General features: G+C 47.8%; 5 protein-coding genes across 9 annotated transcripts in view; 3 read left to right on the plus strand and 2 right to left on the minus strand.

The window, feature by feature from the left end:
* Positions 1-6,593, plus strand: part of SLC25A33 (solute carrier family 25 member 33) — a 15,040-nt gene extending 8,447 nt beyond the window's left edge. Inside the window, exons 3-7 of the mRNA XM_083876904.1 lie at positions 493-570; positions 1,571-1,671; positions 2,430-2,496; positions 4,187-4,467; positions 6,041-6,593. Of these exons, the coding sequence (XP_083733030.1) occupies positions 493-570; positions 1,571-1,671; positions 2,430-2,496; positions 4,187-4,467; positions 6,041-6,243 (730 nt within the window). The 3' untranslated portion in view covers positions 6,244-6,593. The remainder of the gene's footprint in view (positions 1-492; positions 571-1,570; positions 1,672-2,429; positions 2,497-4,186; positions 4,468-6,040) is intronic.
* A 4,244-nt stretch (positions 6,594-10,837) lies between these two features.
* TMEM201 (transmembrane protein 201) lies at positions 10,838-31,248 on the plus strand (the record flags this gene model as incomplete). The annotated part of the gene is made up of 11 exons (XM_083876595.1): positions 10,838-10,917; positions 15,999-16,119; positions 16,620-16,814; positions 18,254-18,430; positions 19,716-20,098; positions 20,742-20,945; positions 28,954-29,171; positions 29,629-29,700; positions 30,042-30,332; positions 30,591-30,722; positions 31,149-31,248. 11 exons carry the CDS (start codon positions 10,838-10,840, stop codon positions 31,244-31,246), a joined length of 1,971 nt encoding a protein of 656 aa, XP_083732721.1. The 3' UTR covers positions 31,247-31,248.
* Positions 31,249-42,419: 11,171 nt separating this feature from the next.
* On the plus strand, positions 42,420-76,184 carry PIK3CD (phosphatidylinositol-4,5-bisphosphate 3-kinase catalytic subunit delta). Of its 4 annotated transcripts, none has more exons than XM_083876803.1 (24): positions 42,420-42,489; positions 56,867-56,940; positions 57,299-57,462; positions 58,681-58,909; positions 59,679-59,908; positions 60,653-60,832; positions 61,769-61,918; positions 62,183-62,272; positions 63,530-63,751; positions 67,284-67,380; positions 67,667-67,797; positions 68,413-68,472; positions 68,665-68,832; positions 69,428-69,549; positions 69,703-69,846; positions 70,419-70,518; positions 71,301-71,479; positions 71,687-71,796; positions 72,059-72,137; positions 72,378-72,545; positions 72,880-73,003; positions 73,239-73,384; positions 73,584-73,716; positions 74,230-76,184. In XM_083876803.1, the coding sequence occupies exons 3-24, from the start codon at positions 57,322-57,324 to the stop codon at positions 74,365-74,367; spliced, it is 3,141 nt and encodes a 1,046-aa protein (XP_083732929.1). In that variant the 5' UTR covers positions 42,420-42,489; positions 56,867-56,940; positions 57,299-57,321; the 3' UTR covers positions 74,368-76,184. The 4 variants fall into 4 exon arrangements, with proteins under 4 accessions (XP_083732929.1, XP_083732927.1, XP_083732930.1 ...); XM_083876801.1 differs by lacking the exon at positions 42,420-42,489 and adding an exon at positions 53,512-53,573; XM_083876802.1 differs by lacking the exon at positions 42,420-42,489 and adding an exon at positions 56,249-56,330.
* A 146-nt stretch (positions 76,185-76,330) lies between these two features.
* Positions 76,331-107,588, minus strand: CLSTN1 (calsyntenin 1; the record flags this gene model as incomplete). Its single annotated transcript, XM_083876903.1, has 19 exons — positions 76,331-78,723; positions 79,332-79,516; positions 80,159-80,294; positions 80,876-81,021; positions 81,605-81,775; positions 82,879-83,105; positions 83,594-83,742; positions 84,313-84,470; positions 86,137-86,187; positions 87,273-87,435; positions 88,197-88,318; positions 89,166-89,414; positions 90,512-90,697; positions 90,796-90,945; positions 91,137-91,345; positions 92,783-92,978; positions 94,369-94,398; positions 98,252-98,374; positions 107,522-107,588. 19 exons carry the CDS (start codon positions 107,586-107,588, stop codon positions 78,529-78,531), a joined length of 2,913 nt encoding a protein of 970 aa, XP_083733029.1. The 3' UTR covers positions 76,331-78,528.
* Positions 107,589-122,993: 15,405 nt separating this feature from the next.
* CTNNBIP1 (catenin beta interacting protein 1) overlaps positions 122,994-141,515 on the minus strand; it is a 22,551-nt gene continuing 4,029 nt past the window's right edge. Inside the window, exons 1-5 of one of the 2 annotated variants that reach the window (XM_083876607.1) lie at positions 138,086-138,179; positions 134,507-134,596; positions 131,591-131,712; positions 131,055-131,145; positions 122,994-124,570 (exon numbers count right to left, since the gene is read on the minus strand). In XM_083876607.1, coding sequence (XP_083732733.1) covers positions 124,512-124,570; positions 131,055-131,145; positions 131,591-131,686 — 246 coding nt within the window. In that variant the 5' untranslated portion in view covers positions 131,687-131,712; positions 134,507-134,596; positions 138,086-138,179 and the 3' untranslated portion in view covers positions 122,994-124,511. Of the gene's footprint in view, positions 124,571-131,054; positions 131,146-131,590; positions 131,713-134,506; positions 134,597-138,085; positions 138,180-141,515 lie in introns of those variants that run through there. The other variant, XM_083876606.1, reaches the window with a different exon arrangement.

Here is a 141,515-nt window from a genome sequence, read left to right on the forward strand (position 1 = left end):
GCCAGGCTGGGCACTCGCAGTGTTTGTGCTGTGATTGCCTCTGTCAGCTTTCTCAGGGGAAAAAAAGCACATCCCGTGGCAATTGGGAAAGGAAAAAAAGGATTTATTTTTCCATGTCTCTGTACAGGGCTGTATGGGAAGCAAAATTCTGAATTGCTTAGATAAAGAGAGCAGTAAAAATGTTATTTGTTCATCAGAGTCAGCTACCACTGGGTTCTCCATGAAACTGTAATTCAATTCCTGACAGCTTTCAAAGAATGGAAATTATAACCTCGTGTCATTTGACACTCATTTGCCTGTAGAGCACTGGATTTTATGGTACTGTGGCCTTTACTCATGTATAAATCCACTTATTTTGAAGTATATCACATGGATTAAAATCTAATATCTGTGCTTTTGTGTAGTTCTTTTGGCTCTCTGCCTGACAGAAGAAGAAACTAACTTTTAACCCCAGTTCTATCTTCTCCCTCCCTGTTTGTTTTTTATTTTAAGGTCAATTCTGGAAAAAGAAGGACCAAGGTCACTCTTCCGAGGGCTGGGTCCAAACTTGGTTGGAGTTGCACCATCAAGGTAAATAGTTAAACTATTGCTAAAACCCACGTTTGAGGTGCCAATACAAATGTTACAGTGCACATTTGTGATTCAAAATAATAGGCCATGAAGTTATCCCATCAGTAAACTGAGATTTGTGCCTGTGTTCTGCTCAGTGTACTGATAAAAATCTGATTTACACTTCCATGACACTGGAAGGTGCAGAGTAAATCGGGCACTTAAATGCCAAATAAACTTTAGTCCCGCACCATTGCAAGAGCCTCTTCTGTGCTTGAAAAGGAAGAGAAAGCAGTGCAGAAAGGTCTGTGGGGTGAATAATTGCATTATTCTGGTGTCCTGCTTCCCTTGAACACACAGCAGTGAGTGGGAGCTGCCAGGGCAGGGCAGTTCCTCTCTGGGCCTTGCTTGTCTAAATCCTTCTCAAATGAGAAGCTGCAGCTGAGAGGGAAGAGTCTCACAGAAGGGATTTGTGCCTCTCTTTGAGCAGCAGCAAAGTTTCCTTGCATTTGGAATTCCTGCAGCACCTCAGTGCTCTGTCCCTGTGACTGCCCCATCCTTGGCAGGGCTGAAGATTTCTCTGTGTAGGAAATAAATGATAAAACTCACGAGCAGTCTGCGTATTGGCAGGTGTTCTCTGCCTGAAACTGAACCTGAGGAGAGGTGAACTCTCTCTCTGGCCTGGGAGGTGGGATGTCCCTCCAGACAGGAGCAGGGAGTCCTGATTCTGTTCAGGATTTGCAGCAGAGCTCTGAATCCTGAATCCAGGGCTCTGCTTTTCCCCGCACCTCACTCCTGCTGCCTCCCACAGCAAAATATTCCTGCCCTGGGGGTGTCAAGTCAAACTGTGGCACTGTATTGTAAGGGAAGAAGGAAAACAAAACCTCTGCGTCCATGCAGATGGAAATATTCATGTAGAGGCCTCTTCAGAGAGTTCTGGTTTTCAGGGGGCTGGGCAAAGAGTTGTTTAATTTGATATTTTCTGTGTTACACTGATTTTCCTCTTTTTTTTCCCCCACAGAGCTGTCTATTTCGCTTGCTACTCCAATGCCAAAGAGCAGTTTAACAGCATCTTTGTGCCCAACAGCAACATTGTGCACGTCTGTTCTGCAGGTTCTGCAGGTGAGTGTTTGTAATTCCAACAACAGAGGCCTGGTGCTGAAAATGTGCATTTAATCTGAGCTGGTGTATGCCAAAAACCAGGAGTTTGCCAGCTCCTAGCTGGCCTTGTCTGCAGAGGAACTGTTTTTCTGTTCAGCCCAAAAATACTTCTAGATTGTTGTTTACTAATTCAGGATGTTTTTTCCAACTGCAATGCTCTGGTCGTGTCTCTTAATGCGATGAAAAAAAAATTAGTAAAGAGCATTAAACTTCTGATACTGCTTTTGCCAGATTGTTTCAGGATGTTGCACTTTTCCTACCAGGCTGGGAAAAAGAGTTTGTTCTTGTAGGAAAAGTACTGCAGAAGAGCTCCCCCAGTTCAGTCACCAGTCACCAGAGTGGTCACTAAAAATAATAATCGTTCCCAAAGCAGCCCTTAATGAGGTTCTGTTAATGAGCAGCTCAATGGCACCACCTACAGCCCCGGGGACACCAGCCCAGGTTTGTGTCCCCAGGGCTCTCCTTGGAGCTGGAATTCCAAAACCAGACAGGAAGGAAGGGATCTTGTCTGCAACAGCCTTTGGGAGCATGATACACGTATTAAAATAGGTAAAAAAAGGAAGAATCCATGGGTTGATGCCTCCTGAATTTTAATATAAAATTGGAAGCTTTTGTGGCTTTTGTCACCTCTGGCTGGAGCTGTGGTTGGAGTGTGGCACTGCACAGGGTGTGAGGTTCATGGCCTGGATTCAGCTGCACTTCTGGTCTTGTTCTTTCAGCCTTTATCACAAATTCCCTGATGAACCCCATATGGATGGTGAAAACGAGGATGCAGCTGGAAAGGAAGTGAGTGACTGCTGGGGGGGATGGATGCCACAGGAGCCTCTGGGAAACTGAACCACTGAGGTTTTCCTCATCAGGAGCCTCTGGAAAACTGAACCACTGAGGTTTTCCTCATCAGGAGCCTCTGGAAAACTGAACCATTGAGGTTTTCCTCATCAGGAACCTCTGGGAAACTGAACCACTGAGGTTTTCCTCATCAGGAACCTCTGGAAAACTGAACCACTGAGGTTTTCCTCATCAGGAACCTCTGGAAAACTGAACCACTGAGGTTTTGCTCAGGGCTCTTTGATAGATCTCACCCAGTTTTCCCCTGACTCTCAGTTCCACCTTTGAAGCCACATTTCTGTGTGCTCAGACTAAAGGTTCATGTTCTATGTCTTACTTCAGTTTGATGCACAGAAATTGTTGAGAAGGATGTGGGAGTTGCTTTGAGTGCTGGGGTAGGTTCAGCCTCTGTCCACTGTAAATCTTTAATTTGATATAACATTATTTTTCTCTCTGCTGCTGACAGAGTCCTCTAGTTGTGGGGTGGATGATGATGATAAATGCATTGAAGGCTTTGATAGAGCAGGGAAAGAAGCTGTGGAAGGGCCATGAGAGCTCATGTGGGGGGCTGAGCATGAGGGTGGAGTCTGTGTCCCTTTTGGAGGCATCACCTGAAGTGATCTCAGGTCCCACAGGTGTGTCACTGCAGCCCAGCCAAGGTCACTGATCCCAGGTCCCACAGGTGTGTCACTGCAGCCAGATCCCAGGTCACTGATCCCAGGTCACACAGGTGTGTCACTGCAGCCAGATCCCAGGTCACTGATCCCAGGTCACACAGGTGTGTCACTGCAGCCCAGCCAAGGTCACTGATCCCAGGTCACACAGGTGTGTCACTGCAGCCAGATCCCAGGTCACTGATCTCAGGCCACACAGAGAACGTGCTGCCTTCAAACCGTGATGAAGACACAGCAGTTTTATTTCATAAAACTTCCTACAGACAATCAGAATCTGCTGCAGTGGTTTAACGTTCTTTTTCCCCCTTCAGCACTGTGTTGCTGTTAACCACACATCCAGGAGACAGAGGGGATTTGACAGCAGTTTATTTCAGCTGAATGGTTCACAGTCACTGGTGGATATCACAGCAATAAGGGACTCTGCTAATAATGGGACTGCTCAGAATGGAAATTCCTTCCTGCAAGGACATGCTAGGTCGGATAAAAAGGATCTTACAAGGCACGACAGCTTTGTAAATAATTTATGAGACTTAATTCCAGCACTTCGCAGGGTGGCACCCTGAACTGAACTGAGTGCTGCCTCTTGAAATGAAGGGTCATTCCTCATGCAGCAGATTTCTGTCTCTTGGCTTTAAATGGAATCATCAGTTTGACACAAAGCAGTGTCTCTTCAGTGCTTATTGTCTTTTAAGGCCTTGGTGTGAGCTGTGACAGACTGGATTAAACCTGAGCTGAGGGAATGGTGAGTCTGTATTAGTGAAGTAGCAAAGGCAAGTGTGCACTCTTAGCATCACTCTCAGTCCTGCTCTGTGCAGCTTTCCTAGGAGAATTTTGGAGTAAAACTTAGAGAACCATTTATTTATAAAAAGTACTGAAAGCCACAAGGGTAGGTATTTTTTGTTTGGTTTTTTTTTTTTTTTAATATTAATTATTTTTCTTGGCTCATGCTATGCTCTGTTGTGTTTGTTTTCCAGAGTGAGGGGCTCCAAACCAATGAATGCCTTGCAGTGTGCTAGATACGTTTACCAGACAGAAGGTGTCCGTGGCTTCTACAGGGGCCTGACTGCCTCCTATGCAGGGATTTCTGAGACCATCATCTGCTTTGCTATTTATGAAAGTTTAAAAAAGCACTTAAAGGAAGTCCAGCTGCCCCCTTCCTCCAACGGGACCGAGAGGACCTCGACGAGTTTCTTTGGACTGATGGTTGCTGCTGCTGTTTCCAAGGGCTGTGCCTCCTGCATTGCTTATCCCCATGGTATGTTCACCCTTCCATTCGTGAGGGCAGGACAGCAGCTGCTGCCTGGAATCCAAGACAAATGATGGGGCTGGGGCTGTAAAAACTCTCAGTTGTTCCAAGGGCCAAATGCAAATTATTTTGGCTTCTGCACTGGGATTTTCAGTGTTGGTCACACTATTCCCAGTTAGATGTGGTTGGGGATTGGGACTTGATAGTTTAAAAACAACTCAAAAACCACCCAAAAACTGATTTCCTTATGTTTCTGTTCTCACTAGCAGTGAGTTAAGTACCCACAGCCTGTGGGGTTGTGTGGTCAGGCTGTGGGAAGCCCTTGGGGACTGAACAGTGTTAGTCTTTTTGGGGAGATGTGAATGGCATGGTTGTGCAGGAGGAGCAATATTGATTGTGTGAGCATCAGCAAAGCATTTAGATCTGTATTAGCTTCAAAGAGCAAATCATTCATTTATTCCACATGAAAGGGAACTCCTCTTTAGCTCTTCCTCTTGCCTGCAGGGCAAGTGTGTCCAGGGTTCTGTGGGTGGCTGTGCTGGCTGGCAGCTGGCACAGGGGGTTTCCACATCCCTGGGGTTTGCACACTGGAGCTTTCCTGCTCCTGGCAGGGGAAACACCCTAATGTTTCCCCTGGGTATCTGTGGGCTCTTTTTGGTATCTGTGAGCTCTCATGGATAACTGTGGGCTCTGCTTGGTATCTGTGGGCTCTCTTTGGTAATTGTGGGCTCTCCTGGATAACCGTGGGCTCTCCTTGGTATCTGTGGGCTCTTTTTGGTAACTGTGGGCTCTCCTGGGTAACTCTGGGCTCTTTTTGGTAACTGTGATCTCTCCTGGGTAACTGTGGGCTCTCCTGGATAATTGTGAGCTCTCCTGGATAACTCTGGGTTTTGGATAACTCTGGGCTCCCCTGGATAACTTTGATCTCCCCTGGATAACTCTGGGCTCTCCTGGGTAACTCTGGGCTCTCCTGGATAACTCTGGGCTCCCCTGGGTATCTCTGGGCTCCCCTGGGTGTCTGTGGGCTCTCCTGGATAACTCTGGGCTCTCCTGGAGGCTCTCCTGGATAACTGTGATCTCCCCTGGATAACTCTGGGCTCTCCTGGATAACTCTGGGCTCTCCTGGAGGCTCTCCTGGATAACTGTGATCTCCCCTGGATAACTCTGGACTCCCCTGGATAACTGTGGGCTCTCCTGGAGGCTCCCCTGGCTCACTCTGGGCTCTCCTGGATAACTCTGGGCTCTCCTGGAGGCTCTCCTGGATAACTGTGGGCTCCCCTGTCTCACTCTGGTCTCCCCTGTCTCACTCTGGGCTCTCTTTGGTAACTCTGGGCTCTCTGGGCTCTCCTGGAGGCTCCCCTGGCTCACTCTGGTCTCCCCTGGCTCACTCTGGTCTCCCCTGGCTCACTCTGGGCTCTCTTTGGTAACTCTGCGCTCCCCTGGCTCACTCTGCTCTCCCCTGGAGGCTCCCCTGGCTCACTCTGGTCCCCCCTGGCTCACTCTGGGCTCTCTTTGGTAACTCTGGGCTCTCCTGGAGGCTCCCCTGGCTCACTCTGGCCCTGTCTCTGTCCCTGTCGTGCAGAGGTGATCCGGACGCGGCTGCGGGAGGAGGGCACCAAGTACAAGACGTTCCTGCAGACGGCCCGGCTGGTGGCTCGGGAGGAGGGGTACCTGGCCTTCTACAGGGGACTCTTTGCCCAGCTCATCAGGCAGATCCCAAACACAGCCATCGTCCTCTCCACCTACGAGTTGATTGTCTATCTCCTGGAAGACCACGCCAAGTAGCAGAGCCCAGGGTCCTGTTACAGACTGAAGACCAATAATTTCTTCACTGAACAAATAGTCCTTCAAGAGACTGGTGCTGGTGGAAACCACCTGTGGATATTTCCCTTTGGACTCATGCTTTCTAAAAGGTCTCAAGTCATTAATGTTAATAGTTAATTATAATTTTTTTAACTTGATAATTAAATTGCTACTAAATTAAATTACAGTATTTAATTTAATTATATATTTTGTCCTTTTCCTTAAGCACAGCCATACGTGGTCAAGGAATGTACCTCATACTATCAAGTGATCTCTTGGACTGATGTTCATTAAAACTGTATTAAAACAGGAGAACTGGCTTGGACATTTGAAACTGTCTTCTTCCAACTGGATGATATTGCTTTTGAGCACTGTGATAGCCTAAATGCCCAAATAAGTTTGAGAGCAGTTCTGGTTTTTTTTAGGGTGCATTGTTCACTGCTGTGTGAACACCCTGGAGTGTTCAAGTAGGACAAACTTGTTTCTCTGTTTTGGTGGTATGGACCATCATAATAATGATGATAATAATAATGATAACAACAATGCTGTGTGTGCCAGCATCTCTTAGAAAAGGCAATATGATGGTGGGGGGCTTTTAGTAAGAATGTAATTACAGTTCTGTGTCCCCTGTGCCTTTGGGATACCTGGTGATGGTGCTGGCCATGGACAGATCTCTCCTGGCTTTCAGACCTTGCCCTGGTGCAGCCTGAGAGCACAGGGACAGTCAGTGACTGCCTGCCCTGTGGGAGTTCCACCAGAGAAAGATTTTCAGCAGATAGATTTTTCTAGATTTTTTTTTAGCTTTTCAGAGAAAGATTTTTCATGATACAATTCTTACCTTTCACTTACGAATCAAATATCCTGCACACTTGAGATGAGTTCTTCCAAAAGCATTAGAACATCCTTTCATTTAAATAGCCTTCACCCCACTTGCATTGCAGCAGCACTTTAATTGTGACTAAAGTGTGGCACATGAATTACTACTGATGGTGCAGGATAATGTATTTTCCAGCTCACACGTGGGCTGGTGTTTTGCTTTGGCTTCTGTTCCTTGGTGTCATTTGTTGTGGCAGCTGAGACAAACACTGCAGCATCTGAGCCCAGCCCTGGCCTTCCCTGCTGGGGACAAAAATGAGTTCCTCATGCTCTGAGCAGGTGTTGAGTCCTGGGGCATGGACAAGTGTTTGTGGACAGCTTTGATTTCAGGACTGCTCACAGCAGAGATGGTGTGTGGGCTTGGAGAGGAGCAGGAGAGGCTTGAGGAGACAACCTGGGGCTGATAACTGGGCCAGGTGGGGTTTTCAGGCTGGGGTTCTGTGCAGAAATGGGGTGGGCTGATAACTGGATCCAAACCTTCCCATTTTTGTTCCCAGCTGATGACTGGTGCTCGAGGTCATGTCTGACATCAGGGTGATGTAGGAGCTCAGTGCAAAGAGAGTAGAATGTTGTGTGTGTGCCTCATCATGAGGCAAAACTGCAAAAAATAACTGATTTCTATTATGTCTTCCTGGAAATAACTTACCACATTTCCTCTAAGCTAAAATAGGAAAGAGTTGAGTAAAAATTGACATGGCTTTTTTTTTTTTTTTTTTTTTTTTTAATGGAGATGATGAGCAGCAAGAGCTTCAGGCTCTTTATAGGAGGCAAAACTGTCAAAGAGTGTTTCTATTTTTGAGAACTAGGACACTTGTGCTGCTACTCTGAAATATTTTCTGAGATTTGCTTTCCTGAATTAGCGTTCCTCTGCACTTCCAGTGCACTAGCTCACTCCTGAAATGTTAGTCAAATGTGTAGACTGCTGATGTCTTTGAGAATGAGGGGAGGGAACTCCAACCCTTTTGAGAAGTCTGGGACTTGGTAAGAGAGAAAGCAAGAGAAAGTGAACAAATTTTTGGTTTTAGTCTTTATTTGACAAGGGGTTAATAAGCTGTATTGGGAGATAACAGAGTTTCTGAATTAGTATAATCATTTTTCCTTCCTCTCTCGAATAGAATTTTTAAAATTCACTAACCCTTGATTCCTTAAACCCTGTAAAGTGTTGCCATTTTTAGGTGATGCTCTGTGAGCAATCCCATTGATGTCACTGAGGATGGACTAAGCCTATTACCAGAGGGAAGAATTTGAAGTAGCTTTTTTCCAAAACGACACCTGAATTTAAAAATAACCAACAACCTTTCTCTGCTTGTCAAAGTCAGTCTAAAGGAATTTTCTTTCCTCTTCTCCAGCTTCTACAGAAAGTCATTTTGATGGAAGGTGGGTAAAGGCTTCATTACTCGACCCTTTGTAATTAATTATCAGTAAGGTGAGGAAACTGCTGCTACCTGAAGTGACCACAAAGATTCCATTAACTTTACCAGGACTGGGCCTGTTTCCATTCATAAATTAACAGTTACGTGAAAAAATCACACATTTTATTATTATGCAATATTATGAGCTACTCGTGTGGGTTAGTTTCATTTTGGAAGAATTTCTGAGCCACAGGAGGATTTCCCAAGTCCTTACACTGACAGACTTAGTGCCTCCCTTTAGATATCTGTGATTTCCTTCACAATATCTGCATTTTCTGGGGATGTTGTTCCATGTTTGTACTGCCACCGTGTCCCCAGCACAAGTTCCTCATTAGCTCCTTTAGGGGAGGAAACTGGATTTTAAACAATGCCCCTCTCCTTGGGCTGATAGTACAGACAGAGCTGATAGGAAGGGAGGGACTTTTGTAGGAAAAAAATAAAAATCAGCTCTGCAGCACAAATCCTGCAGCTCACACGGGAGGTCTTGGTGTGCCAAATGACTGGGTGGGTTGTTCCTCCTCCTTTCCCCATCATTTGTCTCATCATACAATCCCTGAGTAATTGTGCTGAACAATGGAACAGAGATGGAAAAAAATTATGTGCCTTTTAAATTCGTTAGGATGAAATAGTCACTGTTACTCTGCAGAATTAATTTCCATGGTTAAATCTGTACAGATGGAAATATAACTGTGAGGAGCCCAACCATAGTTAAGTTTAAAAGTACATCTTACTCCCAGCACAAATATTTGTCTGTGAAGAGCTTTCCCATTTATGCCTTTTAGAAAACCATGATGCTGACATAACTTGGATCTCCCAAATTTTAAGCAGTTTTATTGTGCCGAGAAGTTTTTAATCACAAAAACAGCTACACTGCTTGAGGCTGGGTCAGTCTGACACTTTGGAGAGACCTTAACCTCTTATTTCATGTAAAAGCACAGCACGGCTGTCAAACCAGCAGCTGTTTTGAGAGGACAGCAGATGTGATGAGGGATCAGAGCAGGAATGGGGGCACTTTCCTTTCTAGGGGACAGACCAGGGGGCAGTTCTGTGCCTTGTTTAGAGCTGTGTTTGTGTTCAGAGCTGTGTTTGTGGCCATGGGGTGGATCTGCCGAGGCTTTGGAGCCTTTTCTTCTTCAGAGCTGGGTGTGTGTGCAGGGGACACCAGGGGACACCCAGCCTGGTGCAGTGTCCTCCCAAGGGAACAGGGGATCACACACTGATCTCTGTGGGATCCACAGATTAATCCACACCCGAGGGGATCCATGGAATTGTGTCAGGGCAGGGTGAGGTGGGAGATCAGGGTCTCCCCAGGGAATTATCACAGCCCCGAGGCTGCTGGAGTTTGGACAGCGCAGCCAGAGATGGCCAGGTGGGATTTTGGGGTGTCTGTGCAGGGCCAGGGGTTGGAATATCCAGCCCAAGATATTCCGTGCAGAGCCGGGGCCTGTCCCGGGATATTCTATGCAGCTCACTGGGGCCTGTCCCAGGATATTCACTGTGCAGAGCCGGGCTGTTCTCCAGGGCCTGTCCCGGGATATTCTGTGCAGTGCCGGGCCCTGTCCCGGGATATTCTGTGCAGAACTGGGCTGTTCACCGGGGCCTGTCCCGGGATATTCCGTGCAGAGCCAGGGCCTGTCCTGCGATATTCATTGTGCAGTGCCGGAGCCTGTCCCGGGATATTCTATGCAGAGCCGGCCTGCAGCGGGGCCTGTCCCTGTTGTCACACAAGAAAACGCCAGGTCTAAATTCAGTCTGAGCCGAGCCGAGCCGAGCCCCGCCGTGTGCCGTGAGGAACCGTGAGGGGCCATAAAGGGCCGTGAGGGGCCGAGAGGAGCCGTGAGGGGCCATAAAGGGCTGTGAGGGGCCGTGAGGGGCCGAGAGGGGCCATGAGGGGCCATAAATGGCTGTGAGGGGCCATGAGGGGCCGTGAGGGGCCGAGCCCCGCCGCCGTGAGGAGCCAAGAGGAGCCAAGACAAGCCATGAGCCGAGAGGAGCCGAGAGGAGCTGAGAGGAGCCGTGACCAGCCGTGATCAGCCGTGAGGAGCCGCGCCGGGCCCCGGGCCAGGCACGCCGGGCCAGGCACGACCTCCCCGGGCCTCCCCCGCGGGCCGGGCCGGGCCGCCCCCGCCGCCACGACCGCGGCCTTTGCGGCGCTGAGTCACCGCGGGCCCGGCGCACGACTCCGGCCTCGCCCGTGAGTCACGGAGCCGCCCCCGCCGCGCCAGGGGCGGGCCCGGCCCGGCCGCGCCCCTACAAAGCCGCTCCGCCGGGCCCGGGGCAGCGCCGGCATGGACGGGGCCGGGGCCGGGCTGGGCGCCACCGCCTGCGCCGCGGCCGCGGGGCTGCTGCTCTACCGCATCGCCAGGAGGTACGGACGGAGCGGAGAGGGAGGTAGAGAGGGGAGGAAGGAAGGAAAGAGAAGGAGGAGGAGGAAAAAGGGAAGGAGGGAGGGAGGCAGGGCCTTGGCGGGATGCGGCCCGGGCGGCGGGAAAGGCGCCACGCGGGGCCCGGGCCCGGCCCGCTCTGGGCGGTGTGGGAGCAATAGGAACGCTCCTGGAGAGCCTGGCAGGGTCTGTACTTGGCCCCAACGGGTGTGGGAGCAATAGGAGAGCCTGGTAGGGTCTGTGCCCGGCCCCAGGGCGGTGTAGGAGCAGCGGGGCCGCTACTTCAGAGCCCCAGTAGGGTCTGTGCCGTCCCCGGTGGGTGTGGGAGCCGCAGGGCCGGTTCTGCAGAGCCTGGTAGGGTCAGTGTCCGGCCCCGGGGCAGGTATGTGCGGGAGAACGGCTCCCCTATCCCCGGGAATGGCTTTTGTTGTGCCAGGCTGAGCATCCCTGGGCGCCGCGGGGACACCCACCCCCTCCATCCCACCCCCTCCATCCCACCCCTCCATCCATCCATGCATCCAGCGCTGCCCAGGGACAGGGTACAGGCTCTGCCCATCGGGGTCTCCCCGCTCCTTTCCCGGCGTTTTTTAAGGCAGGGAAAGAGAAGATCCCGCTCCTTGGGCTGGTTGATGTGGGGTGAAGGAAGGATTGCTGGGGAACAGGTCTGCACAGTGCTAGAACTTGGGGAGGTTCTGTACTAGTCAAAATTATTGATTAGGCACCAAAATTATTTTGGTTGCTTGTTTCTTAATTGCACAGAACATTGGTGAGCGTAGAACGATTTAAATTCAGATTGAAAACCAGGTTTGAAAAGCATCAGGGAGAGATGTGGTGGTTCAGATCTCATAAAAGGAGAAAAGCTTAATTTGACAGATCATAATCTAGCACAGCATGAAAGGAATGTGGGGATGTGTGGAATAAGGCACTTCAGTCTCTGCAGCAGCAGTAGAATTTGCTCATCTATTAAGGGCTTCTCTTGGAGACAACCTGGTCCCAAGGGCTCCGTGTTAAGGTTCACTTCAAGTTTATGCTTTGCAAGAGAAGAATATTCCTCCATCCTCAATGAGATGCCTTAGGTTCGCTCTGAAGCATTTGCTGTTTGTTTAACCATATCAATGATCAGTGGGACATTAGCCCACATACAAGACTTGGCATTTCTGTGACATATTTAGGGTAGCCAAGAAATCCAAGTGGCCTAAAGCAATCCCAGTGAAGCAGGCAGGATTTCTTTGACCCAGTTGATGCTGGCGTGCCTTTTGAGGGAGGAGATGGGATTTGTTTTGCTCAGGTTCATCAAAAGGTCTCTGGAATGGAAAGCATTTCTATCCAAGTCCTTAAAGACTGCTGGTAAATTCTTTCAGGTGACCTTGATAATTCTTTGAGCCTGCATGTTTGTGTTTCTCAGTACTGTTCTGATAGTTCCAAATTTCTTATTCTGCCTGGGTTAAATGAATCTTCCATAGTCATCAAGGAGGACAGTTTAATAGGGGACACAGACATGATGTCAGACATAGTTATGATGCTGCCTCTGCTTTTTGTTCATCAGGGAGATGAAAGATTTGATGTCCAAATAGGGACAGAGCCTGGGGTGGTTATCCCTGGGTGTGTGTCCCTGCCTGAGTCCCCTGGACACCTTTTCCCTGCCTGAGAGGACACTGAGCTGCTCATGGGAGAGGACAGGCTGTGTTGTAACTCACATCCCTGTGCTGGAAATCTGCTCCTGTGGCCAAGTCTTGTCTATAGCTGCTAGTTCTGAGTAAATTCATCTATGTTATAGTTCACCTGCTGGGGTCTGGGCTGCTGTGATGTGCTTTTTTCCACTGGAAAATGGGGTGTAGCACTGACAGACCCCTTTGCTCTCAGGTGACGGGCACAACCTGGGGCTTGGCAGCTGTTCTTTGCCACCAGGAGTTTCCCTGGAGCTTTCCCTGAGCTCTTACCCAGCTGTGCCAACAGTGCTGTGCCAGCTCTGGGTCTGTCTGATGCCACCAGATGTGGTTTGATCAAAACTGAGCTGTGCAGCACAGCTCCTCTTCCCCGTCTGCTTTTTGTTCAGATTTGCTGGCACAGCCATTTGAGTAATCGCTTTGTAATCCACTTGTGCCAAAACAAAAGACTGCTGCTTTAATTGCTTTTAATGGAGAATTGGGTTTTTCTTCTAATCCTTGGGAACCCAGCAAAGAGCTGCACATCCACCAGTGGTCTCTTTCAAGACTACAGAAAAGATCTTCATCTTCTGGCTGAATAGTAAAGAGGGTGAGGAATAGATGTAAATAAAAATATTTACAAATCCAGTTTGTTAATACCAGCACTTATCAAGGTAGACTGTTGTTCTGGTAATCCATTAGGAGCATGGATTTCAGGATGACCTTAAATGTGTGTGTGTAAAATAGGAGTAGTGAGGAGTGCTGGGAGTTGGAAGGAGCCTAAATTCCTCTTTGTTGCACCCACCAGATTGGGAATTGGGGATTTTTTTGCACCTATTTCTATGGCAACAGATTATAGGTTCACAGAAGGAAGTATTATTGCCTCTTATCCTGAATAATCCAGGACTTGGCCATTTCTTTTGCATATATTGTCAGAATGAAGTGCTGCTGTTTAATCCTTGGCAGTGCTTCCTGAGCCTCAGGAGCAATCAGGGAAATCCTGTTTGGGGAAAAGATGGGAAGATTTTGAGTGAGGATTTGGTCTCTGATATCAGTGAGTTCTCAGGGAGGGTTTGGCACTGAATTTTGCTTTATAGCATGACTGCTACATTCATTTCTTCACCTGTGCTTTCCACTTCTGTTATCCTTGAAATCAGTGCTTTTACCTCTGTCCCATCATGGAATTTAGAGCCTGGGGGTGGCTAGAGGCTGAGGAGTGGTGTTTTTACCCATTTATTTCTGTGGGTGCCGGGGGATGGTGAGGAGGAGGAGGAGGGAGTGTGGCAGGTTCTGCAGTACCTGTGCAATAACCTCCTTCAGAGGCAGGAGCCCAGGCCGTGCCCCAGGAGCTGCAGGGTCTGTGTGCTGCTCGTTTTATATTTGCTCAGCTTTTACACCTGTGATAGTGAGACTGGACAAATGCAGCAGGTGTCGTGTCCATCCCTCATCTGCCTGTTTTGACTCGTGCTTGGCTTTGGGACTGGCTTTTATCCAGCAGTAGCTCATGGATAACTCAGATTACTGACCTAGGTCTGTCTGCTGAAAACTCTGGGTTGAGTTGGGTTGTATTTTTTTTCTTTTGCCTGTTAGTTTTAGCAGTGATATTTTTAACTCAGATCAGTTGAACCCCCCTTGGCAGTGAAGAAAGTTGAGCAGGGAATATTCATTTTAAGAGGGGTGTGGGTGTTTGGGTCTATTTTGAGATGAGAATCTGTTATCCTAGTGGCTCCAGCCATTTTCTTTCAGCATCTGGCAGGGAATCCTCTGTACATTCTGACTTTTCAGTGCTTCATTTCAGGCATATCCTCATTGTTAGTGCCTGAACAGGAGGCTCAGACATTGCTTGAGGGTTTGATATTTTATAAACCAAGTTTCAAGGCATGGTGTTTGGAGATGCAAGTGGGGAAAATGTAAATTGTGGACATCCAGCTGCAGAGGTGACGGCTCAGAGAGAAGACCCACCTGGCTGTTTGTTTGCCAGACAACACTCCTGCAGCACTCAGAAGTGTCAGCAGCAGAGAACAAACACTTCCTAGAGCTGGGAGAAGTTGCTCTCAGCTGGGAGCACTTTGGCTGCTGTTAGTTGTTCCCCTCTCTGCTGTGGCAGTGGAGCCACACAGATCAATTCCCTGGTGGCAGCTGGGTCCAGCTGTCTGCAGAGACGAGTCCTGAGCAGCTGCCCTCCCTTGGAACCGGTTCTGATAAACCCAGACAGCTGGGCTGGGCTGCCTTGGCCTGCCAGGAAGCTCCTCTTGGGGATTGCTCTGAGTATGGAGACAAAAGCAGAGCTTCCCTGGCAGGCAGGCTCAGGGGTCCTGAAGGTCTTTGCTCAAGGATCTGTCACACCCTGTGGTGGTGGGGCCACGTCCCAGCTGTTTGTCTGTGTTGTTTTAACAGGGTTTCTTCAGGAAACAAGGGGCTGGTGGATCAAGGTCATTAGTCTTTATCCCTTCAGCTCTGGTGTGTAAAAAGCAGGGGGTGAAATGTTAATTCCTCAGTTCCTTTAGTACCTGAAGTTGTGAAGAAACAGCTGTTTGCAGTGCTGGAACCTCAGGGTAATGTGATGTGCTCTTGTCCTTGAAAAATTTTCTACCAAGCAGGGCAGACAGAGCTGTAACCATGAGCCTGTTTGCTGGGTTTCTGAGCACCACCACAGGCAGCTCTTGTGCATCCTGACTTCCTTTTCCTGGAATCCTGTGCATTAAGCATCAATTCTACTGCAGCTTCTCATAGAATAGCACTGCTGATTATGGAGAGGACTCACATATTTGGGTACCCTAAAAACAGTAAAGTGGGTAAATCACAAGGTTGTTATTAAAGTTCTCACATGTCCATGGTACTAGAACAGAGGTACAGAGATTGTCAGGCAGAATTTATTTATTTCTGCTTTAACATTCCATCTTTTCACTAACACGACTACTCCAAGTTATATTGTGAAGCACACGGGATGGGAAGATTGTCTGTTCTCCTGCATTTCACTGTTGGAAAGCCATGGCTCTCCTCTCCCTGGGCTGAGCCCAGTGCTCCTGGCTGATCTGTCCCCTCTCTGTGAGCTGAGCCCAGTGCTCCTGGCTGACCTGTCCCTCTCCCTGAGCTGAGCCCAGTGCTCCTGGCTGACCTGTCCCTCTCCCTGGGCTGAGCCCAGTGCTCCTGGCTGACCTGTCCCTCTCCCTGAGCTGAGCCCAGGGCTCCTGGCTGACCTGTCCCTCTCCCTGGGCTGAGCCCAGTGCTCCTGGCTGACCTGTCCCTCTCCCTGAGCTGAGCCCAGGGCTCCTGGCTGACCTGTCCCTCTCCCTGGGCTGAGCCCAGTGCTCCTGGCTGACCTGTCCCTCTCCCTGAGCTGAGCCCAGGGCTCCTGGCTGACCTGTCCCTCTCCCTGGGCTGAGTCTGTCCTGGCTGACCTGTCCCTCTCCCCACAGGAAGAAGCCCACACACATCACAGTGAACTGCTGGTTCTGCAGCCAGGACACGGTGGTGCCCTACGGGAACCGCAACTGCTGGGACTGCCCCAACTGCGAGCAGTACAACGGCTTCCAGGAGGTATGGGGGGCCCTGAGCCCCACCTGGGGGGCAGCCTCACCTCACAGGGGCACTGCAGGAGGGAGGGACAGCTGGCAGCTCTGTGCTGGGCACCCCTGAGCTCAGCACCTCAGCCTGGACAGAGAATGCACTGCTCTGGGGGGTGCTGACTGGAGAAATCAAAATGAGTTTTCCTCTCCTGCTTTAAAGGGCAAAAGTGGTATTGACATATCTCTTAAGAATGCTTTTTTTTACTGTATGGAACAGTTCTTCTCTGGTTTTGTATTCTGTTAAATAGCAAAGCCTGTCTTAAGCTGAAGTGCAGCACCACCAGCTACATGCAATAGGTGTGCAGGCTGGTGGAGATGGGGGGAAGATTTGAAGCATTTTGTATCTTTTTTTACTTATTTATTTTGTTACATAGGTGAATCCTAATGAAATGTAGAGCTTAGGGAATCTTACTGTCAACCTAGCTTTGATTTTATGATTGAGTGTTCTCTTTTCCCCCTGCTTTTTGTCAGAATGGAGACTACAACAAGCCCATCCCTGCCCAGTACATGGAGCACCTTAACCACGTTGTGTCGGGCAGCCCGACCTTCTGTGACCCTGCCAAACCACAGCAGTGGGTGAGCAGCCAAATTCTGCTCTGCAAGAAATGCAACAACCACCAGACCATGAAAATCAAACAGCTGGCTTCCTTCTCACCCAGGGAGGAGGTGAGTGTTCCTTAGGGACTGCCATCCCTGGAGAATGTCTGATCAAGGCATTCCCATCCGTGTGTCTGCTGTTCCTGCTCTGTTTATTCCATGCTGCAGCCTGGTAAGCAGGAGAGAGAACAATTTCTCAGTGTGCTGTGGAATGATGCTCCAGCAGGCCTCAGAAGCATTGTGTGACACTCCAGTGCAGAGAAGTCCAGTGATTAGTGTTGCAAATTTACCTGATTCTACTTCAAAGCTGGAATGTTCCCCTGTTCTAGATGAGCACTGGAAATTGAAGCTTGAGCCCAAGACATTTCTGAGATGATCTTACAACTCCAGTCCTTCCCATGGCTGAGTTTATGGGACCTGAGAGGCACAACAGCCCAGCAGTTCACATGAAGCCTTAATAGATTTTGTTTTCCTGAGGCCCTGGCTGTGCTGCTCTGCATTTACAAGTGAAGTGGGAGGGGAATCCTGTGCAGTGATATAATTTCCCTGGTTTCCATCTCTGCCTAGAAGGGCAAAGGGATTTTTGCAGTTACAGCAACAGGATTTCCTGCTGAGCAATTTCTTGGCCTTCCCATTACTTAATATACATGGAGGATGGATAGTGGGGATTCTCCTTTGCAGTTTTATGGCTCCCTAAAGTTTTGTGCAGAGAATTTAGTGCTGCACTCCTTAGCCTTCAACCATGGTCAAGCCTTGGGGTCAGACTGTGCTGTAGTGTCCATCCTCTGCCTTGCCTAATCCAGTCTGCTTTGTCTGATTATAATGAGTTTAATCAGAGTGACTCCCAGAGAACAGATTGAAATTTGATCACGCTCAATGAGAATATCTTTGGCTGGTGCCCTTTTCTCAGCTTTATTTCTAGTCCCTGCCTCTTGCCAGAGCTATCCAGTTGCTCCAGTACTGCCAGCCTTTGGCCCCTTTTTAGGCATTCAGTGAGGTGCAGTGCCTGTGCCAGCTGAGAAACCTGGGGCTGTGTTATCCAGCATGCTTGGGTAAAGCTGTCAGTGACAGCAGGAGCATACCAGGCATGAGCCTGGAGTGAAGGGGCAGCAGGTATTTTGTGTCCCCTCATTTGAGGAGAGCAAGAGCAATCCTAGTTACTTATCTCACCTATGTGGAATTCATAAGATCTCAATAAAGACAGCAAAATCAGGCACAGAAATTCAACATCCTGATGTCGGGACACAGCAGTCTTTCCCCAAGGCTGTGTTTTGCCCTTCCTGCTGGGGTGTGGAGGCTGGGCCGGCTCTGTGTGGGGCTGGGCCGGCTCTGTGTGGGGCTGGCTGTGTGCCTGGCCTGCAGCTTGCTCTCTGTCCAGCCCTGTTTTTGGGGAGCTGTCCCTATGAGGCCCCAACCACGCTTTGCCCTCCTGTCAATAGAAAAAGTGACACACCTGCTGAGGCACCTGCACTTCTCACCTCCTTCTCCCGGGCTGTTCTCTCACCCAGGGCAAGTACGACGAGGAGATTGAGGTGTACAAGCACCACCTGGAGCAGACCTACAAGCTGTGCCGGCCGTGCCAGGCTGCAGTGGAGTATTACATCAAACACCAGAACCGGCAGCTGCGGGCGCTGCTGCTCAGCCACCACTTCAGGCGCCGCGAGAGCGACAAGAGCTACAGCCAGGTACCTGGGACAGCAGGGACAGGGGACTCTGCTGGCATGAGATAGTCTAGAATATGTGGGTTTATTGCAAGGGTTGTGGGTAAAAAGGGCTTTGCCTTCAGCCACCAGCCTGGGCTGGAGGGAAGTCACAAAGAGAGGGAGAAAAAGCAAGAGGGTGAGAGGTAAGAAGAGGGGAGTGAGAGAGCAAGGTGGCAGAGGGAAGAGAGCTAAGAGAGCTCAAGAGTAGGGGGAAGACAGAGCTAAGAGCAGGGGGAAGAGAGCAAGCAAGAGCCAAAGAGAGCGAGGTCTTTGTTACAGTCCATTCTATCTCCTTTTGTGATGAATATTCTAATTTACAGTGACCAACCAACACAAGACACAAAATCCTATAGAATCTCCATACAGCCTATAAGAACTACTACATCACCACACTGTGTTATATTTTAAACTCTAAAAACTACTCTTCAGACTTCTCTATTTTGCTCCATTGACCTTTGGATCCCTCAGCCAGCAGAAGGGTCTTGTTCAGTTAAAAGGGATTCTCCTTCAGCTGCCCAGGCTGTTGTCTTCAGGTTATAGAGTAACTAAGACTTGGTATCCTACAACTCAAAGTGAGCTTCCATTTCTATTTTGATTACAGGTTTCATATTTTCAGAATCTTTTTGCTAAGCAATCATATTTATAAGGTTTCCCTGATTCATCTTCCCCAACCCCTGGGGACACCTGGGGACTGCAGGGCAGGGACACAGCTTTGTGCCCTGTCTCTGCAGCTGGGGAAGGGAGGCAGCAGCCTGGGGCTCTGTAGCCTGGGGAGTTTGGGTTCCTGGCAGCAGTTTAGAAGAGCACAGGAGAGTTGCCACAGATGCTTCTCGTGTTAGTTTGAGGTTTTGCCTCTTGCTGGTGTCATTCAGCACAGTTGCCAGAGGGTAGATCTAGCGTAATAATGGAGTGGAAGGAAAATAATGGGACAGGCAGAGAAAGGGGAGGTAGGGAAGCCAATTTATGAGCGTGGTGCAGGAAATTACGGAGTACCGGGGGGAAAAAAAATAGCAATGGGAATTGAATTATGACCTTCTCCTTGTTTCACTGCCCTGCCTGACCTTGGCTTCTGCTCGTGTCTCTGCCGTTGCTCCTTGCTGGCCTACAATAATCCCATGTGGTGTCAGCCCAGTACAGAGACCTAGAAGGACTTGAGCAGAGCAGTCCAGTGAACCGCACAGTCTGGAATTGTTTCATACAGCACCATTTCAAAACCTTGCTGCAGTTTAATTCAGCTTCTAATGAGGCGTTTCTCCTTCCCCTGCAGAATTTGTGTTCATCCTCCTCTTCCACTTCCATCACCACGCCAGCTCAGGTGATCCTCCTGCGGTTCCTGGCCTTCCTCAGCTGTGCATTCCTGGTTCTGATGGCCGTGTACGGGTCAGGGGACCCCTTCTCCCTGAGCACAGCTGTCCCTGGTGCTGTCCCCTCCGGCCCCGTGCGGAACAGGACTGGCCTGAGCCCCAGTGACAGTGACGGTGGCAGTGCCACCCCCGGGCGGGGCTGGCGGGAGCTGCTCCACCTGCTCCCCGAGCGCCTCCTGCAGAGCCTGAGCGCCGCCTGGGCCTACGGCAAGAACCACCAGATGGCCGTGGCCGTGCTGGGGCTGCTCACCTGCCTGCTGGCCATGCTCCTGGCCGGCCGCATCAGGTGGGTGTGCTCAGGCTGCCTTAGGGGAGTTGTGCTGTCCCTGGGTGATCCAGGGGTAAATGTTTGAATGGCACATGTAGAGCTGCATGCCTTGATTCATTCAGTGGAGTTATTGTGAATGGAAAGCAGCTCTGGTGGAAAATGGAGCTGCTCAGCAGCAGGGAGGGCTGCACATGTAATCAGAGGCACTGCTCAGCCTGGGTCCCTCCCCACCTCCCCTCTCCTCTCTCAGGACCGAGGTGGTTCCCTGGTGTGGACCCGATATTTTCTGAGCCTGAGCTCTTCCCAAGGGAAACTTTTCAATAGTTTCCTTTTTCCCAAAACAACCTTGTGTAAACAATATTCCTTTCCCATAACAACAGGCATTATTTGCTATTCCTGTTCCTTATCCAATGGGAGAGGTATCATCCCTATGGACCAATAAAGTGCCTTCTTGCACAGTATAAAAAGGCTGAATAAGTTGTAAATAAAGCCTTTTAATTTCTGCTGCCTCCTGACTGGAGTCGAGCATTTTTATTTAATTTCTACTGCCTCCTGACTGGACTTGAGAATTTTTATTTAATTTCTGCTGCCTCCTGACTGGAGTCAAACATCTTTATTTTGTCCCAGTGCTTGACCTGTGTTTGTTTCCTCTCCCTGCCAGGCTGCGGCGCATCGACGCCTTCTCCTCCGTGCTGTGGCTGGTGGTGATGAGCCTGCACCTGGCCGAGAGGTACCTGAAGACAGACACTCCCAGCTGGCTGGACACGGCCAAGTTTGGCACCACGTCCCTGTGCTGCCTGGTGGGCTTCACCGCCGCCGTGGCCACACGGAAATCCACGGGCCAGCGGAGACTCCGGCCACGAAGGTCAGAGCCACTGCAGTGACCCCCGGGAGCCAAAAACAAAGCCTTGTGAACTCTGTGTGACTGGTGCTTCTCTCTCTCCTCTTACTGTTTTTTTCTTTTTTTATTTTTTTCCCCTTCCTTTGGTTCTCTTTTTTTTAAAGTTAGATGAGCGTGAAGATCTTTTTTTTTAATATATATATGTATATATACATGTATATATGTGTGTGTATATATGTATACATATATATATATATATATATATATATATAAAATTTTTCCCCATCTTTGCTTACCACTGTGCTGGCTGCCTGGAGCATTCCCAGTGCTAGCCATGGAAGCTGCTCCTGCTGCCTCCATTCTCCCTTGCTCCTGCATCAGCAGTACAAATATCCAGCTTCCCCAGAGTCAGTTCTTCCAGCAGCTGCCTCACCAACTGCTCCATAAGTGCAGCCTCCTCCCCATTCTGCTCCTCCAGCCACAGAGATTCTGGCTCCTCCTGGCTCTTCTCACTGCCTCTCCATCCTTAGCCACTGACAGAGGAACCCTCTGCCCTGATCCACCTTCACTTTCCTAACGGTGCTGGTCATTTTAATTTGGAACTGATGGGAACTTGCCCGTGGATTTGGAGTCCTGGTTAACACGTGCTGTGGTGCCCAGGCACGTGAGGAGGGGACCACACAGAGCCCAAAACCTGGCTCTTCTTGTCTTCCACTCTGTAGCATCACTGACCTGCAGCATCTCTTGTCTGCCCTTCTCCTGGCTCCTGTTTTAGATGGAGAAGTGTCCTTAAGTGCTTTTAACTGAAACTTCAGTAATTTATGCAAAAAGGTGCTTTAAAAAGTCATTTAGCTCAGGGTGCCTTAATACCTGAAAGTGTGCAGCTGTTTGAGGTTAAATTTTCAGATCTGCCAGTGGTTGTTGCCTTCAATGCCAGTTTTCTTTGGGTTTTTTACCCACCTGCTCCCCGAGCAACATCTGTGTATAAGCACAACTAGATAAAAATGCCTAAATCCCTCCACTCCTGTAGCCTTAGAAAGAGAAGTGTGGGACTGACGACCTCATGCTGTGATACCTGGTCAGCTTTCATTGTACAATGAAGGATGTGCTGTAGGAAGGGGTGGGAGCTCTGCTGTGGCACTGCATGGCAACAGAAATGGGTTTTTTTGGGTTCTTTTTGTAGTCTGGCATTGTGCTAATACTGCTGAAAAAAAAGGGTCTGGAAATTGTGACTTGGAGTTGAGAGCCTGGCACTCCCCTGCTGAAGGCTGAGGTGGGAGGGAGGAGTTTGGGATTTTTAGGATTAACTTGTTGGGGCCTCCTACAATAAGCAGCCTGATTATCCTGCACAGTTGTTTGAAAGGCACTCCACTGAGTTTCTTACATGGATTTTGGTCTTCCAAGAGGAAATAGCACTTTGACAAAAGGTCCTGCTATTTTCTGTTCAGAATAGCACAGTGGAACTCGCCACCCCAATAGTCCGATGTAAGTTAATTGGGTCTAGTGATCTTCCAGTGTATAAACAGTAAAATAATCAGAATGGAGCTCTCACTGTGAAGTATCTGCAGCTCCTGCTGAAAAATGCAGACACTACTGGGTGCTGCAGGTGCTGGTGAAATTAGAGGAGCTTTTTTAAAGGAAACCAAGGCTATTTCCTAGCTGTTGATACTTACAGTTCCTCTAACTGTTGTTCATTGTGAAAGCACAAAGGTAGCACTGCCAAAAGCTGTGAAATTCATCAAGCCAGGCTGAGCTGTGGGAAGGTGCAGCTCCTGGTGTAACTCAGCCAGGGAAAGGCCACACAGACCTGCTGCCCACCTGGGCTCTGCTTTGGGATCTTTTCCTGGTGCCCTCAGAGAGCTGCAGGATCCACCTCTGAGCTGCCAGGACCTGGCTCCATTCTGGTGCTTGTGAACGATGCTGGGGGTTGGTTACTTATTTACCACAGGAGGAATCCAGCACCTGCAGGGTCTGGCTCCATCCTCCACCTTCCCATCTCTTATCAGTCCTGACCCAAAGCATTTGTTTCAAGGGAAACCTTGAGCTATTATGGTCTTTAAGTGAAATTAGGCATCTGGACTTTTTTTTTTTTTAATTCCTCCCTTCTTCCTGCTTCAAGACTTCCAAATTTTCCTCCTAACATACATGTAAGGAAAGACTTTTATCTGTGATTGTCTTCTGCCCAAACCTGTACAATTTGGATTGAAAGTTCCTCCTGCTGTTCTCCTGTGAAGTGTGTCCCAGGAATGGGAGGAATCTCATGTTTGTAGGATATATTGAGAAGGCTCAGAGGAGGGGGATGAGAAGCTGACAGACTCAGTGGGAATGGTCATGGTAATGTCATGCCTGATTTCTGTCAGCAATTTCCTTTTATTAATAAGAATGAAATCAATCTGTCCAAATTTTCTTGCCCAGTAGTAAGGAAACTCTTGGTGGCAGCTTCAGAGATGGCTGGCAGCCTCTTCAGATGTTTTAGTCAAGGCTGTGTTAAACTACATTTTACTGTTTCATATCATCTCCTATCTCCTCTAAGTAGCTGTTTTCCTCCCTTTTTAGGAGCACTTTGATTTTTTTTCTTTCTATTTAAACTCAACTCATCCTCAAGCTCCCTGGGGTCAGGCACCTTTTGTGATGTTTTGCCCTTAAATGTTACCTTGGTTCACCATGCCTGTTCTCTTCTCTTCCTGCCTTTTTCCCTGTGCAGTGCTGGGATGGGACGTGGGGGATGCACACTGAGTGTTGGGAACAGGCAGTGGGTAGAACTGTGGGGAGGAGAGGATTTACACTGTGAAGCCTGAATAATCCTGTTAAGGAGCATTGTAGCTCTGTTTGCACAGCAAGTGCAAATCTGTAGTGAGTTTAAAGTCCTTTGATGTGGGAGATGTGTTAACTGCAAGTGACATCCGTTTGTCTTTGCTTTATGCAGATTAATACAAATGAAGTGTATTTACCAGTTGCACTAATTTATATGTCAGAACATCAGAAAGCCACTTTGTTTTAAGGCCAAGCTGTACAACTGATCTCTGTGGTGCTTCACTCACAATTTACAATTGGAGAACTTCTGTGCTTGTCATTGGGAAAATTTCAAAGGTGAAACAGAATAACAAAGTCCATATTGAAGTGGGGTTCATTTAATGCCAAAGAAGCTTTTCTTTTTGCTCAGGTGTCAGCTGATTTTCCCCCACTTCTCAGTGCCTCAGCACGTCTGTGCTGCTGCTTCTAAACCCAACAAAAACCTCAGAGCCTCAAAACCAAACTCTCAATTGAGTTTTTGGTGGTTTGGAGGCTCTGATGCTGACAGCCTCCTTTCTTTCTCCTTGTCTCACACACTTCTGCTGATGGTGGAGGATGATGGAAGGGAAGAAAGGAGGAGAAGGGTGGGATTTGTCCAGAGATGTTCTGTTTTATAAACTGTAGCATTTCAGTCTGTACCAGTTGTGTCTCAGACAAGGAGCCCTGCAGATAAGCTGTAAGTTGGCAGCATTCTGCTGTTGACTGTGAAAACTAAATAGTCAAACCACTACTGCCTTTGCTGAGGCTGTTCTTGCCACACCTGATTTCAAAGCCAAATAGGCTGTTCCAGACACGGCCTTGCCATAGGTTCTGTAGGGAAGGTGCTTTGCATTTTTCACTCAGCAGTTAGATAAATCATCTGTGTCATCCAGATGGGGATACCCGAGGTGCATCATCTGACTGCATCATCTAACTGCATCACTGCTTGCCCCACAGTGAGGCCAGCAGGGGAAAATGTGTGTTTTGGTGCACAGTGTCCTGTGCACCTGAGGTGCTGTTCTGTGTGACACATTTCCCCCTGCTGGGTGGGATAAGAGCTAAAAAAGGCTTGGTAACTGACACAAAATCATCCAGATCCACTTGGTCAGTGCTCTGAGCTTCTTGTTTTCCCTTGGCTGGGCTCTTACCTCAGGCCACAGAGGAGCACAGGGTAACCTGTGGTCTCCAGGTGCAGTTTTGTTGCCTGAGGATTCTCTCAGCCATGCAGGCCAGAGCATGCAAACATCTTAACAATGTTAGAGGGTTTTTTTTTATCCCAAAAGCCTCTAATTCAAGGTGCTACTTTTTACACTAACCTTGTGTCTGGGCCAGGGGATGGTAACAGCAGATCAGAGCTGAGGTGCTGAGGGGTTGTCAGTGGGTTTGTGTCACTTGAAATCAAATCTCCATCCCCCAGTGCCTGACTCTGGCCCTCAGTGGCCATGGCTGATCTGCCAACACAAAATCTTGTACCCTGCCCAGCACAGCCAGATTTACAAAGGGGCCAACGTGGGTTCATTAAGTGCCTTTCCCTGGACAGGATTTGGGACAACACTGTGTTGCTTTGCTTGGCGGGGCCATGGCTGCAGCAGGGCCCATGTGTCTGCCAGGCCAGCACTTCTGTCCCTCCTGTGCCACCACTGAGCCTGGCAGGGCACAGGGGGACACCTGGGCTAACGTTTCTGGGTGACTCTGCAGGGGGGTCAGGGAGAGCCCAGAGGCAGCAACAAAGTCAATATCTCTGCTGCTGCTGCTTGTCTCCTCCCTGAGGCCCTCAGTGACATCAGTGCATGCAAAGTGACACCTTTGTGACCCTTCACCATCCTAAATATTCTGTATTTATATCCAATGCTTTCCTTTCTCTCAACTCCTCCTTTCCCACATCCATGCTTTGCATGCTCTCCTGAGCTTGGGTGTGTCAAAGGGTGAGAACAAATGGGAGTATAAAAATGGTGTAGTGGCTTATTATTATTTTGGCTTTATGAATATATTTAAAGTGTGTTCTGAAATTATGTGAAGCTAATAATCATGCTTAGATACTATAGGAAGCATGTATCGATGTAATGTGAACAAAAAGTATTTATGCTCTTATAAAAATTAATATAATTAATAGCCAGATTAATTGCTCCAGACTGACTGTACTCATGAAAGTTGAAGGAAGCTGTGGTGTGTGGCTTTGCTTTGGCTCTCAGAGGTGCTGTTGACATTGTGTGCTGTCACATACAACCTGCCAGTTCCCTCCAGGTGTTTTCTGTCACCTGGGCCAGGCACACTGGGCTCTCTGAGCCAGGGCAGGTGCCCTCCAGGGAGAGGGACAGTACTCAGTCCTGAAGTCATCCCCTGTAAAGCCTCATTTGGGACCAAAGCTCTGGAGTGGACAGGCAGGAAGAGGTTCCCTGAATGTTTTTATCCCTGGATTTGTGTAGGCAGAGGATGTGCACACACACCTCCCCACCTTGTGCCACCAGCTGGGGGCAAAGGCACAGTTGGTGCCAAGAATCTGTACTCTGGAAGGTCTTAGTGCAGGACATGGCAGCTCTAATTCATCCCTCCTTTTTCATCCAAAGCAGGACAACAGGCAAGGGACAAGAATTCTTACTTTTGGCAGCTGAAGTTTCTGGCTTTCTAAGCCACATATGAAAATATTAATGTGTCTGAGAGCTGTGCCCATTTTAGCATTACTCTCCCTTGTTCTTGTGCCTGTTTTTTGTTCCTGTAGTGCTCTTTTCTCCTGGTTCTGAGTGTGACAGGAGGCACAGGCTGTGCCCTGGGTGAGGAGGTGCAGCAGGGCAGAGCAGTGTTACAGTGTTCTGCAGTTCCTGGGGTGGCAGGGACTCTCCTGCACCCACTGCCCAGGACAGGGGTAGCTCAGTTCTGAGGGGACATTAAGTCCAGAGGAAATATTTCACCCCCAGCCCCCCAGAGCAGATGAACCTCCCCCAAAAGCTGCCTGTGAGTGCATCTCACCTCTTTACTTCATTATCTGACAGAGGAGTGGCTCCATCTGCAGCCTGGCCTGCCCTGTGCCCTCCCCTGTCCCTGTCTGTCCCAGGGATGATGCAGCATCTCTGGTAAAATGTGAATTAGAGAGGGGCCCACAGCCTTGGAGGTGTCTGTGGGAGGAGAGGAGGGGAGGCTCTCCTGGCAGGAGATGTTTCTTCAGGACCGTGTACAGTCCCACACCATGCAATGCCCTTCTTTAACCTTCTATTTATTTATTTTTAAAGTATATGTGTAGCAGACTTGTGCCCAGCTGTTCAGTACCATTGTGATCATTGTAAACACTAATTAAGATACCCAATTTTTGATGTTCACAGTATCAAGTTCTGAAATAAACGGCTTCCGGGCCTTGACTATTTCCACAAACTGACTCCAGAGCCTTTTTTTTCCCCCTTCTTTTTTTTTTTTTATTTTACTTTTTTTACTGTTGCCAGAGCCACTATCACCCCGTGACAAGTGGCTTGGAGCAGACCCAGCTCCATCCCAGGGCTGGGATGTGGTTCCTTCCTGCCTTATCATCCTCTTGATCTCCCCACCCATTTTTTATCTGCTTCTGGAAGCAGTTTTAGTTCAGCTGCCCATTCTCAGGCATGAAGCCCATTCCCATGAGGGAATCAAGCCCTTTTAGGCATCAAACCCTCTTGACAGGGCAGTGGCAAACACTAAAAAGTGCAGAGAACAGGATTTTTCACACTTAGCAGGAATTTTTTCAGAACAGATCCAAGTTTAAGACACACTTTGGTCAGAATTCAGTTCTAAGGCATTAATAGGCTGTACTTAAAATTCTTCAGCTCCTCTTTGCTAATCAGAAAAATCCCTTTTCTGGATGGTTCAAGACAAATGTTTCTTCCTTGCCCTGAGGATCTGGCTGCAGTAACTTGCTGAGGTTGAGCAGCAGAGCCATTGGGAGCCTGATCCAAACCAGTTACAGTCCCAGGACTGTGGTTATGAGTGATAAATTACTATAATATCTTCCAGCCCCTTAAATTAAAGACTTCCAAAAGCCAATAAACCACTTAAGCCGTTTTCTGCTGCAGCAAGGAGCTGTGTAAAGCTGGATCCTTTAGCCCAGAGCCACAGAAGGTGCAGAGTTAGGACAGAAGGGCCCTGTTGCTCACAGGTGATGCTCTGGCCCTCCACAGCCATGGCACAGTGAGGGGTAGGTACCACCCTTCCTCCTATCACTCCTATCACCCCTGAGCTGCACTTTTAATTCCCTTTCCCATTTATTTCCCCTTACAAAGCTGAGCTGGGTATCCATCTGTGTGTGTGGTGGGGTTAGATGTGTGTGAGGGGCTGTAAAGGACTCCCCATGGCTGCAGAGCAGGAGCTCTTTGCAGGTTCTCTGCAGCCTGGAGGGGTTGGGCTGTTGTGGCTGCAGGAGCAGCACATCCCTGGCTGCTGTTGGAGGCATGTCCTGCACCTGCACCCTGCTTGGCTCATGTGTTCAGCCTCACTGAGATGGTCAGGATTGGTCATGGCTGCCTCCTACTAGCAGAGAAGTAGTTTATAAGATAGTTTATATTGTAATCTTAACTCTGGAGTTAGCACAGCACAATATTGCTGCAGCAGCTCTTTAATTTCCAGGACAGAATGACAGAAATCACCCCACAGTGCAAGGCTGAGATTTTCCTCACTCTGATTTACTCCTGGCTTTCCTCTGACAGAAGAAAAGCCAATGTTACCATGTTGCTGCTCTCATCTGCCTCTGTTTCCACCAGAAGTGAGATTAGGCCTCCAAATACTGTATCTGCTAAATTTTACCTGCAAAGTCAGCTATCTCCATTTAAAAACATATGCACTTCATACTCTGTTCTTCATCATGATATGTTTGACAGTTCTATTACCTGTTTCTAACTAAAAAATCTTACAGAATAACATTCAGAGATTCTGGTTCATATTCTAGACATTCTTTCATGTATTTCCATCCAACTGTTAAGAATAATACAAAATTCCCGTATTTTAACATCTGGACTTTATAAAGCAGTCCCTGGGTAATTTTCTCATCCAAGGTATTTTCACTGGCATTCCCAAACTGTTCCACCCTGTATTGTGGGACAGGTTTGTGCACAATAATTTCAGTAAGGTTGAGCAGTTCTTTTCCCCAAGCATAGCAACATTCCTAGAAACTCTTCAGCACCCCTGCACTGAACAATTAGTCCAAACCTGGTGACAAAACAAGTGTTCCTGCAAGCACAACAAGAGAGGCAGGTGCTGGGATTTCTCCTTGCTCAGTGTCTGTCCTGCGTGTCCTTTGCAGGTTCCTCTCTGGGGACTCCATCAGCGTCTTTCCCAGCGGGCCTGGCACAGCCTTCCCTTCACCTGCCACGTCTCTGTTTGTCCCAACACCACCCAGCATCCTGCACCTGACAAACCAGCAGCTCTTCAGGTCCCCACGCAGAACCTCCTCATCCTCCCTCCCCGGCCGGCTCAACAGGGCCCTGTCCCTGGGCACCATCCCCTCCCTGGCCAGGGCAGGTGAGTGTGTGTTCCCAAGGGAATGGGCTGGGAGGATCCAGGTGAGTGTGTGTTCCCTGGGGGAATGGGCTGGGAGGATCCAGGTGAGTGTGTGTTCACTGAGGGAATGGGCTGGAGGGATCCAGGTGAGTGTGTGTTCCTAAAGCAATGGGCTGGGAGGATCCAGGTGAGTGTGTGTTCCCTCAGGGAATGGGCTGGGAGGATCCAGGTGAGTGTGTGTTCCCTCAGGGAATGGGCTGGGAGGATCCAGGTGAGTGTGTGTTCCTAAAGGAATGGGCTGGGAGGATCCAGGTGAGTGTTCAGGGCTGGGACTGGACCCACAGGTGACAGTCCTGCTCAGGAATGGCTGCTCACATTCCCTGCTCACAGAGAACACAGACGAGTGTGCAGCACTGGGATTTGGGGTTTGGCAGCAGCTGAGACAGCTGGGTTCAAATTGTCTTATTTTTGCTTTTAGATTCTGGCTACTTGTTCAGTGGAAGCCGACCGGCCTCGCAGTCATCCCAGTCCAAGGAATCCCCTCCAGCAGGTACTGCTCCAGCCCTTCCTGAGCCTCAGGCTTTGCACTGGGGGGGTTGAAACTCGTGGTCTGGTGTTTCACTTGCAGATCCTATTTACCCGTGGGGAGTTTCCATTGCAGATCTCATTTATCCTGTTCCCGTTGCAGATCCCATTTATATTTATCCATGGAATATTTCCATTGCAGATCCCATTTATTCGTGGGATATTTCCCTTGCAGATCCCATTTACCCGTGGGGTGTTCCCGTTGCAGATCCCATTTATCCATGGGGTATTCCCATTGCAGATCCCATTTACCCGTGGGGTATTTCCCTTGCAGATCCCATTTACCCATGGGGTGTTCCCTTGCAGATCCCTTCTCCCTGCTCTCCGGCACCTCTCTCCCGTCCCGCCTCCCGTCCCCGGCGCCGTCGGTGGCGGGCTCGGTGACGTCCAGCTCGGGCTCGCTGCGGTTCCGGCGGCCGCTCATCAGCCCGGCCCGGCTCAACCTGCAGGGCCAGAAGCTGCTGCTGTTCCCGGCGCAGAGCGAGGCGCTGCTCACACCCAGCGGCTCCGAGGAACAAACGCGCTCCGACAGCCCCGGCTTTGTCCCCGAGCTGCATGGCTGTGCCAGGAAGAGCCTCGCCGAGCGGGGAATGCCCGGTAGGGAACAGGGATGTGCCCGGTATGGATTGGGGATGTGCCCAGTAGGGAACGGGGATGTGCCCAGGGATGTGCCCGGTACCGAGTGGGGAGTGCCCGGTATGGGGTGAATAGTCCCCAGTAGCCGCCAGCACTGGGAGTTCCCTTTTGGGGAAAGGAGTTTGTGAGCACAGCCCGGCAATATTTAAGCCACAGTAGGTGGGAAACCTTCAGGAGAAATCCCGAGTGGTCAATTCTCCCATCTTTTTCTCTTTGCAGATATGAGATCTGCCCTGGAAGGGGGGAGTGTCTGCAGTGATAATTCCATCAAAAAGGAGGATCACTCGTCGCACTCATCCACCTGTGTGGTGGACACAACGACCAAAGGGGAGGATTTGGCAGGCTGGAGAGGTGAGTGTGAGCCTGGTGGCTGCTGCATGCACCTTCTGTGAGGGGAACTGGGATCTTGCTGGAAATCAAATAAATAAGTAGTTGCAACATGGGCCTTCTGTCTGGTAAGATCTTAACAAAGATCTGCCTGTTCTAAGATCTCAACAAAGCTGTTCCTGTTCTTTGGACTGCCTGAAAAACACTGAGAAAATGCTAAACTGAGAGGGAAGAAGAGGGGTGGGGATGCAGGTGTCAAGAGCATGAGATGGGATAAAAATAAAGCCAAAAGAGATCAGTGGAGCCTTTCCTGACAGGAAAAGTGCTTCAGCAATTTCTGCTTGTGCCGAAAAACCAGACAGAGAGAAACGGTACAACATAAGTTCACTTTTACTTATCATCTCTTTAATATCTCTTTCTGCTATTCCCCTTTTGTCTCTGTGTTCCAAGGTCGCTTTGGCACCTCTGCCCTGCGAGGCCTGCTGGCCGTGAGCCTGACCCTCAATGCTGTTTTCACATCGGCCTATGTCTACAGGAGCCTGCGCTGAGCTGGGCCAGCATCCCCTTCCCTGGCTCCACCTGGGCCTGGGCAGACAAGATCAACTCACCACGGCCCCCTGGCCAATGGCCCTGCCACCGGTGCATGCTGTTTTTTAAAAAACTACTGTACACCCAGCTGACATCAAAAGGAACCTGGGCAACTGCTGCCATCCCTTCCAGGTAGAACACATCCCAGGACTGTCCCTGGAGGTGGCAGGCAGAATTCCCAGCTCCAGTTCCAAGCAGGAGGCCAGTCCAACGGCCCAGACAATTTCTTTCTGAAGAACTGACCGAGACACAAGCCTGAAAATGTGTGAGCTGCGTTTTTAGGAACCCACCCCCAGCTCTTCTTTCTGACATATTGACCTCGTGCTGATGGTGCTGGTATAAAAATGGGGAGAATTAGAGCAAATGGGCTGAAGAAGAGGGATGGTTTAGTAGCTGGTGCTGGGCTTTGGCTACTGTAACAGCATCCCCAGCCTCTGCTCAGTGGCTCCTCTTCCCTCTTCTCTTTGGCATTCTCCTCTAAATTGTCAGTGAACTTTCTTTAGTTGCCTTAAGCTTGCCTAAGCACATGGGTGACCTTGGCTGCTCTGTCGTGTTCTTGCATCTTAGATGTCCTTGTGCTTCCAGCTGGAGCTGGCCCCGAGGCCTCTTTCAGCACTTCCCTTCTCAGCCCCTGAGTGTGCCCAGCCAGCTCTGCACAGCCCCACACAGACACCCTGAGCTGGCTGCATCAGAGCCTGGGAGCCCTTGACTTCCTTGCCCAGGAGGCATTAATTGTGCCACTCTGAAGTGGGTGAAAAGAAAGGACCCCGGTGTGGTTTGCACCACGGTCAAAGGGCTTCTCACAGCTCTGCTGGAGTTCTCACTGGAGCAGTGAGGGGCAGAGCCTGTTCCTGCTGTCAATCGCACAAATCTGTTCTGCTGGAGGTGGTGAGGGGCTGTCTGATTGTACACATCTATCCAGGAACCTGGCACCTCAGCCTTGTCTGATTGTACACATCTATCCAGGAACCTGGCACCTCAGTCTTGTCTGATTGTACACATCTATCCAGGAACCTGGCACCTCAGTCTGATGCGGGGATTTGCTAAGTGACTCATTTAAGGTATTTTTCTTACTTAGTAAAAATGCCCAGGTGCTGTCAGTGAGAAATGCCAAACCTGCTTCTGGACAATTCAGCCTTCTGGATAGATTCTTCTTTTCTAGCCCAAGGAAAGGAGTAGATTTTCAAAAGCAGTTTTTAATTTGGGTATTTCTGCTTTTTGGGTGAGTCTTCAGCATTGCTTAGAATTCAGGGGCCATTTAGAGTATTCTGCTGAACACTCAGAATGATTTAGGGGGAAAAAAAATACCCTGATCTTGATGTTTTGGTTCCCAAAAACCAAGTGCAGAGAGAAGATTTACCAGTGTGTCAAAAATACCTGATGAGAAGAGAGCAGACTGACATTAGCTGTGTATTTCCTGAAGCAGGACTCGGATCTATTCAGAGTTTTCCTGTTGTCTCTTCCTTTGGGCTCCTTCATCTCAAAGTTTCACTCCCCCATCCCACTGCCCTGTGTCTGCATCCTGAATTGGTGCTTATTGTGTCTTGTCCTCCCCTTCATTTTGCTGCTGTTCCCTCTGTTGTGTTCCTGCATGTGCACAGAACAAAGTGTGTGCTGCTGACCATTCTCTGCTCTGAACCTCATCACACCTCACAGTGATGATCACCCTTCCTTTCACTTCGTTTTTGTTTATTTTCTTGCATGTTTTAATTGAGTTCCTACCCCACCTCACTTGGTAGGTCCTGGGAGCCCAGCCAGACTCCAGTCAGCATGGTGCATGTGGCAGCTGAAATGGGCCTTTGCTGCTGCTGGTTCAAGCACTGAAAATCTGAGTGTCTCTGTGTTTTCCAAGTCTCCCTGCACGGTTTTAGCTGCCCACATCCAGCTGCTGCCCCTGCCCCTGCTGTGGGTGAGGCTGCAGGGGGAGGCCAGACCTGCCCCACTGATCTGGGGGGCTGAGGACAGATCACTCCTGCCCCTGCATCTCCCCCTGGGACAGCTGTGAGGGGCTGCACAGCCAGAGCCTCCTGGACACAGCCCAGAGCCCAGGAGAGACCTGCAGCGTGGAGATGTGCTGCAGACTGATGATGAATTCTATTGTAACTTGCATGAATTGTTCCCTTGTAGCCAAACCGGACCCATCGCCTTGTTGTAAAGAGATTTTTTTTGTCCCTTTTAAAGACTTTTGCACGCTCACCCGAGCATGTGTGTACAGGCAGGATGATGGCAGAGCAACTGCCCAGCTTCTCTTTGAGCCTCTGCTCTGTGGGTTTCACCATGTTGTGGTGACAGTGTGTGACACCCCACTGACGGATCCCTGTCCTGCCCAAAGGCCTCCTGCAGGGACAGACGAGCTGCCAGGAGACTCTGCTGGTCTTTCTCCCCCAGCAGATGTGCACTGTGACTTCACACTCGTATGCAAAACCTCCCAGCCCGTGCTGTTTGACCACCACACTCGAGCAGACTGCAATACCAACCTCCTCCTCCTCCTCTCCAGGAGCTGCAGCATCCCCACACAGCCCTTCCCATCTGTAACCCCTGCACTCGTGTGCTTTGCTCACTCAAACTCTTCTTGGGAAGGGGGTTTGCTCACCTTTGTCCAAAGCAATAGAGAGACTTTGGGTTTTATTACTGCAGAGGGAAGTTTGTTGTTTGTTTTTTTTTCATTCTGGTGCTATAGAACTCTCTCCCGTGGTGCTCTCACGGTTGTGAAGCCTTTGCTTGAGGAATACACAAGTGTGTGTGAGTGTGAGTGTGTGTGTGCAGGTGTACAAAAACATTTGGAAGGTTTTTCTTCATTTCAGAAGATCTGAGCCCATGTTTGTCTTTATATATTGTTGGCCTTAATCTAGCTCGTAGATACTGTGTCTATCTTGCTGCTCTTTTCTGTACAAAGCTGGGTTTGGAGGAAGCAGGAGTTCATCTGGTCCCCCCTGTAAAAAAAAAAAAAAAATTTCTGTGACTGATGATGTTGAACTTCATCCAGTGTTGTTCAAGGGGGAGATTTTATTTTTCTAATATTTTTTTTTCCTACTGTAAAAACTGTTGGGAGTGTATGGAGTGGAAAAGATCTTTACAGAATGGCTTGGTAAAGATTTGAACTTAAAAATACCAACAATTAATGATCAGATGGAGTATAAATGAGCTTTATTTCCAGACCTTTTCCATTGAAAATGTCCAGGTACTTCTTTGGATATGGGCTTGATAGGCATGTTCTTAGACTTTGCAGAGACTTTAGAGGATTTTGCTGTTCTGAATTAGAAATTTGTATTTTGGAGTCTGGTTCCAGTTCTGCAGTCTGGGGAGTTTGGCAGATGTGATAAATATTATGCACATCTCTATTTAAAGGGATAGAGTGAGCTGCTGGTTTCTGAAGCTCATCAAACCTTTTTACATAAAATCTTAGGCATTAAATTGGTCACTGGGAAAAAAAAAAAACAACCACCTCATTGCTGGCATATGTAGGCCAGACTCAATGAATTTTCGGCTGTTTGTTCAAGCAACAGATGAGGCCTGTGAATGTTTGGTTCCCACTCCTTTTCCTGGGTGTGGGGACATTTAAGTCACTGCTGGACTGGGCTCCTCTGTCAGGGCAGCTGCACTGAAGGGCTTCTCTTGCCTGTGGATGCTGCTATGGTTTTTTTCTTCCAAGCACCATTCCTGGAAATAACATAATGGTCTTAACCTCTCTCACAGGCGTTTGTTAAAAGGCTAGAATGGGCCAGTTTGGCCCATACCTTTTCTTTTTCTTTTTTTTCTTTTTTTTTTTTTTCTTTTTTTTTTTCTTCTTCTTTTATTTTCCTTTTTTTCCCTTTTATTCTCCTTTTTTTCTTTTTTCTTTTATTTTCTTTTTTTTTCTTTTATTTTCCTTTTTTTTTCTTTTTTTTTTTCTTTTTTTAAATATATGTTGCATCCAGTAATTACCATCACTGTGTTCTGGGGTTGGGAGTAAGGTACATACAAAAGTAAGTATTTGTGGATTGAATGGGTATCTAGAGAGGGTGAGGAGGACAATTCCAAGTCCTGAAAACCTTATTTCCTGTGAAAGAAAGACTGTCTTTTCTGTGTGTGTCGTTCTTTGGGGAGCCCCATCCCTGTACAGTTTAATTAAACGTGCTCCAAGGCAGGAGAAGCTGTTCCTCGGAGGTTTTTTAGTTCGTGCTTTGTGTTCAAAGAGGAATATTTTTCTTTAAAAAAATAAAACCAGATAAGTTTTCACCTCAGTGTGAGCGGTGCGGTTAAATGCACACGGTGTTTCTGTGTTCTGGGGCATTTCGTGTCTCTGCGCCTCCTGAGCCGGCGGCGACCCCCAACTGACCAACTGACCGGGCCGGGCGAGCACAAAACTGACTGGGGGCTTTGGGGGTTTTTTTTGCTTATTTTAGGTTGGGGGTTTTGTTTGTGGGGGGAGTTTTGTTTGGTTGGTTTTTTTGTTTTGTTTTGGTTTTTTTTTTGTTTTTGTTTTGTTTTGTTTGTTTGTTTGTTTTTGTTGTTGTTGTTGGTTGGTTGATTTGGTTTGGTTTTTTGTGGTTTGTTTTTTTTTTGAGTTTTTTTTTTGTTGTTGTTGTTTTTGTTTTGTTTTGGTGGGGATTTTTTTGTTTGGTTTGAGTTTGGTTTTTGCTATTTTTGTGGGGGTTTTTTGGGGGGGGGTTGAGGGGGTTTTTGGCTGGTTTTTTTTTGGTTATTATTTTTTTATTATTATTTTTATTTTGGTGGGGTTTTTTTGGTTGGTTGGTTTGGGGGTGGTTTTTTTGTTTGTTTTTTTGTTATTTTCTTTGCGATTTTGGGGGAATATTTTTTGAGTTTTTTTAACAAGAAAACCCTCTCCCATAGATGAGTAACAGGTGTGTCCAATCCTGAAGGGGCGGGTGATAATTGTGCCCAGGTGTGCAGGGGGCGGGGCGGTGACTGGTGTCCCCTCAAACCCCAAACCCCTCACACCCCTCAAACCCTTTAAACCCCTCACACCCCTCACACCCCTCAAACCCCTCACACCTCACACCTGCAGCTCGTCAGTGCCCTCAAACCCCTCACACACCTCACACCTGCAGCTGGTCAGTGCTGATGGGCCCCAGACACTCCCAGACTCACCACCTGGGGTTTTTTGGGGGGATCAGGAGGGTTTCCTGCCCTGGATCCCCCCAAACCCTCTTTCACCCCCTGTACCGGACCAGGGGTTATTCCTGGAGCGGATTTCTCCTCCTCCCCGGCCAGGTGAAGGACAAAGGTGAAGGACAAAGGTGAGCGGTGACCATTTCTCCATCAGGGTTTGGGTTTGGGATCTCAGCCGCTGTCCCAGCTCCCACTAAACACACGGATAAACCCGCTTTTATCCGTCTCTAACTAAAAATCCCTCCTGCTGGGGTTGTTCCTCTTAAAAACAAGATATTTTAAGGTGTGTGTGAGCGGGTTTTACACCCCCGGTGTTTCCCGAGGGGCTCCGTCCCCGCTCGGGCACTTTTGGCTTTTTGCGGGTCCAAAAGGAGGAATTTTTCCTCCCTCTCCGCTTTGTTTGCGTTGTGGCGGCGCTGGGCTGCGGGGCCCGGCCCGGACAGGCGGAGCAGAGAGAGAAAAGCGATTTTTTTTCAGATATTTGCGGCCGTTTAGGGCGATTTTCCCCTCCGGGAGCGCTGCCCGGAGTTTCCCCGTGTGGTCACCGCTAGATGGGGCCTTGGTGCCGCATCCCTGCGGGTGGGGGGTCCCGGGGCTGCCCCTGAAACACCGGCACCTTCTTCTGCAAAAATGAAATTATAAACGGGCGTTGGGGCGGCTCCAAAGGGAGATTTCAGCGCCCGGAGATGGGGATGTGGCAGCGCCCTGGGCGGGGGGTTTGTCCTGCCGCCCCCTCCCACCCAGCCCGGCCTGGAGGGGTTTATTGGAGGTGAGGAGGATTCCTGGAGGGTTTATTGGAGGTGAGGAGGATTCCTGGATGGGTTTATTGGAGGATTCCTGGATGGGTTTATTGGAGGATTCCTGGATGGGTTTATTGGAGGATTCCTGGATGGGTTTTACTGGAGGTGAGGAGGATTCCTGGATGGGTTTACTGGAGGTGAGGAGGATTCCTGGATGGGTTTATTGGAGGTGAGGAGGATTCCTGGATGGGTTTATTGGAGGTGAGGAGGATTCCTGGATGGGTTTATTGGAGGTGAGGAGGATTCCTGGATGGGTTTATTGGAGGTGAGGAGGATTCCTGGATGGGTTTATTGGAGGTGAGGAGGATTCCTGGATGGGTTTATTGGAGGTGAGGAGGATTCCTGGATGGGTTTATTGGAGGTGAGGAGGATTCCTGGATGGGTTTATTGGAGGTGAGGAGGATTCCTGGATGGGTTTATTGGAGGTGAGGAGGATTCCTGGATGGGTTTATTGGAGGTGAGGAGGATTCCTGGATGGGTTTATTGGAGGTGAGGAGGATTCCTGGATGGGTTTATTGGAGGTGAGGAGGATTCCTGGATGGGTTTATTGGAGGTGAGGTGGTGTTCCTATAACAGGAGTAGGGATTGAGTTATTTGTGGGTTTAAGGTTTGGATTGCGTGTTTTTCCTCCTCCAGCCGCACCCACCTTGTTTTTTTTGTCTGAGCAGGTTTGGGTGATGAGCCCCAGCAAAGAGCTCAGGCTCTTACAGGGGAGTTAATCCCCATTTCTGTCTGTCTGTCCCCCTTTCTCCAGAGGCTCCTCCTCTGCCAGCAGCAATGGTCTCTCACAAAGAATGATTCAGAGCCTTGAGATAAAGGCCCCGCTCTGAATCACCACTTGTAGGAGCATCTTTCTTCATCGGTGATTTAAAAAGACACAAAAAAATTTAAAAAAAAAAATTTGAGCCTAGGAAGGCTGGATTTACCTCTGGCAGCAAAGGGAGGTGAAGACAAAAAAAAAAAAAAAAAAAAAAAAAAAAAAAAAAAAAAAAAAATTAAAATCTGAGCCTGGATTTACCTCTGGCAGCAAAGAGAGGTGCTGGGAGCCCCCCCAGGCTCACCCAGACCCTTCCAGACCTGGCACAGAGGGCTCAGCAGGGTCTGTGCTCACACACACCAGGGGATGGCTCACGGTCCCCACAGTTCCCTTGGCAGCTCAGAACTGCTGGGGCCTCTCCTGAGTTCTCCTTCTCTCTGGAAGCCCGAGGGTCTTTGCTTCTCTCTGGGGTTTGTGTCCGCATTTAGAAAAAAAACCTGACCTCTGATTATTTTTCTCGGAGTTATAGCTTAAATCAACATTCTTATAGGTTTTATAAATAAACCCCAGCCCAGCACATCCCCTTGCGAGGCTTCGGGCAGGACGAGGAAATTCAGCATTGCCCTTTCCCACCAGCAGATATCAGACTGTCTGATTCTTCTCCTTTGCCTCATGTCTCCTCCTCATGTCTCTCCTCGCTCTGCCCTTGGTTTTAATTTTGGCCATTAATGATGGTTTTATGTGTCACTGACAGCAGACAATCAGGACAATTTATTGGTGCTGGGTCAGTACAGGTGTAAAAGGCTCTGACCAAACCCGAGCAGGGTGTGGGGAGTGTGGGGCTGATCTCTGTGTGTGTTAATGCCCAAAGCTCACCCTGGGCTGTCCCTGGCTCTGGGATGTTTGTGCCCTCACCTCGAGCACTGTCACATCTGTGGCTCAGGCTGGGCACGCTCATCCCACCTTTATTCACTCTGATTTTTGCTCTCCAGGGGCACAGGCCAAGCTCTGTGTGTGGTGTTTGGCTTTCCCCAGGATTCCCAAGACATTTCCCCTTTTATCCGGACAGGGGGTTGACACAGGCACGGCCGGGTTTGTGGTGCTGGGAATGTTTTGTCAGGGGGTGCAGCCTTTGGTGCTTTGCTTGGCCTTTCTGCCCCCTGCCAGAGCTCCTGCCCCAGCTGCTGTTTCTCCATCTCCACCCTCCTCATCTCTCAGCCTTGTGTTGGAGACTGAAGAGATAAGGGTGTGAGCAATGAGGAGTCCTGCAAAAACAAAAAAATTTGTGCCACAATTTGCCACTGTAGGGTGAGTTGGGAGAGCTGTGAATACAGAGAGCTGCAGACATGAGGATCTGCTGGCTTTCCTCAATAGATGTGGCTCAGAATCCTTATTTAAACAATTCCACGGGCACAGAATGGTGCAAACCCCTCTTTGGATCTCAGCAAATCCTCAACAAAGCTCAAACAACCTGCAGAACGGTCCTCAGTGCATCTTTGAGGCAGCAAATCTGAACTTTTGAGGACAAGGTGAATTACAAACTTTTCCTCGAAGCCTGAAACGGACATGCCTGTGGAGCAGAGTCTGGTTTGAGCTGCTCTGGCCCTGTGTGGCCAAGTGGGAGCTGCATTTCCCTCTGTGCTGCTGGATTTCCCCTCCTGCCCAGGCTCTCCAGCTCCCTACCCAATTTCCCGTCAAGAGCACCCTGAGCGTTTCTCATCGAGAATGTGGCCTGTGGTGAGGGGGTGGGAGGGGAAGGAGGGGGTGGGGTGAGTGCAGGGGGAGCTGGGGCTACTGCGCTTTTCGTGCCTCAGTCTGTGTTTTCTCTCCTCTCTGCATGGCTTCCTGTTTTTTCACACCACCGCTCTCAGAAACAACAAGTTGCAAGAGAGCAGGGACAGGGCTGGCGGTTGGTGGCCTGGAGGAAACCCCTGGAAACACCTGCAGGAGGCCTGGGAAAAGGCAGGGTGTGTTTGTGTGTCCCCCAGGTGTGATCCTGTCCCCAAGGAGGGCATTCATCCCAAATTTGCCCCAAACCAGGACAGGCTGCCGTGGTGTCTCTGTGCTCCCCATCAATGCCCTGCTCAGGGCTGTGCAGCAGCAGAACTGCCCATTCTTTTTCTTTTTTGAGCTGTTTTCCTCAGCTGCTCTTGAGTGGACAAGTCCAGAACTTAACCCTGTTCTTAGGAGTCTTGTGATGATCAGTCAGAGGTACTGAGTGCCAGAATAATGCTGAATGTTGAGTCACCAGTGCTGATTCCTGCAGAATCTGGGGTTTTTGGGCTTTGGAAGCCACCCTGCAGTCTAGGTTTGCTCAAGGGTGTGAAATGAGGAAGGATCTGGTCTCAAGTGCACCAGGGAGGAGCTGCCCTCCCTTTCCATGGCCCTGGCACAGCTGGACAAGAGTGAACTCTCACAGAATTGGTTCCCAAACTGGGAGCCTGGGTCAATCATTACCTAAAAATTCTCAAAGAACTGAAAATTCTCAAGAGCTGTGACTTCTGTTTTTAGGGGTCTGACAGCATCCTTAAAAAACCAAGAAGTGGCATTGGGAAATGTGTTGTCAGTTTAATTTCTGTTTTCTCCCCGCTGTTTCGAGAGGGGGAAATTGCTTGTTTGACCATAAGTAAATGCCAAAACATGAAGAAAGCTGTTTAAAATCTGTAATTCTTATTTAAAGGTGAATAAGTGGAAGGGTTTTGAGGCAGCTGCTCTACCACACAGGCCTGTGTCACTTCAGTGTCTGATCTGTGCTCTCCTTCAGTGCTACACCTTGGAGAGGCAGCAGCAGCCCTGGGCTCTGCTCAGTGTGACTATTGAAGAACGGGAGGTTATTTTTAATCTGAAATCACTGTTTGGCTGCCTCATCTGCCAGGGAATCAAAGCTAAATTCTCTAGAAGCAGCAGCTCTTGAGGGATGGAGCTCCAGGGCCCCTTGGATGCTTCAGTTCAGGGCAGGAGACAGTTGTGTGTTCCTGAGATGTTGTGTCTGCTGGAGACACCAGAGCTCTGCTTTGCTGGCACGTTGCTAAGTGACCTCCAAAGCTGGATGATGATCCCTGAGCCCAGGGAAAGGTAAAAAGAGAGGATTGGGCTGTCCTGGCTCAAAGCTGCTCCTCTGGATAATGATCCCTGAGCCCAGGGAAAGGTAAAAAGAGAGGATTGGGCTGTCCTGGCTCAAAGCTGCTCCTCTGGATAATGATCCCTGACCCAGGGAAAGGTAAAAAGAGAGGATTGGGCTGTCCTGGCCCTGGCTGCTCCTCTGGATAATGAATCCCAGGGGAAAGGTAAAGAGAGAGAGAACTAGGTTCTCCTGGCCCTGGCTGCTCCCTGCAGGAGCTGGGTGAGCAGCCAAAGCAGCACAGCTGCTGCAGGAGTTCCCCGCCTGCCAAACGCTGCTGCAGGAAGGAGATGAAAAACGGGGAAGATTGCATCAATTATTGAGCCTTGTAAAAATAATTAGCCAGACAACAGCAGGCAAATGGGCCGGGAGGAGAAGGAAGAGCAGCTGCCAAGGCAGAGAGAGACTTCACTGGGGATGGGAAAGGACAGGGAAGTGGGTGAGGTGCCCCTTTAATCAGTGCCTGGGGAGAGATGAAAAGCAATGAATGAGCTTTGCGTGCACATTAGAGCAGGACAAGGAGGGAGGGCACTGAAGCTGCTCCCACCAGAGGCTCCTGCAGGTTGGGCCATTTTTGTGGCTTTTCTGCAGTCACCAGTGGCACCAGGTATGGCCAGGGGGGCACAGAGAGGTGAGCACAGCCCGTGCAGATGTTTGTTGAGAAGGGTTGGCTGATTTTCCATGCAGGAATTGGTGCCAGGGCTGTGAGAGAACTGGGCAGAACGTTGCTTAGTCCAGGTTTCTAAATGATGGGAATAAATTTCCATTAGGATCCCTTTTTCTCATTCATTCTACAGTTCCTCCCAGAGCCAGCAGCAGGCTCATGAATGATTTTTGCAAGGTAATGCTGTGGTCTGTGATCTGTGGGCAGAGCTCTCTGCTGTGACACAAGGATGCAGCTAATAAGATTTGGCAGTGAGTCTCCGCCGTGTGCTAAATGTCACTTGCTCGTTGGTGATTTCATGGTGACACTCATTCACGTCTTCCAGATTAATCCCAAGGCTTGTTCTGTTTCCCATTCTGAGTCCTCCCAGCACCTCTGTTTAGAATTGAGCAGGAATCCCTTCCTTGCTCTGTGAGCCCTTGCAGGGAGATTTTTCTGCATTACCTAAGCAAATCTTTTTGGGTTTGGTAAACCACACAGACAGCACAGGAGCTACAACTGTCTTGTGTGTGAGAGGAAACAACTTGTCACTTGGCTGTTCTTAATCCTCCCACCAGAATTTTATTTTTTTTTCTTCATTTGAGGCAAGCAGCCAGAAAGGGGAGGGAAAAGGCAGTGCTGGGAGAAGCCCCTTTGCAGAGAGCACTGACAACCTGTGGAGCTGCTGCTCTGGGGAGAGCCCGGCTGCACCTGTAGTAGAGGGTGATTCACTCACCCCCGATAAGATCTAACAGATAATCTGCACTGAGGTAAATAAACAACTATCGGCCCAAACTTAATAGTAGAGTTCGGTTGCCGCTCTGTAATGGAAGGTTTCAGGGAAATTTTGGGGGAATTTGTGGCCGGGCAATCAGAGCTACTGACTTCTCATTCAGAGCAGAGGAAAACATTGTGTTCAGAATCATTTATGCTGCTGGCTGGGTTGGTTTGGTTTTTTTGTTTGTTTTTGTTTTTGTTTTTGGTTTGGTTTTTTTTTTTTTTTTTTTTTTTTTTTTTTTTTGTTTTGTTGTTTTTGTTTTTTTGGTTTTTGTTTTTTGGTGGGTTTTTTTTGGGTTTTTTTTGGTTTTGGGTTTGTTTTTTTTTTTGTTTTGTTTTTTTTTTTTTTTTGGGGGGGGGGGTGTTGTGTTTGTGTTTTTTGTCTTTTTTTTTTTTCTTTTTTTTTTTTTGTGTTCCCTTCCTCTATTTTTTTGTGACATAAGGGAGGCAGTGTATCTGGTTTTAATTTTCTGCTAAAACTGATCCCAAGGCAATGAGTGGGCAGCACTGCTGGACAATTCAGTGTCTCCTGAGGCTGCCAGGGGAAGAAAACCACTTTTCCCTGGGCCACTTTGCTGGGCTCCCTCAGTCTTTGCTGATTCCCATGAGGGCAGGACGTGTATTTACCTACAAAGTCTCCAAAGCACAGCCAAGGTAACAGGCACAACCATCTGCAAACACCAAGCATCAGGAAAGTGATAAAAAATTAATCAAGGTTTGATTGTGCTGTGGCTGGTCACTGCTGTCCCAAGTGGCTGAAGGGCACTGAGGGGACTTTGCTCTGTCAGCTCTCTCCTCTGAAAGTTTGTTGGGTGTGTTGTCATCTTTAATTTTTTTTTTTTGCAACTTAACAGGATTTCACGAGCTATTTTTTGTCGTTTGTAAGTTGAGTAGATGCTTGGCTGCCTTTCCTCCTGTGGTCAGCTGGAACCCCACGAAAGAGATTCAGGGAGAAATGCTCTGATGCTGTGGACTGAGCAATTCCCAGGGCCTGGGATAAATCTGTTATCACCAAACCTTCTGCCCGTTATCAGAGGGAAGACAAAGATTCAGGACAAGAGCTCAGCCACGCTGGCAAATGAGCTCAGATGTGTTTGATATTTGTGTTTTGCCAAGAGGAGGGAAGCACATTTCAAATCCCTGCAGGGTTTTTGCTGGTTCTGATTCAGCAGTGGAAAGGAAAAAAAAAAAAAAAAAAAAAAAAAAGGAGGTGTAGGGGTTTGGAGGGGTTTGTTGGTTGGGTTTTTTGTAATTTGGAGATTTGAGGTGTTTTGTTCCAGTCTCCAGGTTTGCTCTGGGGGTCCTTGCAGTGACAGAGCTCTGAGTGGTGTTTGAAGGGCAGCCAAATTCAGCCCAAGGTCTGGTGTGGGTCCCCATGGCAGGGAGCTCCCAGCCTGAGCAGCAGCAATCGATACAGCCTGGGAGGGAGGGAGGGGAGAACAGTAAATAAATAATGTGCAGGGAGGAATAGTCAGGGCACGACCCGTGAGCAGGGAATGGGCAGTAAAAGCTCCCGTGGCCCGTGGGGAGCCCTGAGCTCTGAGAGGGCATTTGTCTGCTCCAGGGTGGGGGCCAAGTGAGACAGACTGGAAATGGCACAGGGAGAGGAATCTTTCTGGTAAAGGAGAAGTCCGAGGAGGAGGAAGAAATGTATTTTTAGTGTCAAAGGGCTTCTGAAATGCTTTTGCTTCTGCCACCGAAGGAATCACGTCTGTAGTCAGTAGTTGTATTTTTGTTGAGGGTGGAGAGGAAGGTCTTTCAAGGCAAACCCTTTGCAAACTCCGCTCTAGAGGGTTGAGTGATGCCCTCAGCTCCCCAAAGCTCCCCAAAATGTGGGTGCAGTGTGGTCATTCCATCCCCCAAGTCCCAGAGTGTGTTTTGGCAGCATTGCTGTTCTGCCCAGAGCAGCACACACACACACACACACACACCTGTGCAGCTGCTGCTCGTGGAAAGAGAATACAAAGATTTAATCACATTTTTCCATTAAATTTTCAAGACTAATTCAGAAAGCCAAAGCTGTGCTCAATCCTCCCCTTTTTGACAGTGCTGTGCCCCTGGTTCCACTCTGTTGGCTCCAAACATCATTCCCCTGGTGCCTTGAGCTCTGGGGCTGTTCCTGCCCTCTCCTCACCCCTGTCATTTTGTCATTTTACCCACCAGACTCTGCTCTGTGTCTCTACCCTTTAGAGCAGAGCAAATTGAAAATCTGGCTCCTGGCTGCAGCTACTTTTGCACCAAAACACCAAACACAGAGTGGGCAGGAGGAAGGAAGTGAGAGGTTGAGGTTTTTTTTCCTGTTGCAGGTAGCAAGGAAATAAAATAGGAAATTCAATGCAAAGTTGTCATCTGGCTGAGCCCCCCAGCAGCACAGGCTGCAGGTGCTTTTATAGCTGCTTTTGTCTGATGGTTTATTGCTCTTCGTGTCACAGTAAGAGCTGGACTCCAGCTCCCAGCAGAGACCCCAGGCAGTGTGGACAATACTGAAATATTTCCTGTTAGAATACAAGGGGAGTGCTGTGAGCTGGACACACTGATACAGACCTGGTGAAAATGGAGTTGTATCAAATTCAGTCCAAGATCTTCACTGTTTTCCAACCCAGTGAAGGAGTGTTTGTACAGGTGTGGGGAAAGGTGGGACAGGAAGGGCTGGTGGATGTGATTGTCTGGTGAGAAATACTGGAGATGTAAAAGCTGTGAGTGAAATAGAAATGAAATCCAGCTCTGAGATGTGATCATGGCAGGCAGGAAGACGGGGATGAGCTGGAGATGGGTGGAAGGACAGAAAACAAAAGGAGCCAAGGGTGCAGCCCCTCTCCACCCTGCCAAGGCATCAGGGAAAAGGTGGATAAGAAAAGTCTCTTTAGAGTTTAGAATACAGGATGATGTGGTGATAGAGCAGTTCTCATGGGCTGCAGGCAAAGTCTGTAGGGTTTGTATCTGGTGCCGGTTGGTCACTGTAAATTAGAATATTCAACACAAAAGGAGATGGAATTGATTGGAACAAGGGCCTCACTCTCTGACCCTGCACTCTTCTTACCTCTCTTAGCTCTTTTACCTCCCTCACCTCACCCCCTCTCTCTCCCTCTCTCTTTGGGGGTCCCTCCAGCCCAGGCTGTGGCTGAAGGCAAAGCCCTTTTTACCCACAACCCTTGCAATAAACCCTGTGTTTGTAGAATATCTCAGCTCTGCAGAGTTCCCTCTCCCTGCCCTCCAGGGATGCTCCTACACCCAGGCTCTGTGGTTTGTGTCAGTTTGCTGCATTTTGTGAAAATGGAAAAATCTCTTGGGTGCTCAGGTGCTGCTGCTGAGAGGGGAGACCCACCCAGACCTGGCTGCTGCCGTGTTTTAAATGATTATAAATTATTATAATCTCATAATAAACAATGCAGCTTTTTACTTTATTTTCTGAGCCACACTCACCCTTGCAGCACATAATCCAAGTGTTTAACAGGGCCAGTCCTTGTCCTGCACAGTTTCCCAGTCCTGGTTCTGTGTAGGCTGCCTGGACTGTTCCCTTCTGTGAAATACATCTTCTCTTCTTTGTATATATTTTTAAAGACTTAATGAAAACAAACATTATCTATTTCTAGACCAAAATCTGAGGACAAAAATTTTGCTCTTTCCCGCTACTGAAGAGAATTTGTTTTTCCTTCATCGCTGTTCCCAGGGTAGAAGTTGTTACCTCCAGTTATGTAAATGAGTCTTCAATCAATATGTCTCAGGTGGAAATTCCCCTCTATGCAAATGGAAATTTTCCTCTGGTGACAGTAAAAATAATTTCTTTCGGCCTGAGCCATCTCTCATTTATATAAAAAAAAAAAAAAAGAAGAAAAAATTCCATTCACATTCCTTTTCTCCTCGTTGTCACTGATGACTCATGCAATGCCCTTTGCTACTTATTTCTGACTCTTAAGTGATTTTTCAGGTGGCTGCTAAAAAATTCTTAAAGCGTTTGTCACTGGCATCTGCCTCACTTGGTAACATGATGATACACATATTCTGATTTTTATGCACAGAGTGTGTCTGTTTGGGTTCTGGATGTTGCTTAGTTTGGAGTATACATTTGAGATGTCAAACAAACAAAAACCCGCAGAAACACAACAAACTCTTGAGTTTGTGCAAAATATTTAACCCAGGCAGGCACCTGCATCTGTCTGCAGAGTGCAGCCACCCACACAGGAGCCCGTGAGATCCGGCCTGACTGGAAACAATTCATAAAGACCCCCAAAATTCCCAAATGGGATCGAGGGCTTTCTTTTTACCACTGTGACTTTTATCACTGAGGTCTGGTTTATGTGAATTTGAGCCGTGCTGCCGAGTGTGGGAAGGCTGGGTGCTGCCTTCCTGCTGGCAGCAAAGAAAAAGGATTCAGAATCCCCTACCAGTAATTTCAAGAATAAATAGCGTGGTTTGGGTTAAAGAGGCAGTTGCAATTCATAATGGAAATTCGTGGTTTTAAAGATCACTCACTACTTGTATTGCAGAAAAGAAAACAAGAGAAAAGAAAGTTGTTTGTCGTCCCCCCCAGAAGAACGGATAGTCAGAAAAGAGAAGGGGCTTTTGGCCACCTGTGTTTGGCATCTTTTAGTTTTGTATCACAAATCCATCTTCAACAGAAGTGAGTTTTTGAGTGGTGTTCCCTGGGAGGGGAAATGCTGGGTTTGGGTTGTTGTCACGCTCTGGAGTGGCAGGAACCTGGTGTGCTGTGGCACTGGTGTGCAGTGACACTGGTGCAGTGTCACGGGTGTGCAGTGACACGGGTGTGCAGTGACACGGGTGTGCTGTGGCACTGATGTGCTGTGGCACTGGTGTGCAGTGACCCGGGTGTGCAGTGACACTGGTGTGCTGTGGCACTGGTGTGCTGTGGCATTGGTGTGCTGTGGCATTGCTGTGCTGTGACACTGGTGTTGCTGTGACACTGGTGTGCTGTGGCATTGCTGTGCAGTGACATTGCTGTGCAGTGACATTGCTGTGCAGTGACATTGCTGTGCAGTGACATTGCTGTGCTGTGACATTGCTGTGCTGTGACATTGGTGTGCAGTGACATTGGTGTGCAGTGGCACTGGTGTGCAGTGACATTGCTGTGCAGTGACATTGCTGTGCTGTGACATTGGTGTGCAGTGACATTGCTGTGCAGTGACATTGCTGTGCAGTGACATTGGTGTGCAGTGACATTGCTGTGCTGTGACATTGCTGTGCAGTGACATTGCTGTGCTGTGACACTGGTGCTCTGAGCTTGTGCAGCCCCTCCAGCTGGAGACCCCAGAGGAGCTGTGCGAACAGCAGAGCTTCCCAAAATGTCCTGTGGGATGCAGAGGAACATTCCCAGTGTTCTGCATGCAGGGAAATGTGGCACAGTGTGTGAGATCATCCCTGGAGGGCAGGGAGAGGGAATTCTGTGGACCTGAGATTTTCTAGAATACGTGGGTTTATTGCAAGGGTCGTGAGTAAAAAGGGCTTTGCCTTCAGCCACCAGCCTGGGCTGGAGGGAACCCCAAAGAGAGAGGGAGAGAGAACAAGAGGGTGAGAGCTGAGAGAGGTGGAAGTAAGACAGCCAGAGAGAGAGAGAGTGAGGACCTTGTTCCAATCCATTCCATCTCCTTTTGTGATGAATATTCTAATTTACAGTGACCAACCAACACAAGACACAAAATCCTATAGAATCTCCATACAGCCTATAAGAACTACTACATTACCATACTGTGTTATATTTTAAATTCTAAAAACTCCTCTTTAGACTTTTCTATTTTGCTGCATTGACCTTTGGCTCCCTCATCCAGCAGAAGGGGATTGTTCAATCCAAAGGGATTCTCCTCCAGCTGCCCAGGGTATTGTTTTCAGGTTCTGTAGTAACTAAGACTTGGTATCCTACAACTCAAAGTAACCTTTCATTTCTATTTCGATTATAGGTTTTATATTTTCAGAATCTTTTGCTAAGCAATCATATTTATAAGGTTTCCCTGATTCATCTTCCCCAACAACAGTGAAAGCTGTAACATTGTCACCAGGGTGAGGAGCAGAACAGGAGCCCCTCACCTGCCCTTGAAAGGGTTCTCACAGCAGCCTGTGTAATCTTGCTGGGCACTTTTGTTTATTTGTGGGGTTGTTTTTTTCCCCAAACAATTTTATTTTACATTTTTGCAGTCAGAGTATCCCTGCCAGAGCTGTAGCCCCACGTTCCTTGCAGGGCTGGGTGAGGAGCATCTCCTCCTCCTGTCCCACATTTGGCTGATCCCTTCCTCTGCTCCCAGATTGATGAGCTGCTTCCAACACCCACAGTCCACACAACTTATTTCCTCAGCACTAAACTTCATCATGAGCAGAGATTATAACTCATAAATCCTGATGAAGAAACAACAAGGAGGGACCAGACAAACCCTTTCCTGCTCCATTTTGGCAGCTGTGAGGCAGAAGTGCCTGCAGGGATTGTTCTCCTGTGGAGCTGCTGATGGTCAGGACAGGACTCTGAGCTGCCCCTGCAGCTGACTCAGGTCCTGTCTCGTTACATTTTTCCTCTGCAAACGTTTTTTTGGGGGGATCCAGGGAGGAACACGTTGTTCTCAAGCCTGCAGTATCCTTCATTTGAATACGCAGTCACACAGATAAAACTGTTTTTATCTGGGCAAGGTCACTAAATCAGGCCACTTTGGCCTTCAGCAGGAGAGCTGAGTATCTTTGTCATCATCCTCCCTTCTCTCTGTCGTTTTGGGGTCACAAGATTGACACCATTTCAGAAGGTTTTTTGAACAAACAGGCTGCTCAGGCCCTTGGATCCCACCCCTAAAACTCCACCATCAGCTCCTTACAGCTGGTGGAAAGGTTTTGCTAAATGGCATTTTTTTGTCTGAGTGCTCGGTCCTCAAAGAGAGAAACGTGCTGAAGCTTTGTTGTGGTTTTAGTCTCTGAAATTTCTCTTGTGGCAACATCAACAAGTAAACCGTGGCCTTGTTCCTGAAAGAAAAGCAGCTGATATTACAACCACAGTGTCCTCAGCTGTCCCAGAGACTGAGCTGTGAAGCCACTGTCACGTTTGTCTGCAGGGCAGAGTCAGTGGGGTGTAGATGGAGAAGAGAGGAAACAGTTTGGGGGTGGTGAAGGGTGTCTGTGGGTCAGGATGTGATAAATTAGGGCTGTGTGGAGTGGTCAGTGCAGGGAGCAGAGCTGGGGGCTTGGGGAGGCCTTGACCCTGTTCTTGTGCTCTGTGAGGGGCAGTTACAATCCTTAGTGCAGTTTATCCTAATTCTCCTAATGTCCCTTGGCATGCATGTTGCTTAATTGCAAGAGGACCTGGATCCCCCAAATATATATATATTTATATATATGTATGTGTGTGTGTCTAAATCTCCAAACCTATAGCAGTATTATTCTATATATTATTATTATTCTATATATAAAATATAGTATTATTCTATTTATTATTATTTTATATATAGTAATACTATACTATAGTGTATACTATTACTCTATGTATTATTATATATAGTATAGTATTATTCTATATATCATTATTATTCTATTATAATTCTATTCTATTATTCTTATTATATACATAGAATAATAATGACAGTATAGTATTCTATATATTCTATAATGATAGTATAGTGTTATTCTATGTATCATTATTCTTCTATATATAGTATAGTATTATTCTATATTTTATTATTCTATATATATAAAATATAGTATTATTCTATGTACTATTATTCTATATATATAAAATATAGTATTATTCTATGTATTATTATTCTATACATTATTATTTATATATATAGTATAGTATTATTCTATATATTCAGTACAGTATTATTCTATAGCAGAGAGAGCTTTTGTGTCACATGCAAAAAGAAACAGTGACTTTCAAATGCTGGAGCAGTTTGGTTTGGCCAGAGGAATTTCTCAGCAAAGGCTGTGGCTGTGCTCAGGCAGGTGAGCCCCACTGCTCACCACTGGCAGCCAGTGCTGCACACCTTGGGGTGGCTGGGATCCTGTCTCAGACCTTGCTGCAAAAAGGAAAAGAAGAAAAAGGCAAAGCCCCGGCTCTGGTGAGTTTTGGGTGCAGCGAGTCCCGCCTGGCGCGGTTTCCCTCTGAGCACTGCAGCCCTGAGCAGGGTAACCACAGCAGCAGAGAGCTCCAGGCCTCCCCACGCTGCTCAGGCTTCCTGTTTGCTCGTGCACAACAAAATGCAGCAATTTGTGTGTGTGTGTCTGTCTGTCTGTCTGTGTGTCCCGTGCAGGTGAAGGACTGAGCAAGATTCTTCTGTCCCCGCGTGGAATCAGGGATACACCTGCAGGAGTGTCACTGGTCACTAAATCTGCCAACACCCCCGTGGTTTGGGCCCCAGCAGGGCAGTCGGGGTGTTTGTCTCTCTGGGTGGAAGCATTCTGCATTCTGGGGATCCTGTAAACACCAGGCTGCTGTGGTTGTGTGTCTGGTTGTCATCCTGCTGTGTCTCCTGTAAAACCTGACCACGTCTCATCTGAATTTCCTGGTGGTGGGGCAGTGGTGAAGGTTACTCTGGGGTCTGCACTGTTCCCCAGGCAGGACAAGGCACCCCCTGAGTCAGCAGCAGTGTGGAATTGTGTGACTCTGCAGATTCACCAGATTAAGTGACACAGAGCTCGTGCCCACAGGCAGCAGGGGAGCTGAGAGCACAGAATTAACCTTTCAGAGCTTTATGAAAAATCTGGGTAAATGCAAACCAGTCTGGCATGGAGTGGGGATGGTCTTTGTGGACTGGCATCCCTTCATGTCCCTCATGTCAGTGCACCTGGAATAATGCCACCTGCCCTTGAGCAGTGTTCTCCCCAAATGCATCAGCCCTGGCTGGTTCTCAATAGCACAGAAAAAAAAAATCTAAGTTAACCCTCCCTTCTGTTCTTCATGGGGGTCTCAGATCTTAAATTTGGCAGGTTGCAGCTATTTTTTCTGAGTTCCTTTTCCTCTTCCCTACAGTTTCTGATGTCCAATTTCTCACAGGGCAAATGCCCTATTGGTGTTCAGGACAGCTGTACATGTGAAAGTTGGATATGGTGAATAGAAAAGCTGTTGAAAAGGGGAAAAAAACCACCCCAAAAAACCAGAACAGAAACCAGAATTCCTGTAAACAATCTGTTAAAAATATCCTTAACACATGTCAGACCCGATGATTTAAAATAGACAATTTCTGAGAGTTAAAAGGTCACACGGAGACACGACAGGAGATTCAAATGGAGTTGAACAATGAATGTTTCAACAGTCACATCTTGTACTTGTTGGCAAGATATCTGTGTTGCCAGCTAGTAATGTTCAGGGGGGGGAAAAAAATGAGTCAGATTGCAAGAATAATGAGCTTTTCTTGGATGGATGGTAACATAGAGGGGGAAAAAAAATAATTTATACCTTAATGACATGTCTCTGGTAGCAAAAGCTTTAGGAAAAATGGTGATTCTGGGAGTCATAAACTGCAGGACCAGCAGCACAAACCATGTGCTGTACCAGGGTTGTTTGTTTCCATGTGTGGCAGCGAAATAATTAAAATCACAAATCCACATCCCCAATATTTTCTCGTTTGTGACCCCAAAGTACGGCGGGCATTTCAGAGGAGATGTGTGAAAAGAGGGGAGACTTTTCAGATGAGCACAAGGTCTTTGAGTCTCTAATTGCTGCTGAAAAATTAATGAGACAGAGAGGAGGGATTGTCTTTGAACACTGGGAACATTCCTTGTCTCCATCTGCTGCTGCTTTGGATCCACCGATTTCCTCTGGCAGTTGGGAGAGCTGCACTGACCAAAGGGGGATGGAGCCCCAGGGGTGTCCTGGTTTAGGATAAATTAGGGGAGACCCTCCAAAGGAATCCCCTAATAACAAAACCAAGGGGTGGGAGAGGTGCCTGAGCCTTGGGCAGCGGGTGGGGTGGGACAGGGTTTAGTGCTGGGTGGGCCTCCCCTGCAGCCCATGGACCTCTACAACAGGCTGGGGAGAGGAAAAGAGTGGCTAACCCTGTGTGTCCTTGGCATGGAGCGTTTAAAGGAGTGCTGGGTCCCTTTCCCGGGATTAGCAGGTGGAATTGGAGCCCCAGGTGTGTTTAAACCTGCCCTGATCCCTCTTTGTGTCCCCGGGCCCCTCGCCTGCCTTGGTTTATTCTCATCCCCCAAACCCACTCGGCTCTGCTTTGGGATTTGGGGCGTTCCCCGCCCTTATTGCCCGCTGAGATCACCCTGCCAGTACCACCAGGGTCTCTCCCCTTCTCTCTGGGGCTCTCCTGCTCTCCTACACTCCGCATCTTTTCCCTCTAAATGCCCTTCTCCCTCTGTTCCTCCCAGACTCGGTGTCAGCCAATTTCTCGGCTTTCCCCAGGTTTTCAGAGGAAGAACAGTTGTGTATGTGCGACTGAGGCTTGTCAAAGCAGCGCTTTCCAGGAAAGGAGCGGCTCCCAAACCTTTCCCCATCTCCTGCCCGGGCGGTTTCTCGCAGAGAGGCGGACACAGGCCCTGCCCGGGTGTCGCGCTGTTTGTGGCTCCGGCTGCGGTTCTGGAGCCCGGGGGAGTGCGGCACAGGGGGGCACGTCCTGCTGGGGACACCGGGCTGCCGACAGCCTCCATCCCTGCATCCCTCCATCCCTGCATCCATCCCTGCATCCATCCCTGCATCCATCCCTGCATCCATCCCTGCATCCATCCCTGCATCCATCCCTGCATCCATCCCTGCATCCATCCCTGCATCCATCCCTGCATCCATCCCTCCCTCCATCCCTCCCTCCATCCATCCCTGCATCCCTCCGTCCATCCCTCCGTCCATCCATCCCTCATCCATCCCTGCATCCATCCCTGCATCCATCCATCCATCCCTCCCTCCATCCCTGCATCCCTCATCCCTCATCCCTCCCTCCATCCCTTCCCGCCGGCATCTCCCGGTGCATGTGGACCGGGAGCGGCCCCGGGACCAGGACAGGCGTTCTCGGGGCGGGGCGGACGCGGCGGGCGGAGCGCGGCCCCTTCCCCGCCCGTGCCCCCCTCCCCTCCGCAGGCGGGGCCGGAGCGGGGCCGGGAGCGCGGGAGCCCCGCAGCCCCCGGGACCCCCCGGCCGCCGGTGCAGGTGAGCGAAGGGCCGGGAACGGGGCTGGGAACCGGGGCCGGGGGATGCGGGATGCGCGGCCGGGGCTGCGGGGACGGGCTGCGGCAAACGGCAAAGGGCGGACGGCGCTGGCGCGGGGGAAAAGCGCTTTGCTCTGTGCGGAGCGGGGCTTGGCGGGGCCGCTGACCCGCGGGGAGGAGCGGCTGGGGCTGCCCGGGGGCCGCCCTGGGGCTGTGTCCCCTGCTGGGGACAGCGCCGGGCTCGGGGGATGGAGGGATGGATGGATGGATGGATGGATGGATGGATGGATGGATGGATGGATGGATGGATGGATGGATGGATGGATGGATGGATGGCAGGCTGGGAGCTGCTGTTTTGGCCACTAACCCACTCATCATCCCCTGCCAGCCCACCCCGAGGGGTGTTGGTGATCTCAGCTTGGTGTCTCTGCCTTGGCTCTGGGGTGGGTTGGGCACTCGGCGCGTTGTCACCATGGTTGTCACCCACTGCCAGCCCCTGGTCACCCAGACTGTCCCTGGGGTAGGGCTTGTGCTGCCTGGCCCAGCTGGTCACGGCCCTGTGTGTTTCTGCTGGGGGTTGGCTTTGGGTTGTGTTTTTGGCAGGGCACGGGGAGCCTTTGAGGAGCTCCCAGAAGAGAATATTGAACATGGAGTGTGCTGTGTGTGCCCGAGGTGGGGATTGGAGGTTCAATGTCATTAGAAACTCATGGCTTGGGTTTTGTTCTCATCAACAAGATGGACTCGTGTTTCTGGTGTTGAGGAGCCGTTGGGAGCAGTGGAAAAAGCCTAATTTCAGCAGCTCCTTCAGCTGGGCGCTTTCATTTATCACAACTTCCTCCAGCTCCCAGGCCCTGCCTGTGTTAGCAGTAAGAGCAGGGTGCAGGGATCTCACATCACTGTGCCAGCAGCAAAGAGTTACAACATCCCCCGTGAGTTACAGGCTGTCCTTGTGCATGTGGGAAAGCTGAAACACGGAGGAGTTTGTTGTTTGAGGTAGTGCAGCAAACCATTGTCAGGTTTGGGAAGGGAGCTTTGCACAGTGTTGGTTTTCAAGCTTTGGCTTTAACCACTCAATATATATGGTTTCCCACCATGTAGTTCCTCAGGCAGTGCTGTGAACTTGCCTCAAAGCTGACTGAAAGTTTCCACCAGAGAAAGGCTCTTCAGTCTCCCATCAGATGCTTTTCTCTCTCTCTCTGGTGATGTTGTTTTACTCCCAGAATGAGGAGTGGCTTTACATTTCTTTTTTCCCTTAAGTTGCTTTGCATGAACTCCTCTTTCCCTCCCTCTGGCTGTTGCTGCTGGTTGGATCTAAGGCTCTGCTGAGTTTGAATGATGGTTCATTGCTCTGATGCCTTTCTGGGGCTGGGAGCCCCAAAACCTGCAGCCTGTTTTTATCACCACACGTCCATTCTGCTTTCCTATCTCTTCTCTTGCTGACAGCCCCTTTCATCATCAGCCCTGCACACAAACAGGGTTATCCCCAGTTCAGATCACATTGGCGTAGTTCTGCTTCCATTGCTTTCCCTGTCTGAGCCTGGTTTGTGGGAGTGTTTGTGTGTGTAAGGTGGGCATTGAACAATTTAAAAGCTTAAAAGAGTCTTTATTTCATTAAGGGAAGTGCCCAAGCTAGGGGGTTCTTTAATCCCAGTGGCTGTTTAAAGCTTGATCCTTGTGGTTTCCACACAGCCAGAACACTTCCATGGAAGGTGGGAAGAAAACTGAAACTCTGTTCAGTTTCCCAAGGCAGAGGGGAGGAGGGAAGTGCAGGAGAACCCGTCCATGCAGAGCTTGCCTCGTGTAAGAACTGTCACACTGCATCAGATCTGAGCTCCAACAAGTACAACAGTCTGAATTTAGCCATGGGAAGGAAAAAGACTTGGTAAATGATGTATTAGAGATGATGAAAGTCCAGAGTTATTCTTCCTTTGGTATATTCGCACCAGGTTCTGTTGAAGAAAATCCTGCATCCTCTAAATCAGGGAGTTTGGAAAGACAAGGTGTTGAGCTTGAACTGATATTGTTCGTGGCTTAGACAGGTACTCCATGTTCCCTGGGATGTGGTGCCAGGCAGAAATCCTCAGCAGGAGGAAACATCTCAGCCACTGCTGTGTCTCTGTCTCTGCTGGTCAGTGGAGCTGTGGCAGTTTGCTGATTTGGGCCGAGGTAGCAGACACACCAGATGTAACCTGCTGTTTTCACTGTGGATGAGCAGAAAACAAGGCCAGCTTGTTTTGCTTTATTCAAACTTGTGAAGCTTGTCTCCTCCCCGCCTCTGCTCCCCTCCCTGCAGGCCCAGGGCTGGTTTGTGGTCTCTCTATCCGGTTCCTGGGTGATGCAGCCTCCGTGCTGAGGAAGCAGGACAGATAAAACACAGCTCGTATTTCTGGGAATCCTGACCTCAGTGCTGACAGGGAAGTGGTGTGCTCCCCAGGAGCTGGCAGATAAGATGCTGGGCTCCCTGTGCTGCAGCCCAGGGCTGGCTCCTGAGGAGCTGCCAGCAGGACTCTGTGGTTTGGGAATCAGCAGCCCTTAGCTCAGCTTCTGTCAGAGTCTCTACACCCACAGCTGCACAAGCTGCATTTGAAGTTGTGAATGGGGAAATTTCGTGCTGGTTTCATGGGCTGAGGAGGAGAAGGGACACAGAGTTTGCTCAGGGCTGGGTTTGGAGCTGTGGCTGTGGGGGCACCTTCCAGGCTGTACCACTGGGATGTTCCTCTGCTGACCTGACAGGAAAACTCTGTGAGAGGGGATTGACGTGAGCTGCTTTCTCTGCTGGGGTGGTTGGAGAGAATTGGAACCTCTTCCCTCTCTCCTGCTGAGAGTCAGTGCCAACAATTCCAGAGTCTCCCAGCACGTGGGGACACCACTCTCTGCACTTGTCTCTGTGAGGAAACTGGAGGTTTTATTGCTGGAGTATTTTGCTCGTGGGCAAATGGTTGGAGACTTTGTTAAGTGTCTTTGAGAAAGGAAATGTCTGACAGGCTGCTGGTGAATGGCTTTTTGTTCCATCCTGTGTTTGAAAACAGTAGCTTGTACCTGCTAGGGTTCAGATTCTTGTTCTCTTCTTTGCATTCCTTGGGTGTACTGAAAATAAATTGTAGCATCCTGCCAAGGGACAGGCTGCAGATGGAGTTAACAAACTTTCTCTGATTGACTCACCCTTCAACTTCATTTTTCTATACTTGTAAGGGGGGGGGGGGGGGAGGTTGTACAGCAGAGTATTTCTTGTTTGTGTGTATAAAAATGCATGCATACTTGGAACCAGCAACAAACTCTTTCTCCCTCTTGCAGACTGGAACTGAGCTCTGGAAAAACAAAGTGGAGCTTGGAGCATGTGGCCTGAGGATTGCCTTACACAGCCAGGGGTAGGAACTCACTGTTTCTCTTGGCTGCCTGGCCATGGATGAGCTATTGGGCCAAGTGTCTGTTCTCCAGAGGAAGAGAATTCTCTTAATTCTTTGTCAAATGCAGATGTAGATGTTAATCCTGGCCTAGAAGGGATTAAGAGGGAGTTCTATTAAAAATAGAAGCAAATGCTATAGTGGCTCAAGGGCACCAAAGTGGAATTTTTACTAAGGTCCATGTTTTCCTGAGCTTTGAGGCTGTGCTGACTTTCCTTTCTTTAGGCTTTTTTTGCACACTAATTTTCTACAGAGCCCAGCACAGAACTGAGCAAATAACCGTGTAGTCAACAGCAACAGATTGTTTTTCCTTTCCTTGCAGGTGGTAACCAAGCAGTGAGCAGGATGCCCCCAGGCATTTACTGCCCTACGGATTTCTGGTCCAAGGGGGAGAACCAGAACATCCAGGTGGACTTTTTGCTGCCCACAGGCATCTACCTAAACCTCTCAGTGCCCTGCAATGCCAGCCTGGGCGCCATCAAGCAGGTAACAGCCCTGTACCAGCTGTAGGGTGGCAGGTCTGTGTTAAATCTGCTCCAGGGTTTGGCCTCCAATAGCAGACCCTGAGGAGGAGAATGAAAAAAGGGATGTGAAGTCATGTGAGGGTGCTCTGTCCACAGGGAGAGAAGGATCTTTGGGAACTGGATAGTGTTGACAAGACTTGAGGAGCTCTTGGCTGCTGTCACAGATTTTGTGTTACTGGGAGCAAGTTACTTAACCCAGTTTTGTTTGCAGTGTGAGGAGTTGCTCTGTTCCACAGGACCAGAGTCAGCAGGTGCTTACTGTGGGATGTTCAGGTGGGGGTTATTTAAATGCTCAGGTCGAGGGACTAACATTGCCCAAAACAAAAAACAAGCATGAAAAAGGGAAGTCAGTTAAAGGCAAATAAACCTACCCAGCAGTTCAGCAGGAGCTGGAGCCACCAGGCTTGGCTGAGGAGCAGCCTGGGACTGCAGGTCTGGGGGTGCTGTGGAGCTGGGGCTGGGCTCTGCCCTGGCTGTGGGCTGGGGGAGAGGTGCTGGTGACAGTGGCAGAGTGGTGGCAGCAGGGTGACAGGGACAGGATGACAGGGACAGGGTGACAGTGTGAGGAGTGGGGTGTGCAGAGTGACAGTGGCAGGTAACACTGTGCAGGGTAACAGTGGCACAGTGTGGAGGGTGACAGGGACAGGGTGCCAGCAGCCAGGTGGCAGTGACAGGTGGCAGGGTGACAGTGACAGGGTGGCAGCAGCCAGGTGATGCTGTGCGGGATGGCAGTGGCACAGTGACAGGGTGCCAGCAGCCAGGTGCCAGGAGCAGTGACACTGTGCAGGGTGCCAGTGGCAGGGTGACAGGGTGACAGTGGCTCAGTGACAGGGTGCCATCAGCCCAGTGCCAGCAGCAGTGACACTGTGCAGGGTGACAGTGACAGGGTGACAGTGACAGGGTGCCATCAGCCAGGTGACAATGGCAGTGATGCTGTACAGGGTGTCAATGGCTCAGTGCCAGGGTGCCACCAGCCAGGTGACAGTGACACTGTACAGGGTGACAGTGGCACAGTGACAGGGTGCTATCAGGCAGGTGACAATGGCAGTGATGCTGTACAGGGTGACAGTGGCTCAGTGACAGGGTGCCCTCAGCCAGGTGACAGTGACACTGTACAGGGTGTCAGTGGCTCAGTGACAGGGTGCCCTCAGCCAGGTGACAGTGACACTGTGCCCCGCAGGTGCTGTGGCAGCAGGCGCAGTATGAGCCGCTGTTCCACATGCTCAGCGACCCCGAGGCCTACGTGTTCACCTGCATCAACCAGACCGCAGAGCAGCAGGAGCTGGAGGACGAGCAGCGCCGCCTCTGCGACATCCAGCCCTTCCTGCCCGTGCTGCGCCTCGTGGCCCGCGAGGGGGACAGGGCCAAGAAGCTCATCAACTCCCAGATCAGCCTGCTCATCGGGAAGGGTCAGTGCTCCAGGGGGACAGGGGGCAGGGGGGGTGTCATCCTGTCTCTGGGTACCAGTCTGGCTACCTGTGGGACAGTGCTGGAGTGTCATCCTGTCCCAGATAGTCTGGCTGCACCTGGGACAGTGCTGAACCTCTGCTCTGCTCCTGTCCCACCATCCTAGCTATCCCTGGCACAATCCTGGAGTGAGCTCCTGTCCCTGGCTGCCTGTGGGGCACTGCTAGAGACCTGCTCTGCTCCTGTTCCTGGCTACCAGCCTGGCTACCCCTGGGATAGTCCTGGAGCCTTGCTCTATTCCTGTCCCACCAACCTGGCTGCCCCTGGGACAGTGCTGGAGCTCTGTTCCTGTCCCAGCCAACCTGGCTACCCTTGGGACAGTGCTGAGCCCTGCTCTGCTCCTATTCCAGCCTAGGACAGTGCTGGAGCTCTGCTCTGCTCGTGTCCCCCCAGCCTGGCTGCCCTGGGACAGTGCTGGAGCCCTGCTCGTGCCCTGGGCCATCAGAGGTGTCACCTCCAGTGGGTGCAGAGGGGGAACACTGTTCTGTGTGTGCAGAGCCAGGGAAGGTGGTGCTGCCTGCTGGCAGAGCACTGGGGGGTTGAGTCAGTGTGGCTGTACATCATAAATGTGTGATTGCTGCTGGCCTGGCTGACTCTGCCTTTGGCCACGTGTCTGTTCAGGGAGACTTTCACGGACACTTGAGGAAAAGGCTCATTTCCCCCATTGGCTGCAGGTGCTTATTTTGCCTTCCTCTCTTGCTTTCCACCCAGGTTTGCACGAGTTTGACTCTGTGCAGGACCCCGAGGTGAGCGATTTCCGTGCCAAGATGTGCCAGTTCTGTGAGGAGAAGGCAGCCAAGAGGCAGCAGCTCAGCTGGGCAGCCTGGATGGAGTACAACTTCCCCCTGCAGCTGGAGCCCATGGCCAAGGGCCCTGGGACTGGCTCTCTGCAAATCCCCACCAAGAACATTTTTGTCAACGTCAAGTTCCAGTCTGGCGGGGTAAAGCACGAGATTTTCTGTCACAGTGTTTGGTGGTCTGTGCTTTTCCTTTGGAGCCCTCTGTGTGTGTGTGGAGACAGAATTATGTGTGCCTGGACAGTGTTTCTGTGTGTTCATTCTCCAGATTCCTTTGCCTGTGGAGGTGGTTGGGAGGGAGCTTTTCTCCCCTCTGAACATGCACTGGGTGTAGGGGTTAGCTGGAGGCTGAGCTTGCTGTGTGTACATGGGCTGGAAACCTTTTTGGGTTTGGGTAGGAAAGGAGCACAGAATCCAATACTTGGCTTTCCTTTGGGCAGGAGGAGCCTGCTCAGCTCATGCTCAGCCAACACTGTTTGCAGGCCCTGGTCTGTGCCCTGTTCCTGCCTCCTGCCCTTGGTGCAGGTTCTGTGTGTTGTGCCTGGGCATGGAGCCAGGTCACCCTCACAGGAGAAGGGCCTGGGGACCCCTCCAGCCTCTGCCCTGCTGGTGGAATAACTCTGGGAGGGTTTTCAATGACTGGCAACATGAACTGGTGATTCTGCTTAAAATTGAAGTTCCTGATTTCCAGCCTTGTGCTTACACTGCTGGAAACTTGCTCCTGCCCAGTTTGGCAAACACCCCCTGCTTATCCTTGGCTGATGTTGTGTGTGTGATTGTCCCTCCCCATGGTGCTCCTCACTGCCAGCAGCAGGAATGTTGTTCCCTGTCTGTGCCTCTGCAGCCCTGGGCTGGTGTCTGACAGTTTCTGCCTGGTTGGGGTTGCAGGAGAGCTTCACCTTCCAGATCTCCCCCTGGGAGTTCCCCCTCACCCTGATGAGTTATGCCATAAAGAAACAGGCGACCGTGTTCCGCCACGAGACCGTGCAGAAGCCAGAGGACTACACCCTGCAGGTGAATGGGAAATGTGAATATCTCTATGGGAACTACCCCCTGTGCCAGTTCCAGGTGAGCCTCGTGTCTTGCTTTATCAGTGACTCTGTTCCCACATGGCCTTCTCTTGCTGGGGGCGTGGGTTGGGACATGCTGGCAGTGCTGTTTGCAGGAGTGCAGCTCATCACTGGCAGGATCTGGATGCTATTTAGGGCAAAGGGTACTTCTAACAACCTAACAAATCCTTATTTTTGGGGGAGGCAGTGGTCTAAGCCTGTCCCTGGGTGCCAAGTGCTGTGTAAATACATTTAGAGACTGTGGTTCTGGAAATATTTCTTGCTTTTATGGTGGGATGAGGGTTCTCCTGCTGAAAGTTGGGCAAGAAATCCTGAATCGTGCTCCTCTGGCAGGGCAGCCTGCTGCTGGGAGTGCTGAATCCTCCCCAGGGTTTTCCCTTAATGCAGCCCTGAGTCCATTGATGAAATGCCAGCTATAAAAGGCACTTCATATTCTCAGTTCTGGCAACACGAGGACAGGGAGCTGCAGGTTTATAAAACAAGAGGAGATAATTGAGAAGTGGAATTGGATTGTTGCTGTGTCCCTCTCTGAGTCCCTGCAGGGGTTCCTGCTGGGCTGGCTCTGGACAGGGGTGGATGGGTGGCTCTGGCCAAGGGTGGGTGGCTCTGGGTGGCTCTGGTCAGGGGTTGGGTGGCTCTGGCCAGGGGTGGGTGGCTCTGGGTGACTCTGGCCATGGGTGGGTGGCTCTGGGTGGCTCTGGCCAGGGGCTGGGTGGCTCTGGGTGGCTCTGGCCATGGGTGGGTGGCTCTGGGTGGCTCTGGCCAGGGGTGGGTGGCTCTGGGTGACTCTGGCCATGGGTGGGTGGCTCTGGGTGGCTCTGGCCATGGGTGGGTGGCTCTGGGTGGCTCTGGCCAGGGGTGGGTGGCTCTGGGTGGCTCTGGCCAGGGGTGGTGGCTCTGGCCAGTGGCCCTGGATGACCCTGTCTCCTCTCAGCACATCCGCAGCTGCCTGCAGAGGGGCCTGACCCCCCACCTGACCATGGTGCACTCCTCTGCCATCATTGCCATGAGGGACGAGCAGAGCAACTGCATCACCAGCCCCCCAAAGGCGCCCTCCAAGCCCCCCCCGCTCCCCAAGAAAAAGGTGGGAGGGGACAGTGACCCCTGGGGTCACCCTGGGCTGGTCCCTTGGTGGGTGTGCTGCTCCTGGCTGGGAACAGCAGTGGGTTCTCCCTGCCCTTCTCAGGACAGGTTCCCGTGGGGGTCTAAGGTGGGAATTTCCAGCCCCTCCACAGCTTCCCTGGTTGTCCCAGGCTTCCTGCTCTTTTCTGTGGGACCCAAAAGCATGGGATGGGAGATGGGGCCTTTGTTGCTCCTGTTTCTGATCAGAACCTTTTTCTCTTTCCAGCCCAACTATGGCTCTCTCTGGTCCTTGGAGCAGCCCTTCTACATCGAGCTGGTGCAGGGCAGCAAGGTCAATGCAGATGAGAGGATGAAGGTGGGTGCTGACTGACTCACTCTGGGGTTTGCTCCTGTGCTTTCCCATCACATCCCTCTCCTTTGTGTGGGGAGGACAGTGGTGGTGGCAGTGTGATCTCACCTGCTCCTCTGGGGCTCCCTTCAGCCTTTGGAAAGTTTCTGAACTCTGCAGCACAACAGGAGTGGTGAGGGAAGTGGCCAGAAACCAGCCCAGCAGTGGAAAAGCTGCTGCACAGCAAACAGAGCTGCTGCCCTGAGGTGATGGCACTGCCCAGGGCAGGGCAAACCCAGCTCTGAGGAGAGGGATGGGAGAGGTGGTGCCTGGCAAAGGGAGGCAGAAAGCAGGAGGCAGCAGAGGCCTGGGACGTGTGGGGTGTTTGCCATGAAGGGGAGCAGGAAAATGAGGAGAAGGGGAACAGCTGCCTTTTGGGAAGGGAAGGAACTAGGCAAGAATGTGTCACATTAATTAATATGCAAGTCTGCATGAAGTGAGAAGATAACAATGCTCTTACTGAAGCTGAGTAAAGAGACAGACTTCAGAACTGAATGTCTTAATGAACTGGGAAAGAGACAGGAGCAGGACACCCTGTTCAGGGGAGTGGCTGCCCTGTCCCATCCCTGTCCCAGTGATGTGCCTGCAGCAAACATGGCAAGTCCCTGTAGCCCTGGTTCCATGCCTGAAGCATTTTGGTTTTTTGAAATTCTTTTTTTAGAGAATTTTCTGTAAACAAGAGAAATGTTTTTGTAAGTGTACCTATGTCATTCATTTTTTTTTTCTTAGGAGGGACTTCTTGCTGTCCCTCTGCTCTGACCAATGCGAGTGAAAAGGTTTTACCTTTGTGTCACAAATCAGATTGGTCTGTGTGAAATGGGATAAAAGGGATACACATCCCAAAAATAAAGAAAATCATCATATTCAGCCTTCTGAATCTCAGAGTCTGTACAACAGCATCAAGTCCCCTGGGTTGGTGGTGTTCTTTGTGCTCCCCTGTGTCTCTAGAGGGACACGAAAAGGACACTCAGGCAGGTTGTGAGAGCAAAAAAGAAGGACATTTATTTTCTCCTTGGGTTTCTATAGTTTTTGGAGTTGGTACAGTGATTGGGAAATGAGGTTGACACCTCTCTGACCCCACTGGTCAGGCTAGAAGTCCATCACAGACAGGAATGCAAAAACCATGAGCAACTCTGGTACAAAATCGCAAACACCAGAAGGCTGAAAAAAAACCCAAAGCAACGCCCCTGGATTGACTCTGTCCTGTCATTTGTCCTCCCTCAGCTGGTGGTGCAGGCAGGGCTGTTCCACGGCCACGAGATGCTGTGCAAGACGGTGTCCAGCTCGGAGGTGGCCGTGTGCTCGGAGCCCGTGTGGCGGCAGCGCCTGGACTTCGACATCGGCATCTGCGACCTGCCGCGCATGGCCCGGCTCTGCCTGGCGCTCTACGCCGTCATCGAGAAGGCCAAGAAGGCTCGCTCCACCAAGAAGAAATCCAAGAAAGCTGTAAGTGGAGTGCTGGGGGAAGATGAGGCGGGAAAAGCTTATAAATGTGATTGCCTGGTGAGAAATAGTAAAGGTATAAAATGTGTGAGTGGAATAGAAATGAAAGCTGAGCTTTGAGATGTGATCGTGGCAGGGAGGGATGTTGGGAAAGATGGGACAGGAAGGGCTTGTGGATGTGATTGCCTGGTGAGAAATACTGGAGATGTAAAAGCTGTGAGTGAAATAGAAATGAAATCCAGCTCTGAGATGTGATCATGGCAGGCAGGAAGACGGGGATGAGCTGGAGATGGGTGGAAGGACAGAAAACAAAAGGCCCCAAGGGTGCAGCCCCTCTCCACCCTGCCAAGGCATCAGGGAAAAGGGGGATGAGAAAAGTCTCTTCAGAGTTTAGAATACAGGATGATGTGGTGATAGAGCAGTTCTCATGGGCTGCAGGCAAAGTCTGGAGGGTTTGTATCTGGCGCCGGTTGGTCACTGTAAATTAGAATATTCAACACAAAAGGAGATGGAATGGATTGGAACAAGGTCCTTGCTCTCTTCTACCTCTCTTGCTCTTACTCCTCTTAGCTTTTTTACCCCCCTCACCTCACCCCCTCTCTCTCCCCTTTCTCTCTTTGGGGTTCCCTCCAGCCCAGGCTGGTGGCTGAAGGCAAAGCCCTTTTTACCCACAACCCTGCAATAAATCCCCGTGTTTGTAGAATATCTCAGCTCTGCAGAGTTCCCTCTCCCTGCTCTCCTGGATGTTCCTACAGTGGAGCCAAGCCTGGGCCTGAGCCAGGCTGGGCAGGGCTGCAGAGCACAGGACACAATTCTGTGCCCTTTGCTGTCAGAAAACTTCATGTTAATAAAACAGAATAATGGCCAGTAACTTCTTCAACAGGAACAGGAAGCTGAGAAGTGGCTGCTTGTAAGAAAAGCTGTTTATGTGTAACTTCTCTAGAAAGACCATTAAGAAACAGACCCAGCATCTGACTGGGCCAAAAGAGGAATCACTTCTGTTGGTGCTCCTGTTTCTCTGTCCCACAACTTCCTTGTTTTGTAGTTGAGGTTAAACCATCGTCTCTGTTGCATTTTCTTTCTAACAAGTTCTTTCCTGCAAATCCCCAGTGGAGCAAGTGACCAGCTGGGGAGGGAGAATAAACTGAGGAATGTAAATAGTGGTTGTGGCAAAGCATTGGGCCAGGTAAAATTAAAGTGCAGATTCTTCAAGGTTCAGGTGGTGTTGTTGTTCAGGTGTTGAAAGCTGATCATAGAAAGTGTTAAATCACTTTGGAAGTTCTTGACTTGAGCATCTTAATCAGAGATAGTGATATTTCTCACTTTCCAAAACTTCTAGTCCATTAATTTAGTAACTAGAAGTAGATCCAGCTGCAGCCTGTGTTTGAATTGCTGATTTCCCAGAGTTGTAACCCAAGCCTGGAGCTCTTTGCCTTGTGAGAGTTTTTCTTTATGAGCAGCAAATGTGTTTGTGCCTCTGCAAATTGTTGTTTCTGTGACCACAAAGACACTGTTCTGGTGCCCTCAGGAGGGGGCTGCTGGTGCCAGCTGTGCTGGAGTGCAGAGCAATGGGGCACTGGTGAGGGTGATACAGAGGATTTCAGTCCTGCTCACTCCTCCTCGCTGCTGGGAGGTTCACTTTGTGCTGACATCAGTGGAGTTCTCAGGGTTACTGTGCAGTCATGTCTGGGAGCAGCAGCCAGCTCATGAATCCTCCTTGTGGGGACCAATTTCTGGGTTGGAGACTTCAGACTGGAAACATTTTGAGGCCAAGACCAGGATTAACCAGTTTTATTGTTGGGTTTCTTTTTTTATTTAAGAATAGCAGAACCCCAGCTCCTGCTGGAGGCTTTTGTTGGACAGAAGATGTGATTCATCCACAGGCTGGGATGTTTGCGGTCACACTGGAATAATTTTCAGTTTTGGAGCAGTCAGAAGGAAATCTTGCTGTTCTGATTGACAAAACACCACTAGTCTGTTGAGCTGAGTTGTTGAGAGGATCTCATTCATGTGTGTTCTGGTGCTGGGGAGAGGTGGGTGCATTCTGATGAGCTTTTAATATAAAATCACAACATTCACTGCAGCTGAGCTCTGCAAAAAGGAATTTTTCCCCATGGTGAGCTACAGCTCTGAATGAAGAGCCCAGAAATCATTTCAAATGTTTGGTTACAGAGTGAACCCTGATTTGTTTGTTTGTTTTGATTGTTTGTTTGGGTTTTTTTCCTTACTCAGAGGTTAATTCCATACATGTTGTTTATATGCAGACTGTCCAGGGCAGAGAGGTGGGACTAAATCATTTACTACCACAGAACCAGGCATGTTTGCAGGCTGGCTGGATGAGTCAGAGGGTTAATGTCACCCAGAGGATTGGCTTTCAGGGTTCCTCTAAATCATGCAGGAGATGTCTCTCTTTAGAGTGCTAGATCCTTGTTTTGCTGGACCTTGTCCACAGAAATCTTTCCCTGTGTTTTGGCAGGCTCTGAGCTGTGGTTAGATGTCATTTGCTCTGTTAGAAAAGGTTATTGCTGCTGCTGCTGGTGTTTGATTTGGCTTTTCCCTGTGATCTGGAAGGTGATGTCTCAGATGTGATTTTACTGGAGATACTTGGAGTGATTAAATCAGCTCCAAGGTTTGTGAGAGGCCCCTTGGAAGTGCCTCATTTTGTCACGTTGGAGGGAAATGGGGGTTCTGGTACCTCCACCAAGTGCCTGGTGCTCTGTGGGGTGCCCCAGTGGAACCAGGTGTGTCTCCCTGTGGTTCCTTCACTTGCTGGTGGTGCCTGGGGCAGAATTTCTGCCCTTTTCCAGCCGTTTCCTGTGCTGGAGCCGTGGTGTGAGCTGAGCTCTGAGAGCTGCTGGATGAGGTCAAGTGTTCCATCTGGGGAACCTGACTGCAGGGAAGCTGAGCTCACCCTGGAATGTGTGTCTGCTCTGGGGCTGGAGCTGGTGAGGGCAGGGGGTTCTTTGCCTTGGCCACGTCCCAGTCACTTTATTTGCTGCAGTTCCTCCTCCAAAACGAGACTGGGTTGGATTTGTGGGGTTTATTTTGGGGGTGTGGCAAGGGATTGGCAGCATAAAGTTTGATTTCTATAGATAGTGTTTATTATTGTACAGAGAAGCCAAGCCTTTTTTTCCTATTATGAGCTATTTCCAGCATCCTTTGTCTCATTTTCCAAAATCGTGCCTGCTCTGTGTTCCCCCTTTCAAAATTAGTTCTTCTCCCTCCCCCTCAAATTGTGAAATATATGAAATGTGTAATGGTTCCCTCAAACATTGAATGTAGATTAGCAAGGCCTTATTGGAAAATCAGAGATTCTTCAGCTGTGCCAAATATCAGATGGTGAAGTTTTAGACACTTTTGTGGGGAGGGGAGCGTTTGGTGCCTTTCAGCACCACACAAGAGACTCCAGGTTTTGGCAAGTGCCTGGTGCCATCTTGTACTCTGAATTTCAGAGAACTGAGATCCCCTTTGCATGGGGATCTCTGAGCTGCAGCCCCTGTGCAGGGCAGGCCCCACCAGCTCTGTGTCCCCACAGGACTGTCCCATCGCCTGGGTCAACGTGATGCTCTTCGACTACAAGGACCAGCTGAAGACAGGGGAGTGCTGCCTGCACATGTGGTCCTCCTTCCCAGGTATGGCAGGAGGGAGCTGCTCTTTGACATCCTCAGTGTCCCCCAGGGAGGGCAGTGGCCCCTGCTCTGTGCTGTGGTGGCAGCTGGAGCCCAGGCCAGGCTTTGTTGGGCTTGACCTGAGAGGTGGCTGCTCACCTGGGGATGTCCCCTGGCCCTCACTGGGCAGAGCTCAGGAGGGTGAAGTGCTCGTGGCCAGGCAGTGCCCAGGGACAGTCTCTGCTCTGCTTTCTGCACCAAAGCTTCACAAGGTTTGGGCTCATGGGGTTTTTTGTACTTTGTTTTTCAGATGAGAAAGGGGAACTTCTGAACCCCATGGGCACAGTGCAGTGCAACCCCAACACAGAGAGTGCAGCAGCCTTGGTCATCTGCTTCCCCAGCGTGGCAGCACATCCTGTCTACTACCCATCCTTTGAGCAGGTGGGCACAGGGACACTTCTGTGGGAGGCACAGGGATTTTTGTGGGAGGCACAGGAATTCCCTCACTGTCCCTTCCAGGGGGGAACCTCTGGGGCAGCCATGGACAGGGACTGGGTGCAAACAAACCTGGTGAATAGATATTGTTAACTGAAAATGTCACTTTTTCCTCTTAACTGATGGACCTTTGAGCAAATACTTTTCCAAGCTATGAATTACTGAGGTAAAGCTGCTCTCATAGATGAGCATTTGTTTAAAAACATGAGTTTAACTGAGCTGCCTTCAAACTGCATTGGGCTCTGTAGGAAGGTAGAGGAATAAAGGGAAATGAGTGAGGTAGGCAGCTCCCTCCCTTTCAGCACAGTGATAACAGGCCCTGTGTGAGGTGGAGATTTTCCATCTGTCACTGCAACTGGCCAGACCAGTGAGGGAAGGAATATTCCTGTGACAGGGGAGAAGGAGGTCTGTGCTCCCCAGGGGACTCAGAGGCTGTGCCAGGGAAAAAGGGGAGCCCAGGCAGAGGTGGGAAGGGGCTGATCTCCAGTGCAGCATAAATGCCTGGAGTGATGGGGACTACAATTACAGGAGCCTTTCTCACCCTCTTTATTTGTGTCCCAGCTGCTGGAGTTGGGGAGGAATGGAGAACAGCCCCGAGCTGCACCAGAAGATTCTGAGGAGGTGAGTCTTCTGGCATCAGCTTCCAGCAAACCTGGTTTCATGGACTGGTTATTTCCACCTGAGCCCCCTCCCAGCACTTTTCACCCAAGTGGGTGATGCCCCAGTCCTGCAGGGCAGGACTATTTCTGTCTCTGAGCTGGGCAGGTCCTGTGGCTCGAGCTGAGCCCTGTGTGTGCTCTTTGCTGGGAGCAGAAGCTGCAGCTGAAGGAGATCCTGGAGCGCAGGAGCCACACGGAGCTCTACGAGCACGAGAAGGACCTGGTGTGGAAGATGAGATACGACATCAGGGACCAGTACCCACAGGCTCTGGCCAAGCTGCTCATCATCACCAAATGGAACAAGCACGAGGACGTGGCCCAGGTGGGGATGTTGGGGCTGGCAGCCAGGGCTCTCTTTTGGATCCATCTTTCAGTGTCTGCATTCCTCTGCTGTGTTTGGGAGCCCAGCTGAGCCAGGGATGTTTCACAGTTTTCTCAGAGAAATTCCCAGCTGAGGTCTGGTTCCTCTGGGCTCTGTTTGGTTCTGTGGGCTGTCCCAGATTCGTTACTGGCCTGCAAGGTCTTGTTTATCCCTTCAAGAAATTGGAGGCAAAAAAAACCCCAAACAACAACAACAACAACAACAACAAACCACCACAAAAAAAACCCCACAAAAACCCACCAAAAACAAACAAACAAAAACCCAACCAAACAAAAAAAAACACCTGCTTAATTCTTGGGGAAAAAGAGAGAACTGGATTGAATATTCTTAAATGATAGTGAGAGATCAGCACAAGCCACCTCAAAGGATCAGGCTTTGACCTGCTCTCTGCAAACTTGCTGTGAGGCATCTATAAATAGTGACCCCCCATGAGGAGCTGCTCTTCCATCAGTAGAATTACAGGTTTATATCTACTGTCATAAAAACCTCGCTCCTTTTTTTTTTTTTTTCCCTATTTTCTTTTTGGTGATTACAGATGATTTCCCTGCTTCAGACGTGGCCAGAGCTGCCTGTCCTGAACGCCCTGGAGCTGCTGGATTTCAGCTTTCCTGACCGTTACGTTGGGTCCTTTGCCATCAACTCCCTGAAGAAGCTGACGTAAGTGTTGTCCCCAGGGGAGGGGCAGAGCCCTTTCTATTTCTGCTCAGGGCTGTGAACAGCAGTGACAGCCCTGTCTGCACGAGGCTTTGACAGGAACACTCGTGGCAGGGAAGACAAGGCTGTGTTTCCATGTTTCCTTTCTGTCCACAGGGATGACGATGTGTTCCAGTACCTGCTGCAGCTCGTCCAGGTGCTCAAGTATGAATCCTACCTAGACTGTGAATTAACCAAGTTCCTGCTGGAAAGGGCATTGTCCAACCGCAAGATTGGCCACTTCCTCTTCTGGCACCTGAGGTGAAGAGCAAACGTGTTAGGCTTTTTCTCAGTAATCAAGTGAAACCAGAATTTACCGAGTGTTTCATGGCTCTGTGTGAAGTGGGAACTGCTACTTTTTACCTCAGGTGACTCAGAATTATTCCAGGAAGACACAATATTGGGTTTTTTTTGTTAATTTATTTTTGTCTTTTGTCATTGTAGTGGTGGTATTTGAGATAGGCTCTGCTTTCAGAATTTATATACATTTGTGACTGTATACACACCAGAATTTATATACATTTGTGACTATATACACACATGCCTCTGAGCTGGAATTTGCTTTGGGCTCCCATGGCCACCTGCCAGCTCTGAGCCATAAACCCTGAACTGTTCTTGCTCCCCAAAGGAGGGGCTGGTGATTGAGTCACCCAGAAAGAAGTTTCATCATCTCAAGCAATGGTTTTCCTCCATCACCTTCTAGAGTGGGGGCATTTTTTCCCTTCCCCATGACACAGAATCTAAACAGCAGCCAAATATTCTGGTGTTGTCCCCCCCTGAGTGGGAGAATGAGTGACTGCAGTGAGTCAGCTCTGCCTTATCCTCCCTGCCAGGTCAGAGATGCACGTTCCTGCTGTTTCCCTGAGGTTTGGCCTGATCCTGGAAGCCTATTGCCGGGGCAGCACCCACCACATGAAGGTGCTGATGAAGCAGGTACAGGTTGCTTTGGGCCAGGAGGTTCCCTTCCCTCTGCCCTGGGGCTGGTTCTCAGCTCTTGACTTTCCCAAATTTGGGTTATCAGTAACACAAAAAGCCCCCCAAGGGCTGTTGGTTTTGGTGTGTCCTGGAGATCCCCAGCACGTGTGGCTTTGCTCATCCCTGACTCACCCACACGGGCTGCAGTCTGTGCCCAGAGTGTCTGAGCTGTTCATTTCTGTTGTTACTGGTCAGGTGGGTGAGGTGCTGATCACACTTGGCTCCGCAGAGCTCTGGACTCCCCGTCAGGGGCTGTGCTGCATTTCCCCACTCTGAAACCTCTTTTACCTCTCAAGGGTCACTGTACCAAAGTCAGAAGTGAGGGACTCACCTCTAGACAAAGTTGTATCCAAGCTGTGCCCACCATCCAGTGCTGAGCAGCACTTTAGCACAACCAGAATTCCCCAAAAGCACTGATGGGCAGGCTGGGCTCTCAGTCACATCCTCACTTTTCCAGCCAGTGCACCTCACTTCTTCCTTTTGTGCTTTATTCCTGCTGCTGTCATTACCTTGCAGTGTGTTTGTGCCCAGCAGAGTATTCACAATTAATTATGGATCTTCCCTTCCTCAGGCAGATACTACTAATTTTGTTTTGTTGCAATGTGTGAAATTGCTACAAATTGAAGAGGAAATAAGAGATGGAACCAAAATTTGCATTTTGCGGGAGCTTTTAACGTTTTTTAAACTTTCTCCAGGAATTTCCTGTTTGCTGACCCTGTTTCATCCCTCTCTTTTTTCAGGGAGAAGCACTGAACAAGATGAAAGCTCTGAATGACTTTGTGAAAGTGAGTTCTCAGAAGGCCACCAAGCCTCAAACCAAGGAGATGATGCACATGTGCATGAAGCAGGAAACCTACAGGGAAGCCCTTTCCCACCTCCAGTCCCCCCTGAACCCCAACATCATCCTCGCTGAAGTTTGGTAAGGGAGAGAACTCACACCTCTGAATTTGTGTGGATTTGGTGCTTTGTTTCACACTGGAGCCAGGCTTTGGGTCATCCCAAGGTTCTTTCCTCATGGAAATCCCAAGTCCAGCAGTGGGTGGAGCTGCTGTAGGACTGGCAGCTTCCCAGGATGGCTGATATTTTAATAGGTGAAAACTGATGGTAATATTTTTATTTCCTCTAGTGTGGATCAGTGCACCTTCATGGACTCCAAAATGAAACCTTTGTGGATTGTGTTTAATAATGAAGAGACAGGCAGAGGTGGAGTGGGTATCATTTTTAAAAATGGAGATGGTAAGTCTCTATTAAACCTGTGAAAATCAATCTTTTAGGCTCAAGTATTTACTGGGGTGAGTGGCCTAAAGCTGGACCATTAAGATGTTGTGTAAATGGGGGCCTTTAATGGTTTTGGGTGAATTTTTTGGTAGTAATCTGAAAATACATATTAACCTCCCTCTAAATTTCACCTGCTTCTCTTTCATGAAGATTTTAGTGCAGGGGGTAATTGGATACCTTTGAGCAGTAAAATGACCTTTTCCTCTGTAACGCTGCCCAGATCTGCGCCAGGACATGCTGACCCTGCAGATGATCCAGCTGATGGACATCCTGTGGAAGCAGGAGGGCCTGGACCTGAGGTGAGCAGTGTGCACACAGCTGTCCCCCTGCACTGATAAATCAGGGCTGGGGGGCTGTTTCCTCTGCAGGCTCCTTTTGCCCCCAGCAGCTCTGGGGTCAGCTGGGCAGGCTCTGTGGGGCTGGGAACAGAACTGCAGAGTAGAAAGGGAGGAGACAGGGCAGGCCAGGGAAAGCTTAAAAGTCACCACCACCCATTTGTGGTCAGGATTTCAGTGGAAGGGTTTCTCTCATCTCTGCAGGATGACCCCTTATGGCTGCCTCTCCACAGGAGACAGGACGGGGCTGATCGAGGTGGTCATGCACTCGGACACCATCGCCAACATCCAGCTCAACAAGAGCAACATGGTGGCCACAGCTGCCTTCAACAAGGACGCTCTGCTCAACTGGCTCAAGTCCAAGAACCCGGGGTGAGGGGGCTCCCCTTCCCCTCCCTGCTCCCTGCCTTGCTCCTTTTCCTTCAGCTGTGCACAGCTCCAGGCTCTGGCTGCTCCCCTGCCCTGCCTGGCACACCTGGAGGCCTGGTGTGGATCTCATTTCTGTTTTGGACATTTTATTCAGACCCTTTTAGTTACAGAGCTATTGCAGCTCGTTTTTGTAAAGCAGGGGTGAGAGTCCTGCCTCCAGAGAGCACTACACAGGAATCCAAAGGAGGTTCCCTCCCCTCTCCTGCAGCTGCAAACAGCTCTCCCTGTGGGGCAGTACTGGAGTCCAGAGTAAAATTCTCTTTCTTTCCCTCTCTAGGGATGCCTTGGACCAGGCCATCGAGGAGTTCACCCTGTCCTGTGCTGGCTACTGCGTGGCCACCTACGTGCTGGGCATTGGGGACAGGCACAGTGACAACATCATGGTCCGGGAGACAGGGCAGGTAACCCGGGGGATCTGAGCATGGGAATATTATCCCTTTCATGGGATATGAGCACAGGAATATTACCCCTTCCATGGGATCTGAGTACAGGAATATTGCCTCTTCCCAGGGCAGGGTCTTGGCCAGGCCATTCCTGAGTCTCCCTCTGCCCAGATCTGCTAAATGCAGTAACTGAAGAGAACTCAACATTGATCTGCTAAAAGAGGTAATATTCTGATTTATTTTCTTTTTGCAGCTGTTCCATATTGATTTCGGTCACTTTTTGGGGAACTTCAAGACTAAATTTGGTATTAATAGAGAACGAGTCCCTTTCATCTTAACCTACGACTTTGTGCACGTCATCCAGCAAGGAAAAACCAACAACAATGAGAAGTTTGAAAGGTAAGTGCGGGGAGTTAAACTTGACTTCAGCTTCTGAAGCTCCAAATTTTGAGTATTTCTTTTCATATGCATGTGGAGCCTCTAGCTGCCTGTACACATGCAAGCAAATAAATTATTAACTGGAGAGAGCAGGGTCAGACTCCCCAGCTCTGCTGTACAGACTGGTGGAGGGTGCAGTGTTTCCTTTGCTCCTGCACAGGTTCAGGGGTTACTGTGAAAGGGCCTACATGATCCTGCGGCGCCACGGGCTCCTCTTCCTGCACCTCTTTGCACTGATGAAAGCTGCTGGGCTGCCTGAGCTCAGCTGCTCCAAAGACATCCAGTACCTGAAGGTAAGGGGTTAAAGCTGAACACCTGGTTGTGTGGCTGGGTGAGGAGGAGGAGGAGTTCAGTGTGCAAGGCCAGAGCCTTGGAAGCAGATGAGGTCCAGAACAGTGAGTGATGTCCAATGCCCAGGTGCAGGACATCAGAAATGTCCTGGTGCTCAGAAATCCTTTCAGGCTCTTCACCACGAAGGCAGCAGGTGGCAGCTTGCAGGGAAGGAGGAAAGCCCTTGGCTCTCATTTCCTAGTTTGCCTCCTGAGTCATAACCACCCGTCCCTGGCAGCTGCAGAACACTTTGTACAGGAGCAGTACAGAATCTGCTCTTTCCCTGCACCAACAGAAGCAGAGGGTGCAAGTGTTTATCAGAGAAAAAAAACCTCCTGCAGCTACAAGAACAATTAAAAACAACTGATGGCTATTCCATTCCTCCTTTCAGTGGAGTAATTTCTTATTAATAAACATCTTCCTGGTTGAGCAGTGACTTGTTCAGCTGTGCACTGATTTGTGCCTCTTGCCTGCAGGACTCCCTGGCCCTTGGGAAAACTGATGAGGAGGCACTGAAGCACTTCAGACTGAAGTTTAATGAAGCCCTGAGGGAGAGCTGGAAAACCAAAGTGAACTGGCTGGCACACAACGTTTCCAAAGACAACAGGCAGTAGGGCAGGAGAGGGGAACCTGAGCCCAGCACTGACAGACAGGTGCCTAAAGACTGTGAATGGGGCACTGTGGAACATGCCCCACCTCCTGCCAGAGATCAGACACTGCTGAAAAACTGTGGGCCTGTCCTCAGCCACACCACCGGGGCTGCTGTAGATCTTTGGGGGACAAGGGAGAGACGTGAGGCAATAAATCCACTGCACACAGTGAAGGTAGGTAGAGTACTGTACCCTTGAGGACTCCTTGAGCTTCAAATACCTGTTTCCATGGAAGAGTCGAAGCAGCTGTAACATCCCTCCAGTGTGCTAATGCCTGTATTTCTATTTTCTTGAAAACTGAGCTGAGCAGAGATCCCCCAATGCCTGTAGCCCATCCTCTGGGTCACCACTCTTAGAGCTTAGCAGCATTAACTCAGCATGTGCTCGCTGCTCCTGCCTCTGTCAGTGTCCTGAGGTGGGTCAGCTCAAAGCACACCAGAGCTGACTTGGACAATTGGTTTTACTCTGCCTTGAGACAGGATAAGAACATCCAACATTGTCTTATTGCTTTCTGTCTGCTCCAGAGGCCAAAGTGTTCTGAAACTGAGCTGGAACTCAGCTACTGCTGTCTAGAACTGATGGCACAAGAGCAGCTTTGGGGTAGCCCCTGGATCAGGTACTTTGCTTTCCAAAGTTTGGCTTTAGTTGAGCCTCAAGTAATTCCTGCATTTATTTTGGTTTCAAACCTGAAAACGCTAAGATTGCATTTTCAAATTAAAATACTTACTCTGCTTCTTTTCGTAAAAGACGTTAAGCTGGTGAGGTCTGTTCTGGTTTGGATCTTTTCATACAAACCCTGTTGGCAGAAGCAGCAGTTCTGGCATAGAAGACACCTCATTTTAATTTAATTTAACCCTGGGAGAGCCTCTTTTCCTACTCCTTCAGATGATACTGTGAGTGAAGCACTCAGGCTCCAACAGCTGCTTTGGAGGGAAATACTGCAGCATTTAGAGCTCTGTGCAGGCTGAGCAGTGAGAAACAGTCCTGTGCTTCTGCCCCATTTTAGAGAGTAAATATTGCTATTTCCTTGCTTATTAAAACTAATTTACAGAGCAAAAAACCTCTTGGGCCCCTGTGCAAGGTGAGATGCACTGAAACCACAGCCCCAAGTCAGGCTCCTGTGGAAGGGAAAACACTACAATTCCAGAGCTGGAAAAGCAATCCTGGTGCAGTGCCAGAGTCTGGCTCTCCTCACTCCCTCCAGGTCTCACAGATGGCAGAGCAAAGGCTCCTGCCTGTCGCTTTGACAAGTGCAATAACACAAAGGTGCATCAGTATCAACTGCAAGAACTGAGCAGTTTTACAGAGGTTACTTAGGCTGGAAAACTTGACTTACCTACAAGCAGTAAAAACTCAGTGAGTCATGGTGTGGACCTTCTTCCTTGTACACCCTGGGAGCAGCCGGGATGAATCTCTGACAGCTCTCCTGGGTCTCTTGACTCCAAATTCACAAAGCAGCAGCTCACCTGATGGTTTTCAGCAAGTTGAACTGTACTAAAGATTAAAACTTACATAATTTTCAAAAATGTTCCATTTCATTAAAAGTGGCTTCTCGTTTTTATAAATATGCTCAGAATGATAGACCTATTTCTATTTATTTAGAGATGTTTCTGTCATTATTTTTTTTTAACTCTGTACAAACTGATTGTGCTTATTCTGTTGCCTTTGAAAAAAAGAAGTATTTTTTTAAGCCAAACCGTGGTTCTGCAAGAAGAGAATGTTTACATGTTTAGCCTTTCAGTTGCTTTAGGTACGTGTTTTGTAAATAAGAAATAAAAGTTATTGACAGATTGTACACAAATGCTGTCAAGTCTTTCTGTGCTTGAGAGCAATGGCCACAAAACTCTCCTGAAATTTAGGAAAAAATTAGTTTATATAACTGGAATCTACTTTGTTTCACTCAGTAAAATAAATAATCCAAACAACCTTTAGAACCAGAAATTTATTGTAGCTTATAGACTTTCCAAACTGACCTGTTACCAATATACACATCTGAAAAGTTATACCCACAGTGGCTACAAACTGCATCAGGACATTACAACCCCTCAGTATTACCATTAAGTCATGATCAGTTTTGGTCTAAAATACAGCAGCTACAGCAACAGTATATGGAAGGATAAGTCTTCTACACATTAACACAGGACAACTGTCAGACATAAGTTAAAAGTTTCCCAGTTTACTTAAAACTAGCAGTTAATTACCACGTTAAGTAGTCAAAACCATTTTCCCATTTTAGAAATCTAAAATTTTACATTAAAAAAAAAAACAAACCAAAACAAAACCAAAACAACCCCAAAAAAACAGTAAGCTCTGGTGTGGGTTCTTTCCCTGCTGCCAAGTCCATCTCTAGTGTAAAGGCACTCCTCAGTCAGGTTCCCCCAGAGCAAACCCCAGCCATCCCAGAGGGTGAGCAGGGAAATCCAGCTGGACAAACAGGTGGCTCAGCCCTGATCTTTTCTCCTCTGGCACTCAGGACCCTTTTTGTGCCCCTCTCTGGCCCTGCCCTGGCTGTGCCTCGCTGGGCTCTGCCCCCACACCAGGAGCTGGTGCTTGTCTTACCGTGCTCAGGAGGGAATGCAGTCCCCGGCTCCTGCTACAGGCAGAACAAGTTACTCTTTAATCCACCTCCACAGAGATCAAGCAGAAAATTCATTATTCACAACTCTGCATCAGACCAAATAAAGTTAAACAACTTTGCCTGACAGAAAAACCAGCCCCCCTCTCCCAATTTGTACCTTCCAGCTACTGCCCTCTGCAATCCCAAACTGGAACTGGGATCAGAAACAACCCAAATCACATGAATTAACATGATTCCCAAGGTTTTCTGGTTGGATAATTTATGCTACAGTTTTTCACCAGCAGGAAAACACAATTACTAAGTGTAAACAAAGGCTTAAAACACCGACAATCTGGATTACTGTACAAGGGGCTGCAGGGGAGGAGCAGGAGTGTTCAGTGGTACCAGCTACAACCCAAACCCTCCCACTTCCAAATTAGAAAAAAAAAAATGAACAACAGAAAACCCCCAAATCCATGTAGAGTGGTAGCCCAGGTCTCCCTAGACCCAAACCTGGCTGCAGTGTGCACAGCCCACACTGGACTCCAGGCACCCTCCCTGGAATTACCAGGAGCTGTGGCCACACCCCACAGACCTGCCCACCATCCGTGTAGTGTTATTTCCCCAATAACTTAAAAAGCCTTTATGGCAAGCCTTAATTGGAGAAAAAAAAAATATAAAATTAAAAACAAACTGTAGTGCACAGGGGGGAGCTGAACCTCTGCAGAGGCTCCTAAAGCCTTTACAACTTCTCTCACAAGCTTGTCTGTTCCCTCTGCAAAAAAAAAAAACAAAAAAAACAACACAAAAAGGAGATGAAAGGAAAGGAAGGAGGTGAAGGAGAGCGGGGCATGAGCGCACATCGCAGTCAAGGCCAAGACAGAGTTACTGAACATCTACACTAAGAACTGTGCCCGTGCTCCTGCTGCAGTAGGAATAGTTCATGCTGCATGATTTTTCACTTTAGCATGTTTTAAACCCCCAATCCCTGTTTTCACTACCACAAATGACATAATTACATAATTCCAAGATATTTACAAAATATTAAAAAGTCTTGTTAATCTTCTACATATTAACCTCATTCTGCCACTTTACACATGCACTAAATTCAGGGGGAAAAAAATTAAAAGAAATCAACAGGCTGAAAATGAGCAGCTTTACCCTTTGTCAACAAGCAATCTTTGCATCTTTTAGAAAGAGAAAAAGGAACAAAGCCAAGTTTGTTTCACTGAGCAAAAAAAAGACAGTTCAGAAATTCATGTGCAATGGCTACAGAGCTGTAGAGTCACTTAGCTGAGATGACATGAAGAAAAAAGTGCAAGGTGGTTCCTCACAGAGCGTAAAAAAAATCCAGTCACTGAGGCATGGCTGAAGGAATTGGTGCTAACTACAACCCTAAACATCAGGAACTAGCTGACAGAACACAAACACGGCTTGTGTGGGGGTTCAATCTACTGGCCAGAATGAATTTTTTGTTTTAAACACCATGAATCCTTGGTACCAATGGAGTGTGTGTTACAGTGGAGTCTTCTAGAGTGGGAACATAAAGACAAAGGGAGCAGCTAGAATCAATAACTGAGGGTAGAGTCATCCCATTCCAGCTGCTGCTGTCTGTTAACATTCTGTTGGTCCTCCTCCTGCTCTCCCTCCTCCTCCTCACTGCTTTCAGACTCTGCACTAGTGATGTCATCTTCTTCTCCATCTTCACTTTCTTCTTCCTCCTCCTCCTCCTCCTCTTCACTGCTGTGTTGATCCTCGTAAGTCTGTTCAGACAAGAATTAGCTGTCATTACCATACTGGCCAAAATTCTTTTTGTTCTTTATTCAATGCACTATACTGAGGAAGAGCTATTACAGATTCCTTGTTGGATTTAGAAATTCAGCAGGAATTAGGCAGAAACCAGAAAATACAAAGGAAGTAGCATTTTGTAAAAGAGTTCTGTGACACTGCTGTCAATCCTGGCACTCTAAAGTGGCTCTGAAGGGTGATCCAGTACTGCAAATTCTACTGGAAAAGGATCTTACAATAGCACATAGAGCATGAAGGTCACACATCTTTCTTGTTCCCAATTTTCTAAAAATTCAGATGTCAGCCACAGGAGAAGGAAACATCATAAACACAGATGTTCTGACAATAAATTCTGCAAGTTCAGACAAATTCAGGCTGTGTTTAAGGCACTGTGCACAGGATGAACACTAGAGCTGGAAGCTGCCCTGTAAAATCCCATTCTCCATCGTGAACCTCTAAACCCTGCAAGACCCCAAACTCACTGCTCCTGGCATTTGGCACACTGGCTCTAAATTCTCCTGTCTGTGCCCTGTGCTCAGGGCTGGTCCTGCTCTCCTCTGCCCACTGCAGGCCCCCGGGTTACCTCCATGGGGTTCACAGTGATGGTGAGGGCAGAGTCGTCCCAGTCCATCTCGTTCTCCTTGCCCGTGTCCTGGTCGCGCAGGCTCCGCTGGTGCGCAGCGCGGATGCGGAACACGCCCAGGATGATCATGAACACCAGGAAACTCACACACACCACGATCACCACGGTGGCCGTGCTGGGCACCACTGCAAACACCAAACACAGCTCTGGTCACTCTGGCACTGTGCTAACAGCCACTCCCCTCCCCAGCACCTGCCATGCTTTACACAAGGATTTCATGTATGTTGTTATATTTCATATGTATTACACAAAGGCAGGTTGTCTACAACCACTTCGAAAGTCACAACTAGACCTCAGTCCCTTAAATATAATTACATCAACCTGAAGGACTGAAAACACAAGGAAAGCACATTCCACCACACACAGACTCCTCTCTGAATTGCCTATTTTTCTTCCTCTCACATCCTACACCCATGCCAAATTAATGCAATTAAAAGACAAAGGGCAGATACCATGACTCATCAAAGGATTAGCACTGCAATTCTTTCCTCCTGCCATTCAGAAGAAATTCTGCCCCAGTTCCTCACTTTCTGGAGTCTTGCAGGCTCCTATCCTTTTCCAACACATACACAACCAACAGAAAGCTCTGCTGGCAGGAAAGGGAATTTCAGAGTTCTGAAAACTCACTCCTCCCTGCCTGGGCAACAGCAGAGCAGGACTGAGCAGGAGCCTGGTTTATTAGTCCAACACAGTGGTTTAAACTCTGGGAAAAGAACTCTGCAACATCACGAAAAACCAGCTCAACTTCAGTGGCAGAGAATCCTGACCTGAAAAGGGATGAGGGTTTGCCAAGTTGTGCCCAGAGAGATCAACAAAGGAATGATGCACGGGGTGGATGAACTGCGGCTGTGCAGCAATGTGATTGGCGTGTTCCACTGGGCTGGCTGTGTGGATAACATTCACCTGGAGACAAATAGAAAGGGTTAAACTTCAGAAACACAATATTTTAATGATGAAGAGTTAAAAATAAAGAGGAAAAAAAATTTAGTGCCTTTAATGCCATTTTCTGCTGTACTTCCACAAATTTGATGTAAGATATTGAACAATAATTAATATGTACCTGCTGCAGAGGAAATGCAATTTCAGCCTCTCTGTGGTTGAACATAATCCCTTAGTATCAGAAATTTACAGATGACACAAGCAAACAGTGAAGGGCCCGGCACGTCCATGTGGCATCCCAGAAGTGACACACAGAGGCCACTCAGCTCTCTGGTAACACCACTCTCACTCCATTTGCTAAATTAATAATCTGTGTTTTCAATGCAACCTTTTCCCTTCCACACCTCCATCAGCCACACTATTTCTTCTACAAACAACTATTTTATTTCAAGCTGAAATACAGCATTAAAACCACACTTATATACAAAATACTGCCTGAAATGCTCACATTTCCCAATATTTATCTACAGGACAGAACCTGAGTCAGTGACTGATCACTCCTGAGGCAGGCAGGCTGCAGAGGAGGGCTGGGGCAGCTCACCCACCTCCACCTTGAAGTCGTTGCTGACGTAGCGGCCGTTGAGCTCGGAGCAGAGCAGTTTGAATTTCCTGTCGAACAGGGACGCCGTGTGCCAGTTCCTGTAGCGGATCAGGTGCAGAACCTCCTCGTAGTTGGCCATGGTGTCCACCCCTGTGGGCACAGGCACAGCTGCAGCAGCTGCTCTGCAGACACTGCCTCTGCAGCTCCACACACCAGACAAATATTGCTGTTTCTTTGCCTAAGCTTTCCTGGCCAACAGATTTTCAAGTACAGAAATGGTAATGCCACTGACACACAGGTGTGGGCTCCACTGAAATCCTGTGGATTGGCTTTGGGATAAAATCTAAACCCAGTGAGTCCTTGAAGGGATTCTGGGAGCTTTCCTATGGAATACTTTAACACAACAAAAAATAATGATTCATGCTCCTAGGCACTGGAGTACCTGTGCAAGGAACAAGCCTTTTCTGGGGCAAAGTCTAACTGCAGTTCCAGGGTGGAACAGTTCACCTGCTGTTTGGAACAGAGCAAAGAACAGAAGGAAATCTCTAGAATGTTGTCTTTTCTAGAATCACAGCTTTCCACAGCATTGCTTGGAATTCTGAAGATAGTCCAAGCATGAAATTCTTCAAAAAATGAAGTATTTGGAGTAAGGTGTTACAAACCACCCCTCCAGAACTGCTCCCTCTGTCAGTCCCCTCCAGACCCCCCCAAGAGCAGCAGCAGGAACCCCCACCTGTGATTATCATGCCCAGGTTGGAACTGCTCATCTCAATGCCTTTCTGCTGCAGTCGTGTCATGTCAATCTCCAGGCTCTCTTGTTCCTGATTTAGTTCCTCTCCCAGCACTGTCACCTCACACATATCCAGGTTGTGCATGATCTCTTCAGATACCAAAGATTCTTGGACTAAAAAGCAGAGGAAAAAGCCAAAGATTTAAGCTGAACCACCAGAACAAATGTTAAAACCTAGGCCTGAGGAGAACAAGTATTCACAAAATAATGATTTAAGAAATAAATAAAATACAGAACACAAACAAGGGATATTTACATGAGGATGATGGCCTGGACTTATTACCATTTTCAGGTAAGTTTTTGTTAGCCCAGAGCAGAGGATCTACACCTTTTTTCCCCCTGACTGGATTCTGTATTAGAAGAGAAACCCACAGGTCTCTGCGGGAGGAAGATGCTCCCCCAGGAGCAACGATTTGGGTGGGAAGGGATCTTAAGGAACACCTCATTCCAACCCCCTGCCATGGGCTGGATGGGAAATCTGTGTACTGAGAAGGGAGGTTTTTTCAAGTTTTTGATCTCTTTATCTGAGTGTAGTAACATCCGTGGAGGGCAGGGAGAAGGAACTCTGCAGACCTGAGATACTCTAGAATACATGGTTTTATTGCAAGGGTGGTGGGTAAAAAGGGCTTTGCCTTCAGCCACCAGCCTGAGCTGGAGAGAAGCCCCAAAGAGAGAGGGTGTGAGGTGAGGGAGGTAAAAAAAGCTAAGAGGGGTAAGAGGAGTAGAAGAGATAGAAGAGAGCTAAGGGGTAGAAGCAAGGTAAGAGAGTGAGGACCTTGTTACAATCCACTCCATCTCCTTTTGTGTTGAATATTCTAATTTACAGTGACCAACCAGCGCCAGATACAAAACCTACAAACTTTGCCTGCAGCCCATGAGAACTGCTATATTACCATGTCATTTTATATTCTAAACTCTAAAGACACTTTTCCTATCTACTTTCTCCCTGATGCCTTGGCAGGGTGGAAAGGGGCCACATTCCTGAGTCCTTTTGTTTCTGTCCCTCAACCCATCTCCAGCTCATCATTGTCTTCCTGCCTGCCATGATCACATCTCAGAGCTGGATTTCATTTCTATTTCACTCACAGCTTTTACATCTCCAGTATTTCTTACCACACAATCATATCCACAAGCCCTCCCTGTCCCATCTTTCCCAACATCTGAGCAGTGTTAGTGCCTGCAATTTATCACTGATTGAGGAGCTGAGGGCGGCTCACCTGTGGGATCCTCATCCCCGTCCCCCTGCGGCTCCACCTCGCGGGTGATGGTGCTGATGATGCGCAGCTCCGGGAACAGCGACACGCCCTCCGAGCTCTCGAACTCCGAGGCTGAGCGGGCAAAGTGGTTGATGCCACTCAGGCTGATTTTGGGCTCCTCTGGCTGCAGGACCATGACGTAGCCCTCCACGGAGGGAATGGACACACAGGCCTCCTCGTTGAAACACCTGAGAGACAGAAGCAGCTCTGGAGTCAAGGTGGTTATTTCAGAGGGAAGCACAATTACACGCAGTAATTGCTTTATAAATTTTTGAAAAGCTGTCTCAGGCCCAAGAGTCTTAGATAAATTCATCAGCTGCCCTGGAAAGTATGAGATAGCCACCAAGGGAGCAATCTCACAATTAATTTTTACTTACAGTTACCATTTGGCCTCATTTCTACGTTTTTGACTTAGAGCCACAGGTAACCCCTTTAATGAAGCCGTGCCACTGGAGACACTGGCAGCACTCTGGCTGTGCTTTCCTCCCCATCTCACATACTCCCTACTCCATTCTCAGGCAGAAAGCAGAGTGCTGCTGTGGGAAACATTCCAATTCCAACATGCTAGCAATGTGTAATGCTGGCACAGGCCAGGACTCCTTTGTTTCTCCCAAGTGAGATGTCCATGATGCCCCAGCCCTGCACAGGGATGCCCCAGGTCAGCAGCAGCACATACTTGACAGTGCTGGTGATCTTCAGCCTGCGAATGCCGGGCGTGGGGAACTGGCGGGAGTTCAGGTAGGAGATGTGCTGCATGGCCTTGTCCACCCTGTCGATGTCATCCCCCTCGATGCTCAGCGTCGACTGGCTTGGGTTCATGTGCACCTGAGAGAGAAGGAAACTGTAAGAGAACACCCAAGAGAGTGACATGATCTGGCAGTTCAAACTGGAGTCCAGCACTGGGAAATGCAGGGTAATTACACCCATATCCAAAGGAACAGGGTCATTATTTCCCTTGTGGCACAGTCTAAACTCCCTTCTCACTACCTTAGCCCAGTGTTTCATTCTTTAAGAAATTATCTAAGCACGTATCATAATTCTGGTTCTAGTGATGCAGAAGAGAGACAGCTAACATAAAGGAGAAATTTAGCTCTGTTCACACAACCTTGCTACTGAAAAAGCCACATCATCTCATTTTATGAAGCTGCTTGTTAAAGATCTCTTCTGCACAGCTGGTAAAATAGAGGCTTACAAATATGGAGCTCCTCTTAAAGACTTAAGACAGCAGAGTAACTTTCATTCCTAAGACTATGTTTATACAAGAAAAATTTCCTAGTTTTATGCAATATTAAAGAGATGAGTTTGTTATATCTGGGACACCCTGTTAACTCTGCCAGTAAAACTTGTAACTCTGATCAGGGAAGGAATACACATGTTGTTTGTATGCAAATTTACCTTCACACCTTTGCCAACACCATCAGGCATCTGCAAATCCAGCCCCTCTTTGCAGGTGTAGAGGCAATCAATCACCTTCTTGTTCTCCAGTTTACCAGAACGGATCATCAGCCCTGCCAGGTTGCCTCGGAAAAACTGAGCCATGCGCAGTTCACCACCTTCAAAAAACGAGGGAGGAAACACTTTTACTGCTTTTCATTCTTTTTGCTTTTTCTTCTGCCTAACAACAAGTATGCCAGCTGATACACACAGTATTACACACATGCAGGTTAGTTTTCATCCATTCTGGGTGTTAACCTCGTGATTATGGTCAGGCATAAAGAAAGAATTAAACAGTTCACCATGCACGTGGCCCCCAGACAGCTGTGGCCACCCTGAACTGACTGTTCCATGACAAACACGTTTCAAAAGAAGCCCCAGACAGCGAGGTGGTGCTCAGAAATCAAACACAGAACCGATGGGATGAACCATGAAACTGAATCTTCCTGCTGAGGTGACACCTCCTCCTGCTCAGACACAGGAGAGCATCCCTGCAGGAGTGAGGGGTCTCCACCCAAACCAGCACTGCGGGTTCTCCCCACACTCCGGGGGAAGGAAAGAAGGAACTCTGTAAAGTCATTCAGCTCGTTCTGAGAGAGGTGTCCAAGAGTTACCTGCCCCTTCTAAAGGTGCCACCTTCTCTCTGCAGATTCAAGTGAGCAGTTTAAACCCAGGTAACTCATTTTTAGGTATCTGAGTTAAGTCTGATAAGGACAACCTAATAAACTCTTTATTCCTTAGTGTTTTTGGAGATGATGTTACAATGATCACCCAGTCCACCTTGCTAAATCCAAAACACTTGGAAATGCATTTCAAGCCCATTACTTACTAAGCAACCTGATTTTAGAGAGATGTCTAAGCATGTTTTAGAAGTTCTAAGTGATAAAAGATCCTCGGTACAACTCAAATATTCAATTGTTACAAATTACATGATTTTCATATAGCTTCAGCCTCTGGAGCCTCTGGATGCTGTTCCCTCCTTGCCAAATTCAAATGTGATGCACAGCTAGAAACCTCTTGCCACTTACTATTCCAGAAATTCTTTAACTTTACAGGAAGGGTACATATCTTGAATTCGCTTTTAAAAATATACATTAATTTTAAGTATCTCAAGACACAAAACCCACTGAACTAGCACTAAAATTCGTTATGAGGAAATAACTGTAGCCAGTCTGAAATATCTGGCAGCCAAAGCTTTTTTGCCCATTCACTGTAATTAGAATTTAACATAAATATCTGATCAAGTGAGTATCCCCTGTAAATTACAGCTCTGTCTTTATGAGCAGCCTGATCTGAATATGAAATCAGTCTTGTTCTGAGAGAGGAGCAAAGGTATGTGAGTTCCAGAGGTCCTTCCCAATGCACTGAATAAATTCTATAATAAAGACACATACCTACATGCATAAATACATAACATTTATACAGGATGATGTGTGTTTATGCTTTAACAAAATGGGATGAAAGAGATTACAGCTGATATTTTACATCAGCAACTTTTTTTCACCACATCACTGCAATCACAACCGTGGCAGATTTGTACATGGAGGTACATTTGGATGCAACCAAAAAATACCCAAAACAAACAAATAAAAAAACCCCAAAACCAAGCAGAAGTCAGCTGATGATGCTCTGCAAAGAGAAGCACAATGAAGACACAAGCCTAGGAGAGGATTATGTGAAGGTCAATGGCCCGAATGCAATGCCTGCATTTCATGCTGTGTGCGAGATGAAGCAATGTCTTGGCTTAAAAACAAAATAAAACAGTAGGAATAAAACTCCAGCAACCTGCAGAGGTCTCGGGCACAGTTTCATTGTCATTTTCATTTCCTGTATATTCTGTAGAAAAGCAAGACAAAGAATAGGACAACAGGGAAAAGGACCAAGTAGTTACAATCTGGCAAACTCTCTAATCCCAGAAAACACAAAGCAGCACAACCCCCAAAGTTTGCTTATACTGGACCCAGCTCCTGAAGGATTTTGAGTTGTTGGAAACAGGAGGAGCTGCAGTGCAGGGAGGACACAGCACTGAGTGTCACAGGAACAGCCAGGGCACCACAGCAGTGACACCAGCAAGGGCAGCAGAGCACTTGAACCAAGAGAGGAAACCTCACACAAACCACCCTTAGTGATAACAAGTCTAACAACTGGCTCCACGTGAGGGGAAATTAGGCTGACATCCAGATACAGCAAATCACCAAAAGGTATTGAAAGCTGATCAAAAGAAACCATTAGCAACACAGATTTCCTAATCAATAATAGAAATACGTGTATTAAGCAGTCAATTTATCAGATGGAAGCACCAAAAATGAAAATTGGCTTTTAAATTTTTAAAATAAATGTTAAAAGAACTTCTTCAAAAGGATAAAATCTCTCTCTCCTTGAAGAGAAGCTGTATATATAATCTAGAGCAGCCTGAAGAGAGCAGACAATAAAGCAGATGTCTATTTTTATAAGCAGAAATGGTAAAATACCCAAGAGACAGCACTGCTGTGTTGCTCTGCAGAGCTGTCTGCTGGACAGGCTTCCACTGAAGAGAACACTTTTCCAAAAGATGCTTTTCACCCTACTTGAAATGAAGTGTTCTTCTTGGTAATCTGAAGTATATGAGGTACTGTTATAACTATTATTAAAAATAAGCCATCAGTATTCCCAGGGCCACCACAAAAACCACACTGATGGGATACAGGCTGGTGAGCAGCCTTGTATTTCACACACCTGTGGCCAACAAGAAAACAAACACTGATGGGAAAAAATGACTCAGAGGAAATATGTGATACCAGCTTGGAGCAAAACCGACCTGCAAGAGGCAAAACAAGTTACATTTCATGCACCAGAAAGACCTGCTGGGTACTTCTAGATAGCCACAAAGATTTCATTTTAAAAAAAGTTAATTAGAAGTATTAACGAGTGTAAACAGTTACCTTGCCAACATGCTCCAACCACCAGCTGTGTTTCTATCTTGGAAGGGTGGAGTGGGTAATCCTCAGTGACTGGGAAAGGGTCATAGGAAACACCATCCACGTAGAGAGACACGGTGGGAAATTCAACGTTGACAACATAGTGGTGCCACTCTTTGTCACACACCTGAGTGGAGAGAGTTTCAAGAATTCTGCTGGTTTTGTTTCCCATTACAGTTCAGTAACTGATCTGGTGCCATGTTTTACATAAACACACATGCAGATGTACCCACAACCTACAGTACAAGCCTTTACAGACACGGTTCATCTTTCACACACATGGCACACATCTGAAAAGCAAACTGACTGCCAAACATTAATAAAAAGTCTCTTTATTCTGTTGCCAATACAGGAAGCTGCGTATACTTCCTTTCCTTTAATTTTTATATCAAATAACAGCACATTTCAATCTAAAAATACATATCTACATGCATTGCACATCCTGAAATACTGTTACAAGACAACCTTACTTGACAAAGGACAGGTACTTGCTGAGAGCAACTGTTAAAAAAACACGACTATTTATCACAGATCCAGGGGCCTGAGAAAATACCACATGCTCAGAAGTACTTGAATGCTATAAACAACCTGGAATTTAACCTCCTGCTCTCTCATGCACTCCACCTCAGTGGATTTAGTGGAGTGGATTTAGTGAAGACAACTGATGTCACAGCTGTAAGACTGACACTGTATTTTCTACTCTACATTCAAGATGAACAGGTGAAGCTGAACCTGCCACTTGACCCCAAGTGCAACAAGCCCTGTTGGGTTCTGTGGAACAGCCCGTCAGGAGTTTGCAGTGGCACAAAGTGTTTGTATCACTGAGCACACGCTGACAAGGATGTCAGTCATTGGGGGCTCTCCCTCTAGCACTCTTTGCAGGCTCACCTGGTTGAGTTTCCAGTGGAACTCTGCAGGCTGGTAGGTCTTTCCCTGGGCGGGCTCCTGGCGGAACAGGAACACCAGGCGGCAGTTGTGCACGTACAGGGCGTAGTGGTGCCGGTTCATGTCTGCGGCAGTTGGAGTGAACAGGTTATTTATTTCCTCACCGACAAATTCTCCTGCTCTGCAATTGCACACTTAAATATCAAAGTGACTGACTGGCAGTAATCAATGCAGAAGTAAATCAGGCATGGTAAGAGGAATGTAAAATATCTGCAGCAGTAGTGAGGGCAAACATCTTTGAAGAGCCCATGAGGCAGCAGAACAGACAGATACGTCTCTATCCAAACCCAACCTAGACCAAGGCACAGCACTGAAGAGCCAGAGATAAACCTGTCAGCAGGAGAAAGAGCTCCATCTGAAAACACAAGAGCTTTTTTTTGCTACAAATGGTAATTACGGAAACAGGGTTATCACGTTTCCTTCTTATTAATGGCATTTTCCAAATTATTGTTGCTGTGTCATAAGCAGAGAGTGAAATGATGCACAGAATAAAAAAAATCATCTTTGGAGAAAGAAAATTATATCCTCCTAAGGAAAAAAAAAAAAGGTAGAGCAGTAAATGCTGTCACTAGACCTGATATGTGTGTCTTAATGTTTTTAGGCAGCATCAAGAACAAGGCTATCTTTGGAGATGCAAACTCGAGGCTGCAGTGCCAGAATAAGTAATCTACCACAGCAAAAGAAGTGCATAATTTGAACAGAAATAGAATTAGAAAAAATAAGTCTGCCCAATCTGAAGCTACATAATCTAAGGCCGAGCCTAAACATAAGCACGACAGTGATTTTTGAAGTCAGCTCCATTTCAATTCCAAGAAAACCTGAAGGCAGAGAAAACACTGTCACATGCGCTGCCAGAGCACATAAAAACCCCACCAACCAACAAGACTGTTTGTAACTGAAGTACTGACAAACCTGTCTTGTCTGAATTGCACAGAATTGTCTCCTTCTCTTTGGTTCCAGGCCCGTGCCTCATCCACACTGAGATCATGAAGGGCTCCTTGAGGTTGACTGTGACCACCCCGTCTGGGATCCTCACGGCCTGCGTGCCGTTGAACTCGAAGACCTGGTCGCTGTCGTGGCCGTTATCCGTGGGCAGCCCCACGGTCCAGTTGGCAGCACTGCTGGGAGGGGGCAGCAGCTCAGCTGTGCCAGAGGCAGCACCTACAACACAAATGCTCAGATGAAAACTGAAGTTTAAAAGACCACCAGCAGTTTCAGATACAACTGTTTATCTCGGCGCTGATTTCACAGCACCAACTGTCGGGATTATGCACTACCATGACCCATCAAGCAATTCTCCTTTTAAATAACGTGGCACTAATTACAGGCATCTAACACCATGGTAACTTCCACAAACCTGACTTCTGGGTACAGAACTAATCTCATAATAAGCACAACAGTTTCAATCTCCGCCGCTGTAGAATCTTATTTTGCCTCTGTCTCAGGAACCCTTTCATTAACGCCACTTGTCCCTCAGAGCCACGAGCACGATGCCCTTCTCTAGACACTGTACTCAGCTGTGACACCAGGAGTGATGCAGCTGAAGGAGTGCACAAGCTCCAGCTCACAGCAGGCAGCAGCAGGTCCCTCTAACGTCACACTGACTCCATCAGGAACTGCCTGGGTCTCTGGGGTTACATGCTATTCAGACTTTCAATTACTTTCAACTGAGGTTGAAGACATAAATCGTGAGTGATAATTTATCCTGTAATCTCAGTTCTTCCATATGGCTACAAAGGACTCAGTGACTTTTTGTAAGACCTTTAACTGCAGCATAAGTGGATGCCAAGGGCCTTTACTCCTAGGGCAAGCACAGTACAAATTTAACTGATCCAAGCTAACTGTTTTTTTTCCAAACCACTCCTTCTTGTGGTTTTCTCTAGTTTTTCATAATTTATTTCTCAGATTGCAGCCATTACATCCATCATGCTCAGAAAAACAGGGAGGGTTTAATGGCTATACCCTTCCACACAAACTCTTTCAGCTCTTGAACATGAATCTCAGGCAATGGACATTATTAGTCCATGCAAGATAGCAGAGAGGCAGAAAAAAGAGATTCTTTACCACATTTGAGAATTATTGTAGAAGTCACCTTCAGGCAATTTCATGCCTTTTGCTGCCAGTGAGGAAATGAGTTGAAGGGAAACTAAGTGCAAATGAAGACCAGATCTACTCATTGATTTCTGGTCTAACATAAAATTCAAAGTAAAACTAGTAAGCCAGAAAGACCACTTTTATTGTAACAAAAGCCTTCTTACCACAGAGCCTGTGGATGGATTTCTCAGAGTAGGTGTCTCTATCACAGCCTTTACCAATATGGTTGGTTTCCAGTTCCACCGTTGCTTCCACTGAGGTTATTGGCTCATCACAGGTCTCCAAATGCATCCCAGGGAACAGAGCCAAAGAACCAGTGCCAGGCTCATATTCTATTCTTTTGCTCCAACCTGAGTATTTATCCAAAGAAACAATATTAAAGATCTCTCGTGTTTAACTGAAGGCACCAGCAAATGCTAAAAGCAGAGAGGAAAGAGAACAAACCAACCTTGCCAGCCAGGCTTGCACGTAGGCTTAATGCTAATTTTAACCAACACATCCTCGGCAGCTCTCTTCTTCCCACAGTCATAGGCTGTTACTGTCAGTTTATACTGGTGTTCTTTACCATAGCTTAACTTCTCTGTGTTTTTTATATAACCTGACACAGAAAAAAAGGCAATTGTCAGACATCAATACAATTTTTCAGGCCCAATGCTGCAAAATGCATCCAGGTTCCATCTATGTGGACTTGAATAAAGCCACCTGCAGGTGAGTTACCCCTCAGTGACCTTTCAGTGCCAGCCCCGAGGCCCAGGGGTGCTGAGCAGGGCGACTGTGCCTGTCCCTTACCGTCCTTGTCGATGGCAAAGGGCACGTCGGGGGTGAGGATCTCGTAGCTGCAGATCTGGCTGAACTGGGGGGAGCAGTCTGCGTCCACGGCCTCCACCCTGAGGATGTTGTCGTACCTCTTGCCCTCCATCACCGTGGCCTTGTAGGATTTCTCCTTGAACACCGGGGAGTACTCGTTCACGTCGTTCACCTGGATGTGCACTGTGGCCCTGCAATGACACACACACAGGGACTGTCACCCCGCTCCTGCCAGCTCTGGGTACAGCAGCTCCCTCCCCTCTGCCACCACAGCCCTGTCAGACTCTCAGCTGACAGCTCTGAACCTGCCCTGCTCCTGTGCAGGGTGTTCTGAACACCCTCCCTCCAACCAACCTCCACCCAGTCTTCCCACACCACTGAAAAAAGAAAGGTAAATGGCATTTGTACCACCAGACAGTGTCTCATGCAGGAATTACATAGTTAGGTCTAACTGAGGAATAAGAAAGGAAAACTTGTTTTGAAGATCCATTTCCTGGATACTTTAAACAAGGAAAGAACTCTATTTTATATTTGCCTTTTTTTCTTCCAGTCCATTTACTTCCATGAAGGTTTGGGTTTGATTCACAGGAATATTTGTACCTGGTTCTGAATGACTGTCACTTTTCTCCTGCTCAAAGAAATGCTTTTAGGGTATTACAGATTCTGCCAAATCAGCCTCTTCTTTTCCACAAGAAGCCATCCTTCAGCATTTCAGCTCTCAGAAAGAAGAGACCAATGACTAATAAACCCACCAATCTCAACTACCCTAGCTAGGAAAGCAGTGGGTGTTCCTCCAGTGTACTGCCATATAATTCAATGTAGTTCTACGTTTTGTTTACTATCACAGGTTATTTGCAAATAAAAATCAAACCCTTGTGTATAGAATAGCAAGATTTTGTTTGTCACCCAGCTGACCTCTACTACTCTTTTCTCATCTTATTTCTGCCCCTCTCTTTGCTTCACACAACTGCTCATCTCCCACATGCTCTGCAGATGTTTACACCAGAGTGTCAAACAGTTATTCTCAAGTGGGTTTTCTAGAGACTATTTTATATTGTGGTTTTTCCTTAGATAAAGATGAGCTAAAGACTGCTTTGTTCCCATTCTTTAATGTAGGCAGAGATGAGCCCCGTGCTATTGATCTCGGGTTATCTGCTGAGGCTGGCTGGAAATGACAGAAACATGAAAGCTTTGGCATTTTGTTAAGCTTAATACACAATGACTTCTTGAACCAGTTTTTTGGATTTAGAAGTTGAATTCCAAAACAATGTCCAGGCCTGGTATCCCATGCAAGCTCTACCAACTCCAGACAGATTTTAAACGTATCAGCAGTTTCCCTGCATCTATCCCCACCTGGTTTTCTGATGTAAATTCAGAGACATCAAGGGATAAAGCAGTACCACCTAAAATACAAATATGCAAGGGTGTCCAAGCAGCTCATGTCCATTTGGCTGCTCTTTTTATTACTATTATTACCCTGCTTGGGAGGTTGGACCAGATGAGCCAGAGTGGTCCCATGGAAAGCCTTCCAGCCTGAACACTTGGTTCAGATTTACTCTCAATAATCCCATAAATCACCACAAACCTGGAGCCAAAACTTCCCCTCAGCCCAGCCCAGCCCGACTTACTTGTGGGATTTTTTTGCATTTGCTCCATCTGGTCCCTTCCCACAGTCGTAGGCCTGGATGGTGAAGGTGTAGTCCTTCTGCAGCTCACAGTCCAGCTTTTCCTTAGAGCGGATAATTCCCTCACCAGTGGATTTATCCACCACCACTGCTTCAAAGGGAACATTCTGCCCGTGGATTTTAAACCCACAAATCTCACCTACAGAGTTAAAGTAGAGACAGGTTAGAAACGGTCAACGTGATGATACGTTTTTAAAATAAATGACCGAATATTTTGCAGCCAGGGGTTTGTGAGGGTCTGTGGACAAAGCAAGAGCACTGTGCTTTAAAATGGGTGAATTCTGGGAACTTTAGTAAAAAGAAGCAAACGTCTGCCTTCCAAGCAACTTGTTTACTTTGCATCCATTCATGCAGGAGTACAAAAGAGAAAAAGAGAAATGTAGACAGGCATTTCACAGGAGTACTTGAGACAGCTCTAGGGCAAGAGTAGATCTTATGTGAGCATACAGCCAAGGCCACTGGTAATATCTTCTATGCCAAGCTACTGGCAATAGCTGGGCAGCTGGTTTACTTTGACCAGAGCAAGAGGTTAAAATGCACAGTTACAAGTCAAGGGATGAAAAGGCTTCGAGTACAGGTTCAGCACCATAATTACAGAAATTCTGTCAACAGATCAAAGGACAAAGTCTTCCTGTGCAATGTACCTGGCTAAAATCAGGGAATCAAAATAAACTACTGAATGAGAAAGGTAGAAATACCAACTTCTCAGGCATCCATTTCAACAGCTATCTACTAACACAGGCCAAATGTTAGTCAGGGAAGCTCTCAGGGAATGATTTAGAAGGTTTTCCTTCTGTTCAGACTCTTCACTCTACAAACTTGGAAGAGAAGCCCCATTTTTAAAGCACACCATTTTTAAACACACCTAAGCCCAAGGCTGCACTACAGAATTCCAGCTGGCCCAGCTGGGTAAGCCCAGCACACAACAAAAGCCACTCAATAAACTGTCTGACCACCTACACCGTGGTTTTACCTCTGCAAGTGGTTATATTTTGATGGGGGTTTTCTCACACTAACAAACCCCACTGTTTTGCTGTTACAGTTGCAGTGGTTTCTTAGTACCAACAACACACTCCTAATGAAAACATGTCTGGAGGTATTCAAAAAAAGGGGGTTGATTCATATTTTAAACCACTGAAGTCAGTCCTGAGGGGTGTGTACTGCAGGGAAGGTGCTGTAATCCTTCAGCACTTCCACATTATTTCACACAGCACGTGGAAAACTTCAGCTGTCCCAAAGAAGTGAAAATATCAGAAAATGCTGATTTTCCCCAAACAGCTTCTTCAGGGTCCACACAATGTACAATAACCCCAAATGGTTCAAATGGATGTCTGATTTACAGATATTTCTAACCAAGGGTTTGGTTACATAACACTTTTTATAATATATTTTAAAATAGAAAAAAACTGGGAGAATAAATGGGACAAAAGAGCATGACAGGATCTTCTGTTTCAGTGCTGATTCCCCATTTCATAATCAAAGTTAGTAGGTTAATATTCATAAAAGGGATAGAAAGAACCCTTTATCACCTTCTTTGGTGACTGTCACCTCAAAACTCTCTAAAGGGAAAAAAGACAAACCCAAGTCAGTAACAGGAAAGGTTGAATGGGAGCAAATAAGGAAAAGGCAAAGATGCACACATTACACAGAAAAGCTTTGGAAAAACTGTATTTTAAAATTCCAGTGGTGATCTGCTGTAACAATTTTAGAGTTTTAGTTATGTTAAATACGGTTTAATCATTTAACTCCAGGTTTTCACTTGCAGAATTTTGAAATATTTCTTACAATCAAGGCTTTGTTTTCTCCTTTTCTTTTTTTAATACCATCTGCTAAATGAGATATTTTCAAAATTGCATGTTGGGATTTTTTTAAAAGAATCAATAGAGATTCTGCAGGATCCTTTTCAAAGCTCCACACATATTCATGCTTTAAATTAAAAATTCCTAACCCCCACAAAACACCATTCTGCATCCCAGAGTAGCAAGAGGAAAATAAAGGGACTGTGGCTGAGAAGTGGTTCACCCTAGGGGTGGGGGAAGAAGGACTGAAGCCTGTTACAGGCACATCAAAAAACCCAGGGAAACATTTCAAACATCTGGCTACGAGACCCTCCACTGCACTCCAATAACAGAACACACTCAGCTGTGTGAAGGCATCCAGATACAACAGTGTCTGTTGCAAATGGAACAGCAATTCAGCTCCTTTATGCACAGTAAAGGGGAAATCCCTGCCTGAGAGCCTCAGCCACCAGACTGATTTCAGGCACAAACAATAAACATACAATAAAAAATGCGACTGTCCTTTATTTCTTCAGCAAAACCACTTAGGATCAAACTCCAGCATGATTCAATTTGTAACGTAGAAAAGATTCACAGAGGAACGAGAGTGGTTGGTCGCTGTTTTCTGAGGCAGATCTGTCACAGTGATGGTGCACAGGACTGATTTTATCCTGTCCCTACGTGCCAGGCAGCCTGACAAGGCAAGCTGGCATGAATATATTCACCCTGTTTTCAAAAGGGTGTCATTTCAGATTGAAAACCATACAAATAACCTGAAAAATAAACATCTATATAACCCCACTTGTTTTTGCACACCTGAATTTCAGGATCCTGCTCACAGCACAGGGTGGGTGAGCAAAGCAATAAAATGTTACTTTTACTTGCCCCACAGTCCATGCACTACAAAGCATCTAAATGAACTCGTTTCGAGATGTTTCGACACGCTCAAAATTGAAATAAAGCAAAAAAAAAAAAAAGCTCTACTTAAAGTACTTTAAACCTGCAGACAGTTCAGAAGTTTCCCAGCTCAGCTAGAGGGCACAATTAATTAATACACCCAGCCTTTTGAAGCATGAATAAATTTGATTCCTAAGTAGGAATACAGCAGAGCTGGGGCTGAAGCAGCCATTTAATCCTGAGCAGGGCTTTGTTTTGCTGTGAAAAGCACAGCACTGCCCCGTGGGCTGCTCACAGTGATGGCCCAGGAGGGGCTGGACAGCAGCAGAGTGAGGCAGGAGGGGAGTACAGCTCCCCAGAACAGGGGACAGGGCTCCTCTTCCAGGAGTGCTCCATTCAGTGGCAGCAGAGTGAGCTAGGAGGGGAGTACAGCTCCCCAGAACAGGGGACAGGGCTCCTCTTCCAGGAGTGCTCCATTCAGTGGCAGCAGAGTGAGCTAGGAGGGGAGTACAGCCCCCCAGAACAGGGGACAGGGCTCCTCTTCCAGGAGAGCTCCTTTTCACTTCCACACCTCCATCGTCACACTATTTCTTCTACAAACAAACTATTTATTTCATTTATTAAGCTGAAATACAGCACTGAAACCATACTTATATACAAAATATAAATATGCTCCATTCAGTGGCAGCAGAGTGAGCCAGGAGGGGAGTACAGCTCCCCAGGAACAGGGCTCCTCCTCCAGGAGAGCTCCTTTTCACTTCCACACCTCCATCAGCCACACTATTTCTTCTACAAATAACAATTTTATTTCAAGCTGAAATACAGCACTAAAAGCACGCTTATATACAAAATATAAATATGCTCCATTCAGTGGCAGCAGGGTGAGGCAGGAGGTGAGCACAGCTCCCCAGAACAGGGACAGGGCTCCCCAAGGCCAGGAGTCAGGACTGGTCCATTCAGTGGCACACAAACTCTGCCCCACATCCCCACAGAACTCTCCTTCAACATCTGTGCAACTCAAACCCAGCAGTCTCCTACTGAGAATTCCTTTACAATGTCCATGTGCCCTACTCAAAATTTAATTTCTTTAAATTCATTGGTCTGCTGCTGCTTAAGAAATATCTATTTTTGAAAGCCAAAATACATTGTTTATACAAATATGCTTTGTTCATACAAATTGCAGTTGATAAAATGTTCATTTAATGAAAGCAGGTTTATACAATTTAGACCAACCCAATGGGAAAAGTCTCATTTAAGAAATGCTTTGACGTTGGATTTTCCTCTGCAAACAGAACAAAATACTTGAATACTCAAAGTATTTTCTTGAAAACATTCCTATCCAAGAGGTATAAAACTACCACTCTCAGAATCTGTTCAATGCTGCTCAATGCTAGCACCTACATTTAAAGCACTTAAGAACTGCAAGAGGTGATTCATGTTCTCCTCATCCCTGAGAACACGAGTCAGGCTTCCCCTTCCTCTTCTCAATTCACAGATTTTGTGTATCCCAACACAAGCCCCTTTGTTTGGCAGTGGAAGTTTTCTCTAGACAGACAGCAGTTTTATCTCCAGTTAAGGTAGCAGAAGAGCCTCTGCCATATGTACCCAACCCATGAGGAAGTTTGAATTTCAGAGCTTCAGCATTATCTCTCACCTTCTGAATAGCAAATTTACCATTATCTTCAACTCCACTGGAGATAATTACAGCCTTATGATAATGCAGCAAAAATGTTACTTTAAGCAGTATCTGAAGAAAATTGTGATCAAACTGCCAAAAAACTGTAGCCCTCAATGCAGTCAGCTGCTGAACATTTCAAATGGCTCTTAATTTAATTTAATCACTCTCCTATCTCTTCCCCCATAAAGCCAGGATAAGCAAAGCTCCCAAAAATGGCTCATGTCACATCCTTCAGGTACTTCACCTGGACTCTTAACTCTCAACTTTTGCTTAACCAAATAAGCTGCTGCAAATACCCAATTTAAGCTTGTGTTATCCAGTACAGGTAATTTAAATACCTGCAGATGCCCAATGGTATTCTTCAAACACATCTAACACTGTCAAATTCAAAAAAGGACTTTCCATAATACTGCATCCAATTAATGAATACAGTATTCCTAAACAAAAGCTTTCAGAAAAAATCTACTGCAGAAACTTGTAAGAAAATTGTCAATCCTACGTTTGAAGTGAAGAATCAGCCCACACTTGGCAAATATCTTGTGTTTCATTCTCTGTATTCTTTGCTAGAGGAGAAAAAGCATTTTCTTCAGCCAGTTTTTAAAATACCCTAGACTGTTAAGCCAACTTATCATAGACATGCAATCCTATTTCTACTAATTGGTATTTTCACTCTATTAAGACAAATAAAAAATGCTAAGGAAACCAAAACTCTCTTCAGAATGGAAAGAAAATCATTGTTTCAGAACTCCCACGCTGAATGCTGTGAATTGTGGAATCCAGAGGATTGAGGGAAAGGATAGACACTATGAAAACAAAAATAAAACACCAGAAAAATTACCATGTACACACAAAATTGAAAGAAGCAAAGAACTCTCTGGCTTGGATACTTGGGATACAGCTGCAAACCTGAAATAAAACACTGCTCCATGCACACACATTTCCCAGGATCTAAAAGCTTTCAAATGTTATGCTGCTGTTAGGGAAAACACACTAACACAGCACACCTGCCCCTCAGAAAGCATCTCCACACCTGCAAACAGAAATGAATCAATTCTTTACCTGCAAAACGCAGAGGGGCATCTTTGTCCAGGGCTATTAAAGGGGGGTCCAGCAGCACCGTGTTGTCATTTTCTGTAACTATGCCATGATAGGTTGTCTCAATCCATGGCTTATGCTTGTTAACTGAAAGGAAAACAAAGAACAAAGTCAAAATACTGGGAATTGACAATACCTTTAAAAAATGCTTTATAATACTAGTTACAGTATTTTTCTCTTTTATAATACTGAATCAAGGTTTTAATATACTGAAAGATTTGAGATAAAATCCTGGCTAAGTATGTTCAGAAGAGCTGAGTGTCCCTGTAGGCTCTCCAAAAGTAACTCGGAGAATTTAAATTAGTTTCTAACTATGCTGGGATTTAAGATGCCCCTGAAGTGCAATTCAAAAACCTGCAAACAGTGATGGGGAGCTGCTGCCACATGTCAGCTCATGTCCTGTATAGGGGGTTTCACTATCATAAAGAAAACAGGTGGAAAAGAGATCAAACTTCATTTCTTTAGTAGTTGTTTTAAGAGACTGGGAAACTCCACTAAAAAAATCTCGCACAAAAATATCCTTCACCTCTGCACAGAAGAGGCTCAAAGTGACCACCTGAGCCTGTCTCAGGATGACTGGCCTTCCTCTGCTGCAGAGAAATGCAGTTATTTCTTTCCCTGTCAGCCTCAAAAAGAGTGTTTGCTACTACATCACTAAAGATGCAAGATCAAATCACCTTATCTGCTGGGTTGTCACCTACTCTGTGACAATCCAGCAGGAGAGTCCCTTAATTATTAAATATTTAGCTTTGTGTTCTGATCCCCAGCTCAGGTGACTGCCTGAGTGGCTCCTGGATGGTTTGGTTTCTTTAATTTTCCCAAATGCAGTTCTGGAAGGCTGCATGTATCCGGAAAAACATCCTACAGGGCCTGAAAACTGCTCCTTCCCAGACAAAACCAAGGAACCTTCAGCAAACAGTGCACAGTGAAATGTAAGAAATGCTTTGCTAGAGGTTACAACAAACACCAGAGAGGATTCCACAGGCAACACCACCCAGGTTTTGGTCTGCAGGAGATCAAGAACTTAAAACTTCTAAAATGCATGTCTGTATAGAGCAAAATACACACTCCAGCTTGAACACCATCACACAGCTGAGCCCTGCTATGTCACCCCTAAAGAATTATGTAAGACTGTCAAAACAGGCAGGGATGGAAGGGCAGCCCAGACTCCTGAATCCTCCCTCTTCAACAGACTAAAATGGATTCATGTCATGTGCCATGTGCTGACCTAGGGGGAATTAAACACCAGTGATGAAAGGACACTTCAATAAATGATTAAACCTAGAGAACTCATACAGGAAACCATAACACCCCCAAGATGCTTTCATCTGCAATCTTTTACTGGTTAGTAGCAACGGCAGACAGGATGTATCATCTCCATCCGTAACAATGCAGCAAGAAAGAGCTCACAAGGAACCGTTCTCATGCAAACCGTGTTTAATTACTCCATGTGGTTTTACTTAATATGGCAACAGCCTCTTTATTGCCTCAGTCCTCTCGCACAGGCACATTTCCAATGAGCAGCACAGCAAGGAGGCAGTAAATGCCGGGCACAGGAGTCTGTTTACCCAGGGAAGCTCAGGACAAACTGCTCCTGCTCACAGGATCCCTCCCTCCCAGGGAAGGAGCCAGAACTGCTCAGGTGTGAGGCTCCCATGGAATCCCCGCCCACAATTCAAACCTGCTCTCAAGAAAATCATCTCATCAGCACAGATTTGGCTTCAGGAGCACAGGGAGGTCACAGCTCTGCATTTTTCTGTCAGTACACCCAGGACAGTTATACCCCAATTGAAAATCTGAGTCCTTTCATCTGTTCATCTCCATCCTTGCAAGGATGTGCTATAAAATACCAGAACAGAGCTCTGCCAGAAAAAAACCTCCATCTCCATTCTAATGCTTCTCAATGCGAATTACAAAAATACTTGGGTTGTTTTTTTTTTTAAGTTCTGAGAAACCTTCTCCTAATTTAGCAACCTCCTAAATCCCACTACTGCTGGGTAGGGAGTTCTATAAAACCTTGAAGTCCTGTAACCACATATGAAGAGAATTATGAGTATGCTGAGCATCTGCAGAGTCTAGCAAACCTTCAAACAACAGGCCCAGTTGAAAGCAAAGTCATGTCCTTTTATTGTGCTGCAGACAATAAAATCATAAAGCTTAAACCCCTTTGTGTTTTGGAAGGCTAAAACATCACTAGGTTTTAAAACATAAAGCTTAAATCCCTTTGTGTGTATGAAGGCTAAACATCAGTGGATTTTAAAACACCAAACTTAGTGCTGAACATCCAGGAAAGGCCCGTTATCCACGTTTGTGATCTACTGACTTCAGCATAACCACACACTGCAAGGAATTCTCAAGCCAGCGTTTGAAATATGAAGTACAGCTTACAAGCAACACATCACTGCTTCCCTTCAATCAAACTGAACCAAGCATTATCCTGATCTCAGCTGCTTAAACAGCATTAAATGCCTGAGAAGAGGGACAAAAACGTCAAGGGGTAGTTTAATTGTCACAAAACTCCTGCAATCTACACAAGTTGCTCAAAGCCAGACTGGTAATTTCAAACCAAACAGGAGCCTATTCCAAGCTTGACACTAACCAAGTGCCCTGAGCTGTTAATCTCTTGCCATTTAACTGGGATAAACTGCGCTGGTTTCCTTGAAATACAATATTCACACTATTTGTAAGTGCCCCAGCTGGAATCTGCTGTAAATCCCAAGGAACATTTAATCTAGTCAAGTGGGGGCGGGGGGGGGAGCTGTGCTGGCACAGGCAGCTCACAGACCTGAGCCTGGCTTGTAGTGGGCACAAAGAAATTCCGGGGACAGCCAAGCACAGGCATTCCCTGGATGGAGAAACCCCTGCAGAGCCCACCCTGACACATCACATCTCTCAGGTGAGCACCAGGCACTCCCAGCCCTGCAGAGCCCACCCTGACACATCACACCCCTCCAGGTGAGCACCGGGCACTCCCAGCCCTGCAGAGCCCACCCTGTGCCCTCCCTGACACATCACAGCCCTCAGGTGAGCACCGGGCACTCCCAGCCCTGCAGAGCCCACCCTGTGCCCTCCCTGACACATCACAGCCCTCCAGGTGAGCACCGGGCACTCCCAGCCCTCCCTGACACATCACACCTCTCAGGTGAGCACCGGGCACTCCCAGCCCTGCAGAGCCCACCCTGTGCCCTCCCTGACACATCACAGCCCTCAGGTGAGCACCGGGCACTCCCAGCTCTGCCCCTCTGCAGGAATTGCTGCTCCAGGGGAGGTGCCTGCTCTGAAAACACCACCTGCCCCAGGTGGAAGTGCCCAGAGTGTCCTGGACCACAACAGCCTGACTGCTCTGCACCAAAGGGAAGGATCCCCAAAGCAAGATGTTTCCCTTCCCAAGAGCCAGGGGGTATTTGGGGTCTCTGTGGGGAATTTGGGAAGCCATTGCTGCAGAACACAGTCCAGCAGAGAACCAGCAGCAACATTTCCTGCTGCCTCAAAGAATTAATGGATGTAAATGAACAGGTTGGCAGGGCAGCCGGGTTTGGGGCTAGTGTGGAAACTTTAATCAAAAGCTATTAAGACAATCAGATTAATTCAGTTCTGCAATTTGAAAGCAAATATTAAAATTAAATGTACTTATCAAAGTCCTTTCTGAGGACTTCCATTATCTTCTCACAAGTGGTCAGAAGTTTATTTGACTTAAATGGGATCTGGCACCTACACGGCTGAAGATTTAAACACACCTCACCCAGAAAGGACTGGAATTGGAACTTTTTTTCTTCCAATAACTTCTTTTAACACACAGTGCTGTCTAGCCATGCTGCATTTTGTCAGAACTGAGTCACGATGATTCATGTCAAAATAAATTCTTAAGAATTAACCGGTTAAACATATTAAACTCAATAACAAGTACTAGAGTTTGAAATCTAGTGACAGTAAACACAAAATTCTCATTTTCAAAATGTACCTTTGAGACCTCATGAAAAATTCCTAGGAAAACTCATAAAAAGAGAATTATATTTGCTGTTAATACAGATGAACTGCACTTCATCTGCAGCAGATGAACTAGTAAAGAATTCTCTACTTGTCCTGAAGGCCTGACAAAAACTGATTACTGTTTATCTTTTGCTTAATCGTCCTCCTCTGTATGCAAGAGATTACAAGGATGCCTTTCAGTGAGACAATAAAACCTTCAATGTGTCTTACCTTCAACAGTCATAATTCAGTACTGTTGTGATAAAATTCCAAGCCATACCATTAAAAGATTAAGTCTGTGTAGTACCTATCACAGTAAAGCACAGTCCAGCCAAGGAGTGAGGAGCTACACAATAAAATGTGCCTTCCCCACCCAGAAAGTAAAGCTGGACAAGGGAAGGCGCAGCGTGGCCTGATTACAATGTGTGTTCTGTCCTGCCCCTCACAGCTCCTGCCTCCAGGAGAAAAGGCCCACCGTGAACTTGGACAGAAGCAACCTGAAATAAACTAGTGGTAAGGAAAACATGTACTTGTTTATTTAACTGTATATTTCTTCTCAAACCCACAACTTTATCAGAAGTCATTGTTGTACAAGCAGATCCAAACAATGGGGTAAAACTGAACACAAGTTCTGCTGAAATGCTGATTTTCCTGACTCTCCTGACAGTGTGGAGCTCATCCACAGCACGAGGGTCCAAGACAAGCTGCCATTCCCCCTGAACTGAGGGCAGCAGCAGAGTGTGAGGGGGTGAAGGCAGGAGACTCACTTGGAATATCCAGGAGATGCCCCAGGACAGGGATTAGGTAAAGGCAGGGACAGCCACCCGTCCCTCCCTGGCTCTGGCTGAAATTCACCCACAATTTCACATTTCTGTCTCGGATTCTTTGCCACAATAAAGTAACACCTCTCTGGAAGCTCCACTGCCATACACTGGAGCACAAGATCATGTTCATAAACCATCAGCCTGTACAATTAACACCAATTCTTCAAACACCATTCAAACCAGTAGCTGAAGGGATTCAACAAGGTTTTATTAAATTGTATTTTGCCTAGAGAAAAATCACTTGTTTATCACCACTTACAGAAAGTTTCCTGCTCCCCACTGAACCAGTTGCCTAAATCTGATTTTATTTGTACAAAGATACATGGAAGTTTTGCTACAAGGCTGATGAAACTAAGAGACATGCAAACGACTGATTAGAAACTGTTTGCAATTTTTACTATCCTCAACTGCAACAGAAGAAACATTCAGAGAACCAAAGGCCTTAGACAGACGATATACTGACCAAATTTGAATTTGGATAAAAGCCTGGCAGAGAAAACAAAGATTCCACCACAAAACAGTTTAAATAGGATTAGGACAACAAAGCCTTAATTTCAAGTGAAATTTAAAATGTTTTACACTAAACAGAAGACTGAAATAGAAAACATAAGCTTTTAACTACAAACACTAAATTAATAAATGTTACCCTAAATGTTGCTAATTATAGTGCAAGAGTGGAAACCCCTTCCCTTTTAACTGTTGTCATATTTATAAACTTTGCCCCCTGAAAGGAAACAGTATTTAGAAACACAGCAAACATTACCCCAGTATAGCTGGCACTTCTGGCTCTACTTGATTTAAAAACAGGGAAACCCACTGGGAGCAGAAGCTGCAACTTGTTTTCAATCAGACACAAAGCAAGTGAGATGAGACCTAATACCACAAACAAAGGACAGACAGACACTTCTTCAAAGGCACAGAGGTTCCCAATAATCCCTTCTAAAGGCTCCTAAGGAGGTTTAGTCCCTACAGAAGCCGATGCCAGTCAATCAGCACAAAACAAATAAATTAGAGTGCAAAACAAGATTTATTTAAGGCCAAGGTTTCTGCATCACTGAACTCTCCCATGCTGAGGAATCATCTCTGACTTTGACAACACTGATAGAGCTACAAGATACGTGGCCCTTAACACCATAAACCACATTTCAGAGAGATTTCTCCCAATGGAACTAAAGTGAGGGAGATAAGGTTAGAAAAACGGTGCAAGTGCTTTGTTCAGAAAACTTTAATGACTGTAGAAGTTTCCTCCTCTCTGCAGAACAGTTTCAGAGGCACAAGGCACTCAGTTATCACACACTTGGGGTTCAGGGCAGGAAACAGGGCCTTACCCAGAGTACCAGGACTGTGAGTTGTGAGGTGTTCACACTGCAGAGCTGTGGACTGACCTGGGTTTAACATCAACCCTTCTAATTTCCACGACACACCAGCCCATGAGCCCAGCTCCTTCCCTTCTCCTTAAAAACCTCTGCTATTATCTGCAGATGGTGATTTTGTGTCTGCAGAAACATTATCATCTCAAACCAAAGGTACATTTATTAATCTGGAGAAGTTTCTGTTGACCAATTTTCTTGCTAACTCTGCACAGACAGCACAACCTGCAGCCTGGTGAGACAGGAGAGACAACCAGCACACAAATTCCAAACACAACGCAAACCATCCTCGCCCAGACCATCTCTCCTCCATTTCAGTTTCCACAGCAGTGCATTATTTTAAATAACACATAGAGAGAAAGAGATTAAAATTGTTTCCATGAACAGACGGGTGTAACTAATGCTTTCCCAAGCACTACTGTAGAGAGGTCTAGTACTGGTTAATTTTCTCTCTTCTCAGTGGTTTCTTACTTTCATAAATACTTGGAGAATAAAAAAAAAACCAGGCCCCATAAATAGCCAAATTGTCTGTACATAATGGTTTAGGGTAGTGTTACACTTCCTTGTCTCTAGAAAGGAGAAAGAAACCTACCTAATCCCCAGCCCTCTATTAAAAATGCTGCTCCTGTGTCAAAAAAACATCTGCAGCAAGACTGTAGTAGTTACAAAGTGGTTTGTGGTTTGGATTTAAGACACTCACGGCACCACATAACTTCCTGAAACAATCACAGATCAGCAAAGCTTCCTCGAGATAGTATTATTTTCATCAATACCCTTCCTAAATGATAGTGAGCTGGAAGGGCCCCAAGACAAGAGAGCTCTGCCTGGTCAGGACTGCCTCCTCCTCCTCCTCCAGAAACTCTCCATCCCTCTCCCATCCAGAAACCCCTCCATCCCTCTCCCCATCCAGAAACTCCTCCATCCCACTCCCCATCCAGAAACCCCTCCATCCCACTCCCCATCCAGAAACTCCTCCATCCCACTACTCCCCATCCAGAAACTCCTCCATCCCACTCCCCATCCAGAAACCCCTCCATCCCACTACTCCCCATCCAGAAACTCCTCCATCCCACTCCCCATCCAGAAACTCCTCCATCCCACTCCCCATCCAGAAACCCCTCCATCCCACTACTCCCCATCCAGAAACTCCTCCATCCCACTCCCCATCCAGAAACTCCTCCATCCCACTCCCCATCCAGAAACCCCTCCTTCCCACTACTCCCCATCCAGAAACTTCTCCATCCCTCTCCCCACCCAGAAACTCCTCCATCCCTCTCCCCATCCAGCTCTGGTCAGAGACATCCAAGTGTTTCACCCACAGACACGGTCTGGATGCACTGATAGGTGCTGCTGCCCTTCCACTGCAACAGGCTTAGAAATATTTGGGTCAACTTGATCAATTACAAAACAAATTCGATTAGATTAAGAGTTCTGCACCAGCTGGACAGGAAAATGCCTCTTTTAGAAGCCAAAATCAGTCTCTGCACCCCTTAAAATAACGACAGGAAAGATGGTAGGTCAGCTAGCTCACACCTGCCTTTTGTGCTAGATTGCACGCCCCAAACGTTATTTCCCTTTCATCATCAAAAAATAAACCACTTTTCACTCCCCTGTTCCAACAGCAGGAATGGCAGAACCAGCAAGTTCAAACGTACTTGGAAATAAAAAATGGAACTGGCAAATACAGCACAAAACGGAAAGCCCGTCATAAATACCTCCAAACAAATGCCTTTCCTAACAAGAGGGAAATGAAAACGAGTAGCCCTTGCAGCTTTCCAGGTGTCCTCCAGAGCTGACTTGTCACCAAGTGCATCTCCACATAAAATTAACAGGCCCACCTACAACAGCCAAAACGCTGCAAGGACTAAGGCAACTGCACATACTACCCTGATCCAGCCCTCGTTCTGTAACTCAGTTATGTGTGATGAAGTCCAACAGATCAGGACCTGCAGCCCAGCAGCTCTGGAGATGTGACTGAAAACAGGTACTGATCCAACGAGCTGCAGGAAATCTCTCTGCTGCCAGTCCTGGGTAACACCGCCTGAATCTGCCATTTGTTTCCAAGCAGCTTTCTCGGAAAATGGCTTTGGATCTTCATCTTATTCCTAATTTCAAACGACAGAATTCCAAGACATTGGTGCAGTAAATACTACATCTAACAATCCCAGGAACGCTGGTGAACAGACTGTACTCGGGGGATGCTGCACAGGTAAATGATGGCCATGAGAGAACAGCTGGCACAGGATCCCCAGACACACCACAGCATCGGCTTCCTCACCCCACACAGGGAAACTGCAGCAAGACACGTCCATAACGAGCTGTTTATTAGATCAACAACTCCCCTTCAGCCTATTTACAAGCCATTTTACAGCCTCGCTTCTAATGCACCCTCCTTAAACCTCCCCATGCCATCAGCCGCATCTTGCGGGAGCAGCATTCCCGATGCCAGGGGTAACCTTCAGGTGAGGAGGAAGCGCCTCCGAGGCTCTCGGTGAAGGCGGCCGGGGAGCAGCCCCGCAATGCGTATGATGCCGCCGCTGCTGGGGATCAATCAATACACCAGGCCCACCGCGGACCCGCTCGGTCCGGCCCAGGCGGGGCTGGGGCTCATCCCCGCACGGAGCTTTGCCCAGCCAGGCCCGGCTGCCCGGGGGGTTTTATCCGGCTGTGCCCGGCTGTGCCCGGCCGGCTGTGCCCGCGGGACCCTCCCGGCAACAAGTGCCGCCCCCCGCCCGGCCCGGGCCCCGTTATGTAACAGGCGGGCGGGCACAGCGCATCCCGGGCCGGGCCGGGCTCTGCCCTCCGCGCCTGGCAGGGCTCAGAGAGAGCCGGGAGGACGAGCCGCCATCCATCCCCTCATCCCCCCTCTCTCCGCAGGTGCAATGGCCGCGGCGGGGTCACCCCGGCCCCGGCTCCATCCTCTCTCCCTCCTTTCCCTCCCCTCGCTGCCCGCCGCCTCCGCGCTCCCTCCCTGCGCCAAGGACACCGTCCCCTCTCCCGCCCGCCAGGCGATCCGGGACCGTCACCGAGATGCCGCGGAGCCTCCCCCGCCCGCCCCACAGCCGCGTTACCTCGGGCGGCCGCCGCCGCTCCGCAGAGCAGCGCGGCGAGCAGCAGGCGGGCGGCGGGGGCCGGCATGGCAGCGCCGAGCGGGGACGGCAGCGCGCAGCCCCGGCTGGCGCCCCCGCTGGTCCGGGCTCCGCTGTGCGGCGGGCGGAGGGCTCGGCTCGGCCCCGCGGAGGAGGAGGAGGAGGAGGAAGAGGAGGAGGAGGGACGAGAAGCGCTGCGCGGCCCCGCTCCGCTGCCGTCCCTCCCCTCCCTCCCCCGCCCGCCCCGCCGGCGGCTCCTAAAATGGCGGCCGGGCCCGCGCCGGGCACAGGCGGGGGAGGGAGCGAACCAACGGCACGGGGGGGAACGGGAGAGCCCATTGCGGACCCCCGCGGGCAGCGGCGCGCCCCGCCCCCGGCGCTGAGGGCACTGCGGCACCGCCGCTCCCTCACGGGCACCGCCGCCTCCCTCACGGGCATCACCGCCTCCCTCACGGGCGCCTCCCGCTCCCTCACGGGGCGCCGCGGCTCCTTCATGAGGCACCGGCGCTCCCTCACGGGCACCATCGCCGCCGCCGTCACCAGGCACCTCCCGCTCCCTCACGGGCACCGCCGCCTCCCTCACGGGGCATCGCGGCTCCTTCACCGGGCGCCTCCTGCTCCCTCACGGGGCGCCTCCCGCTCCTTCATGAGGCACCGCCGCTCCCTCACGGGCACCGCCGCCTCCCTCACGGGGCGCCTCCCGTTCCTTCACGGGCAGCATCGCCTTCCTCAGGGTGCATCTCCCGCTCCCTCACAGGGCACCGCCACGCCTTCACAGAGCATCGCGGCTCCTTCATGAGGCACCGCCGCTCCCTCACGGGGCACCATCGCTCTCTCAGGGGCTCCGCCGCCCCCTCGGGGACACCTCCCGCCCCCTCACGGGGCACCACCCGCTCCCTCGGGAGGCATCACCGCCCCTTCGGGGGCACCATCGCTCTCTCAAGGGCCCTCCCGTTCCCTCACGGGCACCTCCCGCCCGCCGGGCCCGGAGCCTCTCCTCTGCTTCGGGCGCTTTGGGCTTTGTTTGGGTTCTTACCTCGGGCCGAACCGGGCGGCGGGGAGAGGGCAGAGGCGCCTTCCCCACGGGCACTCGGCTGAGGTAACCTGGTGCCCTTCCAGAGCCTCACACGGCTGGTTTAAACTGATGCCCCTCCAGAGCCTCACACAGCTGATTTGAATTGGTGCCCCTCCAATGCCTCACACAGCTGATTTGAATTGGTGCCCCTCCAATGCCTCACACAGCTGATTTAAATTGGTGCCCCTCCAATGCCTCACACAGCTGACTTGAATTGGTGCCCCTCCAATGCCTCACACAGCTGACTTGAATTGGTGCTCCCCCCTCCAATGCCTCACGCAACTAATTTAAATTGATACCCCCTCCAAAGCCTCACGCAGCTGATTCAATAAATGCTGATTAGGCCCCCAAGTCGTTAAAAAGAGTTAAACCCCGTATGAAGCTCGCTAAGAAATAATTAACCCCATATAAAGCTATTTGAATGCTTTTGCCCTAACATTCTAACATACCTTCAGAAAAAAAAAGACAAAACCACTGGGTTTATCCACCCCAAAGCTGATGCCAAAGGCAGACAGGTACTGGACACACTGGGAATGGGATGGACAAACCCATTGGGCAGTTGGGATGGAACAAACTGCCAACACCTGGTGCTACGAGCATCAGGTGCAAACAATCACAGCATCATTTAGCTTGGAAAAGACCTTTATTATCATCAAATCCAACCATTAACCCGGCACCCCCATCTTGCTGTTTTCCCAGCTCTAGAAGTCCCAGCAATGTGTCCAAACCCAAACACACCTTGATAAAGCACTGAGTCTGCTCTGTGGAACAATAAACCCTTTTTGTGTAGTGACTTCTATCAAGGCCAAAGACTACTTTTGTTTGGAAAAATTTCCAAGTACTATCTAAATTAAGAATTTTCATGAAGTTGCACAGAACTTGTCCTGTAATAGAAAAGTTCTTTGCTCTACTATCAAAAATTTCAATTAGAAAATGATTCGACAAAGGAAAAAATGATCAATACCATGATCTCAGTTTTGACAATTAAAATGCAACCAACTTATTTTATAATTAGGTCTGACTACTCACACTTTGTACCTATTAGCCATTTCACTCCCACAGCGAAATAAAAATAAAGTCCAGAATGTTCAAGATCCTAGAGATGTGGTATTTCCTTTATTCTCTGTGCAATTTAAATACCAAGATTGATCTGTGCTGGAAAAGCTGCCTCCTCCCTCCAGAGGAGAGCCCGGGGCTGATACCTGGTCACCCCACACTGGAGATGGGGGAGAAACCAAAGGTGAGAAACCAACCTGTTCAGTGCCCTGAGCAGCCACTCCGGTCTCAGGAGGTGACAGAATCTGGCCAGTGCATTTGGGTATCCAAAGGAAACATGTTCTCCCTCTCCCATCCTCAAAACCAACCTGTACTCTGTCTGCAGGGCAGAGCAGGAACCTCAAGAGCCACACCCTGAGGCCCATGACCATCCCCAGGTGGTCTGGGGCTCTCCCTGAGCCAAGATACTCCACATTTATTCCACTGACTGTAGGGCAGCTGCTCTATCAAGAGCTAAGACATCTTTCTTTCTTTAAATAAAGCTAAAGCCTCAGTCTAAACCTCCTTGATTTCTCAGCCTGGCTAACATATGCTGGATGGCAGATCATGTCAGAAGAAGCCTGGAGCCCATCTGTTGCCAGAGAGCTGAGTCTTTACATTCTGCCAACGCAGCTTCAGCTGACAGGGTGCTACATGATGTGTTTTGCTTTTGTGTGGAGAGTAGGACTGTCCAGCACAGTGTGACTCTCAAACGAGGCTTACTAGTGTGCTGAGTGAGAACCACCCATTAGTAAAGATTTGCTAGGCAAGATCTCATCAGTTGAAAGCCCATTGATGAATACACGGTGTAACACACACCCTGTATTCACCCAAATATTGGGTTTTGATTAGGAATCTAACCATGGACAGAGCTTTAATGTCAATATAAAGGTATCTGAAGAGGGCTGAATGTCTGACCAGTTGGCATTCACATACACATTCTCTATTAAAACATTTTTTGCAAAATAAATTATCATTAGGTATGGCAAAAACACATTTTAAAAGAGCTCTGTATTTCACTTGGGCTGTATCATGCATTATAACAGGAGAAAGCACAGCACCATGACCACAGTGAGAAAGGGACTTCAGTGTTACCATCAGGACTCATTCACATTGTTCTGATTCTGCAGAATTAGGAGAAGAGACATTTTTAAGAGAAGAAATGCTATATTCAGGTAAACCTTATTTATTACACAATGACACTACCAGCTCAGATGAATTAATCAGCTGAATCAGTCATGCTGAAAACTGGGAAATTTCCAAGGAAGGAGAAGGCATTGATGGCATTTCACTTTCTAAGCAAAACTCCTCCGAGTCAGTTGTGACTAAGGCACTGATTCAGTAAAGCAAACAATTCTTTAGCCTGTATTTGTTTCCTGGGATGACTGAGAGGTTTGCAGTGGCAGTTGAGAGGTTGATACAGATGGGATGGGCCCTGCACACGAGGTGAGGCAGAAATCCTCATCCCTGGCACCACGGCTGCTCCACTGGCACTTAGTCTGGAAGTGCAGCAAATTCAACATCCTCTCATTTTGTTTCCCAAAACTCAATTTGATTTCACTCTCCCAGTGTGGGGCCTGCTGTGCACCAGGCCTGTTTGCTGTTAGGCAAGAGCTGTCCTGTTCCTCCTGCCTGCCAGAAGAAACTGCATTTCCCACGCTGACAGAGCTCCTCACTCCATCTCAAATGTCACATGCCATTATTTCAGAGAAATTCAGGGAACTAACTTCAGCACCTTCATTTTACCACTTATCTGCCTCCTACTCTCTGACCTGCTTCTCGGGTTCCAAAAAACCATTGATTTTTATTTTATTGGTAAGCAACAAAACTGGAACAAATGGCTCCTGGCAGAACGTGTTTTCTGTTTCAGCTGAAAACCTATCGGCCTGATGTCCTTGAAATGCACAGTGTGACTAATGCCTGGCTTGCAAGGACCCAGGAGGACACATTTATTGTGCTTGTCAGAGTGGAGCTGAGCAGCCAGAAGAGAAAAGATAGGGTGATAGGGAAAAATGAATGCATTTGCCTGCTCTGTGACTACAGCGAGCAGCAGGACATGCTCGGGTACATCAACAGCAGAGCTGGAGCTGCTTGTTGGAGCTCAGGATCATAAATGGTTTTGAATACATGCAGAATATGCACTGTTACTTCTGGATGTTAGACTTGGACTCTTGTTTAAAGGGGGACATACAGGGAAAGGGCCCAAACTTCGAATTGTCTAGAAGTGCATTGAGAAAATGGTTATCGTTAAATAAAGAGGCTGGAACCAAGTGTGGGCTTGTTTTTCATCTCCGTGCAATTAATGTCTGCATAGTACTGTGTTTGCAGATGATGATTTCTTTTAAGGGGAAGTTAAAACCCAGCTTTATCTCCTCTACCAGTTTATCACAGCTGCCCTGAAACCACATCTGAGAAGAGACCAATTGCCATAGAGACTAGGCAGTAATTAAGTTCATGGGAGAGCTGCATGCACACCCCAGCAAAATATTAGATGAGGGCAACAAGAGAGCAGCTTCTGAGAAGCTGCAGCAGCACCACTCCAGCTGCTCCCATCCCCACTGGAAAAGGCAACAGGACAATCACAAAGTCTTTGGGGAACTTGAATTTTGGTGTTTTCTGGTTCTGACATGGCTGAAGAACAAACAAGTATGACACTAAGAAAAAGAAAATTTGGGGTGAATGTGAAGGACTAATTCAGCACAATGAGGTCTGTGAAACCCCAGAATATTCTTGTAAGGCAACAGGCAGTAGTGGCATCTTTTGGGTCATTCAAAAGAAAACTCCACAACACAATGCCAGAGTGATGGCCCTGCCAGCTGGAAGACAAAACACACGGAGGTGACCTGTTAGATCATTTCTAGTCTTGCTGTCCCCAATATAAACACTCTGAACACAGGCATAAAACTCAAGTGGTTTTAGATTCAGTAGATTAAGACTTTATTATTATTTTTTAATGCTTTGGAACCTGACTGTATATTTTAGAGGAGAAAAAATTACAGGACTGCTTTTCCCCACACTTGAAAATTTCCAGAACTGCTTTGATCATGTATGAGAATTGATTTAGGGGATGCAAATGAAGGCCTTGGCAATCTGAAGAAGAAAATCTTCTCCCCTGACATTTCTGAACGTTCAGAGAATTCTCAACAAGCCATTGAAGTAGGAGTTCATCAGAGAGACAAAAAGAAAATTCAATAAGCAAAGAAGTACATGAAGCCAACCAGCTCTCCCTCACAAGAAAACCAGCAGCATTAGCAGTCTTTCTACCTTGTTCAATCCTTCCTCTTGCTCAGACTTACCTTCTATAGCAAAATATGCATCCAGAAACATGAAAGCAATGAAGGGGAGATGCAAGTCCTTCCTTACAAAGAGAGACTGAATATTCTGCATCATCATTATAATATTTTACAACTCATTAGCACTTTCCATCCCAGGATCTCGGAGCATTTACAAGCGTTAATTAATGCACTCTCACAATAGTTCTGTGCAGCAAAAGGCAGGTGTCTGGGTACCCTGGTGACAGGTGCATTACAACTGAATAAGACAGAATTTCTAGGCTTTCCATTTACATATTTAGGAAAGAAGGGAACAAAGAGGGGAGGGAAAATTAACAAGTGCTGCAATAGCTTGAAATACCTGGAATCAAGATATGCTGTAAATACCTTGAAATACCTTGAACTGAGGCTTTCAAGTCTTTACCTGAAAAGCAATACTTGTTAAAGACCTCAATAACATTTAGGCTTTATTAAAATAAGTATTTAATGAGTGAAGAACTATGGAGATTTTTTCCAGCTCTATCACAGATGTCCCTCTGGGACAGTGTCTTGCCCCTACCCTTTTTCCTTGTCTTACAACACGGTCCAGTAACACACTAGGTATAAAAGGGTGGGTGGATAAACCAACTTGGATATTTGCACCAGATACTGGTGACAGTGTTGAAATTCCGCGACTTACAGATGTTTTGTATTCTTTAGGCTCATGGTGTTCTGCAAACATCTGGTCACACAATGAGGTTTCCCTCTCTGCCTTCCCCCTGCAAGGGAGAAGAGCCATGTGCATGAGTATTCCCCTCCCCAAGAGCCATATGGGAATGTAAAGGCATCCTCTGAATTCATTACCCAGCCCCACTCTCGGGGTTTTGATCCGGTTGTTTCCTCACCCGAGATTCCAAAGCTGGCTGGTGGTTCGTGTGGGCACGAAGGGAGTGATTTTCCCTCTGGACCTCTGAAGGATTTAGGGTCTGCTGTCTGACTCTGTGTCTCTGTGTTCTGTGCTGAGCTCGGTGCTCGGTGTTCGGCGCGAGAATGATGAGGAGTCTCAAGGTCTTGGTTTTCTGGTTTCTCGCGTTGTTTATTAGTTCTTATCTTACAATTCTCTGTGTCCGGCCATGGTGTTCACAGCAGCTCGGACACAAGGCGACTCCCCTGTGTCCGGCCATGGTGTTCTCAGCAGCTCGGACACAAGGCGACTCCCCTCCTGTGTCCGGCCATGGTGTTCTCAGCAGCTCGGACACAAGGCGACTCCCCTCCTGTGTCCGGCCATGGTGTTCTCAGCAGCTCGGACACAAGGCGACTCCCCTCCTGTGTCCGGCCATGGTGTTCTCAGCAGCTCGGACACAAGGCGACTCCCCTCCTGTGGTGGGAGGTCGCTACCTCTTATACAGATAACTACGTACCCATTGTTTACAATTCTATGCCAATGCCTATCACCTATACTAACAGGGTCATTTCTACTTTGATCCAATCCACTGAAACTATTTTGTGCCCACATCACTGCAGAAGATGGATGCCAAGGGAGAAGAAGAAGAACCCAGGGCACCGCCCTAAAACCACCATCTTGTCCCTTTGCATCTACATTCTAAAAACCCAAAACTACAAAATCTTCTGCACAGTGATAACTACACTACTCTCAGTAACACCTTTGTGACTTGCAATTCTTCTCTCTGTTGGATGGTTTTCTCATGGACCAAAATCAAAGACTGTGTCTTCCTGGGCTCTGTGCCAGGCAAACCCCCCTGCACAGACCCCAGACCCTCATTTTCGGGTCCCAGGCCTCTCTACCGAGGTCTGTGACTTCCCAGGGCACCCAGAGGGATGCCCTGGACTCCAACACCCCACAATATGATTCCGTCTTTGTACGGGCAAGAAAATGGATGTTAATTTATTCCTTATTGCTAATTTGAAAAGGAGCGCAAACACAACAGTTCCATTGCAGAGAGTTCTACCAAGGGTGTAGTTTAAGTCCAATTATGTGCTATTAGTACATTTGCTCTTTATTCCTGTAGCATATTAATTACATGTCTGGTATTCTGATAATTAACACAATTACATTCTTTATTTTCCCCTTTCATAGCCAATATTCTTGCATTTTATCCCGATAAGTGATTTTCTGTAGGTAAAAGGAGCCAAATCACCACATATTAGTAAAATCAGGCAATGGGTTTTCAAATGAGCTTATACAGAGAAGTTCCAGCAGTGTTCTTCAGCAAAAAGAAAAGCAGATGCTCTCCTGTTGGGCTGCAGCCTATCTCAGAGACTCCAAAATGAACCAAATTACCATCCTCCAGTTGTGTATCCAGCATGACAATCAGCCTGAAGCAGCAGGGCTGTAAGGCCTGTACTGGCACTGCCACAGAGTCTTCCAATGCCATCACATGTTCAAAGGCTCCCTGCTACCAAAACCTCTGGTCTCCCACTGGCATCTGTGAAACTCAATGCCATTTAGCAAAAACAAAAGTGACAAAGGGTCAGCCAAGACGATTTACAACTGCACAGGTCATCCACAGATCAACACTTGGCAGATACTGCAAAGGAATATTAAAGAACAAAACAAAGCAAGCACTCAGTACTGTAAAACAACAGGGTGGGTAGATTGCACTAAATTAAGTACATACAGACACCTCAAGATTTGGGGTTCCATCTTCAGGACAAATTATTGTTCCTCTAAAAACAAGTTACTGTTTCTCTGTAGTTTTCTGTAAAAGATCTTGAATCTCCAGTGGTCTCGCACTATGGCTAAAAAAGCCCCACAATGGAAAGAAAGATTCCAGCAGGTTCCTTCTTTAACTGTTTTTTTTGGAAAGGAGGAAAAGAAGGAGCAAAATGTTACAACACTCTGCAAGAGTACAGAACTTGTTGGAAGGTTCCCCAGCAGCCTGTCCCCCAAAGCCCGTGTCGGTGTCCAGCAGGTCTGGCTGCAGCACAGCTGCGTGTGCAGAAATTGGGGAGTCACCATTCCCAAGAATCACTGTCCCTGCCCCTTCCCACAGACAGCAGCGGGCACTCCTCACCTCCTGCTCTCTGGGACACATTTCATCACATTTTACCAGTAAGGAAACCCAGGGCAGCAGCCACAATCCCCAGTCCCTCACTGCACAAACCCTGGTTGGTATCAGTGAATCAGCTTCCAGGATCTGCACTGTGGATAATTTTCCCAGATTTCCCTGAGGCAATGTTTTACCTACATAACCTACCTCTTAGAAAGTTTTTTGAAGTCCCTTTTGAAATTATCTGGTCAGGAAGAAAACCCAGTTTTGCTTTTATTTTTTTCCCTCTTCCCCCACCCCCCTTGGTCTCCATTTCCATCACTCCCAGCTCCTTCCTGGCAGTGCCCTGGCTGGTTAGGTTACAGCCTCCTCAGACACGAGTGCAGCTAAATCCTTTGTCATCTCCCATATTTATTTCTGTTCTGACAGATTCCAGCGGTGACCCTTCCTGCAGTAAGCCACTGCCCTCCTGGCCTCCACTCTAATTGCAGCTTCGCTAATCACGTTTGGATCAGCACGGCCGTAATCGCTGCACACGCAGGGCCCTGAGCGGGAGCGGGGCACAAACACCCGGACATCCACACACAGCCAGGATCAGGGATAGGGGACCGGAGAACAGGCCACAGACACATCCACACACAGCTAGGATCAGGGATAGGGGACCGGGGATAGGGGACTGGGGACTGGGGAACAGGGCACAAACACACACCCAAGTGTGTCCCCATGGAGAGCTGTTGGGAAAGATGGGACAGGAAGGGCTTGTGGATGTGATTGTCTGGTGAGAAATGCTGGAGATGTAAAAGCTGTGAGTGAAATAGAAATGAAATCCAGCTCTGAGATGTGATCATGGCGGGCAGGAAGACGGGGATGAGCTGGAGATGGGTGGAAGGACAGAAAACAAAAGGCCCCAAGGGTGCAGCCCCTCTCCACCCTGCCAAGGCATCAGGGAAAAGGTGGATAAGAAAAGTCTCTTTAGAGTTTAGAATACAGGATGATGTGGTGATAGAGCAGTTCTCATGGGCTGCAGGCAAAGTCTGTAGGGTTTGTATCTGGCGCCGGTTGGTCACTGTAAATTAGAATATTCAACACAAAAGGAGATAAAATGTATTGTAATAAGGTCCTCACTCTCTTATCGCTCCCTCTCTCTTACTCTGACCTCATTCTTGCTCTGACCTCTCTCTTACCCCTTTTACCCCCCTCACCTCACCCTCTCTCTCTCCCTCTCTCTCTTTGGGGTTCCCTCCAGCCCAGGTTGGTGGCTGAAGGCAAAGCCCTTTTTACCCACAACCCTGCAATAAATCCCCGTGTTTGTAGAATATCTCAGCTCTGCAGAGTTCCCTCTCCCTGCCCTCCTCGGATGCTCCTATAGAGAGCCAGGCTCAGGGATCGGGGAGCCCCATCAGCCTCCCCAGCTCCCCCCGCCAGGGGCACGGCCCCGCTGCCTCCCCGGGGCAGCTCCAGGGCACAGAGCCCCCTGCCCGGCCGCCCCTGGCAGAGCCGGTGCTGCTTTCCCTGCTCCTCTCAACAGGACCGTGGCTAAACGCCGGTCCCGGGGAGGGAAGGCTGTGGGGGAGCAGTGAACACCGCTCTGCTGTTGCCATCACTGCCCCAGCCACTGACCCGCCACCAGCAGGAAAACAGCAGAATTGGATTCTGTGGGTTTTAAATAGGTGTCATGAACACATTAACCCTAAAAAGGGGTCAGCAAAGGACTGTTTTGTCTTAACAAAGCAGGAAACATTCACTGGGTTAGGGCTCACACACCAGGCAGAACAAACCGCGGTACTCAGCAGGTCCCTCCCCAACCAACCCAAGATATGCAAATGAATCGGAGGGATTTGGAATAATTACCCCATCCCAACGTGTGCTGCTTTAATGGAGCCATTAGATTGTTAACTCCACGGTTTCCTCTGCTCAGTGAGGGAAGATAAAACATTTCCAGTGAGTGACCTTTTGGAAAGGTTATATCCCACCTCTTTCATGGGATCCACTTCTGCTGGACCCCACAGGATTTCAAGGACCATCCCACTGCTCACACAAACATTCAACACCCATGAATTTCCACTTCACCTGGACCTTTTAACATTCCAGGCTTTCTCTTATTTTCAATCTGGACAAAGAGCCTCCAAACTGAGACTTTTTTACTTTTTCTCCTTCTGCTCTATCCACTGCTGTCTGTCTGCCTGTCAGAAGTGGATCAGCTGAATAAGTGGAATGACAAACTGTCTTCTGCAAAAGGAAGCAGGGAGGGCTTCAAATCCCATGTTGTGTTAAATGACTGAAGTCCAGAGCTTTGTAGTGCATGCTAACAGCACACACTGCTCCCTGTTTACTGCTGCTTCAATGAGACATTGTCCATTGAGTGGAAGTAAAAAGCTTATGAGATGAGACAGGCATATCATCCTGTCTGAAGCCCAGCTTACACAGGCAGCTCCGTGCCCTGTGAGGAAGAGCCTCTGGGAATGACAGGCGTCTGTGGAACGTTAAAATACAACCCGGGATAGGTCGAGTATTTATTGACCTGATCTAAAACAGAGCCCGAGTGCCCAGATTTCATTGATTTGAATGAGGGGTATATGGTGACAGCTGAAACTCCAGAGGCTCTGCAGTGACTGAGGAGTCCTCAAACTGAGGAGGATGCAGAGGGGTGAGCCTGTCTGCAGCAGAGTAAACAGGATAAACCTTCCCCATTTGTTAAAGCCATGATTTATGTACAAGATTATCATATGCCATTCTGCAGCCCTAATCCTGGACCTTCAAGTAGCAGCAGAGATTAGAGCCCCTGACCATTTTCTAAAGTAATGTCAGTAGGAACCAGTGACACATCTCAGACAGAAAAGATGCTAAAGCAAGGAAGGGAAAACACCCTAAATGCAGAATATCCTAGGCTTTTTTTCTCCACTAAAAGGCGCACACAAAGCCTTTTCATATCACACAGCAGATATGCACAAGAGAATTCAGCACTAGAACATCTTAGTACCCTTTTCCCTCCAGCATCTCTGCTCCCTTTGCTGCCCAGCTCTCATTCTGCCTAACAGCTCCTTAATCACAGGATCTGTCACACACATAAAATATTATTTAACCTCCAGCACAGAGGAAAATGCATTTATAACCTACTGGGTTTTCCCCTTTAATCTCTCTCTTTCTTCCCTTACTGCTCCCCCTCTCCTTTTAGTAGCTCTGGGCAAGAATGGTGCTAACAACCTTCACAAAGACTTATTCAGGTCCAGACAGAAACCAACTCTCTGCACTCTTGTCAAGACAGGAGACTGAAAAAGCAACACACACGACCTCTTCTTTCTACCCAGGTGACAGAACACACTCAAACACATCACAAATGCAGTGTGGGCTCTCCTGCAAAGATGTCAGTAATGTCATTTTAGAATTATAGAACCAATTTAATTGCGACTGAGGCTCAACTCAGCCACAACCCAATCCTGCAGATAGAATGTTATGATCCCTCAGTGATATTTAATAGTACTTGTGTTTCAAAAGTATTTTTGAGTCTGCTCTGCAGCAGCCTGACACAGCTGAATTTAATGTTCCTTCTTTCTGGGCAGAATTTGAGGCATTGACTTTCAACTTTAAGCATGACCAGGTTCAGGGTCTGACCATGCCAAAGACGCCGTTCTCTGTGAGCCATCTCACCCACCAGGACTTAAATCCTGACAAATTCTCTATTTAAAGCCCCAAGGACCTTCTCAGCAGAAGGATATGAGCTGGCAATCCCTGCACACACAGTGGTACCAGGTTAGTCTACCACTCACTAAACCAGGTACACTCTGAGCTCTGCTGGTTCTGGTCTCTGCAAAACCCTCAGCAACCCTCATTGTTACTGGGATGGAGTTTATCTAAACACTTCCCAGTTATCCAAGTCTCCCCTCCTCCTTTTGACAATGGCACTGAAAGAGAAAAGATTTAATTTAATTCCTTGCACTGCTCCAATCCTCTGACATCTAGACTTTGCTACATTTAGAGAGAAGGAAAAAAAAACAAGTAAAAATGATCATGGAGCTACAATATCCAGGCTAAGTCCACATGTCCCATATAGTTTAAGAAGCCTGTGACCTCAAGGTCAAGGTCGGACTCAAACAAAGGCACTGCTGTACACCCATATGGTGTGAGAGCAGCTAAGCATGTACAGAACCAGCACGAGGCACAGCTCCTTTTAGAGGGAGACTCTCAAGTCTGGTGCTGCTGGCAAGGCAAGGCAAAAGCTTAAGATTCTGTCTAGTTTAATTATCATCTTTCTGCAGGCTCAAAGAAGCTTATGAGAACACAACAGCGAGGCAGAATTCTCCTCCTGTGCTTCCACCTACAGAAACTCATCCCTTCCTGACCTGCCCCTATTTCCCTCCCCACACACCGCAGAGGTTTAGCAGAATGAAGCCATGAAAAAGCCCAGCACTGGGCAGGGAGCAGGCAGAGCTGCTGTCCTGGCAGGAGGCAGGGCTGTGCCCTGTGCCCAGGCAGCAGCAGCCCCTCAGGCAGGTAGGGCAGGGCAGGGACACAGGGATGTGCCTGCTCCAGGCTCTCAGCCACAGGACAAAGGGCTGGAGGCAAATGCTCAGCTCCCCCTGTCCATTCCAATCACGTCCAAGGCAATTTACACTGTGCCCCCCGATTAGCAGGTCACGGGCAAAGCTGAACGTGGATTACAGCTCACAGGCAGCAGTGTGTCCCTCCTGTGTCCCTCCTTGGTGAGGAACTCCCTGCACTCCATTTCATGGGACAGGATCCCTCCTGCCCCTCTGGGGATTGCTGCACTTGTAGCTGCATCAGAGGAGAGCAGCAGGAGCTGTGGATGGTGAAAAACTAAAGTGCAGAGGCATCAGCCCACAGCTGGGTTGGAGCCACTATTACAACTGTAGAACAAGGGCTGTAATTTTATTTTCTGAGCTTCACATGCCTCTGGTCACAGAGCAGCATTTAGTACCGAGGAGAGTCAACCTGGAAAATGTCAAGGCAGCAAAAGGCTCTGTGCACAGAACCATTTCATGCTGATACACGAGGCAGGTTGTGAGCAGGCTAGATTATAAAGCTTCAAAAAATTTTTTTTTTCTCTTGTCCAAAATAAACAATCCCCAAATTGAAGTTCTTCAGGCTACAAAGGAAACCAATCCAGGTTGTTTACAACATACAGCAGGAATCCTGCTTAGGGCAAATCAGCTGCAGAGCAAATGAAAGGAGAGCTCAGAAGGCAGTAGGTGATTTCTGTCTTTGGAGGGGAACCTACCTCAGTCTGGCAGGGAACAGATCCAAGCTCCTGCCTTGGTAAGTTACAACAATGGTCCTCCCTGTTATACAGCACTTTGATATTTGTAAAACTCTGAAAAACATCAGCAACAAGGAGGTTTAAGGGAAACTGCAGTGCAAAGTGTCTGGAAATACAGTGAGTCTAAGGCAGGTCTGGAAGAAGCTCCACAGCAATCCAGTCACCATTTCCTGACTGCTCCAGAATTCACACACACAGGGAACAGACTGTGCAGGATGCAAATCACTGATCGCCTGAGGCTGCAAGAAAAGTTTGTCCACCACTCACTCACTGGTGCTGGGCCATTAAATCTTCAGCCTTTAACAGAACTATTTAGGCTACTGGTGAATTAGGAAACAGACTCTGTGGAACTGAAACAGATTTAATGGTCAAGCATTAGAAACTCTCACACAGGCCATGGAGTTATTCTATTAACTGCTTACCTTAGGCAGGAATAGGAACAAAAAAAATCTCGAGCTTTTTAAATTTAATTAGTGATCCAAGCTTCTTTCAGGCAGCATCTCCTTCCAAAGTGTTGCTGTGCCTCCAGCTCACACGTTCTGTTACTCCAGGGTTTATTTTAGGACCTGGGAGAATCAAACCCAAGGCCTATGTGAATGGTGGAGCCCCATTTTCATTTACAACAGGCCATGCTCAGACACAATGAGCTTCCAACAACTGCAGCACCTGCTGCCCACCTGGGGAGAGAGGAAGGGTGGGATTCAGCTCTGAGTCTTCTCCTCAAGCTCTGCAAAACACAGTGTGTGATGAGAGGGAGATGAGCAGCTTGGCAGCAAGAGTACAACAGCACATTTAGAATCTCTAAAGGAACCTTTCTCCCCAAAAGACCACCCAAAGAGAATGTGCTTTTCTTGGAAGGTGCCTCTAAAGCTTTTACACTCCCTTTCTGAATGCCTTAAGCACTGTATGGTTGATAATTGGGCTACAAAGCCTCTTCTAGTTACAAACATATTTCAAATCAGATCTGTGCTCAACTCTGGCCTCTAAAACATTTGATTTCCTGGTTTTATTAGGAATGGTTTACTTGAGAAGGCAGAAGCACAACAGCAAAGCTGGAGAAATTGTACAAACACTAAACAAGTCCACCATGCTGATGTCCTGGGTCTTTCTCAAAGGTGAAGCCAAGTGTTTTTCATTTGGTAGCAGTGCAGTGTAATAAATCAATATGAAACAAGAGTAGCAATTAAAAACTGTATTCCCCCCCCCTCCCAAACAGTTACATTTTTAGTGAAAAGATTAAACCACACAAACAGTTCACTTTTCTTCTTGAAAAGCTTCAGCTGCTGAGGAGTGCCCTGGGTGGCCAGGGAGGGGGAATGTTGGCCCTGGGGCAGCCCCTTCCTCCACCCCCAGTCTCACAGACCCCTGGTTAACACTGCAAGGGCTGCCCCCCTCTGCACCAAAATCACTCTAAAGTGCTTCTCAGGCAGCCAAGTCAAAATCTAGAGAATCCTTTGGGCTCATTCCTGCTTTATTTTAATAAAGAAATTTCTTATCTGGCCCCAACAAAAAGGGGTAAAAGATTTGCTTTCACACAGAACTTCACAAAGCTGCAACTGAAACAAAAGGAGCGTTTTCATAAATAGATGTACAGTTGCTCTCATTACACAGCATTCATTTGCTCAAGATAATTTCTTCCTTGTGCAGACAGTTCATGGTTTCTCTCCAGCTTTTCCCCCATTCTGTGACCACAACAGCATCCTGGCAGCAGAATTTCTGGCCATGAAAATGGTCAAGTTCTCACAGTTAGATTCTAGAATTGTTACTGTAAATAATTAACAACCATAGGAAAAGAAGCAGGAACAGGTAAATTGAGTTCAGCTTTAATAGAATCTGAAACATCTCGAAGTCAGTGCAACCCACAGCAAAATCCAGAAGTTTTGTAAAAACCACCTGCACACATGAGAGGAAATGAAGTGCTGGGTTTTAGGCAGCAGTGCTGGAGCCTGTGTGCAGATTCCTGAACAGTCAGTCAGTGCACCTGGGGAATTCCACTGCAGCCTCTAAAGGTCTGTGTGTGTTTTAAGGCCCTGCAGCTACAGAGAGTAAACCTGAGAGTGTCACCTGTACACTCAGTGTGGGACAGCCTCAAGCAGCACTGCTGCCTCCTCAACAGTGCCTCAAGAACATCCCAGGATCCAGGGGATTCCCTGTCACCAAACAGCTGCAAGGAGGGAAACCGTCTACAATTCTTCAAGTGACTAGAAACTTCAGTTTATTAAAGCCCAGTGCTAGCTGGATCTAAGTTAATGATCATTAATTGTTCCTAATGTGAGAGCTAGTCTTGTGCAGCAATCAAAGGGTTAAAGTGGAACTTGGTAGCCTTTTAAACAAGTTCACACATTCTCTATACAAATTTGGCAAATTCATGTCACAGCCTTGGATCTCGCTCTGGCAATTCCTGCCCAAATCTGCAGCTCCTCTGAGGGGAGCCCAGAGAGGCCCTGGGCAGGCTCAGCCCCCTGTGCCCACCAGGGCTGGGCACCTCCAGCCTGCCCAGGTGGATTTCTTGACCCAAATCTGCTTTGACACATGCTCCCAAAAGAGCCTCGAGGCCAGAGAGCAGCTGAGTATGGAAAAACTGATTGCATCAGAAACACTGCAGCCAAAAGGAAATCAAACCGTGACTCCAAAGCCAATCAAAAACCAAAACAATCCTCCCCCCAAAAAAGCAAGCGTTTATATGTGTGTAGATGTAATAAATATTGCAAAGCACATTTGTCTTCCTCCCCTCCCAAGTCAGTAAGTATAAAGAAATAACCAATGCACCAAAACATCAGCTTCCTGCAAGGAAAATGTTGGAGTCAGCAAAATACCTGCAAGCCAACTGAAGGGAAAGCTTTTGCATTGTCACCCAAATCACAAGTTGCTTCCAGTTCTATGCAGCCAAATCAAACCCTCTTCAAATTCACAAGTTTGACCTAAATAAGCACCACAGCATGAAAAGCTTCTTTAGAAGTAGGATGTCAAGAGACTTTGTTTAAAACGTAAAATAAAATGTGAGATAAAAGGTTTCCATTGGTCAAGTTTGAAAAATTGCCTTCCTTTATCCAACCACAGCCTGTCCCTTTGAGCCAACCAAAACCACACCTTCAGGTTTGTCCTTAATGAACACAGCCCAGCTGAGTTGCAAAATCTGACAGGAATAGATGGCTGTGAGATGCATTCTGAGGGTTGGGCAAAGGGAAACAACATTACAAAGGAGAAGGAATACCAAGGAACAATTAGGGTGGGCAGAGGAACTCATTAATGCTCAGCCATCCTCCTCTATCTTCAGGAATCTCTCTGTCCTCTCCAGTTCGGTGTTGTTCAGGTGTTCCTGTAGTTACTGTCTTCTGTCTTCTGTCTCTGATCTGGAAAATGCCATCACAACGTCCTCAGCACCTGCAACAGCAATGGAGAGAGGAAAGCTGTGCCATCATGACCTCTTTAAAGAGCACCCAGAGTGTCATCCTGCACATCCACACAACCAACAGGAGAGCGAGTGACAAACCAGGGATGCCAAAATCACCACCACTGCCTGTCCCAGGCAGGCAACTGCTTAGCTCCACAGAATTCTCTTCCAGGGCTTTGCAAAGTTCAAATTCAACCCAGATGGAGCATCAGCATGTAAAATTCCTCCAGTCTTTTACCTGGAGCATATCAAGAAGCAAATCTCAGTTCTGTGCCCCAAGCAACTTCTGCCTATACACCTGCATGCAAGGTAAATGAGGAAAATAAAACCACCTCATCTGTTCTTATTATATGAATTCCACTTCTCAGTTATCTAATCTGCTTTTCAGTTGCAATGTAGCAGGAGAAGTGGTCAAAAATGGTTGTAAATTCCCCTTGCCAATCTCCTTAAAAGCTAAATCAATGCTCATGAAATGCAACTGCACTTACTTTTATACACTTCACCATTTATTTGTTATATGTACTCAAAGGAGGAAATATTAAGGACCAAGCAGTAGTAGTTTGTTTTTTCTATGTAGGCCCCTTATCTTATATAAAACTACATCAAAAAGTGCTCTGATGCACCCTCTTGCCAGCGTTCAGAAGCCCTGCAGTCATCTCCCCTTTCATCTCCTGCACAAACTGTTTCTTCCTTGATCAAAACATAAATGATATATAGCACCAGGATCCAGCTCGGAATTAACAAGCTGCCTTGTTGATTTTAAAACACACAAGAACTCCCATCCCCTAAAGAAAAACAAGGATTTCACTGTGAGGATTGTGACAAAGCCTTCAGTGCTGCAGGGGGAAAGGCCAGGCTGCAGCAGGAAGGAGCAGAGGCAGCTCCAGCACACCTCTGGCACTGGGGGCTCCTCACATCCCTGGGAGGTGCAGGAGCAGCTGGAGGAGCCTGGGAATGCAGAACCAGAGTCACCCAGCACAGGGATGAGCTGCATTCCTCAACAGATGCTCATTGTTCTCCCAGGGCCTCCCTTTTCCAGTGTCTGCAGGGGAACAGAATTCTCACAAGTTTCCCTGCACCCCAAATAAACCCCACAGCTCCTGCCTGCCCCAGCTCCCAACGCCCACCCAGGGCACATCTGGAGGTGTCCCCAGCAAGAGAACCTGGGGGACATTTGTCCAGAAAAAGGTCCTGCACATTTCTCAGCATAAAAGCAGCTTTTGTTCCAGCCCTGTCCTATAACCCAAAGCAGCCAGAGCTCAAGGAAGCCAGGCTAAGGAGGCTGCTCATGGGGCAATTCTCCAGTGCCATGTACAGACACAAACTCTGCCAGGGAACAGAGCTGGGCCCTCTCTGTGCTCAAGGGAAAGCAGAGACTCAGGGAACAGAGCTGCTGCTGCAGGCCCACTTGGCTCCCACAACGGATGTTTTCTCACTCATCAAGTAAAATAATGTAAAAAGCAGAGCACAGGTTATAAAGTTCAGCTGCACGTGGCCAAGAGCCTGTGCCTGAGACAATGGGATGGTGAAGCACATCTGCTTTGAACACATCCTTCCCTGAGCTCTGCACTTCCAGCAATTAATGTATGGAACAATGACAAAGGCACACTTTTACCTGACCTGCTCTATAGACACAGCTGCTCTCTCCTCAGCTGTCCCTCTTCTGGGCACACATTTCTACCCTGAAACAGAGACTCACAACATACCCAGTGAAATATTCCCCATCTTTTATGAGCAAAGCATTCACTGCCACAAACCTTTAGACATTCACATATTTCTCTCACTGCTCCTGCCTTACTCTTTCTCACCCTCATTCTTCCAGGAAATTAACAATGATTAACAGGTGGGCTTATTCTATCTTAGAATAGTGACAATCTTACCCCACTGACTTCCAAAAAAATCCCGCTGAGATTATGTTCCAACTGCAGTTGTTTGAATTGCTGAATTTAGAGTTCTTTTACACCACTTGTTCTTCAGTCTCAGCAAGCCAAGATGAGCTGAAGGTCAAATGCCTTCACTGCAGGGCAGGGGAGGCTGCAACGTGCCCTGGGCTCAGTGTCCCCAGCTGCTCCCCAGCTCAGCCCCATGGCAGAAACCTTCCCCAGGGGGCCAGAGCTGCCAGGACCTGGCCACAGAGACAGGAGCTCAGCAGGGCACAGGATGGATTAAAACAACACCACCTTAGCACAAGAGAAGATGCTGACACCTCTAACAGCTGCAGCTTCCAAGTGCTCTTTGAATGATAAATAGATGTGTACACCTGATTTGCTTGTAGTCACCTGCAGAATTAATTAAACCCCAAAAGCATTTAGAGATCAGAAGGTTCAGCCTGTTGGGAATTTCTAAAGGCTGCCAAATTTGAAAAAAAGAAATTCTTCACTTCACACAAGATCTTTGCATGCATACATTTCTCCAACCACCTTCCAGAAACAACCTTCTAAACATTAACTCTTCCCTGAAATCCCCAGTATTACCATCCTAGTCTGGCATTCTAAAAATACACCACGCACTGCTGAGAGCAGCAGCACATTAAAACAAGCCTTGTGTTCAACAAAACAAAACAGAACTGCACTGAGCAGAGCTGGATCCCTGCTCTCCATCACCACCTGCCAGGTGAGGGGCACAGAGGTGCCCTGGCAGGGCAGAGCAGCCTGGGCTGGTTCTGGTGCCCCAGAGAACAATCTCACCCAGCCTGGCCCATGCTGCAGCCCAGCCTTGCCCTCCCCACGGGACCAGCTTCCTCCAGAGCCAGCAGCACACTCCTGTTGCTATAGGAACAGCAGAGCTGCAATCACCAAGGTCTCAGCACAATTCCCATCTCGTGCTTCCTCCCTGCGCTGCTTCCATTTCCAGAGCTGCCAGAGCAGAGCCTGCAGCCAGCCCAGAGCCAGCCCAGCCTCTGCCAGTGCCAGGAGCTGGGGAACAGGGGGCTGCTGCAGGAGATGCTTCTGTGCACACAACACCCTCACAGGCATTTTGTTTGTACTCAAAAATCTGTGAGAAACCTGCATTTCATCAAGTGTGAGCTGCCTTGGCTCTTGCTGCAATGCAGGCAAGACCAAAGTGTGAACACCCCAAAACAGCTCAGGATTACATCCCCTCTCCAGCACACACACACTGCCTGAACTGAGATGCCTCAGGGTTCCTCAGCTATTCTTGGAGCTATAAAAACAAACAACAAACACTCCACAGATGTCAGCTAAAGAGCTCCCAGAGTAAAGAAAAACACCCTGGATTTTGCACTTTCATATAGGTGTTAACAATGACTGAAAAATAAAATGGTTATAAAAAAATGTGAGCATGACATTAATATTAGACTCAGTTATCACATCTCCTCTTCCAATAAAAATAAGCATAAACTGAAGGGGACTCTTTGCCTTCAGGCTTGATTAAAAATTACAAAGATAGTCTAAGATGCTTCTTAATCCAAATTAACTTCCCTTCTTGGATCCTTAGACAACAAAACAGAGGCTCACGGAGGAACTTTAAATGTCAGAGGTACTGGTATTAACAGTGGCTCATGGAGGGGTTCTGGCACAAGCCTGAATTCAGCAGGGACAGTAAAAACTCCTTCCCTGAGTGCACTGTGACATCCTGAGCCAGTGCACACAGAGGCTGCAGTGACTCCCTGTGGTCAAACCAAGGGGCTCACACAGGAGCCACAAATCTGACCAGAAATCAGAAATCCTGGGCAGGAATCACAGACCCAGGGCAGGAATCACTGACCCCGGGCAGGGCAGGAATCACAGACCCTGGAGCAGGAATCACAGACCCAGGGCAGGAATCACTGACCCCGGGCAGGGCAGGAATCACAGACCCTGGAGCAGGAATCACAGACCCTGGGCAGGGCAGGAATCACAGACCCAGGGCAGGAATCACAGACCCTGGAGCAGGAATCACAGACCCTGGGCAGGGCAGGAATCACAGACCCAGGGCAGGAATCACAGACCCTGGAGCAGGAATCACAGACCCTGGGCAGGGCAGGAATCACAGACCCAGGGCAGGAATCACAGACCCAGGGCAGGAATCACAGACCCTGGGCAGGGCAGGAATCACACACCCAGGGCAGGAATCACAGACCCAGGGCAGGAATCACAGACCCTGGGCAGGGCAGGAATCACAGACCCAGGGCAGGAATCACAGACCCAGGGCAGGAATCACAGACCCAGGGCAGGAATCACACACCCAGGGCAGGAATCACAGACCCTGGGCAGGGCAGGAATCACACACCCAGGGCAGGAATCACAGACCCTGGGCAGGAATCACACACCCAGGGCAGGAATCACAGACCCAGGGCAGGAATCACAGACCCTGGGCAGGGCAGGAATCACACACCCAGGGCAGGAATCACAGACCCTGGGCAGGGCAGGAATCACAGACCCAGGGCAGGAATCACACACCCAGGGCAGGAATCACAGACCCAGGGCAGGAATCACAGACCCTGGGCAGGAATCACAGACCCTGGGCAGGGCAGGAATCACACACCCAGGGCAGGAATCACAGACCCTGGGCAGGGCAGGAATCACACACCCAGGGCAGGAATCACAGACCCTGACCAGGAATCACAGCAGAGATAGGGAGGGTCTCAGCAGTCCTGCCCGGGTAACTGCTGAGCTCACCAGCTTCAGAGGACAGATCATGGACACACAGAAAAGAAATACATAAAAAATGCAATAGAGACTGTAATAACCTACAGAATTCTACACCACCCACCCTCTTCACTCTTGTCAAGAAAGCCCCAACAAACTCAAACAGCCTTCCTGGAACTGGAGCCAGAGTGCAGCACTTTAAGGGACACACAGAAACCTGCAGGTCCATCACACAGTTCTCAGTGTGCTCAGGCCAACAATGTCATTCTGTTTGCTGGAACAAAACGGGGGTGTGAAGTTAACTTTGTGTCTTTTGTGCCTGCTGGAGGAAAGTGGCTCTAAAGATACATCAGGGACAAGTCAGGCTGAGAGCAACCTGTCCTACTGTGGAACAAAAGACTGTGAAATCCACTGAAGTGCAGGCTTGGTGTAAGTTACTCCCTCAATAACACCTCTTTTTGTTGTTGTGCGAGACAAGCTGCATAAAGGAAAAAAAAAATCCTCCCGTGGAAATTCAATGAAAACAGAAAAGTAGGGAAGACAATTCCTTTAAGCAATCTTGGAGCAAGAGAACAGTGAGTGTGTGGACTGCAGGGGTTTCCAGCACAAGGCAATGCCATCTAGTGGAGATGGGATCTCCCTGGGGGGGCACATCCCACACCCAAGTCATGGAATTCCCACCTCCCAGGAATTTCACACTCAGCCCTTCCTGCCTCAGGACACAGCAGAGGGCACAGGCAGCAGCAGCAAGGAGCATTAGCATCACTGACTGTTAGAAACCTGCAGAGCAATAAATTATAGTTGCTTCTGTTTGTAGAGCACACTACAGCTTCAGCAGCACTGGAGGAAGTATCTGTGTCCCCTGGATGGACTTCTGATTTTATCACCTTTTCTTTGCCAAAGTGCAGGTAATTCAGCACAGATTTCACTGTGAAAAACGTACCTTTTAAGGAGAATGCTGAAAAATGCCAACTGCAACTAAGTCTCTCTTAACTGAATGTGTCTCCCTCAGTCTTTGACAAGAAACAGGAAAATTCTCACTTTAGACTGGCAGAAAAGTTGTGTATTTTGGCTCAGAATTCTTCAAGCATATCCACCTCCATCAGCCCCCAGCTATTGCAAGGAATGAGCACAGCAGCAAGTTTGTGCAGGTTGTGTTTGTAATGGATTTCTAGATGTCTCAGATCTACACCAAACTTCTGCTCAGCTCTTTCTGGCATGACTCTGTTCCTTCAACACCAAACTGCACTCCATGAACGTGATCTGGCACTGAGGGCTGTGCAGGGGAGGGAGAGGAATCCAGCAAGAAACATTCAGGTGCAGAAAAGATTGGTGGACTCAGAGCAGCTTCACACAATTATTTACCAAGACCAAAGAATTAACAGAACCAGCACATCCTGGAGTGCAGGATGGGTTTCAGCAGGTGGCACAATGCTCTGGAAGGACAGGAGGATAAAGGTGGGGAAAGAGGTCCAGGGCACAGAGGGGGCACAGGGAGGGCACTGGGAAGGCACTGAGCCTAGTCTATGGAGTGCTGGGGCAGCTGGCTGTTAAGAGGACACTGAGAGCACAGGGGGGGCACTGGGAGCACTGGGGGGCACAGGAGGGGCACTGGGAGGTCACAGAGGGCACAGGGACACTCACCCTGGTCGATGGAGTGCTGGGGCAGCTGGCTCAGCTGGCTGTTGGAAGGGCACAGGGAGCACTGGGGGGCACAGGAGGGGCACTGGGAGGTCACAGAGGGCACTGGGACACTCACCCTGGTCGATGGAGTGCTGGGGCAGCTGGCTCAGCTGGCTGTTGGAAGGGCACAGGGGGGGCACAAGGAGCACTGGAGGGCACAGGAGGGGCACTGGGAGGGCACTGGGAGCACAGGGACACTCACCCTGGTCGATGGAGTGCTGGGGCAGCTGGCTCAGCTGGCTGTTCACCACCCCGGCGTACGTGCGCAGGAACTCCTCCTCGCTGGCCGTCAGCTGTGGGCACACACGGGACACCTCAGCTCCAGCAAACCCAGAACCAACACGCTGCAGGCACCAGCTCCCAGGGAGAGGCACCACAGCAGCCTCTCTCTGCTCTTCCACCACCTGCACCAGCCCTGATTTGTGCAGCTCGACCAGCAGTGAAATGGGACATCATGAACTCGTGGGCAGGTTCAGTGTCACCTCCAAACTGCTGCTTCATTTGGCTCTTTTCCCAATTATGAAAAACTTGAAATCATTTATCTGTGTATGGTAGTTCCAGGCATCACAAGCCTGATAATATTTAAGCAAAAATTGTGTTTAACTGTTCAATCCAGGATGGCTGAGACAATTCAGCATTAAAGCCAGACCATCACCTGCCCATCTCAACAAGCACTACCCCAGATAGTCCAAAGTTGCCTGAAAACCCACAAAAGATGGGCTGTGAAGTGCATCTTACGTTTGATCCCATCTTCCTGAGCATGAGCAGCACTCTGACTTTCTGCTGGATGTACATCTCCTCCGGACTCTTTCCGGGGACGCCCTCTCGGTTCATTCCCCTCCTGCCAGCTCCTGGATGTCCTGGAGACACAAAACCAGGAAAAAGTTTCATTTCCAAAATACCTGTTTTTCATCAGTGGGCAGATCACTGAATATCCTGGGAGATTAAAGAATCACATCCTTCTTTAGAGAAACCCTTAAAAATGTGAGCAGCTGAACTGGGCCTTGCATAAGTAACTGAACCACTCACAGACTCATGTTCACATCTCCACAGCTCATTATCTGTGGTTACATTACTGCAGGAGTGGAAAAGGAATTCGAAGAACCAGATGAAAGAATCACCCTGACAGAAGAGCCCGTGGTTTGGGGTTTTTTTCCATAAATAAGCTCAGGCAGAATGAAAACAGGATGCAGAATGCAAAGCCATCAAGCCTGCAATGGCTAAACAAAAGCTGTGTGAGATCTAAACTCTTAAGTCTTCCTCCTCTTGTTCTTTTTTTCCTTTATATATCATATAAAAAGGCCACTGCGTTACTGTAAAAGTTATTAAAATTTATGGAATGGTTTTGGAGAGAAAGCAGAGCTAACAGGAGCAGGGAAAAGTATCATTTAAAAGCTGAGCTTTTACATCTTACTTTAATAAAAATAATTATGTTATGGAATAAACAGACTGTGATATCCAAATTCTATAGCACACAGCATGATTATACATTATTATATGAGTATCTGGTAATTATTGAAGTTCCACAACAGGGTGTTTACCACGACAACAAAAAGAAACATCCAGGCATTCTCTTCAGCTGCTCTCAGAAACCATCTTGAGCCACGTTTATTAAGTCGACAATAGTAAAAACCTTAACTTGAAATGTAAAAAATAATGGGGCTTCAAATAACACTATTCCAGCAGCGCCACAAAGTGACCCAACCCTTTACCAGTGCTGAGAGGAGCAGAAATGTAACCCCTGGAGAAAGATGGGGAGAGACTGTCCACAGGAGCTGCAGTGACAGCACAGGGGAGTGGCCTCACCCCCATGGACAGTGGGGTTAGTTTGGATACTGGGAAGGAATTCTTCCCTCTGAGGCCCTGGCACCTCAGAGAAGTGGCTCCAAAACAGGTCCCCAATCACTTTTCACTCCCAGAACTGGGTCTGGTCCTGCACCAACCCATAAATGTGATTTTCTGACCCTCAGTAATGGAGGGAACACACCACACGAGGCTGGCACAGGCAAGGCTGTATCCCAGCAGCTTCAAACACAGTTTTCCCAGTAATGTTTTCCTGCAGTCATTACCAACCTCTCTCCTCATTTCATTTTCATTATTACTTTTAAGGGAAAGTAATCTGGGTGTGGAAACCGTTTAAAATTACACATAGGCCCTCCTGAGTGAGTCAGAAGTAATGCAAACTTCAGCAGCAGCTGCTGGGACAGGCTTTGCCACCCACATTACTGAGCACGGAGATAACAGCAGTAAAAAGTGAGAAAGATCCATCACCAGCCCTCCCTGAACATGTTGCAGTGGGAAGAGCTGCATGAAGCTGATTTTGCTGTAGATGGAAAACCTGCAGCCTGTCCATGTGCAAGGTGATGATTGTTGGGGCTTTTGTACAACCAGCAAACTGCTCTCCGAAGGGGGAATTAAACAATCCCATAATTTTCTGTAGTGTCAACTCCAGTAAGTAAATTGGATTATGCTACGAGGCATATACTCCACAGTGTAATTTACTAAGGGCTAACAAGCTGTGCCAACAGTCAGGCAATGAACAAAATAAGACAGTGAGCAAGAGACATTAAGTCAGATAGATGCAGAGACTGATAAAATAATAAACATTGATCAAGAAACCCAGTCAGTCTGAAAGGTTGGGACTGGTTATTACAAATACTTCTCAAAAAACATTGTGCTTGGAAAGGGAAGCTGCTAGTAATCAATCAACTCAGAAAAGAAAAATCACAGGAAAAAAAGCTGAAAAGTAGTTAAGACATCTTTTGTCTAACAGTGAAACAAAAGGGATGGGATATCAATAGGTGGCACCATCCACAAGAACCAAGAAAATGCCACAGCTGCCCCCACACCAATGAGGAAGACCCCACCTCAGCATTCCTCTGCCCATCAGATATTACACAGCCTGGTTTGGATACTATTCATTGTTTTCTACCATAACTGTCTTCTAGTTGTTTATTAATTTTCAAACTTCAAAGAGGGGTGATGGGAATCCCCATCTAAGTCTGGTTCTCCTAAAGTAACCTTCAGCCAAGGTGGGTTTGTCATGAAGGCGCCTATTTAACAGGAAGGACAAAAATCCTAAAGCCTGCCCATTCAGTGAATGCTTCACACAATTAGTAGGCAGCATGGGGGAAAAAAACCACTCAATATGGTTCCAAAAATATGTCTAGAGAGGTAAAACCAGGCTCTGAGAGCAGCAGCACTCAGCTCTCCCCACCCCACACCATCACCCTGCCACCACAGATCCTCCTCCTTGATGGAATCACAGTGGAAAGACAAAGGTTTTAAAACAGCTCTGAGACCCCAGCATGGGAAACGTGGAGATATCTCTGTTTGCCTGTTACATAAAGCTTTCAGAAGACACAGTTCAGGATGACAACATTACCCAGCATATGCTACATGAGAAAATTTCCAAACCCACGTACGAAGCTGGTCCATGCCCAGAAGACAGCACGATCCACATTTGCAAATGAAGGACTGAAAAACCTTATCAAAGTACTTATCAACTTTGTTCCCTCCAGAAAGCTGCATTAATATGCTGCACATTATGAAATGCTCATTAATCAGCCTTTCCCTGCTCCCACAAATCCTCCTGGCACATGGATGAGTGGCCAGTGCCCCATCCCCAGCCAGGAGATCTCAGTGCCAACATACCTGATTCTGGAAACCACAGGAGATCAGATAATCCACGTGTTCAGTCCTGAGCAGGGATTGGAGCTGGGAAAAATGTATCAGGGAACTGCCCTGTGAAAACAAATGAGCAAAGAATTACAGAACATACTCAGCTGAGCCCCAGGAAGATCCTTAACTCAACAGACCTTCACTCCCAGTCTGCTTTAGAACACGGTCTAGGTAAAATCCATAAAACTGCACACTTGTCTGGAGCTGTTAAACCTTTTTATGTTTAAACTTTTGTAAAATCAAGCTGTTCTTCAGCTGCAAGATTTCCACCCTGACCATGCCAATGACATTCCCCATCATTTGAGAATGAATTGCATTCAAGCCTTGCATTCTTTAGGAAGCTTTCAGCATAAAACCCAACTGACCCATCCTGGCAGTGGGATCTCAGCTGAATTTCTGGGAATCATGTCCTGGATGGCTGGAACTGCAGGAAGAGAGGCCAAAGGCTGGGGAAGCCATAGAGAATGCAGTGTTCTATCAGATCTGGAACTGGTCTCTCCAGGTGAGGGTGAGGCAGATGTGCAGAGCCAACAGGAAAGTCTGGGCTGCCTGTGCTTACCTCTGGCAGCCAAAGGTGGATCTGCTCCCCAGTGCCAGTTTTCCCTTCCTTTCTCACAAAGACTGACCTGTGCATTTCCAAAGCTGCAGGGTTAGTCAGAAATTGTTGCATTCTTCACTAAACTGTGTCAAAAGACTAAATGCTTCAAGCTTGTCCTGCTGCATCCAACACACTGCAAATGGACATAATTGGGTCACCTAATTCTCCCTTGTTTGCCAGGCACAGGCAATGAAATTTAGTTCTCATTTATTTTTAAGATGATTCACATGACAGAATAATAAACAGCAAAGATCTCCACATTACAGCCAACACCGCCAGCCCGGCTTTGCCAGAGCAATAAATCTGAGTCTGAAAACACTCCCTCCCTTTCCCCAGCAGCAGAGGAGGTCAGCCAGAACAGATGGGAAAGCTGCCCCGCAGCCCAGCACTGCCTGCCCTGGGCTGGGTGAGGATCCCAGGAATTCCTGCAGCTCAGCAAGGCCCGACACGCGGAGTGGGCAGAGCCAGGAACGTCTGACATCCCCACCTGTCCCTTCCTCCCTCTCCTGGGCTGGGAGGGCTGGGCAAGCCTGGCCTGGGCAAACCAGGCACCAGCAGCACCTTCCCCTGGACTGAGGCTGCAGGGAGGCAGAGACCAGAGAAAACCAGGCTTGGCTTTGGGATAAGGAGGTGTAGGAATTCTACACCTAAAAACACCTGGGCTACTTCACAAGGATATTACCAAAGTCATGCAAGAGCCAAGTACTTCCTATTTTCCAACCAGCATTAAGGGATTCTTCCTCACCTCTTCTCGTGGTCACTTGTTCTGAAAAGTCTCTAATGAAAATAAAATATATTTCTTCTCAAAAATGAATTAAAAGACCACAGTGGCTTTCTCTTCAATTACTGACCCCAGACACAACAGTACATAATGAAAAAATACTCTGACTGCAGTTAACCTTCCCTTTTATTCTTTTTTCCTAACTAGGTTTAGAACATCAGCTACTGGGGTTTCACTTCAAAAAATGTAGACAGGAGAAATCTGTACTCAATCTCAGTTTAACTTGTCTGTTTTACCAACAGATGGAAACAGCTGCTCAGGAAACTCAGGCCTCAGCAAGAGGCTGAAGCAAGAACTGTTTTCACTGAACACCTTCAGGAGAAGATTCCAACACACAGCAACTGAAAATTACAGATTTGTAACTTTATTTCCTTCACTTCCACCTACACTGGTGTGAATTCAAAACCTGGAAGGGACTTTTTGCTGGACAATGCCACAGATCAGTTCATAATTAAGAACTCTCAAATTCTTCTGACCCCCCTCCTGTCATCTTTTTAAATAAACCAAAATTTCACATCTCAACAGAAAAAGAGACACACTAAAAAAAAAAAAAAGCATTTTTATAAATTTTGCATAAAGGATGTTACTTAAGCATCCCATTCAGTTTTAAAGCCATGCTTATTTAATGTAATGAGAAAGCAACATGAGCTTTTTGTTCCTTCAAATTTCATATTCCCCCCCAACACCACAGTCCTCTGTAATGCTGAAATTCCTCACAACCACATTTTACTGGTATGGGAAAACACAAAGTGCAACTGAGGAATCTGCACAGCCTAAATCAAGGGGGAAGAAAATAAAAAGGCAATAAGCTGCTGGAAAATGTAGTATTTTACATATTCAGTCTTAATAATTTAGGGTACTTAGAGCAGCCATCTGGCAAGTCCTTTAAAACCTGTCACAGCTGACTACCTCTTTAATATCTTGTAGCATTTCCAGTTATAGCCAAAAGAAACCCAACAGGAGTTAGTTCAGGCACAATTTATTATTTTTTGTTGAATGTGACTGGCTCTGTTCAAGGCACTTAAACCCCTCAATTAATGGGATAGGATTATAAAGCTCAGGTAAGGAGTTGTGGTGAATAAACCCGAGCGCTGCAGGTTCCCTTTGCTGTGCACAAGTGCAGTTCAGAGCAGCAGGAAGGGCCCCTTTGACTCTCTGCTATCATTATCCAGGGTTAAGCCATTCCCCTCCACAGCTCCACCACCGAGCACTTCAGTGCCTCAACACGCTCATACTGGGAAGATTCCAAGTGCCAGGGGATGCTGCCCCTAATTTAAGCCTCGTTAATTTTCAAATGACATCTCTCAGAGAACAGTCAGAGCCCGGAAAACCTTCCAAGCTGGAGCCTGAAACCTGAAGTCAGGAACCAGAGTCTGCAAAACCTCTGCTACAGATTTTCCTCTAATTCATTCTGACTCATGACCTTCAGTCACAGGCAGCTGGAGACTGGATTAATTCCCATCTCCAGAGGGATACAATGAAGAATTCATAACAGCTACCTATTTATAGGTGAACGGTAAGAACTGAAATATTTAATACAGGTTTTTTTTTGTCTTCATTTCTATGTTCAGTGCTACCTTTTAGCTGACTTCAGAATCTGAACCCCAGTGTCAGATTTAGGTCAATTTACTGCTGGAACTCCCGTGGTAGGTTCACAGCTCTTAAATGTTAGATTTAAATTTTTAACGAAACACTACAGTCCTCCTTCTTGAAGGAGGCCAGGAAACAGCCCCCCACACTGCCATTTATTCATGAAACATTCATCAACACAAGCAGGGGTTTTTCTCCCCAGTGCTGGATCACCTTTCAGAGCTTCAAAAGGGACTTCAAAAGTAGCAATGAAATTCATTCCATAGAGCTTCCCAAAATACCAAAACAGTTCTTCCATCAATGCTCAAGCTGACTTAAAAAATAAATTTTAAAAAATTCTACTATCATAATCACCGCTTTCATGAAATTAAGATTTGCCTCCTGACCTTCAGGCACACACAAACCAGATGATTTCCCCCCATTCTCTCAAGGAGAAGACACCTCTCAAATCTCACACAGCTGAAAGAGGCAGCGCAGGGTTTTAGGTAGTTCACGCCAGTCAACTTGAAGACTCTGAAATTAAATGTAGTAACAGCAACAAAACCTGAAAAAAAAAAGCCTTTCATTTCACAAAGGTACTCACACTTCAAAGATGAACGTGTCAAAAATCCTTTATAAAGTGACAACACTTTATAAACAGCAGTTTATACACAAATCACATCCCAGCCCAAGAGACAATTCCAGCAGAATGTTCCAATATTTTACTCACAAGGGTCACCAAGAGCTGGATGGACAGTGCTGCTCTCCTCCCAACCATGGGAGGCTCAGGCACCTCCTCTCCTATTTAAAACAAAGCTGCAAATCTTTCAGGAAGGAAATTAATCACTAATGACAGATAGCAACAACTTAATTAGCAGGTATCCCACTGAAGAATCACTGCTGTAAAAAGTGTCCAGCATCCGTCATTAAAACAGAACAGTGCAGCAAAGCTTTGTGTGGATCTATCTGTAAATATTTTATTTCAGAAACAGAAAATGAAGTTTCCAGACCTAAACTCGAGATGCCTTTTCTTGTCTCTGAGAAATTAGCTCTATTTCCATAGCTTGATATTAACTTGGAACATAAAGGAGTGAAAAAATGGGAGCACTGATAATTGGTAAAAATTATCAGCTCAAATGATTCCCAGTGTATCCACCCCATTTTATATGGCTGCATGCCATGCACTGTACAAATCTGTGCCCATGGAACTCCTGTGAGGTGTGACACTTTTTGACTATTAATTATTGACACCAATGACAATCCCCAGGTCTGTTCTGTGCTCAGAACCTGAGCCAAGGCCAATCCCCAAACACGCACAGGGAACACGGGGACCCTCCCAGAGCACAAACCCTCCATCAGAACAGGCAAAATCCCAACTGACAACAGGAAAAATTCCAGCGAGTGTCTGCAAGCAGTTAAAATAACAATGACATTGAATTTCAATTCACAGTCATACAGTAAAACCAGAAAAAAGACCAGAAGAGCCATGGCTGGAGTTGAGCTCCCTGTGCTGGGGTGACCAAATTCTCCCAGCCCGAGCAGACAGTGCTGGGTGATTTAACCTGGAATGGCAGAGAGCACAAGGGGTGGCACAGGAAGGCTTTCTCTCCACTCTGTGAGCACATATTTATATATATATTTATATATATATATAAATATATATATTTATATATATTTATATATATATTTATATATACATTTATATATATAAATATATATATTTATATATACATTTATATATATAAATATATATATTTTTATATACATTTTTATATATAAATTAAAAATATATATTTATAGGCATTTCTCTGGTATTCATCAACACAGCATCTACAGCCAGGTATTAGTGAGAGCTCCCTTACACCTCACTGTGCTGCTCTCTAATTTTTAGTAACACCTGAACATCATTATTGCCAGGTCACAGACATTTCACACTGCAAATGCCTATAAATCTTTTATAGTAGAAAGATTATGGCTAACTAGATCTTTTAAAAAAGCAATTAAAATGTGAGCTGTTATTAGGTTGGTGACTACTTAGCATTTTAGTATTTTGCAACAGTGTATTCAAGTACATTCCTGGGACCAGAGACTCTCAGATTAATAGTTCTTTACTACCAAAATTGTGTAACCATTGGACAACAAGGTGTTCTGGCCTCCTACATCAATAAAATTTGCTGTAAAATGTGACAAACACAGCTCTTATGCCACCTAGTTATCTTGCCTCTTTAGGAAAACAAACCCAAAACTTCTGTGCTGCTTTTCCCATGGATGCTCTGAATAACCAAAAAAAAGCAAAGAAGAGGTTTCAGTTCTGAATCAAGGTTTAATTTTCAAAACCATTTAAAGAGATCTATTATTAATAGCTCCTGCTGTGAGTTGAACTAAGAATTAATGTGTGTAATATGGGAACATGCCTCCATCCTCTCTTTGGTAACACAAACTCTGCCTCCTCAGTGCTCAGAGGTGTCACTGCATAATAGGGCAAGAGATCTTTACTCCTAAGACCTTCATAAAATAATAACCCAACAGACTTTTCCAGGATAGTGCTCCACAAACTGGTCCCAGCAGAGTATGCCACGTGTGCCAGCTCCTCTCTTCTCTGAAGGACTCAGCAGAAACAAAAAGCACAAGAAAAGGATTTTTGTTCCCTTCTTAGGTCACCAAACAAGACTGTGCTAGGAAGGTGTCTGATGGAGAGAAGAGGGAGGAAATAAAAAAGTCCTTGTCAGTTTTAAGAGAGGACTTTTAACATCCACCAGTTTAAACCAAACTCCTAATGACACACCAATTCTACCACGGACATTTTGCTTTCCCTACGTTTTGGCCAAGTGGGACTGCAAGGAAGGAAATCTTGCCTTCAGGAGACTTCCTATTTCTCAGGAAAATGGATGCAATTTCCTTCCTGCCCAGCCACAATTCCGAGTGTTACCTCAATGAGGTGAGCCTGTGACATGAAGCTGCCTGAGGTCAGACCCCAGCCCTGGACAGACACTCAGGGTCTGCAGGAAAGAATCCAGGGTCTGCAGGGCTCCCAGTCCCCATCAGCCCTGGGACTGATTCATCCCTGAGCACAATGCAAGAATCACAGGCAAGACAGAACACACATCTGTTAAAGGCAACCATATGTACAAATATTAATTTAGATTAATTTAACTCCAACACACAACAATAGTAGCAAGAGGAGTCAGCCCAGGGACCATCCCCAGCAATGCTCCAGAGTGGCTGATTCTCACACAAGTTAAAACCACTGCAGGAAGCCCCCAAGAGTAGGACTGCACTCAAACACCACCAATTTAAGGCAGAATGGGCAGAGAATGACTGGAAATGCAGCCAGATTTCTGCAGCTCCCAAACCATAATCTCCATCGTGGTCAGCTGCCCAACAAAAGGAAGGAGCTGGCAGCAGTTACAGCTAAAACAGAGCAAAGAAATGAATAAATGAAAAACAAGGGGCCAAAACTGCAGTGCCTCACACGTGCTATTTCACACACAGTGCTTTGTTTAAAGATTAAAATGTATTTTGTAAAAGTTAGTGACCCAAGAACCTTGACAGGTAAGAGAATGGTTGCAGTTTGATGTGAATTGGGAAAGGCTTATTTTACCAAGCTCATTGTAGCTGCTGACCAAGATTGCAGCAATAAAACTTCTGTTTCTGACCTCTGAAGTTAAGCAAAACCTTTCACGAATTCCACACAAACCAACGAGTATTATTTGGCATCTACAGACATTCCTGAAAAAAGGCAGCTAAGAAGATGTGAATGCTCCTATTTTTCTCAATTTGGCATCAACTCTTAAAGTTAATTATATTGTAAGTGTTACTGCTGATTGGTTTTGCATAAACATTCAGTTAACTGTGTTTATCTTGAAGTCTGATATTGCCTCCCCCGACCAACTGAGCAAGCTGCCAAGGCACAAAGAAATTTCCAGTTTTCCACACAAAATCCAACACACTCAAAGTCAGGAAACGCCATTAAAATTGCATTAACATGGCAACAGGCACCAGAGATCCCTGCAGCTGCACCATCCCCTCCTCAG

This window comes from Zosterops lateralis, assembly GCF_965231275.1.
Source record: "Zosterops lateralis genome assembly, chromosome: 22".
NCBI classification, from domain to species: domain Eukaryota; kingdom Metazoa; phylum Chordata; class Aves; order Passeriformes; family Zosteropidae; genus Zosterops; species Zosterops lateralis.

What these genes read in the sequence shown, in the direction of transcription:
- PIK3CD (XM_083876803.1), top strand. Translation starts at nt 57,322, where the DNA reads ATGCCCCCAGGCATTTACTGCCCTACGGATTTCTGGTCCAAGGGGGAG. An exon ending in TCAAGTTCCAGTCTGGCGGG is followed by an intron (nt 59,909 to 60,652) that starts GTAAAGCACGAG and finishes TTGGGGTTGCAG; the next exon opens with GAGAGCTTCACCTTCCAGAT. An exon ending in TGGTCCGGGAGACAGGGCAG is followed by an intron (nt 73,004 to 73,238) that starts GTAACCCGGGGG and finishes TTCTTTTTGCAG; the next exon opens with CTGTTCCATATTGATTTCGG.